The 144,179-nt window shown below is 42.3% G+C and overlaps 1 protein-coding gene across 1 annotated transcript; it reads right to left on the bottom strand.

Annotated features, from left to right (window-relative positions):
- Positions 1-30,494: 30,494 nt before the first annotated feature.
- On the bottom strand, positions 30,495-139,177 carry Cpe (carboxypeptidase E). The gene is made up of 9 exons (XM_021169884.3): positions 138,749-139,177; positions 56,277-56,473; positions 54,534-54,701; positions 48,186-48,303; positions 45,867-46,049; positions 43,476-43,615; positions 35,445-35,544; positions 32,843-32,961; positions 30,495-31,175 (listed from the first exon to the last, which is right to left on the bottom strand). Exons 1-9 carry the CDS (start codon positions 139,053-139,055, stop codon positions 31,077-31,079), a joined length of 1,431 nt encoding a protein of 476 aa, XP_021025543.1. The 5' UTR covers positions 139,056-139,177; the 3' UTR covers positions 30,495-31,076.
- Positions 139,178-144,179: the final 5,002 nt, after the last annotated feature.

The following is a 144,179-nucleotide window of genomic DNA, read 5'->3' as shown; positions in this document are numbered from 1 at the left end:
ACCAACTTAATAAAGTATAATTATGAAGAGGAAGGAAGGAAGGAAGGAAGGAAGGAAGGAAGGAAGGAAGGAAGGAAGGAAAAGGAAAGGGAAGAGAAGGGAAGGGAAGGAGGGGGAGGAAAGGAAGGAAGAGAAAGAGAGGACAAAAGAAAGAAAGGAATGAAAAGATAGAGAAAGCGAGAAGAGAGAAAGAAAGAAAGAAAGAAAGAAAGAAAGAAAGAAAGAAAGAAAGAAAGAAAGAAAGAAAGAAAGAAAGAAAGAAAGAAAGAAAGAAAGAAAGAAAGAAAGGAAGGAAGGAAGGAAGGAAGGAAGGAAGGAAGGAAGGAAGGAAGGAAGGGAAAGAGAGGACAAAAGAAAGGAACGAAAAGAGAGGGGAAGGGAGAAGAGAAAGAGAAAGAAAGAAGAGAGAGAGAGAAAGGAAGAAATTCAAATAAGGATCTTGGGAGATGGCACAGCTGTTAAAATCACTTAGAACCTAAGTTCTGTTTCTAGCACTCATGTCATGTCAGGGAATTTACCCAACCACCTGTAAATTCAGTTTCAGATGATCCAACCTTCCCTTCAGGCCTTTTTATGTACCCACAGACATTTATGCACACGCACTCGCGCTCGTGCGCGCGCGTGTGCACACACACACACACACGTACAGAAAGAAAGAGAGATGGACAGAGACTGAAGAGAAATTAATAAAAATAAAATAAGCAGAAGCTGTAATTGCACACAGTGGCCCACTACCCTCTAGATTCCTCTCTACACCCACAGATTAGGGTAATTCTCAGACCTCATCAGAGAAGCTTCACTGAGTAGCACGTGGTGGTTATACATACCCACAATGGTGCAAAGTGTGCATAATATAGTGCTGAACAACAAACGGTCTTCTATAGCACCCCCTCCCCAAGGCTCAGGGGATAAATAAGGCTTCTGTGAATGTGGGAGTGGGAAGACAATCAGAGCCAGGGGTGGAGGAGGCAAAACAGTCTTCGAGACATGCCAGGGCCGGTGTGCTCATGAGCTCACAGCAGCTATGGTTGACTATGAAAGTCCTATATAAGATAAGCTAGTCAATACTCTAGCACAGAGAGGAGGAGGTTCAGAATTCCCCACTCCTAGCTGGGGAGCTACTGACAGTTCTCGGCTTCAGGGGTAGAGAAAGTCAGAGGGGTAGAGAAAGTCAGATGTGACTCCTGATCTGTCACTCATGTTCCAGCAGATGGCCTTGTACACAGGAGTTCCTGGGGAGCACAAACTGAACTCCAGAGGTTTTCTTTTTAGGACATAAAGTTGGGGGAGTTAGACATTCGAGGGTGTATCTAGGAGGAATTAGGAAAAGGAGAAGTAAATACTTATGACGAATACTTATGCCCCGAACCTTATTTCCTTCCTCAGGAGAACTAGGTATCAAACTTAAAGATTTCAAATCTCTTTCTCCCCATACGACTTTCTCTTCCATGATTCTGATTTTAAAACTTCAAAGCACTGACTCAGTTGTTATTCATACAGCTCAAATAAAATGTGCCCATTATGTAGTCCAGGTTCAGATAGTCTTATAGTCTACTGCTGTGCTTCAGGGTAGCTTTTATGCCTTTCACTAAGACATTGGTTAATACTCCTTATGCAAGGCAGCAAAGTGGCTAAAGGACACTGAGAACTAACAAGGAAATAAACTGTAGTTCATCCAGGAGAAGAATCTGGTTTTCAGAAACTGTAGAGAGGACTCATAAAAGTTGCTTGCTTTTCCCAAAGAACAGAAGCAAGCCCTACCTAGCTTCCCACCCAGATGCTATAATAATAAAATACTCTGACTTAATGCAACTAAGAGAAACAAGGGTTTCGTCATCTCTGCAGGGACATTACTAATCACACCCACAGTCAAAAGCAGAGAGAAATGAAACCAGGCACGCCTTCTGCTCAGCTCACCTTCTCTATTCTAATACAACTCAGCACCAAAGCCCAACACTGGGACCACCACCCACTTTTAGGCAGGGACTTCCCACATCAACTAATGTAGTCAAGACAATCACCACAGATATACCCGCCCACAAGCCATGCTGATCGAGAAAACCCCTCCTTAAGACTCCCTTCCACAGGTAATTCTAGATAGTGTCAAGTTGACATTAAAACTGACGATCTCAGGCCCCAATATTTTTAATATTTTTCTTGAAAGAAGTCTTAAAATCATGGCACTGATTGCTCTGAAAAAGATAATGGCAACTTGTTTCTGCAAATTGCCCATTAGAAGTTGTTACCAATGGAAGAAGGGAAGGAACTTATCTGTCTTCTCCACTTCCCTGACAGTAGCCATCTGATGATGGTAAAAGGAAAAGAGGCAAAGAACCCATCCACCCAGGATCCTACAGGGATGCAGAGCAGCACCCTTTTGCTCCTAAAGAGACATGGACACCACCTGCACTCCAGACCCTGCACCAAATAGGACTCAGAAATTATTTGCTGTTGGGAAGGGTCTGGGTGGTTTTTTTTGTTTTTGTTTTTTGTTTTTTTAAGTTTCTGTTCCCGACAGTCAGGACTACCAGACCCTTTTAAAAATTAAGCTAGAATAAAAGAACCAAGAATTCTTCCTGACTTAAATACAAGTCTTAAAGCAAATACCACAGAACAACTATAAAATGCCATTAGTCCATAGAGAAAGCCTCTCTTCCTGGAAGACTCTTGCAGCCATTGTGCAAATCAGAAGGTGGAACTAAAATCCTGAAAGGAACCCTGCCTCATACTAAACACGGGCCACAGCAGTACCTACCCCACTTGAAGAATCAAATGGTTTTGCTGAAGAGCTCCAAAGAAGTCCAATGCTCCTCGCCAAAATGCACAAATGCATTAAGGGCTGCAGAAAAGAGGCATGCTCCTTCTAGGCATCCGAATCACCTGCATCCTCAGTCTTCACTTACACATAATAGCCAGCACTCGATGAAAGAAAAGATTACAACACCCAAAAGAGTAAGATTAAAAAAGCACCTACTGTCAAACTAAAGACATCAACACCTAGTCAAGAGATATCACACTAGATTATCTAGCATAAAAGGAGTCAAATAGGTGTATATATAAATGGAAATGCCAATGAAAAGAAGGAGAAGGAATAAGAGGAGGAGGAGGAAGAGGAGGAGGAAGGAAGGAAGGAAGGAAGGAAGGAAGGAAGGAAGGAAGGAAGGAAGGAAGGAAGGAAGGAAGGAAGGAAGGAAGAGGAAGGAGGGAAGGAAGGGGAGGGAGGGAGGGAGAAGGAGGGAGGGGGAGGGAAGGGAAGGGAAGGGAAGGGAAGGGAAGGGAAGGGAAGGGAAGGGAAGGGAAGGGAAGGGAAGGGAAGGGAAGGGAAGGGAAGGGAAGGGAAGGGAAGGGAAGGGAAGGGAAGGGAAGGGAAGGGAAGGGAAGGGAAGGGAAGGGAAGGGAAGGGAAGGGAAGGGAAGGGAAGGGAAGGGAAGGGAAAGAGGGAGGGAGGGGCAAAAATGGAACAATTGAAAACACCACAGCACAGGTGAGGAAATACTTTTAATGTGTTGGACATCACCAAATTTGGGATGCGGGGATAATGCACTGAAAGGGCCTAAGAGAAAATATTAACCTTGGGAAGAAGAGATAAGTTGAAATCCTTAAGATCTAAAGGAGAAATTCAAGACAGAAAAATTATTTGAAAGTATAATGACCAGTTGAATGTAGCTATAGCTTATGGGTCATCAGTATTGACTGCTCTCTCCAGAGGACCTGGGTTTAATTCCTGATTGCTTATAATGATCTCTAACTCCAGTCTCAGGGCATTTGCTACCCTCTTCTTCATGCACACCAATGATGCACATACATGCAGGTAAAATATGCATATACATAAAATAAAAATTAAATAGTTATATGACATAAATGTAATATCTATCTCTCTCTCTCTCTCTCTCTCTCTCTCTCTCTCTCTCTCTCTCTCTCTCTCTTTCTCTGTTTTAAAGCATAATAAAATTTGTAAATGGGCGACAAAGCTTTTCAGCAGCTTACATGTGTTAGAGTTACCATGACAGCTGGTTTTTCATTTGTGGTTAAAGGCTGTTTTGAATCACTCTGACATTAAGTATGGAAACCAGTAACTCAGAAGTCTATGCTGTTGATCAGACTTCCTCTTACATTCCTCTTTCAGTCACCACAAATCATTGTCATTTATTCATTCTATAAATATTTGTCTAGTGTCTGCATTTTGCAAGGAGTGGCATAAAACAGAGCTACTGGATGAGGAAAATCTTCCATATGAAGCCAGGAATTGATAAACTACAAATTAACACTTGTAACCCCAACATTCAGGAGGGCTGAGGCAGGAAGATCACATGATTGAGACTCTCCTGGGCTACATAGAAATATCCCGGTTTAAGAGAGAGAGAGAGAGAGAGAGAGCCACCAAATCAGCAGCTAAGCATAAGGGAAAACCATCTCTTATTGGATGCGTTAGTGACTTCAACTGTACCCCCAAGGTGGGCAGGTATGTTCTAAGAGTGCACAGGTTGCATACAATCAATGCAGCAGTCCTGGGCAGGAATTATAAAATAAGAGGCAGGGAATGCCAAGGACCCCTATAGAGAGAACACTGTCTTGTCCAGGAACCTGGCTCCCTGTCTTTATCAATGAAAGTATTTATCAATGCAGTGACCATGAACCTTATTGGAAGCCAGTAATGACTGTTGGCAACTGTCTAGAAGACAGTTACTACTATAAGCCATATTTACAGTAATGCATGGTAGCAAGTGCAGGAAACAGTTACCATCACTGAAGAGGCACAGACAGACACAGAGTCAGAGGAACACATCATCATTTCCTTCCTTACTTCCCTAAGGCCCAGCTTCACTTTTCTTCATAATAATACATTATTTACACATTAAAAGAATACAAGAGACAAAAACATAAATATCTCTGATATAAACTTAAAACGTTAATAGAAATTTTCTGTTTTTACACCCACAACAGAAACTACTTCAACGTGTTGCATAGTATCAAAAGATAATGCAACACAAAACTAGGTATAAACTCTAGAATATACAATTAAGTGGCTGTTGGAGTTTGTTGGAGTTCATAAGTTGGTATAGTGTTTATGAAATAAAACATATTGATTGTAAAACATTGTTGTAAAGCTGATAAACATTGTTGTAAAGCTGATCATAAGATCGACATTTCCAATTGTAAAAAGAAAATGTTGAACTTACTTGGGTTCTAGACACTCAAACAATCAGAGAGAAATTAGCTGATTTGTTATAAACACAAACACACACACACCTTCATAAATCGTATGTAGAGTAGATCATGTTTCTGAATTTCTAACTTAGATTTCTAAATTAATGGCTCCCTGGGATAATTTGATGGTATAACATACTCTGAATTGTGTTTATAGTAGATAGATAGTGTGGAATAACAGGGAGACAAGATTTCATAGCAGAAATGCCCCAGGATCATTGTTCTTTGTGGGGATTATATATATATATATATATATATATATATATATATATATATATATATATACACACACACACATATGTATGTATATATGTATATATGTATACATACATATAATTTATACATTTATATGTATACATACATATAATGTATACATTTATATGTATATATACATATAATGTATACATTTATATGTATATATACATATAAATGTGAGTATATATATATATATATATATATATATATATATATATATAATTTTGGACAAATCAATAACCCTGAGTGGTGGAGTCAAGTGTAAAGCATAGATAATGTCACATAAGTCAGAGGTTGTTGTGAGAACCAAATAAAGTAAGAAAATGCTTAGTGCACAGTGAGCACCGATAATCCCACTTCTCCCATTGTTGCCCCAGCCCACACAACTATACATAAGTGATAGCTCGCAGGTGCCTGAAAATTTGACCTGATAATGTAGTCAAATAACTCATATGCTATTTTTATTAACAGAACCCATACTTTGGACTAAGCTGATTGTTCAACTTAAATGGTTAAACTGGCATCCTAGGAAAAAGCCTTAAAGTTATAACAGAACTTACAAGTTATGAAAATTTGCTTCTGATGTTTTCTTTGAAGAAGAAAGTGTGAGACTAAGCACAAATCCTCCCCATGCTCTCGGCACTGGAAGCTGGTGGAGCACTATTGCTTTGTGTGTAACATGGCTTCAAGGTGAACACTTGATTATGGAAACCTTACTCTGTTGTAGAAAATATTTCATCTCAATCAGGGGACTTCGATTATTCAGTTCCCAGATAAAAGACACACAACCTTTATATTTATAATAAGCCTTAGTCAGCACTAGAAGTGACTGGGCAGATAGTTACCCTCTATGCTATTAGAATCTATCTCTGCATCAATAACTCCGAATTATAACTTGCCATATTTCACCATGGAGCAACTCTTAACTCCAATTGGCTAGCCCTTCTGGCTGTTTTCTGTGGCAGCTTCCTCCTCTCTCCACCTTCTTCTTTTCTTTGTAGCTCTCCTCGGCCCCCAAGCCCAGGAACCCCATACATTGTCTATGTCTCTTCTGCCTAGTTATTGGCTGTAAGATTATTTAACCAGTAGGGGAGAACTTGGAAGGCAATGTCACATAGAACCTTTTGTGTATGTGTAGATTCTCTTGTCACTGGGGGCAATCAGGCCTTGGGAGGGGCAATATTTACCATTACAGTATAAGCAGAAGACCAAACCTCAACATTACTCTCTTTTCTGCAGTCTTGAGATTTCGTTGGGAAACAGTAGTGCCTGTGGGGAAAGGGGGAGTTTGGTGTTTTAACTTCATATCTCATGGCACTGGACTGGGTTGTCATAGGTCAGAGACTTATAGATGTGCAGCATCAATCCAATACTGGCATTTATGACTGCTGTAATCTGAGCCCAGGAGCTCTTGGACTCAACATTGAAAAGAGCTTTTGTCGGGTGGAAATACTACCTTGGTACAGCTGGGGTTTGCCCACAGAACCCTGAGAACTGTCTTTTCTAAAAGATGCTTCAAAAATATCCACCCTTCATATACCAAAGGAATGCTCAATTTTATGACAGAGACACTTGTTCAACTATTTTCATTGCTGCTCTAGCAAAAAATTGGAAACAACCGAGGTGTCTGACAATGGATGAGTAGACAATGAAAGTGTGGTACATTTATACAACAGAATGTGACCCAAACACTAAAAGAATGAAATTATGAAACTCACAGGTAAATGGATGGAACTAGGAAAAAAAATCCTGAGTAATGTTACTCAGACCCAGAAAGACATATGAATAAGAATAAGGTAAACTAAACTAAAATAAATAGAAACAAACAAAATAAAATATGTCAAAAATAACCAAATGTGGAAAAGAGCCAAAGGAAAACACAAAAGACCCATATAGACAGAGACACACACATAAGAATTCCCAGTAAAAACTCAAAACCGGAAGCCAGATTATATCCCGTAAGGACAGGCAATGTAGGGGATGGGGGCACCATGGCTTATAATTGTGAGACAAAGAACTTCCAAAATTGCTGTTGAATTAGTTCTGTGTTGGACATTTACAACTGGGCATGGGGCCTTCCCTTAAGAGTGGTTTGTTTCTCCAGTGAGACTTTCTTGTTTTCACTTGCACATGGCTATCAATTGGAAATCGCTTCTGAGTTAGGCTCTCCACTTCTCCTTTCAGACCTAGGACCCCATCTGGTGCAGACCCATGCATGCTGCTTAGCCTCTGTAAAATCATGTGTCTGCCAGCCCTGTTGTGTCTACAGGGCCTTCATTTCTTGGCGTCCTCCATTCCCTCGGGTTCTTATACCTTTTCTGCCTCCTCTTCCTGAAAGTTCTCTGAACCCTGAGGAGAGGGATTTGCTGGAGACATCCCTCTGAGGGCTGAGAGCTACAAGCTCTCCCCCTCTCTGCATAGCGTCTGGCTGTGGGTCTCTGTGTTTACTCCCATCTGCTGCAGGTAGAAGCTTCTCTGATAATGGCTGAGCAAGGAATGGACCTATGAGCATGACAGAATGTCTTTCCTAATATTTTTACTGCTATGCTCCTTTAGCAGAACAGTAGCATTTGTTTTTCCCCTAGTTCCCTAGCCTATCTAGTCTCAGGTTCTTGGTTAACCAAGCAGAGTTTGGTGTGGGTTCTATCCCAAGGAGTGTGCTTTAAATCAGATATTAGTTGGTCACACCCACAAACTTTGTGCCATTACTGAATCTGCATGCCTTGCAGGCAGGACTTAATGTACACTGGAGGGTTTATGCTTACCTGACGCTTGGTAGTGTGCAGAATACTTTCCAATCCCATGAACACTCATCCATAGAGATGACAGCTCTAAGTAGACACTCCTTTAACTTCTCCATAGTCAATGAGTTATAAGTTGTTACCTGCAGCAATAGGTTCTTACTGTTAGTTTGTGGAGAGCAACCCATAATCTTTGCAACAGCCTGGATTGTGCGGGGATTCTCATGAGACCCTTTGGGCAAGGACTGAATTAGCTGTAACTCATTCCCAGAACAGAAGGTCCATTTGGTGATGAGAGAAGTCCAGCTGAGTCTCTGTCTCTACTATTATTTGATGGTTTTATATAACTTGCATATATGTACATGTTATAGCATGCATTACTGTACTAGGTTTCTATATGGCCCCTCAGATGGCCCTTGGTTTTAGCTGTCCCTCTTCTGATTCCCCCTCTTACCTCCCTCTTCCTATTTGATCTCTCCATTTCAGTGCATCTCTTCATTCACTGATAACTATTTATTCTATTTCCCTTTCCTAGGGAGATCCATTGCTCTCCCCAGCCCCTTGCTTTTTATCTAGTCTCAGTAGTAGTACAGACTGTAGTTTGCTTATCGGTGACTTAACAGCTAGCATGCATATAAGTGAGTTGACAGCATGTTTACTTTTTTTTTTTTTTTTTTTTTGCCTCTGGAATGCTGGGTCTTTATTATCAAGACAGTCTTCAGTAACAATTACATCCTGAATCCGAAAGGTACTATGACAAAAGACTGATTTGGTTTTTTGTTTGTTTTATTGTTAGCCAAAAGTCAGAGAATCATGCATTTATCTGTCTGGTGGGAAACCTCTGTGGCAGCACTCTTGTTTAAACCAATGTATTTTCATTATTTCAAAGGGTTTAAGTGCCCAGCAAACACCTTACAAGGTGATGTTTCCTTCTTCACCAGGAAGAGAGGAAAAGGAAGAGCCACACCCGTGGTCACCAGGACAGAATCATTAGGCAAATCTCCTTCCTCTTTTCAGCCTCTCACTTCTCAGCTGTAAAATAAGATCTCAGTGTGTTTTTCCTGACTATGATAAAATTCCTAAGGCTGCTGCTGACTTTATAAAGGAAAAAAATCCACTGTAGCTCACAGTTCTGGGAGTAAAGTCTTAGGAGTCTTATCCTTTCGCTGCAAAATCCCAAAATCTCAAGGCTATAGAAAACACCATGTGAGGTGTGTATGTGTGTGTGTGTGTTCCCTTTCTTTTTTTTTTAATTTTAATTTTTATATTTTTATGTGGCAATCTTTTTTTAATTAGGTATTTTCTTACTTTACATTTCACATGCTATCCCAAAAGTACCCCATACCCTCCCCCCCACCACTGCCCTACCCACCCACTGCCACTTCTTTGCCTTGGTGTTCCCCTGTACTGAGGCATAAAGTTTGCAAGACTAAGGGGCCTCTCCTCCCAATGATGGCCAACTAGGCCATCTTCTGATACATATGGAGCTAGAGACATGAGCTCTGGGGGTACTGGTTAGTTCATAATGTTGTTCCACCTATAGGGTTGCAGACCCCTTCAGCTCCTTGGGTAATTTCTCTAGCTCCTCCATTGGGGGCCCTGTGTTCCATCCAATAGCTGACTGTGAACATCCACTTCTGTGTTTGCCAGGCACCGGCATAGCCTCACAAGAGACAGCTATATCAAGGTCTTTTCAGCAAAATCTTGCTGGCATATGCAATGGTGTCTGTGTTTGGAGGCTGATTATGGGATGTATCCCAGGGTGTGGCAGTCTCTAGATGGTCCACCCTTTCATCTCAGCTCCAAACTTTGTCTCTGTAACTCCTTCCATGGGTGTTTTGTTCCCAATTCTAACAAGGGTCAAAGTGACCACACTTTGGTCTTCATTCTTCTTGAGTTTCATGTGTTTTGCAACTTGGGTATTCTACGTTTCTGGGCTAATATCCTCTTATCAGTGAGTACATATCATGTGAGTTCTTTTGTGATTGGATTACCTCACTCACAATCCTGAGATTCTACCTCACGCCAGTCAGAATGGCTAAGATCAAAAATTCAGGTGACAGCAGATGCTGGTGAGGATGTGGAGAAAGAGGAACACTCCTCCATTGTTGGTGGGATTGCAAGAAGCTTGTACAACCACTCTGAAAATCAGTCTGGTGGTTCCTCAGAAAATTGGACATAGTACTACCAGAGTATCCTGCAATACCTCTCCTGGGCATATATCCAGAAGATGTTCCAACTGGTAATAAGGACACATGCTCCACTATGTTCATAGCAGCCTGATTTATAATAGCCAGAAGCTGGAAAGAACCCAGATGCCCCTCAACAGATGAATGGATACAGAAAATGTGGTATATTTACACAATGGAGTACTACTCAGCTATTAAAAAGAATGAATTTATGAAAGTCCTAGGTAAATGGATGGGCCTGTTTACTTTTTAACAAGAGACAGGAAGGGTAAGGATCATCAGGATGGAAGGAGTGCTGGGGAAGGACTGAGGGGACTAGGAGGAGGAGAAACCCCCATAAGAATACATGGTATGAAAATAATCTATTTTGAATAAAAAAAAAAACTGGCCTGGTTCGGACAGTCCTGTTGTGACAATATATACCACAGTAAATGATCACTACCATTTTGTGTTACAAAATACATAGATGTTTGCGGGGAAGGGGAGTTATTTGTTCGTTTTGTTTTGTTTTCAGTAGTGGTAGCTTTTTTATTGTTTTTACAAAGTTGCAAATAAACAGCTATACACGCCCATACATCAAAGCTAACCATATCCAAAGACTATATTTGTTGTCTCTATATTCATTTCTTATTGTTTTTTAGTCATACTAAGTACAACGCTTCAAGCCTTTCTGCAAAGTAAACACGATATCCGTTTCAGCCCTCACTCCTCATACCAAGTCCAAGGTTGATGGCTTCCGTAACCCCCTCAGCCCAGATCACTCACTGGAAGGACCTCCACTCAAGGTTCTGCTTGAGTCTAAGGATACAAAGAGCTCCATCTGAAGCCTTCACTGTGTCCAGCACTCATACAGGGCAGAAAACACAGCAAAGGACCAGCCAGTCAAGCTGACACAAGTCTCCAAGGACAGAATTCTACTGAGGTCTGTTGCGTTAGGCATGAATGATTGGTTGATTCAATACACAGTAGAAAGTCAGTCTCCAAGATGGCTGATGCATAATACAAAAGACCAGGCTGGCTAGTCTTTCTACTGTGAATCCCACATCAACACTCTCAGTCATAGCCAGTCCCCTGCCTGAACAAAGACTGTCTTACCATGGAAAGCACAAATCAGGGCTTCTTGAATTTTCCCCACTTATAGCTCCTTTATGCACATTTTTATTCAACCTTGACTTATAGGTATATACAAGAGGTACACAAATTAAACATCTACTGAAAATAAATTCCATCATAAAGAAATTTATTTCAACAGAATTCTTTGGTATATATATATAATTTTACTACTTATTAGAGGTGAAAGAAAAGTTGTACACTAATAAATGATGTACCTGTTTAGTTTTACAGAAAGCATTAAATCCTGGTTGAATATTGGAGTACCTTCAGTGTTTTTCTGAGTTGATTATTATTTTAGTTTTATAACTATTAATTCTGAGACCACTGCTCCATATAGATACATCACTTCCTAATTCCAAATCAAATGATCTTTCTAAAACTAAGTCTGTGACTCAGTCATCCTTAAATTCAAATATTCTAACAAAACACAAACCAAAAATAAATGAATATGATTCTTGCATGCTGAGGAAAGATGGTAGGAAAATAGCAAAAATCTTTGTTTTCCATAATTTAACCAAAATTGTCTTTCTACTAGAGCAGAAAACCTTGTATGGACAGTAAAACCACTGCCGTTCATAATTTATAATAATTTCAGAGCTGCACGAAGGTGTTTGAGGCAGTGTTCACTGAGGCATGAGTGTTTGACACCATATACAATTCTCAGTTCACGTGCTGTGTGCCAGAAACAAGGCCAAAGCAAAGTCACAGACAGAAGGACAAGGAAGGGGGAGGTTACATTTGAAGTCCCCTCAAACCCCCAAATCCCTACACAATCAAAATATTTCAGGGCTAACAAAATGGTTCATTCGGAAAAAGCACCTATGGGAAAAGCCTGTCAACTAAAGTCCAATTGCCAAAAGCCATGATGGAAGGAGAGAGCTAACCTTTCAAAGTTGTCCTCTGGACTCCATAAGGGCAGCATGACTGCACACACACGCACACGCACACACACACACACACACACATGTATACAGAGACACACATACATACATCTACACACACACCTTTCATATACATACACATATGTGCAGACACACACACACGTATGTACAAAGACACACACACATATATATCTATATATACATGCACACATATGTACAGATACACACATATATGCACATATATACACACATGCTACACACACATACATATAGACCACATACACAGATATACACATATTACACACACACCCTACAACTCACACATATGTCACATACACACATACATAGACATAGACACACATAAACACACATGCATGCACACAAATACACATAAGCACACACATGCATATATGCACACACAAACTTGCACAGACACATATACATACACACAAACACATCACACACACTTATACACGTATACACATTCGTGCCCCACACACACTAAATAATAATTGTTTTTTATTAATTATGTTTGCACCACCAAAGCTTGGCAAGCTATAAAGCCTCCCCACCAGCACCACTGTGCGCTGTTCTCAGCTCCTGTGATGCCTTCTGCCACTTCTCCCAGCCCTGTTCCTTCCCTTTAAATGTGGGAGAGAAAGGAACAAAGGTGGCAAGAAGAAAGTGAGTATGTGTTACTGCAGGTCTGCCATCACAGGGTGGGTGTCCTTTGCACTCATGTGAAGTGCATGGGATCACCAGGCACCATCCTTTCCATTCCGAGCCCCTGAATCTCTGCTTTGAGAGAATGTTTCCCACCACAGAGAGCTGATGTGGTTGCTTTCAGCCAACCCAGAAATCCAAACTATTTCCATTTTAATGAATGACGTATACATTCTGAGAGGTGTGATTCCAAGGTACATGGAGGTCAGTGCCCCGACCTATGCACCACTGCAGAGGAGGGTGGCTGAGTTCACAAGGAAAAGTCCTGCAAGGAAAGATATTCCCTGCGGCCAGAGCTGTTGCACTAAAAAGAAACCCAAGGACTAAGTGGAAAGCAACTGCAGGTCTTCACGGGCGTGGCCCAGTGCCAACCTGTCAGAAAGCACGTGTGCTCATTTAAGACGGAGGAAACATGTGAATTTGAAGTGTGGTTTTGGTCTGCAACTTAAGTAGACAAGCAGATATCATTTCTAGACAAAGGATTCCTGTGGTTTAGACTTGTATCCGACAAGATGGGGCAGAGAACAGAGGGCAAGTGGCTGAGAGACTGAACGAAGCCGCCGATGGGCCTAAGGAAGTCAATGAAGAGGCCATGGTGCTGGAGTGAGCAATGGCAGTGTCCGTGGCCTAGACCAGCTATAGGTTGCTAATTCACAGTGGCTGGCAGGTCAGAAGCCTCAGAAAGAAACACTATGTCTCACCTTCCCCTCACCTCCTACCTCTAACCTGTGTCCCCCATGGGCCTCACACACACACACACACACACACACACACACACACACACACACCTCTGAGGTCAAGAGAGGCGCACACACACACACAAACACACACACACACACCTCTGAGGTCAAGAAAGGCAGCCCAGCAGGGCATATACAATGGAGAGTAAACTTGAAAGTATACAGCACAGGGAACTTTTATGCTCAACGTAATGTGGGGATGTTCAAGTGTGTTGTCGCTGGCTTTGGCCCGGCCTTCTAATTACCCAGGCCTAACCTTCCTAGCACAGTGAATTGAGAGTCTTTATGCTGCATGCCTATAAACCCTGGCGACAAACTGGGTCATCACTGAGATACTAAATGTTTGTAAATTTTCCATTTTCAAAAGTTGAACATAAAAAAACAAAGTTTAAGAATTTAAATCACCTGAAAATGGCATCCCTTCTAGTTGACTTACTTGTGTCCCATTTCCCTGGAGGTTTTTCCTCCTCTTTAAGGGACACCTTGACAGTACTGACTAGATCAGGTTCCAATAGCTAACTCCATAGACACATAATGCAGAGAGCCCAGGTTAACCACAGTGTGGGATGGGTTATAAAACAAAACAAACATAGCATGAAGAGACAGAGAGAGAGAGAGAGAGAGAGAGAGAGAGAGATGGGCTAAAAATAATCAGAATGTATTAGACACATACACAAATTGTCTAAGAACAAACCCAATTAATAAAATAATTATAAAATTAAATTAATTAGAAACGAGTTTAAAAGAAATTTGACTTACTCTATTTCAAAAATACTATCCCAAACTATTTCAGGGATATGAATATCTACTCTATTTTAAAATTGCATCATCACTTCTGTGGTGGGTTAAATGGGGTCTTCCCTGGGACTCACTGCTCTTACCTTATTTGAAAAGAGTGTCTTTGCAGATGCATGAAAATGTGAAACCCAGATATGGAAAGATTGTCCTGGATTACCAAGGGGGCCTTAAATCCATCAACAATGATCCTTATATCCTTATAGAGATAGAGAAAGAGAAGGTACAGAGATGGAGAGATGCCATGAAATAAGAACAGTGTGGCATCCATCACTGCTGCCTCCAGAAATTGTTGCAGTGCTTACTCCGCGAAAAAGTGAACTTTGTCCCAAAGAAAGATATAACCAAGTGCCTGTCTCTTATACCTAAACTGTGACCTTATTTGGAAATAGGGTTTTTGTAGATGTCATCAATTTAGAGGACGTCATAGCTGATTAGTGGGTCCTAATCCAATGACTGGCTTCCTTATAAAGAGGAAGATCTGGACAGACACAGTCAGAGAAACTTCCATGTGACTAAGAGGCAAAGGTTAGAACCATGTGTCTATAAGTCAAGAAAGACCAGAGGACTTCCAGAATCAGAAGTCATGAAGAAGAGAAGAGTGATCCTCAGTTTGAGTCTTTAAAGGGTTCACAGCTTAGCCAATACCTTAACTTCAGATTTCTCGTCTCCAGAAATGTAGGAGGATAAGCTTGTGTTATTTTAAGCTAAATCTGTGTCAATTTTTTACAGGAGCCCTAGAAAATTAAGGCTGTGGTTACAATACATGTGTGTCTGCATCAACACGCAAATGTCACCACATGTATTTCTTTTCTTTTCACTGAGACAACAACACAACTTAGAAGATGCAGGGTCTGTTTCTGCCCACAGTTGGAGAGAGTAGAGTCTACTACACAGCAGGGAGCTAGGGAAATTGGTGGGAAACTGTGAACACTGGTCATATCATGCCCTCATGAGTCATCTCAGAAGAACCTTTCTGGAAACACCCTCATGGATACAACCAGAGTGTGCCTTCTACATGATTCCAAACCCTGTCAAGATGACAATGAAAATGGGCAGTTACATCTTTCACCAAACTAAATATCACACACACAAAAATCCCCCAAGGTGCTGTAATTTCTAAAAGGATAATTTACTTTTTAAAAATAACAAGAGATGATATCACTAAGACCCATCATTGTTGGAACGGCTCAAATTTAAAAGTGTTTGCTGCTGCTCTTCCTGAAGGCCTGAGTTTGTTCCTAAGCCCCCATGTCAGGTAGCTTAGAATCCCAAGGAATTCAGGCATATAGATAGATAGATAGATAGATAGATAGATAGATAGATAGATAGAGAAACCTTACTCTCTTTGAATTGTCAAACATAATTACCAAGTCAACCAGGCTTCTAGTCACTCTTTAATATATATAGTATATATATGAAATATACTTGGTCTATTTGTTTGGCCAGAACAAGTTTGAATTTCTCACTATCCAGTCATGTGTCTGAGAAATACTTCTATTATTTTCTATAAAATAAGCGTTTTTCATAATTGTATAAACATACTTAAGTGTGTTTAGTTTATCCTAAGCCTTTTAAAAACAAGGAAGTCTACTGTCCCTTAATTGTGACTTTGTCCAGGAAAAAGGCACTAGTAGATTTTGTGTTCCTGCTCTCAAGGGTGTTCCAGAACCACCAGTTAAAGAGGGTCTTTAATTTTGTGTTTTGTTTATGAAACTAAGTCTGAAACAACATCTGGGTCATCAGAAATTTAAGCTAAGCAATCAAGGCTGGATTCCAATCTAGGTGTGGCTCTCTAAAGCTGATCCCTTTCCTGGGGCAGCTGATGCCCTTCCCAGAGTCTTTAAAGAAAAAAAAAAAAAAGTTTAGGGTGCAAAAGAGATGGCTCAGTCAATAAAGTGTTTGCCATGCAAACAGGAAACGGAAATTCAGTTCCACGGAACCCACTACTAAACGGCCTGGAAAAATCAACACTCCATCAAGAGCTGGCAAGGCCTCTTGAGGCTCCACCCTTGCTGAGCGCTGTCAGCACTTGGTGGCTGCTAAGGGAGGAGTCGATTTTCTTCTGGGCTGTGGCCACTGATAAGTTAACCATGCTCTGGTGGATGACCCCGCACATGTGCACATTTGGGCAGCATTAACTGGTCAGAGTAGGGTATTAAAAAACATGAAAAAAAATTTTGGTAAACTATTTTTTTTATTTTTTTTTAATTAGGAATTTTCTTCATTTACATTTCAAATGCTATCCAAAAAGCCCCCCATACCCCCCCACTCCCCTACCCACCCACGCCCACTTCTTGGCCCTGGCGTAAAAGAAGAGAAAATAAAGGTTGGGGTGGCGGTAATAGGTGAGTCTTCTGAACGTGGAACAGTATTGCACACAATCCAGACGCATCATGTACATGTGTTAAACTTTCAAGAGATAAACTTTGAAACTCCTTGAAGGAGGAAGAGAGGGAAGATGGAGGAGGAGAAGAAGAAAAGGAAGAAGGAAAGGGGAAAGAGGAGGAAGAAGAGGAGGAGGCAGCCTGACACGGTATCACATGTCTGTAGTCCCAACATTGTAGAGGCAGACAGATCCCTGGAGCTCGCTGGAAAGCCAGACTCACAGAATTAGTGAGATCCAATGAAAAGTCTCAACAGGGAAGATGCACAGTGTCTGAGAAAGTCAGTCCAACTTGACCTGAGGCCTCCACCCTCAAGAATTCACATGTGTGCATGCATACAGAGTAGCACGAACAGATAGGCACATGTTTTCTCACTAGGACCACCCCCACACAATCATGTGCCCTTGCATGCATGCACATGCATGTTTGAGACCTCTCTGTCCAGGTCCCACCAGTCATTCTGACCTTTTCTTTCATATTGTCTCTGTTTCACATGCTCAGCCCTCTCTCTCTCTAGGCTGTCAGAAAGTCAAAGCATCTACTGGATAAGTGGACTCTGTTCGCTCAGAAAGGACATTCCAAAGAATCCAGCCAAACAAATCCCAGTCAAATGGTGATAGTGGGAGGGAATGTCTGTCTTCCTTCCCTCATGTTCTGAGATGTGTAGTCATCCTAATTTCTTTAGGCTTTTGAATATATCCCTCATGGGTTCTATAATACTTTCTTTCACATGTGGTATAATTCACTATTTAAAAAAAAATCTCCAAGGTCTATGACAAACTAGCCACTGGCCTGATAGTATTTGCTAAATACTGTCCATAGACCATCAATGAAGACCTGTAAGAGGAAAGAAACAAAATGCTGACCTCAGCAACTGCAAGGAGCTACAGGTACATGCTACCAGCAAAGACCTGCTATCAACAGAGGTTAACATTGGCAGCCTGAAGTATTTAACCACCAGTTATGATAGGGGCAAGTGGGAAACCTAGCAAGGAGGCCAGGCAAATTCAGACATTGAAACTTTATATGCCTCAGTACAGGGGAACACCAGGGCCAAGAAGTGGGAGTGGGTGGTTTGGGGAGTGGGTGGGGAAGCATGTGGGGGACTTTTGAGATAGCATTGGAAATGTAAATGAAATAAATACCTAATTAAAAAAAAGAAAAAGAAAAATGATCAGAATTTTCCATAAATGGCAATATATTTTCACACTTAAAAGGTTATGTGGTCTGCATTCTACAGAGGACTCATTCCATGTAGAATCTTTGTGACCACATGTGTGTTTTTTTCCTTGAGGGTACTGCTTTTGTCTTTTAGCAAAGCAATCAGCCAGGAGAATCACCTCTTTAAAAATAAGAAAACCTCCCCCCAAGAAATTAAGCCCAATCTTTCTCAAGAACCTTAATGCTGGCACATCTTAGTCAGTCTGGCAAGGGTACACTGGCATTTTCATGTCGTTTGAGGGGACCAAAGAGATAAGAATGAAAACTCAGTGCAGATTGACCTCATCAACCTAGATCAGATCTTGAGAAGTCTAATAACTTGGGTTCATTCCCAATGTATTAGAGGGAAAAAATCGTAGTGTAAGACAACCCCCGGTGGACAAGAAGTATAACTACACTGAAACACAGCACGAGGTCCATCACATCTCTTCCAAGAAGATGGGTTCTAAAGATAAATTACCTATATTAGCTTCAGGGCCTGGTCTCCATCACACAGATAACATAGAGGTCATTTGTGCAATTAGCCACCTCTGGTCCTGGTTGTGGGAATTTGGAGGAGCCAATGGCTTTAAGGATCATTTAGATAACTAAATGACCTGTCCTAGGTGTAGGAGCTTGATATGGCCGAGTCTAACAGAAAACACAGATCACCAAGCTAGACTTAGGTGATGATGAAGGAAGGACTTTAATAAGTGCCCTAGACTTCAGTCATCCATGCAGCAGGTGAGCTTACAAAAGCCTGCAGAGTTCCTTGTGTTCAACCGCTGATCTGCTTGTCTGAACCTCAGTGAGTTTCTCAAGCCAACTGAAATTCAGACTTAATCCTCTTTGGGTTCTAGTTAATGAGGTAGTTAAGTAGTTAGCTAGTTAGTTAGTTAATTCATAAGTTGGTTGAAGTTTTGCAAGTTCTTCAATAGTGAGGGAAGCATCCTAACTCTAGGATTTCTGTTGCATTTCTAGGGGCTGGATTTCAGTTAGGCGTGGCATAGCTAGGAGTCAGGACAGGAACTCTGGAGGTCAAAACCTGGGGTTGTGGCTTTTGAAGGTTATGGACAGGTCAAGTGGTCTTTAGCAAACAAGCTGTGCTGAGAGAGGCTGAGGTGCAAGGAAACTCCTTTTTTGAAAAGTCCTCTCCAGAGGGGACACGGCAGAGGTGCAAGATAGATAGATAGATAGATAGATAGATAGATAGATAGATAGATAGATAGATAGATAGATAGATAGATAGATAGATAGATAGATAGGAAGGAAAGAGAAGTCCAGAGAAGCAGAGGGAAAGGATGCCAAGGAGAAAAGAAGACAGAGGGGAAAGGAGAAGGAGAGACAAAGAGAGGGTATGAAAGTTTCTAACAGAAAAAAAAATACACCCAAGGACCAGGTAAGTAGAAACACAGAAACACAAATGGAACATGGTGGTGCACATCTGAATCCCAGCACTCAGGAGGCAGAGGCAGGTGGATCTTTGAAAGTTCGAGGTCAGCCTGGTCTACAAGGCAAGTCCAGGCCAACCAGGGATATAACACACAGACACCCTGACTTGAAAAACCATGAAAGAGAGAGAGAGAGAGAGAGAGAGAGAGAGAGAGAGAGAGAGAGAGAGAGAGAGAGAGAGAGAGAGAGAGAGAGAGAGAGAACAGATTCACAAACAAAAACCATCACACATGTTACAAAAACTTAGCCAAAACCACACCGTTCCATGTGCTAGAAACTTGGTCCTGAACCCTTTAAAAGTGGGGAACTGTTCACTATAATTAGAATATCAGCGGTGTGCCTCACAGGAATAAGGACTCTCTCTGCGAGCTCCGTTTGCTCTCATGATGTTCATCACATTCTCGGACCTCCTGTTTGCTGTGACACACACACACACACACACACACACACACACAAGCAGTGCTGCCCCAGTGCCATCTGCTACAAGGTTCTCAACAAATATCAACAGATTTTGACATCTTGCCCTTCTGATTTTTACAATAAAGTACCTAGCATCAGGAATTTTGTCATAGCAATGGGAAATTTTTTAAATATTTTGAAAGTGACTCTTAGGTAGGAAAATAATGACGTCTTGCATTCCCCTTTTTTCTCCCTGTTGTTATCTGTTTGTGTGCAATCTCAAGGAAGCTCAGATGTCAAGTGTATAGGCATGCTGCCTCTTCACCTTAGGTAGGCCATAGGAAGCTCACTCAGATGTCAGCTCTGTCACCCCTAGTACAGAGTTGAGAGTTCAGATCCCTGTGCTGTTAGTACCAGAGCCAGATCATACTTTCTGTATTAATGAAGAAAAACAAATATGAAGGCCAAGTTTGTGGAGCTGGGGATAGGGTGGTATAGAGCAGTGGGTGTCTTGCTTGTGAAGCCTGGCATTTAATCCCCAGCACTTCATGAGAAGGAAGAGGTGGGCAGGAGTATGGGGGCAGTTGTTGGTGTGCGCACAATCCCACAGGACCTGCTTAAAAAGGACTGAAGAGAAAACTCCAGCAAGTAATCCCTCTCCTCACATGTGCCTATTCACTTAGAGTACTGAGCTCCTCTAGCTGCTTCACAGAGAGCAGGATGGGGGAGTAAACCCGGAGGCTCTCCTTACCCTGAGAGACACACTCTGGCTTCAGAGGAGTTCTGTGTGTTTAATACATACAGCAATACATCTTAGCTTTTAAGCGAAGAATGCTGTACCACCTGCAGCTATAATAGAACCCCAAATCCCACAGCAGTAATTTAGGAAGCCCAGAGAAGCCATCTCAACAGATATACAAAGGCCTGATGAGACCCAGTGTTTTCTCACTGTCTTGCTCTTAGAATTTAAGGCAAAAACTTGGAGTGAAGTTTCCACGCAAAAGACAGCAGCGGGTGATTGATGAGATGGACTGCCCTAGATAACCCATGGCAAGATGAGGGGACAGGAGTAGGTCCGACACAATGGGTCTGATTTTTTTCCAGAAATTTTTAGAATAACTGTATGCTGATGTAAGCAGAATGAGGAACTGTTATCAGAGGGTCCACTAGAAAATTCAAACTCTGACCCTCCAATCAGTGATTCAGCTACCCATAAAAGGGCCTGTCATTTTCCCTAACTTGTGTTGTTCTAGGGTAATGAATGAGTGACTTCTTAGGAATTCATGTTAGGAATTCATTAAATACAGTGCTAATTTGTCAGTTGGGTCCATGAATAATTCTAAGAGAGGGAGTCTGTCATGACTTAACTTTGAAAAAATGCATAGAAAAAAAAAAGCACAAGGGATAGACAACATCTCTCTCCACTTTACAACAATGATGACAGGCAAACACTAGGTGTCCGTAAGTGTCAGTGAGGGAAACAGGCAGTGGCAGTGGCAGTGGCAGTGGCAGTGGCAGTGGCAGTGGCAGTGGCAGACAGTTGTAGGTGACAGGCTCTGGTTTTATTGGAAGTTTATGTTGGGATGCCTTTGTTTAGATGTGTGCTGATCATCGCCTGCCAGACAGTCCTCCAGGACTCACTCCCTCAGCAAACACCTGCAGGTAAACGTTCACATTCCTATAACCCAGAGCATCTGGACAAAGTTCCTTGTCTTATACCATTTCATCCCCAGTGGATGCTTTGGTGACCATTTTCCAACAAGTTTTAACAATTTGCTCTCTTCTCTCTGTCTCCCCCTCTCCTCTTCCTCCATCTTTCCCTTCCTCCCTCCTGCCCTCCCTGTTCATGTGTGTCTGTGTGTGTTGATATGAAACAGGGATATTTAAGTAAAAGCAAGAGAGAAAATTGCTTTGTTTTGTTTTAAGTACACTATCACCCAGGCTGTCCTAAAACTCAGTACATACTTGAGACCAACCTCCAGTCCACAATGACTAGCCTGTCTCAGTTTGCCAAGTGCTAGGATTGCAGGTGTAAGCCACCAGGCCCAACTTCTCTCTTGTTTAGATTTTTCCTGCCTTAATATTAAGCGGTGGACAGTTAAAGAGTAATAAATAGAAAACCCACATCTTGTTCTTCAGACTCATCCAAGGAGAGTCGTGAGTAGAACCCAGGTCTGTATTACTAATGGCCATTCTTGCATTTGAAATCCCCTTATGATGTCCTCACTGCTGATCCTTCAAGGCTATTGGCAGATGCAAGTCACGTGCAGATGCCTCAACGCAAGTTGATCTGCAACAGGGATATTTAAGAGGAACCAAGGTCTCTTTATAGCCCAGTACTACACCACATCACTTTTCCAATAAGGCTGTGGGCCTTTGGCTTCCTTGGGTCAGGCCCCAGTGTCTAAGCACCAACTAATTTCATTTCTTTTGTAAGTGATAGTGTATCAGGGGCTAATGAACTGGCTCAGTTGACAATGTGCTTGGCATACATCAGATCCTGAGCACTCTTGTTATAGGGAGGAAGGAGGAAGAGAAGGAGAGACAGAGACAGAGACAGAGAGACACAGATGGAGAGACAGGGAAGCTGAAAGTGGTGCATGTCTGCAACCCAAGCCCTAAGGGCACCGATTGGCAAATTCCTGGGGCTTGCTGTTCTACTAGCCTGTCTCAACAAGGGAACTCAACATTTCCTGTGAGAAATGTAAGGTAGGGAATGACTGAGAAAGACACCAATGTCTGGTCTTTACTCGTGCACACACAATCACATACACACATACTCTGTAATCACATAAGATAGATAACAACATATCTTTAAGTAATAACCACACATCCTAATAGAGGTGCTAGTAATAACGTTGACTGCATTTTGGGCACATTATATATGCAGTCAGATTCCTAAATATTCTGCATACACTAACCAGTGAATTTGACAAGTGCTGCACAGGTCCCTTCCTGCAAGCCTTCCTTCTAGACTATACACTGAGCAGAAGCTTCACTGTTCATGCCTGAAAGTGTGTCTGACTTTGTCTTCAAGTCTTCTTGGCATCAGTTTCCCACCTGATTTAAGACTCCTACACTTTAGTTAGTGCAGCCCACCTCTGTAGGGTTTTCCTGATTATAATGTGACTGTAAGACAAGACATTAGCCAGGACCAGCATCCGAGTGGTTTCCCAGAAAATCCCCTGGGAAGCTGGGAGACAGTGGGAGGGTGTGGTGCTGGGTCTTCCTCTCTTGGGATGATGTAAGTGCCTGGCCTGGCCTGTCCAGATAAATACTGAAACATGTCTGTCTTCAGTAAGTGTAACATTGTGCCAAACATCACCATTTCCATGGGGATATTGGTTGAGCTAATTAGATTCACAGAAATTCTCATGGCAAGAATACAAGACACTGCACTTACTGAAATGGTGTTTTTAAAATGTCTTCTTCAGAATAGGTAATAAGCCAGGTGGTGGTGGCACACACCTTTAATCCCAGCACTTGGGAGGCAGAGGCAGGTGGGTTTTTGAGTTCAAGGCCAGCCTGGTCTACAAAGTGAGTTCCAGGACAGCCAGGGCTACACTGAGAGACCCTATCTCAAAAAACCAAAAAAAAATTTAAAAAAAATAAGTTTCCTGAAACCCAAAGTATAGCCATTGGCATCTGTGAAAAGGTCAGCTGAAGAGGTTCATTGACTAGAAAAATAAAATCTCTGGGTTATGCCAACTAAGCAAGCCAGGGTGGGCTCAAGGTCAGCCTGGGTGGACTTTGAATATTGTACTCCTATTTGCCAGCTCACTGAGGTGTAGCATCTCACTTGAAACTCCAGATTGTTTTCTTCATTAGTTACATGAGAATACTAGAGGAACTCTTACCATACAAGGTGGTTGAAAAATAGTGAATTTCACTGTTTGACATGGTATGTGCCAAAAGACACGTGCTCAACAATGGTGAAGAATATAAAAATGGTCCAGATAGATGAAGGTGGTGAAAGGATGCTTCCAGTGATAAAGATGAAGATGACAGTGATGATGAGGAGGAGGAGGGAAATAGAGGTAAAAGAGATGGAGATGACAGTGACGGTGACCATGATGGTGAGGAAGGTGGAAACAGAAGTGACAGTGAAGATGACAGTGATAGTGAAGATGATAGAGATGGAGATGTCAGTGATGAGGACAGTGGTGATAGTGATGGTGACAGTGAGGATGGTAGAGATGGAAGTGACAGTGATGATGACAGTGGTGATGAGGATGACAAAGATGGAGATGACAGTGATGGTGACAGTGATGATGATGGAAACAGAGATGACAGTGATGGGGACAGGAACAGTGAGGATGATGGAGCTGGAGGTGACAGTGATGGTGGTGAGGAGGATGCAGACAGTGAGGATGATGATGATGATGATGGTGGTAATACCTCATACCAGGGCAAGGTGATTTTCAAACCCCAGGAAGAGAACCCAGACCCTAGCCATTGCTGAATGAATCTTCAAAAGCAGGGGATGAAATGAAGAAAATACAAAAAGAGCCAAAGGATCTTTAAGTCTAAAAGAAGAAAAACTCACAGATCCTGCCAACATTTTAAAGTCTCATAGCTCCTGACATCAGGAGCACTTTCGACAAATTTCACTGTTGTGATTTTTCTTATCTGAGCCATTATTGCAGATTATATTCAACATCAGCTTGTATCACTCTGATACCTTTTCCTTACATAAGCCAGATATTTGCCCTGTCTTATAAGCACAGATTCCTGGGAGATTTTGCAGTGATATAAATTAATCATAGAAAACTACACATGTGCACTGCCCAGGCAAACAAGTCATGATTGAGTCAATGCATGCATACATTAATCATCTAGATTAGGAAGGGTGGGAGGAAAGAAAGAGAGGCAGAGAGGGGAGCACGGAATTAAAGTATTTATAGTGACCCAGACTATCATTTATTTAAAATATCAAAACCAGGATGTTGTGTATTTTCAAGGTGAGAAGAAAATCAGGGAACATTCTATCTATACATTTTTGAGGTAGAAATTCCAAATGTCATCCAATTGTAGCCATGGAAGACAATCCTCATGAAAAGCTTGAAAAGAGAATCTTTGCAACATGTTGGATTAAATGATGGTTTTTTTTTCTTTTTAAGCTTCCCACAAGATATCATGGGAAGATTTCAGAGGCTGTCTGTATAAATAAAATATGAATACCAAAGTTCAGTGTTTCATCTCTGCAAAATACTGTTTCTCTTTGTTTATGTCAAGAACTGGGAATCAGTCTGTGTAGCTATTCCCTGCACAGTGATGTCTGGTTTTCATTGTCCTTGAAAAAAAGTTCAATCTGTGTTATTGAACTAAAATCAACTTCCCAGGCCCCTCCCTTTCTGATTTTTGTTATCTAGAGCAACACAACTTGGCTGTTCCTAACCCACACGCCTTTAACACTTGGACTACATCTCCAGTGTTAACCTTCCATTTAAAAACACATCAAATATCTTATTTCAAGTTTTTAGTTAGCAACAGTATAGAAAAACTTCCACAAAATGTCTTACCATCTAGGATTATATTTTGGTTTGTGAGTTTTTTGTTTGGTTTTGTTGCTGTTATTGTTTTGTGTTTCATTTTCTGTGTTCATTTGCATGCATTTGTTTGTTTGTTTGTTTGTTTGTTTGTTACAGGTTTTCTCTAAACCCTATCTAGGTTTCCCTGGCTGTCCTGGAACTTGCTATGCAGACCAGGCTGACCTCAAAGTTCTGAAGGTCTACCTGCCTCTGCCTCCCAAGTGCTAGGATTAATGGTGTATACCGCCATAGCCAGCTCATCCAGGACTACAAAAAGAGAAGTATACACTTGAAAGAAAGATAATGTTCACAGTTCAGTTCTGATAAAAACTGATACAGAAACTACTAAAATTCTGTGTTCCTGAGAAGTTCAGGTGTTCAACACTTAAGACCCATCTCTCCCATTCATCCCTTTGTTCAGAACCAGCTGGAAAGTAGACTAAGTGGAGATACACTTTCTTACTGATAAATTGTTTAAGGAAATTAATTAGTGCTCTATGCACTAATGACTCTATTAATTGTCTGCTCTCATCTGCCTCCTTCACAAGATCAGCACAAGTACCCAGAGCTTCTACAGGCTTCCCAAGGGAAAGCTTGCATCAAACTCTAGGGAAAAGACAGAGATGTAGGGGGAGGTGCTTCAGGCCTTTAATTAATTTGTTCCACTTGATTAGCATCCCTGGTGTTGCTCAGCAACTAGATAAGGATCTTTTCTCACAGAAGAAACAAGTGAGTACTGGAGATTGGGATGTAGCTCCTTCAAGACAATGCCAGGAAGGAATTTCCTTCCAACAACACACAATCCAACTCTCTTTAGGTGAAACTGAAATACATTAAGACACTGACCATGAAGCTAGGCATCTGTAATTCCAGCACTCAGGAGGTGGTGACAGGAAGATTGTTTTGAGGTCAAGGCCAGTCTAGAAGTTATAAACAAACCCTATGTCCAATATATCCAAGTTATATCCTTGGATACCCAAGATGGTTGAAAGGGCAAGACCACCCAGGATCACCTCCCAGACCCAGTATATGGGTATGCAAGGTGGAACCTTCTCCAATGTAGGTCCTAAGTGGATGAGGCAAAGAGTACAAGAGAGCAAATTTAGGACCACGAAGCAGGAGGAGAAAGAGGAGGAGAAGGAGGTAAACTTTTCCTACAGTGCAAAATCAGTTCGAAACCCAGGAACATTTTCAGCCCTCAAAACAGTGGGCTATAAAAATGTCTGTCTAAACATGGAACATCTATATCACAAGGCACAGGAAACATCACAGAAAAAGAAAGCAAAAAAGACTCTAAGACCCAGAGATTAGGAAGGATGGGGCAAAACTGCCTTGTAGACATGACAGGACATATGTACCCATGAACTTACAGCATCTATGGCTGCCACACCAAGACCTAACCAAGATCAAGCAGTGGGCCCTGGGTGAGGGAAGTGGGGTGTAGAGTCCTCACCTACCCCCACCCCTCCCCCAAAGAGGATATTGACCCCTAATGACTGCTGAGGGTGTGGCTCCTGATAGGTTAGCAATCTCTAGTGGGTGGCCACATACCTGTGTGCAGATGGGCTTCACTAACTAGACTCAGTGAGCCATAACAAAAGACAGACAGGCAGGCAGACAGGCACAAAGAAAGAGAGAGAAATGAGGAAATGAAGTTGGGAGAAGGTAGGAAGAGCTAGGAAGAATTGAATGGTGTAAAGGAGAAGTTAATATAATAATACATTATGTACTTAACATGAAATTTTAAAGAATAAGTAAATATGTATGTGCAAGACTTCAGAATTGCACAGACTAGTAAGTACAGTATGCCATTTATTCTTCATCACTTTAGACGGGAATATTGCTGGTGTTGTTTGGGTGTGTTGGCTGTGAGGAGCATAGACAGACATATGATTAGTTCTTAAGTCTACTGGCCAGGGATAGAGATGTGTGACTCTGATATAGAAACCCAGAAGGATATTCCAAGCTCAAGGCCACAGCTCAAAATGACTAAGTTCTTAGACCTTGTGTGTCAATCCCATACTTAGAAATAGAGGAGTGCAGTTTCATTGACAGCTAAGAGGGAAGACTGCCAGTGATGGTGGAGTTTATCAAACATTGTGGCTAAGTGAGGCTGCAAGGCTAGTCCTGGTCACTGGAGATCTGGTGAAAAATGACGGAAACTAAGGAACACTTGTGCTGAGAGAGCAGAGCCACAAGGTGAAAGGATTGAACACAGATGGCTCACTAGATGCAAGACGTAGCTCCTGGTGAATGACATAGACTTAAGACCGAAGCAGAACAAATTACTGCAAGATTTGTGATTCTTCTTCTTTTAAGACAGGGTCTCATGTAGGTTAAACTGACCTTAAATTTGCTTTGAAGCCAAAAATGACCTTGAACTTTGGATCCTCCTGCCTCAACCTCCCAAGTGCTAAAATAACAGGCTTACATAGCCATGTCCAGTTTGTGTAGAGCTGGGGAATGAACACAAAGCTTCATGTGCACCAGGCAAGCACTGAACCAACAGAGCTACATTATCACCTACAAATAATATAAGTTTTTAGCAACAATATTGAAGGTTGTTTCTTTTCTAGAACTATCTAGCATTTCCTATTAGGTAGACATTATAAACAGCAAAACCTTGAATTTCCTTGGAGTTCAGCTTGGGTCTACTTTTCTCCCAACTCTACAGGCTCCTCCTAGGGGGTTATATGTATTTGAATAGATTTTTAACTTTTTTATTTATTTATTTTAAACTCCAGATTTTATTCTCCCCCCCTGGTCCACCTCTGACTGTTCCACATCCCATACCCCCTACCCACCCCTCCTGTCTCCACAAGGATGTCCCTACCCCACACACACCCCAGACACACCCCATACCACCAGACCTCTAAACTCCCTGGGGCTTCAAGTCACTTGAGGGTCTTCTCTAACTGAATGCAGACCCGGAAGCCCTCTGCTGTATATGCATTGGGGGCCTCATAGCAGCTGGTGTATACTACCTGGTTGGTGGTCCAGTGTCTGAGAGATCTCAAGGCTCCAGGTTAATTGAGACTGCTGGTCCTCCTACAGAGTTGCCCTCCTCCTCAGCTTCTTCCAACTTTCCTCTAATTCAACCACAGGGGTCAGCAGCTTCTGTCCATTAGTTGGGTACAAATATCTGTATCTGACTCTTTCAGCTGCTTGTTGGGTCTCTCAGAGGGCAGTCATGTTAGGTCCCTTTTTGTGAGATCTCCATAACCTCAGTAATAGTCTCCAGCCTTGGGGCCTCCCTTTGATCTGGATCCCACTTTGGGCCTGTCAGCGGACCTTCTTTTCTTCAGGCCCCTTTCCATTTCCACCCCTGCAGTTCTTTCAGACAGGAACAATTATGAGTCAGAGTTTTGACTGTGGGATGGCAACCCCATCCCTCACTTGATGCCCTGTCTTTCTGCTGGAGGTGGACTCTACAAGTTCCTTTTCCCCAACATAGGGCATTTCATCTAAGGTTCCTCCTTTTGAGTCCTGAGAGTCTCTCACCTCCAAGGTCTCTGGTACTTTCTGGAGGATCCCCCCAACCTCCTACCTCCCGAGGTTGCCTGTTTCCATTCTTTTTGCTGGCCCTCAGGGCTTCAGTCCTTTTTCCCCCCACACAATACCAAATCATGTTCCCCTCCCCCAACCCCCTTTCCCTCCTAAGTCGCCCCTACCTCCCCACTTGTGATTGCTTTTTCTCCCTCCCAAGTGTGACTGAGGCCTTCACTTGAACCCTTCAGCTAGTTGACCTTTTTGAGTTCTGTGGACTGTATTTTGAGTATTCTGTACATTTTTTTGGCTAACATCCACTTATTAATGAGTACATACCAAACATGTCCTTTTGGGTCTGAGTTACCTCACTCAGGATGATATTTTCTAGTTCCATCCATTTGCCTGCAAAACTCAGGATGTCCACGTTCTTAATAGCTGAATAGTATTCCATTGTATAAATATACCACATTTTCTGTATCCATTCTTCTGTTGTGGGACATCTGGGATGTTCCCAGCTTCTGACTATCACAAACAAGGCTGCTATGAACATAGTGGAACATGTGCCCCTGTGGCATGGTGGGGCATCTTTTGGATATATTTCCAAGAGTAGTATTGCTGGATCTTCAGGTAGATCTATTTCCAATTTTCTGAGGAACTTCCAGATTGATTTCCAGAGTGGTTGTACCAGTTTTCAGTCCCATCAGCAATGGAGGAGTGTTCCTCTTTCTCCACATCCTCGCCAACATGTGCTGTCACCTGACATTTTGATCTTAACCATTCTGATTGGTGTAAGGTGAAATCTCAGGGTTGTTTTGATTTGCATTTCTCTGATCACTTAGGACTTTGAACACTTCTTTTAAGTGTTTCTCAGCCATTCAAAATTCCTCTGTTGTGAATTCTCAGTTTAGTTCTATACCTCATTTTTTGATTATGTTGTTTGGGTTTTTTAGTGGTTAGCTTCTTGAGTTCTTTATATATTTTGGATATTAGCCCTCTACTGGATGTGGGATTAGTGAGGATTTTTTCACAATCTGCAGGTTGCCAATTTGTCTTATTGGCTATGTCCTTTGGTTACAGAAGCTTTCCAGTTTCATGAGGTCCCATTTATCAATTCTTGATCTTAAAGTGTGTGCCATTGGAGTTCTGTTTAGAAAATTTCCCCCTGTGCCAATGAGTTGAGAGAAGCAGATTCCAATCACAGCACCTACAACTGCCTGCAAGTCTAATCTCAGGGAATCTGAAGGCCTTCTCACCTTTATAAGCCACTTAGGAACATAAACTCACATGCAGACACACACATACACACACACACACACACATATATGAAATATTTTTTGACCATGAAACTACAGCATTAGACCAAAAAAGCGGTCGAGAAAATGCACACCATGTTTTTTTTTGGTTTTTGCCTTTATTCATTCAGAATGCAATTCTGGGCCAATCTACAATCAAGACAAAACCCCAAACTCTGAAGTGGCATTAACAGGCTGACTAATACAATTCCATTCTTCAAAGTACACGCAAGAACTAGGTTTTCATTCTGTTCAGAGCCCCTTTGAAAAGCACGTACATTTTCTTCCCATCCAAAGTGCATTATCAGGATCATGCTTATACAGTGAATCAGCACAAGAGACTAAGGACAACTTATATGGAACTATGTGATTCTCGCAGTACAGGGTTCACAGATCCAAGCTATATCAGTTGACTTCTTCATGGCATCTGTCATATGGCATTGTCACCCATTACGTTAAAAGAGCTTCACTAGATTTTAAAGCGAATGTTAATGTAAGAATGAAGTAGATCCAGACATTATATTTCTGTCCGGGTGTGTTTAAGTGATTACTAACTACTACTTAAATGATCAAAAATAAATCAATATTAAATATTAACTGCACACAACCTAAAATAAAAGAGCCACATTGCATCTTACTACAGTCTATAGATAGATTAAAGCAATTAGTTAGAAGCCTTTCTTAAAAATTCAAAGTTTCTGACATCATTTTCCACCACTCCATCAATTCTTCCTTCTCCTCCTCCTTCCTTTCAGAGAAAGACTCCAGCTCAAAGTCCACCTGAAGAGGAAAACCAGAACAGATTGCTGTCAAGTCACTTATATAATTAAAAAGGTGGTTTGTAGCTTGTACAGTAGAATAGACTCAGTCTAGCCACCTGAATTAAAGGAGTATTTTTAAAATCCGTGATAAATACAATAGAGTTTTGTAGGTACAACATTCAGAAGAGAGTTCACCTTAAACTGAATAGCTTCAAAACAGCTCCTGTTTTATAAAAGCCATGACTGCCTCCCCCCACCCCCTCGTGGACAGTCCTTCATCTCATGAGCTCTGCCTCTCAGTCATGAGTTTTGTCCTGGTTGGGAGTTTGGACTAACAGAATACAGCTCAATGTATTGGTGACTCGTCCACAAAGTGCTGTTTTTCAGATCATGAATTTGTTAAAGAGACCCTCAAATATGCATATGGAATCTTCTGTCCTAATGAGCTAAAGGGAGTCAATAGAGAATCTACGCATACCTACATAAAAGGCTGTTCCAACCACAACCCTGAGCCAGTCCTCCTTAGTCTCCCATATTCGCTGGAACTAAATGTTCCTTTATATGCTTGCTTCAATACCTGCTTATTTGGGTATAGCGTTACATTCATTACATTCTCAGACTATCTGAAATGTTAAGGGAGGAAGGAGTTGAGCCTGTCCCAGCCTGTGCCTGGAGCCACCTTGTTTCCAGGGATCCCTGACCAAATCTGCTTCCTGCCTTTCACAGTGCACTGCCTCATGTACATGCACACACAGTTAAATTTAATAAACCAGTTTTTGAAACTCAAGATCTTTTGTTTGCAAAACCAAAATGTTTGGAAATGGGAGAACTGCTCAGTGTTGAGAGCTGTTGCTCAGCCAGTCTGGGGCACATGTGTCACATGTGTGCATCACAAGCACACACACACACACACACACACACACACTAGCTATTTATACTTTGAATTCCTGATATATCAACAAAATTACAGTGAAGTTTCCTTACGCAAGTCTTTTCGTTGAACATTCTTCAGGCTACCTTAATGGTCTGAGGTTGGTGGCTGGAGTCTTCCATTGCTCTCCACCTTATCCTCTGGGGCAGGGTCCAGGTTAACTATATACTAGTCTAGCTGGCAGCTCGCCAAGGATCCCCCATCTCTGCCTTCTAGCACTGGATTCCAGGTGGGCTGCCATGTCTACTGGGTGTGGATCTCAGCCAGCTGCCATGTCTGAGGGACATGTTCTTGGGTGTGGAGATCAAATCCTGGTTGTCGTGCACACTTGAGAAACAGGGCTTCCCTGTTGAGTCATGGCCCCAGCATTCATTGTGCATTCCTAACAAACGTTTAGTTAAGTGCCTAAAATTATCTTCGGGCTTTTTTATTTTTTCTAGTATATAGTGAGTAAGGCACTGAGCTGGGTGCTACAGAGGAGAAGATAACTGGAAAAGAATCCCATTTATATTGAAATCAAAGCTAGAAATAAAAAGTATCATTTTAAGTCTAATTTTGTATTATTGTGCATCTCTTCAAAAGCAGTGACCATGATCAAGTCACCGAACTTTGTTAGACCTCAGTTTTCTCATCTGTTAAGTGGGGATAGTCATGGTGCCTACCTTGTAAGGCTATAGTGAAGGTTAACTATAAATTTCTCTGATATGTTTGACAATGGCAAGTTATTATTCTCAGCTCTTTTTATGAATACTTACCCCAACAGCAGGGCTGAAAGGAACTGCTACTTTCTTTGTGATTGCCAGGTAGCCAGGAGCAGAGGCTGTAAGTTTATAGTTTCCAGGAGCAAGCAATCGCCAGTAATCCCCATCCTTAGCTGTAAGAAACAGAACATCAAAGCTAGGCACATGTGGGAAAGGGCAATTATGCCATCTGAGGACCAGCACATCATTAGCTCTGTTGACTTTCAGTGAGTCCTTACTCTGATGAAATTCCAGGAGAAAGAGTGCAAACGTCTCTCTCCACATGCCTCGTGTCTTAGAGCCAAGCCCCAGATAGCCATGCTAATATTTAATAAGCCCTACAATATATGAGTCTCTTGGTCCCATATAATCCCCAAGTGGTAAGGATCACCTGAGCACTGCATTTTCATTCTTTCCAGGTAAAGAACTCAGGTCCCAAGAATCTTCTAGATCAATGTTTCACAAAGCATAGCCCCAAGGTAGCCTCATTAGAATCCCCTGGGTCCTTGCCAATAATCTCAACTTCTGAAGACTTACATGGCATTGGTCTGCAGTGCCATTCGGGAACTGAGTCTGGAATTCTTAAGCTAAGCTATGATTTAGTCTCTTTCACTCCCTCAAGTTTCTCCTAAACATAAACTGGGTCCCGTGGCCCCTTACACTGAGCTCAGGCATGGGCCTTAACTCGGCTGTCTTTCTCCCTTCAATCACGGCAAACTACCAGCTCTATACTCTGCTAGACAACCAAGATGGCTGTTAAGAAGCTTGGGTGAACACCCATGGTGACCAGTTCCCAGTCCCTAAACATCTCCCAGGTTCATGTAGATCATGGTCGCTTTCCTCTCCGGCCTTCTGGCCCATCAGTATCCCATTTCAACAACAGTTCTTCCCATACTCAGGTGCATGTCAATCAAATGGCAAAGTTGGCAAAATACAAGATCTGCCTGGCTAGCTCAGAAGTGAGGCCTTGGATCCTGCATGCCTAACTCTCCTGGGTGACGCTAAGGCCTCTAAGGCTTTCAGCCCTACACTTTGAGTAGCAAAGATCCTAGTGGGCAGTTTACACTCTCCATTTTGCCTGTGCCTCTAACACACACCCCTCATCTGTGCCTTACAGCAAAATTTCCTTAACGTGTTAATATTTTCCACCACTAAAGGCTGGCTGTCCCCTAGGCTTGCCTGGATTGCCTCTGTTCACACCAATCACTTGCTTGATAGAGATTCGGTCAAGAGTCTCCATGCTGCCAGATCCAATCCTTCCCTCACAAGGGTAATTTTACTGGACCCCTTTATCGACTCTCTCCTTCTCTTGAAGCATCGCTGGGCTTCCAGGAGAACTCACTTCACTTTATTTTTGTGCTAGTTTTCATTTATAGTCTAATGGCCTTCCCATCAAAATTTAAAAAAAAAAAAAAAAAAAAAAGGACAACATTCTTACAGCCCAAACTATAGGGTAAAAGATCCAAGCTCCCTTCCCAGTTTTATAACCCACCAAGCCCACTATTCCCTAAACTCAAAGTTCCACCAGTCCCTGGGCTTGCCCCAAGCTCAGGACTTTAACTATCACCAATCCCCACTCTGAAAAACTCCTTGCCCCCCCTCTCCAACCTCCAAAACCAAATATAATCTGTCTCCTGCTCCATTCCCTGCTGCCTCTCAAGCAAGCAGAGGCAGCCACCCTCTTGTGTCTTCCCTAGTAAATGCCTTGTGTGAGGTGCAGTTTAACCTTGTGGTATTCCTTGTCTCCTGACTTCTAGGGTACCTTTCCCTTCAGAGCTGTAACACTTACACAGGGGAAACCTCTCCCCTCGGAGCTGCAATACATTCCATCTGGGACACTTTCTCTCCTGAGAGCTGCAGCACTTGCCTTGGGGAAAACCTTCCTGTCAGAGCGGGAACACACAAATCTCCGTTTCATTCCTTTCTAGGATTAGATTTCTCCCACGTTATTTGCATCATGGGATGCAGAGAAAATAGCATTTCCCGAGTTAAGGGAACAATATCCTGTGGCCAGGGGGGCATTAGGCTTGTGTCCTGCCCTTGGGTTAGGATCTCGACTTGGGTTCGAGAATGCTAGCTGGAAAAGCATGCCGAAACTTGGCGGGATAGTGATGAATTGCTGAATGTGTGTATAAATGATTTTAAGAGGACAATAAGGCCTTAGAAAATAAATGAAATGTTAAATAATTCTAAAGACTAAGAAGAGTGTTCTTGTTACTGCTTTTGTTATCTGGCTACAGGGATTCCAGTGGGTGGTGGTTAAAGTAAAATGAGCTTAGTAGAAATGTATAAGGATACCCAGACACACACATGCTGGGATTTTAACCTTAGCTGCTCCCAACCTGAAGCGGGGCAGCAGACGTACAACCGCTCGCGCTGGGTAAAGGGCGCCACCTGCTGGCTTGAAACATCCTAGGCTTCACTGTTAGTCTCACAGAATAACGTGGAATTGGGGGCAGAGTCGGTGTAAAGGCAGATGAAACAATTATTGCTATGTTTAGAATTTGTATGCGAATTTTAATTTTGATAATTAGTGGTTATGTTCATTTTCATGATTCTTAGCTCCAGATCAAGGCAAAAAAAAAAAAAAACCCTAAAATAAAATAATAATACCTACCCGAGGTGACATCATGGTCTATCCCGTCCACAGAAATGGTTGCGTTGGCAATCGGGTTACCCTGAAGGTCACGGACAAACCCTTTAACACCTCGGTGTATCTGTGAAGGTCAAAGACAGCCACAAAAATTACAATAGAAACGGATTTAAAATGTACTTCATGTCAAGCATCTTCGTGTTTTCTAGCAATATATTGTAGAGTCTCATTATTTAAGAAACAGAACGGGCACAAACCGCCTGTGCATTCTTTTCTAGGCTTTTTCTCAAAGAAATGAGAAGTCACCTTCTGAGAAGGGGTGTCAGGTTCTATGCAAAACAGGGATTTTGAAGGACATTCCGAATAACAAAAGAAAAGAAAAAAAAAAGCCTGTTGTGTTTGTGAAGTTTTAGCCTCCCTTCTCCCTCTCTCCCCTCCCCTCCCCCTCCCTCTCCCTCCCCTTTTCCTCTTCCTCTCACTCCCCTCTCCCTCTTCCTCTTCCTTTCCCCTCTCTCTCTCCCTCTTCCTTTCCCCTATCTCTCTCTCCCTCTTCCTTTCCCCTCTCCCTCCCTGTCTCCTCCCCTCCCCCTCCCCCTCCTTCTTCCTTTCCCCTCTCCCTCTCCCTCTCCCCCTCCCCCTCTTTCTCTCCCTCCCCCTCCTCCTTCCTCTCCCCTCTCCCTCTCCCTCTTCCTTTTCCCTCTCTCTCTCCCTCTTCCTTTCCCCTCTCCCTCTCCCCCTCCTCCTCTCCTTCCCTCTCCCTCTTCCTTTCCCCTCTCCCCTCCCCCTTCCCCTCCCTTTCTCTCTCACTCTTTTAAATAAGGTCTTCTATACAAAGGTTTTATAGCAGTGTGGGTTGACCAGTGTGTCGCAGCCTAATTATACTAGCTCTAGCTGAGCGGGATGATGCAAAGTCCTGAGCTGTGCCTACCTTTGCATCAAGCTCATTAACAAGGCGGTTTGGATTGTGACAAATCAGGAAACTCCAAGACTGAAAACTGGATACCAATTAAGGATGGAAAAGGAAGGGCTGCTGATGAGAATAGTCTCTCTGAATTAAGTCAGCAATTAATTACAGAGATCCGAGCTCATTTGTAATCTTTATGACTTATCTAAGCTTGTATGCAGGTGCACTCATACAGATGCATGTGAGCAAAAACACACGCCTGCAGAGGCCAGAGGTCTACACCAAATGTCTTCCTCCCCCACTATGCCATTCTATATTTTGAGACAGGATTTCTCACTGAACCCAGAGCTCCCAGTTGGCTACAGTGGTTAGTCAGTGAGCTCTGGGGGTCACCATGTCTGTGCCAGCAACCTTGCCTTTGACACTGGTAGCTAAAGATCCAAACTTAGAGCATGATGCTTCCTCAACATTTTTCCAACTGCCATCTCCCCAGACCAATTCAAATCTGTAGGCAGGACACCTTCAGGGTATCAAATGCAAGTCCTTAATTGCACCTGATATCTTAGTATCTGAAACCCTAGGTTCCATCTCCAACAGCAACAAACTGGGCATAGTGGTACACACCTGTGGTCCTAGGTGGCAAGAGGTGGAATCAGATGGATAAGTCTGATAAAGGGAATTCAAAAAGGCCAGCCTGTCATACAGGAGGCCTTGTCTCAGGTAAAGAAAGTAAAATTCCTTTTGCTCTTGAGATATCTAACTATTTTCCTACAGAGGATAGAATAAATCCCAGGCATCCCTTTTATTATTGAGAGTAAGCTTGCCAGTCTTGCATGCATTTTTTATGAAATGCCCCAGTTCTCAGTAATAAGTTTTGCATTTCCTTTTCTCTGAAGTGCTAAATAATAGCATGTGTTGGTTTTTGGTTTTTGGTTTTTTGGGGGGTTTTGTTTGTTTGTTTTGTTTTCCTCTAAGGGCAATTTCTAGGCTGTACATGTCAGAGATAACGAGTGACCCTTTTGACGGCAACCCGTTTAGTGAAAGGAGAATAAATACATCTTAAGTTTTTGTTTAGGGCCTTCTGAGGCAGCCAACCAAAACTGAAATACTGAAGACCAGTGGGAGGCGGGAACGGGAAAGATTGGGTCACAGGAACCCACACATCACCAATCTGAAGGTTTCTTACTGGGTTGAGGGGTATTTGTTAAGGGCTGATGAACAAAATTCAAAATGCACCTAGCTTGCAAGAGAGGCATTGTTCACCGAGTGCCACTTTGTTCATCTTGAGATACTGTAGTCTTGATGTCACACAAAATGAAACTTTTAAATTGACTTATCCTTGAAAATTATGGATATTTTCATAGATATGGCAATCACCACAGAAATGTGATTAGTCTATAAATACGGTGAGTTAAAGTTCGTGACTTTTTCTGCTTGTACCACATGGGACTTAGAATATGCAGTGAAATAAATATTTAAATAATAAATGCACTTCCCCTTTTAGATTTATTTAGTGTGTGTGTGTGTGTGTGTGTGTGTGTGTGTGTGCATGTGTGTGTGTGTGTAAAGTTTTGCAGTTGTGAGCTGCCATGTGGATAAAAGGAATTTGCGTCCTCTGTAAGAGCAACAAGTATTCTTAACTGCTGAGACATCTCTCCAACCTCAAAAGCTGAAGACGATATTTAACTGAACTCTTGATTTTCTCTAGACAGAGTCTCACTGAGTACCCTGTCTGGCCTGGAACTCTCTCTGTAGACCAGGTTTGCACTGAACTCACAGATATCCTACTGCCTCCAAACATTTTTCTTCTTACATATTAATTATGAGTAAATGTCTATATGTTCTAGTATGTCAATGGTTTTACTTTAAAATGTATTATTCTTTTCTGATGTAGAAACTTTTCTGTTTGAAAACTCCTGTGGTGGCAATAAATACCAGAAGACAGGTCATGAGCTGTCAGAATTGCACAAACAGGAGTTCAAACTAGAAACCTCTGTCACTTTATGGCTTTTGCAAAGAAAGTTCCAGAAGCTCAGATTTCAGTGTAGCTTGGAGAGCTGTCTTGCTGCTCGTGACCCCTCCCGTGGTGATTGATCTCTCTCCAGATTTCAGACTTTCCATTCCCCAGCACACAACAACAAGTGCTCTGAGACTTCTAAGGTCTGTTTGGATCAGGCACCTTTAAAGACCTCTGAGGTGTCACCCAAAGAGCTTGCACGCTGAGGGCTGTGGAGTCATGCCCTGCAGAAACTGTTAAGTTCAGGACACGACAGCAAACCCATTGTTTAACAGGATCCTTAGGTCGGCTTGATTTGAGTGATCCATGAAGTGGTCTCAGAAATTCCTTGAGGATTTTTGAGAACTAGACTTTTCCGAAGCTATTGAATGGGGAGCATTTCTTAACAAACCACTGACACTAATGATTCGAGTTCCTGCAAACATTTAAAGCTCTGCAGGAGATTCTCTCTCCACCAGTGCAGAATGAAACTAACCACCTATTTGGCGGGAGGTGGGACCTAGGCCTTACTTAGATTTCAGGCCCAGATGTTCAATCCTGAATCAACACAAGTGTCAAGAAAGCAATTACAAGCCGGGCGTGGTGGTGCACACCTTTAATCCCAGCACTCCGGAGGCAGGGGCAGGCAGATTTCTGAGTTCGAGGCCAGCCTGGTCTACAAAGTGAGTTGCAGGACAGCCAGGGCTATACAGAGAAACCCTGTCTCGAAAAGAGAAAGAAAGAAAGAAAGAAAGAAAGAAAGAAAGAAAGAAAGAAAGAAAGAAAGAAAGAAAGAAAGAAAGAAAGAAAGAAAGAAAGAAAGAAAGAGGAAAGAAAAGAAAGAAATTACAGCAGGAGACCCCTGACAACGAGTTCTCCTTAGCCTTGATTCCTAAGCTGGAGTGTTCGTGGCACAGCCTGAGTGCTTTTATCATAAAGGCCTCTTCCTGTTTCTGCACAGTTACCCCACAGCACCGATGTCAGATGGGAGCAGATTCCCTTCCACGGTGCTGAAACCATGACTCCATCCCTTTGTTCCCATCTCCTCTCTACCATGAAATGACTCAGCATCACTAAAGGGCAAATGTCCTCTTTCCCAATACAGTGACTTATGGTTTATTTTGGCTTTGTATTTTTTTTTCAAAACAACCAATTAAGCATCAGCTGAACCTGTGTTTTAACTGTTGGTCAAGGTGATGATCTTATTGGTATTAACCACAGGAAATCTTGTTTTCTAAACTCCTATGACTGAGTTAAGGACCCCTCTGTGTCTGGCCATTGTAGTTATCCTTGTAGTTAACCCTTTTTTTTTTCTTGGATATTTTCTTTATTTGCATTTCAAATATTTTCCACTTTCCAGGTCTCCCTTTCGAAATCCCCTATCCCATCTCCCCCCACCCCACCTTTATGAAGGTGCTCCCACACCCACCCACGCCCATCCTCCTGCCTTGGCATTCCCCTACACTGGGGTAATGAACATCCTCAGGCCCAAAGGCCTCTCCTCCCACTGATGTCCAACAAGGCTATCCTAAGCCACATATGTGGCCAGTGCATGGGTTGCTCTATGTGTACTCTTTGGTTGGTGGTCCAGTCCCCGGGAGCTCCCTGGGAGGTTCTGGCCTGTTGACACTGTTGCTCCCTCCATGGGGCTGCAAACCCCCTCAGCTCCTTCAGTCCCTTCTCCAACTCCTCCATTGGGGACCCCACTCTCAGTCCAATGGTTGGCTGCGAGCTTCAACCTCTGTATTTGTCAGTCTCTGGCAGAGCCTCTCAGGAGACAGCCATATCAGGCTTCTATCAGCAAGCACTTCCCAACATCCACAATAACTTCCAGGTTTGTGACTATATATGGGATGGATCCCCAGGTGCGGCAGTCTCTGGATGACCTTTCCTTCAGACTCTGCTTCCCACTTTGTCTCCATATTTCCTCCTGTGAGTATTTTGTTTACCCTTCTAAAAAGCACTGAAGCATCTACATTTTGGTCTTCCTTCTTCTTAGGCTTCATATGGTCTGTGAATTGAATCTTGGGTATTGTTGGGCTAATATCCACTTATCAGTAAGTACATATCATATTTGTTCCTTTGTGACTGAGTCACCTCACTCAGGATGATATTCTCAAGTTCCATCCATTTCCCTGTGAATCTCATGAAGTCACTGTTTTTAATAGCTGAGTAGTACTCCATTGTGTAAATGTACCACATTTTCTGTATCCACTCCTCTGTTAAGGGGCATCTGGGTTGTTTCCAGTTTCTGGCTATTTTAAATATGGCTGCTAACTGCATGGTATCGGTACAGTGACAGGCAGGTAGATCAATGGAATAGAATTGAAGACCCAGAAATGAACCCACACACCTACGGTCAATTGATCTTTGACAAAGGAGCTAAAACCATCCAGTGGAAAAAAGAAAGACAGCATTTTCAACAAGTGGTCCTGGTTCAACCGGAGGTCAACATGTAAGAGAATGCAAATCGATCCATTCTTATCTCCCTGTACAAAGCTCAAGTCCAAGTGGATCAAGCACCTCCATATAAAACTAGAAACACTGAATCTAATAGAAGAGAAAGTGGGGGAAAGTCTCGAACACATGGACACAGGTGAAAAGTTCCTGAACAGAACACCAAAACAGCAACCAACAGATCGAGAAAAGATCTTTACCAATTCTACATCTGATCAAGGACTACTATACGATATATACAAAGAATTCAAAAAGTTAGACTCCAGAGAACCAAATAACACTATTAAAAAATGGGTTACAGACCTAAACAGAGGATTCTCAACTGAGGAAACTGGGATGGCTGAGAAGCACCTGAATCATCAAGGAAATGCAAATCAAAACAACCCTGAGATTCCACCTCACACCAGTCAGAATGGCTAAGATCAAAAACTCAGGTGACAGCAGATGCTGGTGAGGATGTGGAGAAAGAGGAACACTCCTCCATTGCTGGTGGGATTGCAAGCTGGTACAACCACTCTGGAAATCAGTCTGGCGGTTCCTCAGAAAATTGGACATAGCATATACCCAGAAGATGCTCCAACATGTAATAAGGACACATGCTCCACTATGTTCATAGCAGCCTTTATCTCAGCATTTACAGCCTCCCAAGATTAGGGACTCATGTTTATGACCTTAATACTACAGACTCTTCTGGAAGAAGCTCTCTAAAACCAACACCTCCCAGAGTACCTGGGATACAAAAGTAGCTTTATATATTTCTATTGAAAAAAATGGACAAATAAGATCTAAATGTTCTGTCGGGAGAGCATCATTTGACAGGGAGGGAGCAGTGTGTAGGATGTAAAGTGAATAAGTAAAAATAATAATTTAATTTAAAAATGTTTTACTTGCTATTTCATAACTAATTTTGCTACTGTTATGAATCATAATGTAAATATCTGATATGTAACCCCTGTGAAAAGGTTATTTGGCACTCCTGCAAAGGGGTCACAACCCACAGGTTGAGAACCTCTGTTTTAGAACATGATGGTGCACAACTTTAATTATATCACTTAGGAGGAAGAGGCAGACAGATCTCTGAGTTTCAGACTAACCTGGTCTGCTTAGTGAGTTTCAGGCTAGCCAGTCTACAAAGTAAGAGCTTGTTTCAAAAAACAAACAAACCTAAGTGTTGGTTTTATGTGTACATTTTCATATGTGTTTATGTTCATAAGTCACTGTGATTGTTAGCTTCAATTTTCAACTTGACACAATGTAGTATGAGCTGGGAAGAGTCTTAATAAGTTTAGCCTATGGGTATGACCCTGCTAGGTTTTCTGGATTATAATAATTAGTCAATCATATTGATGTCAGAAATCCCGGTCTAAAAGTAGGAAACACTATCAAATAGGTTTAGAGTCCAGACTCTGTAAGAGGGGAGAGGCTGAGCGTACAAATGTGTATGTTCATTCTCCCAACCTACATACACATGCATCCATCCATTCTCCTGACCTACATACAAATGCATACAGCCATTCCCCTGACCTACATACAGATTCATACAGCCATTCTCCTGACCTAAATACAGATGCATACAGCCATCCTCTCGACCTACATACAGATGCACCCATCCATCCCCCCAACCTACATACAGATGCATGCATCCATTCTCCCAACCTACATACAGATGCATCTATCCATTCTTCCAACCTACATACATATGCATGCATCCAATCTCCTGACCTACAAACATATGCATGCATCCAATCTCCTGACCTACAAACAGATGCATGCATCCATTCTCCTGACCTACACACAGATGCACCCATCCATTCTCCTGACCTACATACGGATGCACCCATTCTTTCTCTGCTCTTGACTATAGATGTGAGTAGCTCCTTCAACTTTCTGTGCCTCTGACTTCATCACCACGATGTGCCATGACCTGGAACTCTAAGTCAGAATAAACTCTCCTACATTGCTTGTATTGGGGTGTTTAGTCACAGCAACAGAAATGACACTAGGATGGTAGCTACACGCTTTGTAAGAACATGTGTTTATGGTGAAGCAGTTTGATTAGTCCAAGCTCTCTGTGGAGTATGAAACAAACATCATTCTAGCAAACTGCAGGTGAAAAGGACCACATACAGAAAAGAATCTGAAAACAGATGAGTCACTGCAGGCAGGCACGGCATGATGTCCTTTCTTCCATCCACTATTTATCCCTGGCACCAACATCTATGTATATACTATAGAGGGAATAGAAATTCTAAGTCCAAGCCTGAGCAGGTAGGTCAAATTTAATTTTGACAGAGTGGGAGATGCCCTGAAATTCTGAGACTCTGAGATGCCCTGAGACTCTGTCACTAGCCTCACTCCTGCATGACTTGGTCACCTTGCTCATATCCTGGACCTGCCTGGGACACTTCAGAGGCCCAGGGTGATCAGCTAAGAGTGTCTTAAGATTGTTCTTGCTTAGTGCAGTATGAATAAAGGAAACTAAGGTGTCTCATTAGACAGCTCTCTAGTATAGTCAGTTCTTAGTGAGCAATCATGAACCATAAGACCTATGGCACATAAAAGTCTAATTCAGAAACTACAGTTTCTCATATTGTCACCTTCATTCAGATGATCACCTCCCAACAGAGCCCCTTTTATGAGTCTTATACTACAGGGTTGAAGACTGCTACATCAGCCCATGCTGGATACGGTGTTTTACCTGTTCCAGGTAGCTGATGAGGGAGTTTTTGTTATCTTCCCAGTAGCTTTTGAGAGTCTCTTCCGGTGGGAACTTCTCACAGCTAAGCTCCACAGTGATCTCGAAGCAGTTGCTGCTCAGATAATTGAAGTCTTGCATTCCTGCCCAAGCAGCAAACAGAGAGTCAGTATACACATACAATGGCTACAAGTCTACACACACCCTTCTGGTAATCTAAGACCTCAACAAAGGTGCACTGAAGGACCCTGTAGGAATCTTCACAGAAATGGCCTCCCATGGGGAATAGAAAACACTCTTAAGAGACTCTTGTTTTAAAAAGCATAAAATCCTGTGTCTTATGGTCATTTAGCTCAGTGAATCTATCTTGTAGGGTAGGAACAAAAGCAGATGCCATTCACATTATATGGTGCTTAATAGACTTCAAGAAAAGCAACCTGAGAGACTATATCCCTTAGCCTGTAAGGAGAAATGCATCCCTCTATGCTGCCTTCCTGTGAGGCAGGAACTGGTAGAGTCGGCTAAGATGACATGCCATGCCATTCTGTCCTAAACCCGACTCAAAGTGTGTTCCTGAGGGATATGGACTCTTAGTATATGATATGTAAATTCTTAATTATATCATATACCAAAGCAATAAACATGGCACATCTACTTCATATTAGATGTAATGTTAATTATACTGCAAACGGACCACAGAGTAGATTTGACACTCAGAGGAATTTTAATTAGATTATCATCACTGAGAATGTTGTAGCCCAGCAGACTGTTCCCTGGAGCCAGACTACCCATATTCAAATTGCTGTGTTGGCTGCTAAGAGTTCACAGTTATACACACACACACACACACATACACACACTTCCTATAGAATAGCTAAGAGCTACAAGGCTTAGAAGATTAGATCTCCAGTACTTCTTGGCAGCCCAGAGCCAATGGAACAACCCAAGATGGCCCTCTTTGCCAGAAAACTTGGCCGAGGCCGATGCACCTCTCTGCTCCTGACTGTGGGCATGCACTCTAAGCTCCTGCCTTGACTTCCCCCAGTAATGGGCCTGGACTTGTAACCCAAATGAACTCTCCTTCCCCTGTGCTGCTTTTGGCCAGGGTGTCTGTCACAGCAATAGAAATACAGTTATGACAGGGAGCTAAAGATCTCCCAAGCTTTTCTTTGTCCTTTTACAGTGGGACACGATTGACTCAGGTATTGCTATGGTTGCCATGAGCATTCTCAGCTTATAGGATACAGGTGGTACCCTGTATGCTTGGAGAGGTTGTTCCAAGGCAATCACTGACACTTTCTCTCCTTTTTTTAAATTCTAAATGAATCCACCCTTGGTGCCTGCAGGTTCTCATTTCCCCCATCTCACATAACTCAGGACTCTGTGCCTTAGGAATGGTGCCACCCACAACAGGCTGGATTTCCCACATCAACTAACAAACAATATAATCCCCACAGACATGTGGCCAGGCCAGTGTGATCTAGAATGTCTCTCAATTGAGGTTCTCTTCATGGATGATTCTAAGTTACACCAACTCGCTATATAGTGAGCAAAGTACAAAACTGCTTTCTAATATAAGATCAACATATATTACTCTTCACCTGATGTATTTAATGTACTCTAAATCTTAAATCTCACACAGACCATACATCTCAACTTATAGAAGGAAAGTATCAGGTCTTACCTGTCCCAAAGCAAAATCTGAATGAAAACAATAAACGTGTACCATAGAAAACATGAAGAACATTTTCTTAGGGCATAATGAATCAAAATGTAAAGCTCTTGCTCTCTCTATTTCTGGGTGAGGCATAGGAAATATTCCTTAAGTTATCAATGAAATCATCTCACTCTTCATCTCTGGTTGAGGTTATACATCGCTTAATAGCTGGGGAAATTTGGCGAGTGAATTCTGCAAAGTGGTACAGGGGAGGCCACAGGAGTTGCCTTATCTTAGGGGGAAGGTGCTCTGCCCTACAGTGCCATAGACTGGGGAGCAAGCATTCAAATATACAAGTTTATGGAAGCTATTCTCATTCAAACCACGCCAGAAGGTCTACTAAACCCTGCTTCTTAGCCTCCAAAATGCACATTTGCTTATGACAAAAGGCATGTCTCGCCTAATATAAGGACTGCAGAGGGCTGAAATAAGGCTAGTTAACAGTATTCAGCTTCTATTTTCCCAGCGTACTCCTTCAGATAGTAGCACCTCCATTTTTAATTCAACGAAAACAAAATAATATGTAACTCACCTTGCTGAGACAGCTGAAAGTTCCACCTACTTTTTTAACGACTGAGGAAGAGTGAAAATTCTATAGACAGCAATCATTTTCCGAGTCTATGTGGTAAATGAAAAACGCCAAGTTCACAGAATTAGAGAGCAAAGGGAACACTCACCACCGGGTACGCTGTACCATGCGCCACCATTGGTCGTTCCATCTACAAAGCTGCTGTCATCGTCATTCTTGCGACAGGGAGGTCGATTGGGATCAGACATGACTGGGTTGAAAGAAGAGTACGCGCGAGCCAAGCTTTGGAAAATTGCGTCATCAGGGCAGGAACTGTATTCGTGAGCAGTACCTAGAAAATTAATTCACACGATGGGAGAAACGGTCCCAAAAGCATCGCTTGCTTGCCAAAGAGTCATGCGCTGTTGAGCCCCTGCTGACATAGCTTTTAGAAAGATGAAAGTTAGCCAAGCAGTGGTGGTCCACGCCTTTAATCCCTGCACTTGGGAGGCAGAGGCGAGTGGATTTCTGAGTTTGAGGCCAGCCTGGTCTACAGAGTGAGTTCCATGACTACCAGGGCTACACAGAGAAACCTTATCTAGAAAAACCAAAAGAAAGAAAGAAAGATTAAAGTTTTCAGGGAAGATGAAAGTTAAAGTAAGTATCAAATGAAAATACTTAGTTTTTAGGTTGTATGACTTTCATCCCTACCACTAAAATGTAAAGATTAGGCAGAATAGCCGTAAATGACCTAATGGCCTAAATGACCGTACCACCCTGAAAGCCCCTGCCTCAGGGGGGCTTGGTAGGACCTGGATGGGAGATGAGATGGACTGCTTGCTCTACTTTTGAACCAAAAGCCGCACAGGAATAGATAGAGGCCACAGCATGCTGGACCTGGCAACATAGAAATATTCTCAATATTTACATTGTTTAGTTTAATAAGGTGTTCATTGGGAGGGTACAAGGGTGGGTGGGACTTGGAAAATTGGGGGAAAGGATCTAGTTCAAGTTCATTCTTGGCTATCTGAGTTTTAGGCCAAGTTCTAGGACAACTTGGGCTTTGTGAAACCTTTCCTCAAATAAATAAATAAATAAATAAATAAATAAATAAATAAATAAATAAATGTATAGATAGAGAGATAAGATCTGAAAAGGTCACCAGTAGCAATTCTGTAAGCACTATGAAGTATTGACACACAGACTGTCTGACATTGAATCTCAGCTGTTTCTAAGCTGTCCCTGTGTGTATTATAGCAGGAAAGGACCTTTCTTTTGATACCCTGTATTATTACTAATGTGTTATAATAGTGTCCGGCTGACAGTAAACCACAGCATGTCAAAGTGTTTCTAACAGCTCTGTCTAACACGACTTTCTTCAAATCTGGGTTCTCAGTATCTAAAGCTATATTACACAGATCTTGTCCTTCAGGGTTATCTGAAAGGGGATTCCGGGTGGGAATTCCTCTCCATAGCTTGCTTTGGCTGAAGCTGAACTGAAACCCGTTAGAGAAATGTCAAAGCACTGCCCCGCCTCTGTGGCACTAGCAGGAGGGGGCCCCAGGACAGAAAATGAGAGCATGATGTGGTTGCCATTCCCACAACCAGAGTGAAATGGCACAGGCTGATTCTGTTTATAAACCACACTGTACATGAAGCTCTTCAATGTCTGGCTGTGACCCACTTTACCAGAGACTAGGAATGGCCTGAATTTATAGTAGTTCTCAACCTTCATAGTGCCGTGACTATTTAATACAGTTCCTTATGTTGCAGGGGCGGGGGCAGTCATAAAATTATTTCGCTGCTATTTCATAACTGTACTTTTGTTACTTCAATGAATTGTAGTGTAGAACCTGGTGGTAGTGATGTATGCCTTTAATCCCAGCACTCGAGGGGCAGAGGCACATGATTCTCTGAGTTTGAGACCAACCTGGTCTACACAGTGAGTTCCAGGATAGCCAAGGCTCCACAGAAAAAAAACCTGTCTCTAAAACAGGGAGAAGAAAAACATGTGTGAATCCTAATGTAACCATCTGATATGTAGGAGGATATCGGATATGTTCCCTCCAAAGGGTCACGACCCACAGGTTGAGAACCACTGTTCTAGACCTTCCATTTTCTCCTCTCTCTTCTCCAAGAGTTAATCAAGCTCCCATTTTCCTCTAAAAACAAAGCTGTTCTGCCCATTACCTGTCTGTGCCAGTACCACACGAAATAGCTGGAGTTGCTTATAAATGCAAGCATTTGTATGCTCTGGTTCCCTAAGAGAACATTACACGTGAGGCACAGAGGCACTCGCCCACTGTAATCTTAGCACTTGAGGGGGTGAAGCAAGGGGATTGCAAACTCACGGCCACTTCAGGCTGCAGAGTAAGATTTTGTTTTAAAAAACAAAACAACACAAACAACAGCAACTCATATAGAAATCGTGCTGCGTCATTCTTGACTTAAGCCACTTAAAGAGGGGCAGGAAGAGGGGACTACCTACCGCTCCGTGTCTCATCATATGGGTAATTAGCCACAAGGTCTCCTCCGTGCAGATTGGCAGAAAGCACAAATGGAATGTCCATGATCCAGTGAATGACAGCCTTGGTCTCGGGGGCAAGCTGTTTCAAAGAGGAAAGATCACAAGACTCAGAAGCTGGCAATGGCCATTGGTGATGTCACAGAAAAGACAAAGTAAGAGATACTGCTCACAGTTCAAACATGATGGGTTTAGAGGGGAAAATATTTTCTTAGGAGCAATACACAACATGACAGGATTTGTTATGAAAAATGGTTCAATTGTGTTTAAATTTCCTTAAACGTTCTACTCTGAGGAAATCTCTCTCTCTCTCTCTCTCTCTCTCTCTCTCTCTCTCTCTCTCTCTCTCTCAAACAACATGCAAATCACATTGGGGCCCCTTCCTCTGTCTACCATGATTCATACAAAGAATAATTCTGAACAAATCAAGAAATGCCTATTAAACCATAAAGTTTTTCCTCCACATAGGTTCAAACACATGGCAGATTTTATTTCCCGCTGTTTCTTACTATTTTCCCATTTCCATTCAACTCGGACACTGACTTTATCATCATAGAACACGATCAAGTCTCACTCAGAAAATTGGTTTACTTTGGAGTGACCATTCTAAGTTTTAAACTGAAGCACACATTTTAGGAATTCATGCTGTCTTGGATTCATGGTCTTTCTTGGAAGTAAATAAGAAGAAGAAGTTCATTAAAAAAGAAAAAAAAAATCAGCTTGATTCTTTTGTGTGATGGGCCTTTCATAGCAAGTAGAAAGGATTTCAAACCTCTATCTAGTCACCTCTGAAAAAAAAAAAAAAAAGGAAAGGCTTCCCTGAGATAAGAGCTACCCTGCTTTTTCAGGACAGAATATGTGGTGGCATCCGAGGTTGTATGTTTGTATTTCTGGGCTGTTTATGATCAGGTCTTGCATGCAGAGTTTGTATTGAGCACTGCAGCATCCTCCCTGGATCTGTAACTACTTGCTGCTGTTTCATAGAGCAGAGTCCAAAGGCCAAGTGCAGCTAAGTCGCATCCAAGTTTACATAGCCAAGGATTCCAACCCAGGCTACAAGGCCTAGGGTGACTTTAGATGACCTGTACTCTGATTTCCCCATAGGGTGTTCATACTTGTGAGAAGGTGTGATTTAGAAGAGGATACAGTTAACCAGTACCAAAGGTAGTTTATACAGGACAAATAAGTTCTGGTGTTCCACAACCCAGCAGCATAACTCTTTGTTTATAAAGACCTAGAAGAAGACGAGAGAGGTGACTCAGGGATCCAGAGTCCTTACTGCTCTTCTGGAGAACCTAGCTTTACTTTTCCAGCACCCACATCAGGCAGCTCACAACCACCTATAACTCCAGCTTCAGAAATTCTAACACTCTTGTGGATTCTGCAGACACTGCATACACATATCACACACACACACACACACACACACACAAAATGAATAAGTAAACAAAATTTTAAAACAATAAGATAATTAGAAAAATGTCTAATGTTTCTCAGTACAAAGAGATAATGAGTGTCTACGGAGCTGGAAACGCTTATCACCCTGCTTGATCATTTTCACCCTGATTTGATCATTACACCTGCGAATATGTGTGGATGGACCATTCAGATCCCACAAATGTAAAGTAACGTGTCAATCAAATGGCTGTTTGGTTTTATTCTCTCTACTAATCAATGCTAGATATAGAATATAGAGTAAAGACATACAAGCTCAAAGATGAAAATGTTAATGACTTTATAATTTTGTCCCCAAAACACATCTACTTATTTATATTGGATTTATCTTGTTTGAAATTTAAAACTTTAAAAAACATGCATTGGAACAAGCTCAAATATAGTCCTGAAAACACAAACTTTCACACAGCTCTTAACTTTTGTCTGTTAGCTCTCTTTTATACATCCATATTACTGATATGCATGTTACTGTTTTCAAGAACAATCAAGTAAATTCCACCTTTGGACAAAATAAAGAGGGGTTCTCTTTGACGATGAGCAGTCTTCTGTGCTGACTAATACTGTGAGTCCCTGGTTACTATAGTTACCTATCTAACTGATCCATTCTGTGGAGAACCCCTCAAAGCAAGACCCTGGAACACATTGGAACACTACACAACCATTTATGACTTTAAAACTTTAAAACCCCTGTACATGTGCTGGCAAGATGGCTCAGGAGGCAAAGGGGCTTGTTGCTAAGCCTGATAATCTGAGTTTCTCTGAAGGACCCACAAGGCAGAAGAAAAGTGGCTCCCAAAGGTTGCCCTCTGACCTCCATGCACACTTACAACCACCCCCAAAACACCCACATGCACACACACAAATAAGTAAATAAACAAATTTTTTAAAACTTCTGAACTTTTCCATTTTAAAGACTCTAAGAATAACTCAGTGACATGTTCTATAACGAGATGGCTTTGGCATTTAAAATATGTTAACACTATATTTATTCAGATTCCTTCACAACTCCAGCCAGTGAAGAGAAGCATAACACTAATAAATTATCGGATGTATTTTAAGCCCTGCTGTCTTCAAGCAATTCAGGCCAAGGCTCACGAGCTGAACTCAAGCAACAGTGGAGGCAGCCAGGCTGAGAAGCTTGGGGCTAAATGAGAAATGACTTAGGAGTAAAACTGGGAAAGTGAGAGAATAATTTTATTCCTAATGTCTGAAAAATGAGGACCATATTGGTCCCTAATGGTGTCTCACTGGAACACGGTGACATCTGCAGGGCTTCCTAAGGAAATAGGATTTTTTTTCCTGATATCTGTCATCCACAGACCCTCAATTTGTATCCAAGGAACTCTGCATCCTAAACCATGATTCCTGGCACACAAAACAAAGTAAATCTTGAGAAGCAAAGCCCTTTTTGAGGGGTAAAGATGCTATGGTGAGAAATAGGAACTTGAAAGTGAAGACTACGTAGACCATTATTGAAACACTTGCTCTGAGTCTAAATGTTGTTTTACTCTTAATGTCAAAAGTAAAGGAGGGGAACCAGACATGAATTATTAGTTACCTTTTATTAAATACTTTGCTATTGCTGTGATTTGGCACCAAGGCAACTTATAGAAGAAATGGTTTGCATGGGTCTTACAGTTTCAGAGGGTTAGAGTCCATGATCAGCAGGGAAGGGATAGGACAGCCTCCTTTAACACCTCCTAATTCCCAAACAGTTTCACCAACTGAGGACCAAGTATTCAAATACATGAGTCCACGAGGGCCATTATTATTCAAACCACTAAAGATTTACTATAATAAATAAATCTTGCTCTTGTCAGTGCACACCTTTAATCCCAGCACTCAGGAGGCAGAGGCAGGTGGATCTCTGAGTTCGAGGCCAGCCTGGTCTACAAAGAAACCCTGTCTTGAAAAAAAAAAGAAAGAAAGAAAGAAAAAAGAAAAGAAACTTGCTCTTATCTTGAGTAATGAATTAAAGTTTAATTATGTAACATTTTCTTTAATGTAAAAGTGGCAATGGGTATTTTAAATGAAAGCTCTCATTTTAAATGTACATTAGCATGTCTTTTTTAAGATTTATTTTTATTTGTACTTATGTATGCCTGTGAGTATGTGCCCATGAATGCAAGTGCATCTGGAGGCTAGAAAAGGGTGCCAGATCCCATGGAACTGGTGTTACAGTGATTGTGATCTTCCCAACATAGGTGGTCGGAACCAAACTCGGGTCTTCTGCAAAAGCAGCAAGTGCTCTTCACCAGTAAGCCATCTCCCCAGGCTCCATTGGCATCTCTTAATGAGACTGCCCAAAGCACTTGTATGCCAACACCATAGAGCAATCATGCATGCATGAGATGGGTTTAACTAGAGAGGGAAACAGCCATACTGGCTGGAAACAATCTCATGTGCACCAAGTTGCCAATCAGTCCTCCTATGAAGAAGAGATTCTCACAGTTTTTCTAAGAGGGGCAACAGGAATTATTTTCCTCCTTTCTCAGAGTTAAAGACATGAATGCATGCACTAGAGAAAGTATATGGACAAATACCAGAGCCAGCCTCCACGGCCTGCCTTCCATCTTACACCTTACAGATGATTACACTGCCCTCCTCTGTCCCACCCAGCCCCGCTGCTTCCCAGCTCTCCCTCCTCCTGAACGTCATTTTTAGGATAGGAAACTGTAAAGACATTTATGACTCAGAAGGAGAGAAGCTTGTCTCTTAATACCAGAGACTGTGAGACTCCTCTATGCACAGTCTGTGTCTCAAACTAGCATCTTCCATAAGCTCAGCCTGTAACCTAAATGCAGAACCCTACTACAGAACTTTGAGCCAAAAATCTGGAACTCTCCACCTCCCAGAGTCCCCTCCCAGTGTCTCTGCACACAATGGATGCCTGCCTGAACTCCAGCTGTTGATTTCCGTTGGGTTCATTCTTCAGACACAGCAATTCACTGGTGAGCCTTGTGTATACTTACTCATATGAGGCCCTCAGCTGACTATGTGTCAGGCTCAGCTATGAATCATCACAAGCAATGAACTGAAGTCTGAAGTCAAAGAGCTAGCCACCCTATAAATAAATGACTATGCTGTCAGACATATGCAGCTCTATAAGAACAGAAACCCCACTGCAGACATATTCGCAGAACACAAGGAACATCCAACAGGAGCTGTCTCTGAGAGGGGAAGGTCACGTGGAAAGGAAGGGAAGGGAAGAATATTCTAATCAATTAGAACAGCAGCCAATGTGAACACTGTATTGTTAGCAGATGGTACACTTCGGGGTATGACTAGAGCAGATGACCACCAGAGGCAGATTAAGGACTAAGTCAGCCAGCATCCACAGCATCCACAGGGCATCTATCTGAAGGGTCCCGGAGCTATAATGAGATTCTACTTTCCAAAACCTCACTTAAGAACATCCTGGAAGTAACAGACACCACAGGGCAGATGCAGCAGCACTTGGGGATAGAAGTAAAAGGATTTCAAAGGCTAGCCTGGGCTAAGTAGCAAGACCCTATCTCCAAAAAAACTGAAATAAATTAAAAAAAAAAAAAAAAAACAAAAAGGAAGAGAAGACAATGGGGCTGAACTAAGCCAGGAACTGAGATGGAAATGAATGGGATCAGGAGGTCAAGTCTTTGGGAAATAAGGGCTAATTGCTGTGAGCAGCGGCAGAAATAGGAAGTGAAAGACGCTGATGATAGGGATGAAGGAAACAAAAGCTGTTCTAAGGGGAAACACTTCTTTCTAGATAAGCTGAGCTTGGGGTCCTAGGTACCACCTGATAAGGGGACCCTGTGATCAAGGGCAACGGAACAACAGACGTTCCCTGGAGGTCTGGAAGGAATTAGAGATGTGGAATTTTAGGGGCTCTTAATACAGCTGATGGGAACACGCCAGGCAAGGATATGAGTACTGGGAAGTAGGGGAATGCAAGGGACCCGGAGGAAGGCTGTGTCTCCTCCAAGTCAGACAGGGTATGGAAAGAAACTCAGCAGAGTTGAGGAGCAATAGAAAAGGCAGGTATGAGAGTTTGACTATTTGTGGCCCAGGGAGTGGCACTATTTGGAGGTGTGGCCTTGTTGGAGTGGGAGTGGCCTTGTTGGAGTGGTGTGTCACTGTGGGCATGGGCTTTAGGACAGTCATGTAGCTGCCTGGAAGCCAGACTTTTAGCAGCCTTCAAATGAAGCTGTAGAACTCTCAGCTCCCCCAGCACCATGCCTGCCTGGATTCTGCCATGCTCCTGCCTTGATGGTAATGGACTGAACCTATGAATCTGTAAGCAGCCCCAATTAAATGTCCTTTATAAGAGTTGTCTTGCTCATGGAGTCTGTTTACAGCTGTAAAGCCCTCACTAAGACAGTAGGTGATTGGAAATTTTGCAGGAGAAGGTTTAGAGGGAAAGGACAAAGATCAACACTGTGGAGTCCTGGAGAACTTGGTGGTCAGGTGGGGGAAGGGCTTCCTCCAGCCAAGACTCACTGCTGTGTTTTCTGCCCCCCCCCAACCCGCTCCCTTCCTTTTTCACACTTTATCCATAGTCCTCAGAGTCAAGCAAAGTCCCAGACTCCAGCCGCTCCAGCCTTAGCCTTGAGTCAAACGCAACTCAAGATGTATACCACATACTACGCCCTGCACACAAGAGGGCAGAGGCAGGCAGATCTCTGAGTTCAGTGCCAGCCTAGACTACAGAGTAAGTTCCAGGACAGCCAAGACTAGAGAGAAACCGTGTCTTGAAAACAGAAAAAAACAAAAACAAAAACGATTCATGTCACTCCTGTGTCATTCACTATACAGAAGACACTGAAACATACTTCCCCAGCTATGCGGCAGACCCCGGGAAAGCCACACACATGCTACCTTTGAATTTTGGTCCACAATTTTCTTCAGATTCTTCAGCAGGTGATTGTTAGGACCGCCTTCTTTCTCGTTTACATACACGATCCTGTCCAGGTCTGGGAAGTTACGGTTAAGATCTATTCCCTGGGCGTTGCTGCGGCCCACAAACCAGTCCTTCAGCTCGCCGGGCTACACGAGACAACAGAAAAACCGCCACTGCTTATTAGTACTGTCAATACCTACTTAACGTCCCCATCACTGCCCTCAAAAACTAATTCCTGAGATTGTCTATTGCAATATCCTCCCAATACTGCTGTGTTCACTAAAATATTTGTTATAAGCATTTTGGAAAAAGGTAGTTTTAATGAATAATATTTTTAAATTAATAATAATTATATGTAAGCGATGTTTAGCAGATTTCAATAATTGTCGATACAAACTCACTGATTGTAGGTGACCTATTTAAAAATCACACCACCAACAATTAGCATCAAGTAACATTGCCTCTGTGGGTCACAGAAGTCTGATCTTTAAAACTACAAACGAATAAATAATCCTAAGAATTAAGATGAATTGGACATGAATCTCTTATGTGTTAATAACTTCAATGCCTTTTATGGGTTTCTTTTAAAGAAAAACTGTGCATTGTGCACTTATTTTTAAAAGGCTCTATATGTTTTTATAATAAAATGATCAGCATGAGAAAAGATAAATGTGTTTATAATGTTTAATTCTTATACAACATGCATCAAAATTTTACATTCTACACAATTAACAGAACATGTAAGAACTATAATGTCCATAATCTTGTCCAATCAAAATGTAAGCCCACGTATTTTCTCTGTAAAAGCCATTAGTGCCAGATATACATGCATGCCTTTAATGTCAGCACTCAAGAGGCAGAAGCAGAAGGATCCTTGTGAGTTCAAGGCCAGCCTGGTGTACAAAGCAAGTCCAAGCCACCTGAGCTACATAGTGAAACCCTGTCTCAAAAAAAAACCTTAACTTAATTTAAAAAGTCATTAGTCTTTAGCCTGACACTTAAAATATATACAATTATTTTTATTGTAAACCTGAGAATTTGGGGTCTGGATGCGAGAGTTGGGAGTGGCAGAGAGGGATGTCTTTAGCGATTTTCGTAAAACCAGCAATTAAACCTCTGTAAAATAATGACCTAATTGCAAGTCATGCTTCCTTCAGTCCAGCAGAGGGCGCAAGGACGCCAGTTCACCCAGCTGCAGGCAGTGCAGTAGGCACCACTTAAAGCGGTTCTCAACCCTTCCATGCCAGGACTGTTTAATACAATTCCTCTTGTTGTGGTGACTCCTCAAGCATAAAACCATTGTTGTTGCTACTTCACAACTATAATCTTGCTACTGCTATGAATCCTAATGAAAATATCTGTGTTTTCCGATGGCCTTAGGCAACCCCCATGAAATGGTGGCTCATTCCCAAGGGAACCATGACCCACAGGGTGAGAACCACTGCCTTAAAGGCAAATTTGCCTAGCCACAGCTACGAATAGAGAAGTGCCATTTGTTTAACAGTTCAGCAAAACACTATTAAAGTCTTAATTATTCACTAGATTTCCCATTAAAGCTTCTACTGAAGAACTCTCATTCTTGATATTCTAAACTTTGGACTGTCTCTCTCACACTCTGTGAACCCTAAGCATTACTATGGCTTCGCAGATAGACAAGTACACACGTATTAATATATTAGAAAGATGAAGAAGGCAGGCCACCTACCCTGCCGGGCACTCACCTGAGATGCTGCTTTCTCAAAGCCGTCAGGGTTCAAGGAAGGCATGATATGAATTCGGGTACTGTGGATCAGGTTGACAATTGTCTCATTGCCTTTCTGGTACTCATTACACAGGTACTGGGCCAAGAAAATGAGCAGTTCCCGTCCAACGGCCTCATTACCATGCATGTTCCCAATGTATTTAAATTCAGGTTCACCTAAAAGACCAAAACAATGCACAGTAAGAGGCACTTTCTGTGACACCAAAAAGAAGGCAGAGGACACTCGTGCTATGCTGACTTTTATCAACTTGACACAAACCTAGACATATCTGGGAAGAGAGAATCTTAACTGAGAAGGGCTTCTGCAAGACTGGCCTGTAGGCAAATTTGTAGGACATTTCCTTGACAAAAGGTTGATATGAGGGAGCCCAGCTCTCTGGGGGCTGTGCCACCACTGGGAGGTTGGTCCTCCAGAGTACAAGAGAACAGGCTTAGCAGCTGTGGAAGGCAAGCCAGTAAGCTGCACATGACCATGGCCTCTGCTTCAGCACCTGCCTCCATGTTCCTGCCTTGAGTTCCTGCCCCAGCTTCCTTTAATGAAGGACAGTAATGAGAAAGTGCAAGCCAAATAAAGCACCTTGCCCCAGAAGCTGGTTTTGGTCATGCTCTTTCTCATACCCATAGAAACGAGGCGAAGGCGCCAATATGTATTGTTTATCTACTAAGTTACTGTGAATAACCAACCGCTTCTTTGCCCTCTAAACAGAAAGTCTGAGAAATCTGCCTGGGATGTTCGACTATCCCAAACATCCAATGGCTCCATCCTTCCAGTCCTCTCTCCCTGCTGACCACCTCTTGCAAAACTGTGTCCACCCACAATTCTGGTGTGAAGGCTTGAGGTCCTTCCTACATCAGGGAAATAATTAAGGTTCACTGACGTCCCAAGATTCTTGCTCAATAAGGCCTGTTATCCTAACAGGAAGATAAAAGCATGAATTCTCTCTCCTCAATGAGGAAAGAGCCTGTGAAAACAAACACATTTCAGAGGAGTGCACCTGTGTGCCAGGAAGAGAGGGTTGATCACAAATCGTGTCTGCTCCACCTCCATCTTACATATCTCCAAGACTCAAGGAGGGAGTAACCTCTCTCTTATACCACCCAGAGTGAAGGGACTCAAGCCAGCTCACAAACATGACTCTGGCAGGTCTTTCCCTTCTCCCCAGTCTCTTCTGCTTTGCTTAAAACTGTTAGATTACATTCCTAAAGCTAGCCACCAAGGTCTATTCCCTTATTTGGCCAATTCCTCCTGAGGCTGACTGCCAAGGTTCACTTATCAAAGTATTGAAGTCCAGCAATCAAAAGATCCCTTTGGCTCACCTAATTAACAAGCCTAATTAAAATTATACACTCTACTCTAACACCCATTTTCCTATGTGCTGCATCTGTCTCCTCTCTATCCAGAGGCCGTCCTTGGTCCTACTCCAGACAAATACTCCTCCTCCCTCTCCCTGGTTCCCTTCCCAGACTTCTCCTTCACCCTTTATCTCCTGTCTTTGTCTCTTATTCCCTGGCCTGTGTCCCCCTGCAGCAAAGAAATCTGCTGTGTGCTGAGAACTTGCCCTTGGGAGTCCTGAGCTGATACCATTTCCTCCATGGAGTATAATCTTTTGTTATGGCAGCCCAACCAGGCCCACATCCTAATACTGATAAGACACTGTGTGCCCTTGTAGGTCATATCCTATACTTTGCTTCCTTACATAATCCTCAGCAAACATTTTAAAAGTAAATATTGTTACCCATCTCTAATTTATACATGGATGAGCTGAAATCCACACTGCTTAAGACACCTGACCTTGACTGGACAGCCTGTGAGACCAGAATGCAAATCTTAGCCTTCTGCACTGGATAAAAGTTTTCTATACTCTCTTCCCCTCTCCACTTCTCCCCCCCGCCCCGCCCCCGCCCCTATCCATAAAGATTAAAAGGAGACAAACTGTGTGGGATCAAACCCTGGTACCAGTTCTTACTGTTTGACCTTCTATAAGTCATTTCAGCTCTCATTTTCTCTGCTTCCCCATCTTAAAAATAGAGAAAACAACAGGTTGTACCCTGTAGAGAAGACAAGAAATAATGGCTGCATATGCCTGTACCTGGAAATAGCAACTGCCGTGAGTTTGCTGTCATTATTCCTAACAGTATCATGATGGCTGCTACATTATCTTGTCACTGTGAGATTCTTTGTCAGCCACAACCTATTAATCCATTGTAACTAATTACCCGGTGTAATAGGAGTGAGGTTGTTCCTGTTATCAAGATAGCACCAATGAAGCCTGAGGAGAGAGAGTGTTGCTGAAAGACTTTGAAATGAAATGCAGTTGCCCATTTCTACCGCTCACTCTCAGGGGCATTCTGGGAGGAGTCCTATTGCTCTAGAGCATGGCAGACAAGTGGTCCTCCCAAGTCCTGCGCCTCTGCTCCTGTCTGCATCACTACCTCAGTTTCCTCAGTGGAGAAGATGCTCTCACTTATAAAATCGTGAGACTGCTCCTCTGAGGATAAAGAGACAACACAGTCTCCCCCGCCCCAAATGTATTACTGAAATATTCTTTGCCTCTGACTGTAGTGGCTGCTCCCCATGCAAGTCTGTTCTTGGCTGTCCTTGTGTGTTCTCCTCCTGAGTTTATGCTAATCTTAATCTGAGGATCAGGTGGGAAGTGGGTCAGTGTTATTTATACACAACTCACTTTAAGGAAGAGTCTCTAACTAAACTACCTGCAAAGGACTGGTGAAGGGGCATGGGAGGGGAAGAGAAGGTGAAAGATGTTCCCTTCACTTCTGGCCTCATATCACTCTCTTTTCTTTCTGTGAAAACATAGCCTTAACTCTGTCCCTTACTGTGTGTGATGTCTACACGGGACACCTTCCCTTACTGAGAATAACATCTGCACCAGACCTTAATGAATATAACATCTGCACCAGACACCTTCCTTTACTGTGTAGAACATCTGGTTGGGGCACAAGAAAAACTGTTGCAGAGAGAGGGGAGTAGGAAAAGACTATAGTGAGAAAGTTAGGCTGCTACGACAGACTTCAAGTTGGCAGTTAAGGAGACTAGGCCTAAAAACTAGGCAAGTCCAGGCAAGTCAGTTACTAATAGAAAAAACCCCAGGCTCTAGCCTTCATGCCCAGGTAATAGAAAGTCCCAGCCACATGGCCTGAGGCAAGAACAATGGGTCAGCAGCAGTTTCCAGACTTCCTCAGCTACATCCTCAGTAACAGTTCCCAGACCTCCCCAGCAAGTTTCCAGCCCCCATACCCTGGTAATGGAAGGTCTGTAGAGATGGACCCAGCATTAACAGAGGTCACCAGCCCAGGAATTCGCTAATGTGCTTGAAAGCAATCCTGAAGCTTACTTGGGGGTCTCTCTAACTTGGTAATGGGAGACCCCAGCATGCTGGACTTCTGCAGAATAAAACACTCTTTTCGTTTCCATGCTATGTGGGTCCAGGGTATCATTCTTCAGGGATTCATGGATCCTTACACTAGATAAGAGAACAGAGAGAGATGAGAATGGAAGAGAGAGGAGAAATTAAGATGAAAGAAGAGGGGAGAGAATGAAGATTAGAGGGGAGGAAGAGAGGGGAGAAAGAAGATGGAGAATGGGGGAGAAAGAGACGATAAACACAGGCAAAAATGATATAGAGAGGGAGAGGATGAAGAGCGATGAGAGAATGAGAAGAGAGGTGGGGTGGAAAGGATGGAGAAAGAGGAAAAGGGAGACGAAGTTGCATGCAAATAAAGGTGAGAAACCATCTCACAGTGTGCTTGGGTGGGCACTGTGGTCCCCCCACCCAGCACACTGTGAGATGGTGTCACTGTTCCCTATGCCATACTTGCTTGGGACTCTAGATAGCTTGGTCAAAAATATTTCATGATTGTTTCTGGTTTTTGCCTGTGCAGGAAATTTCTTTCATAGCAACTCTACCAAAAATATGTTTACTATACTTATGAGTAGATTTAAAAAACAAAACAAAACATTCTTTGGGTAAACATGAGACAACATATATGATTATAATGAATGTACTAATATATTGAAATTTAAAAATCAAGGTAATTGTGACAGCACAAAATAAGGAAAGTTATCCCTGACCTCAGAGAGAAATTGGGCCGTTACACAGTGCTAGCTCCAGAATATGAAAAGCTCATTCTTTTTAGGAGGCTGATGTGACATGGGAGATGGAGTCACGACAATTAAAGATAATATTTGTTGGATTGCATATAAATCCTCTGGGACTACAAGAAACTGAGAAGCAAATAAAACAGCAAATAAGAATTCCTAAACTCTAGGAACTCAGGGTGTGAGGACACAGCTGTGTGCATGAATGCTCTCAGGGATGAAGTACCAATGTGGGACTGTTGGCCACACCATGACCCTGCTTCAAGATTCTAAACCACACTCTCTCCTGCACCTCATAGGCCTCCCCGCAGCTCTGATCCCACCTAAAGCCAGAGTGAACCTTTTGTTAAGAAATAACTTTTCATTGTCATTATTGCTGTGCATATGCCCTTATGTGTATGATGTGCGAGGGACACAGAAGATGTGTGGATGTCAGAGGACCACTCTAAGGAGCCGGTTCTCTCCTGCCTTCACGTGGGTCCAGGGATCGAACTCCGGTCTTCAAGTTTGTGAAGCAAATTCTTTACCTGCTGGGACATCTTGCTGTATCCAAGTTATCTTTAAAAAATCACAACTCTCTTAAGATCCTATCAATAACTACCCACTTTCTCCTAGTGTATATACCAAAATTCTCTACATGGCCTAGATTTGACCAACCCAAAAGTTTCGGAGCTGCGGCCTTTTCTCTTTCAATCATACTCCCTACAGCCGAGGTGCTACCACCCAGAATGTACAAATTAACACGAGAGCAAACTTGGTTTTTTTATCTTCCCATTCTTCTAATCACAAATAACCATCAACACACCATGACCTTGTAACACACGCTGCGAGGCCTTTGCACTGTTAGCACCTCAATTTGGAATTATATATTAATCACTGTGACGAGATTCCCTCCCCTCCCACATGAAGCCTGCAAGTTCAATTAGAGGTGAAATGGCAGCCATAGTGTGCAGGGAACCTGTAATGTGAAAAGACCCTAATAAATAGTAATCCAGGGAAACCTTGAGTGAGTGCTAAACATCCAAATCCCATCCCACAGTGAAAGGGGGTAAGTGAAAACCTGAAGGGAACTCGGGGCATCCTAAAGGAACTCTGCAGCCCATGGAGAATATTTAGAAGCCTCGGTAGCTTGCTGTCCTAGTGGAAAGTCCGGAGTGGGGGCAACAGGGTTGCGAACAGCTGATTTCCCAAGAAAGAGATTAATCTCCATGGCCACCACAAAACCTTGCCAGGCAAGAGTTCTCTAATTGTTACTTTGTTTGTAGAGGCTCGACAACAGCTTCTGAAGAAACTGCTTTCAGAACCCTTAATCCCAACACAGAGACTCCGTTGAAGACTTCCAGTGGGAATGAATGGTCCTCCCACTGCCAGCCTGGCTTCAATTTATCGGGGAGCTGAGGGGAGCTGAGGGACAGGTGGTGGCATTTGTCTTCCTGTTTATGGTGTGTTCGGGAAAGAACGAGGCCCAGGTTCTCCAGGGCTGAAGCTGCCAGGTGCGGCACGCCTCATGGATGTAACTGATGATGCACATGAGCTCCGTTATCCCTCTCCTAGCAACTGGAAAGCCAAGAGCATCACAAAGCACAATTTCCTCGCTCACTATCAAATTCATTTCATCGTTGGGTAACAAATGCCAACTTCCAGGGTTGGCAATTGAAGATTAGCACAGGAGCAGGTAGATTGCACACGGGCGCTCAGAAAGCTTGCTTTCCATACCCCATCAATTACCACACAGTTCCTTTTTTAAAAATGTATTTACATTTCAAGTGTTATCTATCCCCTTTCCCAGTTTCCCCCCTCCTGGAAACCCCCTATCCCATCTCCCTTCCCCTGCTTCTATGACGGTGTTCCTCCATCCACAAACCACTTCTGCCTTGCCAACTCGATTCCCCTACACTGGAGTATCTATGGACCCTTCATAGGACCAAGGACCTCTCCTCCCATTGATGCATGACAAGGCCATCCTCTGCTATATATACACCTGGAGCCATGTGTACTCCTTGGTTGGTGGCTTAGTCCCTGGGAGCTCTGGGGGTGGGAGGGTCCTGGTTAGTTGATATTATTGTTCTTCCTATGGGGTTGCAAACCCCTTCAGCTTCTACAGTCCTTTCTCTAACTCTTCCATTGGGGACCCCACGCTCAGTCCAATGGTTGGCTGAGAGCACCTGCCTCTGTATATGTCAGGCTCTGGCACAGCCTCTCAGGCGACAGCTATATCAGGCTCCTGTCAGCAAGCACTTCTTGGCATCCACAATAGTGTCAGAGTTTGGTGTCAGTATCTGGTATGAATCCCCAGGTGGGACAATATCTGGATGGCCTTTCCTTCAGTCTCTGCTCTACACTTTATCTCCATATTTGCTCCCATGAGTTATTTGTTCCCCTTTCTAAGAAGGACCAAAGCATCCACACTTTGGTCTTCCTTCTTCTTAAGCTTCATGTACCTCACAGTTATTATTAAGCTATCAGTATTGAAGTTTTTTCACAAGGCAATAGTCCTCCATCGAGGTGTTATTAAAAGGCAGTTATCATACATAGAGAACCCTATTTAATACGGTTCTCTATTAATTATCTAAAAAATATCAAGTTTCTTTTGTCGTAGGTAGCATGGAATAACTAATCTACCTGATAAGATTGGCACTGTCATTAACACAAGTAACACAAGTATACTTTTGTGTGTCAGCTTGACACAAGCTAGACCCATCAAAGGAAGGAGACTCAGTTGAGCAAATGTCCCCAAGAGATATCTAGCTGTAAGGCATTTTCTCAAGTAATGATCAAGTGGGGAGGACTAAGACCATTGTTAGTGGTGTCATCCCTGGGCTGGTGGTTTTGGGTTCTATAAGAAAGCAGTCTTAGCAAACCATGAACGAGCAAGTCAGTTAGCAGCATCCCTCCATGACCTCACACCAGCTCCTGCCTTCCGGTTCCAGCTCTGCTTGAGTTCCTGTCCTGACTTCCTCTAGGGATGGATTGTGGCCAGAAAGTGAAAGAGAAACCCTTGCCTCCCCAACGTGCTTTTTGGTCATGGTGTTTTGTCAAAGCAATAGAAACCCTGACTAAGATAACAAGGTAAGAACAGTCTCTGTTTTAAAAATAAAATCCACAAAGGTTTGTTTTCATTTTTATTCTTTAAGATAACCCTTGCTAAGTAGCCTAGACTGGGCCTCTTCAGTACTTGGATTGTAACAGGTAGATATTACCAAACCTGGCAAGAGCCCCAAAAGGCAGAAATGAATCATAAATCCCAACCTAGAGCAGCAAAAGAACTTTAAGCCTATTCTTACTACTCTTAACTTGCTAAATCTATATATTAGTATGACTTGAAATAAATATATCAGAAAACACCATTTAAAGAAATTTTTCTTGCCACAAAAATGTTAATGTTTTACTCCTGAGAAATACACCCACTAGGCTTAATATGTAGATACAGTTTGAAGCAGTAGGCAAGCTAGCAACATTAGCTCTCAAATGTAGGGAATATGAATAGTCTGAAACAATCTGAGAGGCTTTAAAGCAGAGGTTCAGAGCCCAATAGGCTAGTCTAAAAGAAATATTCAAATGGGGCCAGGGAGATGTCTCATCTGGTAAAGGTGCATGCTGTCGACCCTCAGGATCTGAGTTTGATCCTCAACACACATATACAATAAATAAAATTTCATCTAAAAAAGATTTTAAAGAAACAGCCAACTGTAAAGACAAATGTAAAAATAGTATATCTTCTATATTTCCTATGAGAGAGAGAGAGAGAGAGAGAGAGAGAGAGAGAGAGAGAGAGAGAGAGAGAGAAACCATTTTAGCCCTTTTCCTCATAGAAACACCAGATAGGCTGACTAACCACTGTGTACTGCATTGGCTAGGGAGGTTGGATTGCCTCAGCATGGAGAAATTTATTGTCAGAAAATGAGACACTATGATGGTTTGTATATGCTTGGCCCATGGAGTGGCACTATTGTGTGGCCCTGTTGGAGTGAGTGTGGCCCTGTTGGAGTAGGTGTGCCATGGTGGGTGTGGGCTTTAAGACCCTCATCCTAGCTGCCTATAAGTCAGTATTCTACTAGCAGCCTTCAGATGAAGATGTAGAACTCTCAGCTCCTGCACCATGTCTGCCTGGATGCCGTCATGTGTCATGCTTTGATGATAATGGACTGATCCTCTGAACCTGTAAGCCTGCCCCAATTAAACGTTGTCCTTACAAGAGTTGCCTTGGTCATGGTGCCTATTCACAGCAGTAAAACCCTAACTAAGACACATACTGAGTGTGAAAGTGAGAGATAAATTGTGAGACTCCATACCAGCTACCAGAGCACCATATGTGTTTAGGAACAATAAGGAGCATAAAGATAGGAACAAGCTTGAATAATATCAATGGAACCCTCCAGTGATTCAGCCTGAAAACTGATGAAGCACACACCAAGATGAATCTACTCATCTACCAACATTTTATTACAAAAGAATCCCTGTTCGCACGGGAGGTACACTCACTGCCCAGTCACACAGGGAGGCTGGCTCTAGAACACTCCAAAGATAGCAAAACATGAGGCAGCTCAAGACCCTCGTGTGTATGTAACCTCTCCCCTTTCTCCTCCGTACTTGACATCGTCCAGACTACAAGGTAATGTTTAACACAGAGCAAATACCATGCAAATAACTGTTGGTGACGTGCTCCTACAGGGTAGCAAGCAGCAAAACGACTGTACATGTTCAGTGTGGGCGAATTTTCAAAATATTTTGAGGGGATTAGAGAGACAGCCCTGTGTTTCAGTGCGGGGCAGAGGGTGCCAGGGAGATAAAGGGAATGGGGAAAACTCGAGTCCTGCCAGAATTCCAGTGCTCTGGGTAGGCAGATGCAGAAGGACCGCCCATGCTTTCCATGAGGCCCCAGGTGGGTCTGGCTGTGTGACGCCACTGACCCCAGCTCGGTGAGTGGTGGACAAGTGGCAGTACCAGGTTCTCAGCCTCAGGCATCTCAGACACCGTTGGATACCTCGGAAGAGCTGAGAACAGAATGGGAGTCCCCGGGGATGGCTCCTTCAGCCCCAGGGCTGAAGGGAGGAGAGGGCAGGGAGAGAGGGGGCACTGGGTGGTTCTCATGTGGAAGAGAGAGTCCTTGGTCCGGTCAATGGCTGGAGCACAGGAAGGCCTTCCGGCCGGAGGTTAAACACAGCTCCTAAGGGAAAAGTCTATCCCATCATTCAAGTACGGTGGGCTTTGATGAGCAGAGACAGTCTATGGTTTTAGAGTTTTATTGTAGAAAGGCAGGGAGAAAGAGAGAAGGTAGAAAGAGGGAGAGAGGCCAGCCATGGCTGCTTGGAGAGAAAGAGGAAGGGAGAGATAGGAGGGCTAGAGAGTAAGAAAGGTGAGAGCTAAAGAGAGCAAGGAGGGACCAAGCAGCCCCTTTTATAGTGGGCTGATCTGTCAGGTAACTGGGGAGGAGCATACCTGGCTATAATCAGGTAACTGTGGGAGTGGAGTCTAGCTAGAATGCCAGGAGCTTGGGACATTTGTCTGCATGACTGATAGTCACACACCTCTCCTGTTGGGCTGTGGAGGTGGTAACTTCGACAGGAGCCAGGGGTCCAGGAGACATGATCAAACATTTTCCATCCCATGTAGGTGGAAATCACCACCCATCGAATCCCCCGGGGTTCAAGACCTATGCTCAACTGGAGACCAAGCTGATTGTGTGCAACCCACTGCCCCACAGTTCAGAGCACATACTGCTCTTTGGTTCCCAGCACCCACAACTGCCTGTATATCCAGCTCCAAAGAATTGGATACCTCTAACCTCTATGGACACCTATAAGAACATGGCAAACACTCAGACAAACAAGCACATGTGCACACACACACACACACACTTAAGCACATGTGCACACACACACACTTAGGATAATAAAATAATATTTAAAAAAAATACTGTTGAATAGCACGTGTCCATAAACAAAATGCCATGTCTCAAGGACACTACAGTGGTACAATGACTTTGAGAAATGGACAAAGGCCGTAATGACATCCCAGTCATTAAGCTGATCTGACTCACAAACTGCTTGCAGGTAGTGGAACACTGCAACAGATGGGCCCTTTCATCAATGGGCCCTCTCCCTGCTGTGGTAAGGATGGCATAAGCCCATTAGTGCTGCAAAGTGCTTCCATTCATTTGACAATCAGCACTGTTACAGCTATAAATCATCTTTGCAGGAGCAAAACCCTGCCAGTTAGTTATTGAAACATCAATAAGGACATCATTAATTGGCTCCTGCTTTAGAACGATGTTAGCAGGCTTTTGTATTTTTAATGCTGAGGATATTTCTTAAGGAAATGCAAAACACCAAGAGTCAGATAAGCAATGGAAGAAGTGAGTTTACTCAAAACACCCATGGAAGGAGTTACAGAGACAAAGTTTAGAGCTGAGACGAAAGGATGGACCATCTAAAGACTGCCATATCTGGGGATCCATCACATAATCAGCCTCCAAACGCTGACACCATTGCATACACTAGCAAGATTTTGCTGAAAGGACCCTGATATAGCTGTCTCTTATGAGACTATGCCGGGGCCTAGTAAACAGAAGTGGATGCTCACAGTCAGCTATTGGATGGATCACAGGGCCCCCAATGGAGGAGCTAGAGAAAGTACCCAAGGAGCTAAAGAGATCTGCAACCCTATAGGTGGAACAAAAATATCAACTAACCAGTACCCCCCAGAGCTCGTGTCTCTAGCTGCATATGTAGCAGAAGATGGCCTAGTCGGCCATCAGTGGAAAGAGAGGCCCATTGGTCATGTAAACTTTATATGCCTCAGTACAGGGGAACACCAGGGCCAAGAAGTGGGAGTAGGTGGGTAGGGGAGGTGGGGGAGGGTATGGGGGACTTTTGGGATAGCACTGGAAATGTAAATGAAGAAAATACCTAATAAAAAAAAAAAGAATTGGTGTGTCTTCTACACAATAAATGATAGAAAAATAAGGAAAGAAAAGAAGATTTAGATACATATACACACATATATATTCATATACATATATGTGTGTATGTGTGTGCATATATATGTGTGTGTGTTGCAAAAAGAAATTACAGACCACTATAGTCTCCCATTTTGTTTTTTTTATTGCCTTTAAAACCATATTGAAAAAACAAGCCAATTAACTTAACATCTTAAAGTGTGGTCTTACTTAACTGACTTTTTTTTAATAGCTGCTGAAAGTAGAAGACGTTGCTCAGCTATTTTTATCAGATATAGACTGTTTCTTTAAAGCTTTAGTTTGTATTTTCAGTTCTGTGTGCATATGGGGTTTTGAGTCTGTGGCGATGGGTATGCACATATAAAGGTAAGTGCCCTTGAAGTCCAGAAGAAGGTATTGGTTCCCCTGGAACTGAAGTTACAGGTGGTTCTGAGCTGCCCACTGTGGGAACAGAGAGGTGAACTCAGGTCCCTAAAAATGTGGTACTAACCCTACTAACCGCTAAGCCACCTCTCCAGCCCCATTTTTGAAAACATTAAATTATGCACTGGATATTAGCATTACTTTATAACTCTTTTACATATGACTTCTAGAATGTTTCTAGTTTGATCCTCATTGAACAAAAGGGGATGACCCCAACAACGAAGATCTCCTCTTCTTCCAAAGCTCATAAGATGAGTTGAGTTTCAACCATTGTCTAAATGACGTTGGTCCTCTCAAATGAAGTCAGTTGGTGTCTTCAGGGAAGACACTGGAGAGTCAGTACATGTTCACACACAGCCACAGCGGTGTGTGGTATGTGTTTTAACAGTTACCCCTAGTGTGTAACATTGCCTGTTTGTAGTGCATAAACGCTTCCACCCTGGACAACTTGTAACTCCCAATGCTAGGTCATTGCACTGAAAACTCAAAATAGGCTCTCACAAACCAGTACAGTGCATGTCAGTGTACCACAGCACATGCCAAGAGAGGACTGGGGATGAATAGCTCCTGGGTTCCCCACCAAAGGAAATCAGAACTATGAACAGACTAGACCCTTCTCTGGGTTTATGCTTTGGTCCATCTCATGTTCGTAGGGCCAGGGCTGCAGTTGAATGGAGGAGCACCTACCAACTGTGCACAGGCCCTGGATTTGATCTCCAACCCTTTACAAGATTAAATTATTATGCTAAGAAAATGAGAAGTCATGATTTTGATTTCTGTTATATTCATATTGACATGTATTTAAAAACTCTGTGGCATTATTAATTCGATGAAGGGGAAAGGTACAAGCCTAGGAAATTTTGTTGTTGTTGTTGTTGTTTGGTGGTGGTTGTTGTTGTTGTTGTTGTTGTTTTGACTAAGCTGGTTAATCCAGCAGTTTCCGCTTCACCACATTCTGCTGTCCTTTAGCACAACACTAGCTCCGAGAAATCACAGAAAATGTTTTAGTCTAATCATAAGAGCCAAAGCTAACTTGTAAGCCCCACCTGCTCAAGGACCAGGTAACTTCCCAGACTACGGGGAGTTGTAGTTCTTGGAAAATAACAAAGCCACATGGGAATTTGCCCTTAAAAAGCTCCTACAACAAGTGACTTTTGGCCATCCACTGGGATTCCAGGGAGTGGAGCTGATTAGAGTCCATCCTGGTCAGTATTTAGTTAATGCTTGCTCCAATTTGGCTCAAAATTGTGGAACTGGTTTTTCTCTTGAGAATCTCTCTCAGGATTAAAACAAGCTGTTAAGATTTTATTTTAATATGTATTTTCAGTAACATCAGGTGTCTAACACACATCTGCCTCTTCTTACCAGCAAGACTATTCTCATGATGGAAAGTGCAATAATGGCCCATTCACTGACATCCCTAAGATACAGGTCATGAGCCATGTAAGTTGTCTTAGAAATAAGTCTTTAAATTGTTAACGCAAAACACCTCATTGTTAGTGTCCCAGGAGAAGTGGTCCCCGAAAACTCTCAAAAGCCAAAGGTTTGTCCAAGAATATCTTGGACAGAAGCTTTCAAGTGCAAATGAGAGTTGTCTTAATGAAAAAACCTGATAATCAAAAATCTTTCTGCAGATAGCTGTCCCACAGAAAAAGGAGTGATCCTTTAAGTATTGTGGCTTCTTGCAACTACGCCAAGCACTAGTTGGAATGTCCATGTGAATACATTTGCTAAGAACCCTTCTGAATCTTGACATAACTTTTAAAACTCTCAATTCCTAGCCACGGGAGAGAACTCTCTTGGAAGACTCTGCTGCCCTTGGGGAATGATCTTAGCAAAGCAAATACAAAATACATAATGGAAGGATAAATGTATCTAAGAGGCAATGAACAAAACTGAATTAAACAAGCTGGCTTTAGAAAGTGGGGGAGAGATCTGGGATCAAATCCCCTTTTCTTTAACCTTTATTTTTAGATTAGCTTACAAAGCAATGGATTTCCTAGCATCCTTAATTTTGGTTAGCCCATCTCTACCCTTCCTTAAACTTGTCCCCCTACCGACCCCTGGCCCTGGCCCAAACAAACCTTTGACCTACAGAACCATAACTGACGTCCTGAGAATAAGTGTCTCATGACAGCCTGTCCCTAAATGAGACTGCCATGTCAACCCTGTCCCCAAGGCTTGTGGAAGAACACAAGAGCAAGAGGATGGGGAGATGGTTATTAACACTGTCCTCTGCACATAACATGGGCATGAACTCATCAACCTGAAACTATGGTTACCTACATAAGATCACACCCATAAAGCCAGTCAATATTTCAGTACATAGAGTGGATTGGACTCAGTGGGGAAAAAAGTGAAAAGAAAAAAAAAAAGGTGGAGGTGTTAAAAATGTCCAAGGAGAGAATAGGAGAAGTGAGTTGGAGGTGAATATGGTCAATATATATATATATATATATATATATATATATATATATATATATGAAATTATCAAATAATAAATTAAAGATTTTCAAAAGAGCAAGAGTCACTGACTCTCAACATTTGCTTCCTTTGTTTATACCAAGAGATGTTTGTTTAGCACTTGTGAGAACAAAAGCAGAATTGTTGTGAGCTATTAAGACAACTCTTGATCTCTAAATTGGGCCTCTCCCCTCCCCCAGAAGAAAAAGGGGTCAAGCGGGCCACCAACACATGGATTCCGAGAGCAACCACGGGATGTTCCAGCCCTAAGTCATCTCCGATGTCCTGACCACACCCTGATACCACCAAGTTCCTGCTTCCCCATGTAGCTGCCAAAAGAAAGAATTTCTATTGCTCCCCTCCCATAAGTACTTCTTTTGCGTGTATTGCCCTACCCCTCCCACTGTTAAGTATCTGTACTTCCCCTTTTGCTTGTGCATTTAAGCCTTGGGCCTTTGTCAATACATTTGAGGCTTTGATGCATTCCAGAACGGTTTCCGTGTCGCACAAAGCCCTCATCTCTCTCTACCCCCGACTTGGTTCTTAGGAGGAGGTCCCCTCGAGACCCTCGAATAACTGGACCTGCTGGACGGGTCACAGAATTAACATTCATCCAGTCTATACCTGGTGTGAGACAACATTTTTTATTAGTAGTTCATATACAACAAAACAAACAAAACAAAAACAAAAACAAAAACAAAAAACATCTTAGCAGTCATCCTAAGAGGCAAAGTCTCTCTCTCTCTCTCTCTCTCTCTCTCTCTCTCTCTCTCTCTCTCTCTCTCTCTCTCTCTCTCTCTCTCTCTTCCTCCCTCCCTCCCTCCCTCCAGTCTCTCTTTCCCCTCTTTCCCTTCTTTCCCTCCCTCTCTCTCTCCTTCCTCCCTTTCTTCCTCCTACTCCTACCTCCTTCATTCTCTCTCTCTTTCTGTCTCCTCTTATATAAAGCAAGGTTTAAAAAGTAGAAATCCCCACACAGAGCTGGAGGGATTGTTAGAATACAGAGGTTAAGTTCAGGTCCCAGAACCTAAGTCACATGGCTTGCAATGGACTGCAACTCCCTCCAGAAAATACAGTTCCCTCTCATTGATCTTGGAGACACAGAGAGAGCAAGGGATAATCTCTTTAAAACTCTAGATAAAATAAAATTTGCCATCATTAAGATGTGTGTGGGAGAGACACATGGGTAGACCACCATCTATGAATATGATTTGGGTCTTTGTTAATGGGCTTACTGGCATGGATATTTTTGTTTGTTTGTTTGGTGTGTGTGTGTGTGTGTGTGTGTGACTTTATATATCTATTTTAGAAAATCATTTCATGGGTACTTACTTTGTGGTTTTAAATGAGAAGCTTGGGTGACCCTATAGAATTTCTAAACACTGAAAGTTCTTCCTGCTTTGGGAGGTTGTTTTGTGGCAAAGGATTTGATTCATCCCACAGAGCCCCAGAGGACAAAGCTAGACTTGGTAACTAGGAGCTTCCGAGACAGCAGTTAACACAGCTGAAGAACAAACTTCCTTTCAGTCACAGCAATTGGAAGGCAGAGGGGATGCTGGGAAGTGATTAATTCCCACAGAGACAGAAAGTTCTCTAGGAAACGTTCTTTGGAGTTTGGACTAAATGACCTTTTAGAGTCTATAAAAGTCGGTTCTAAATCCTGTTTGATTAACTATTGGCAGTAAGCTTCTAATACTGTCCTTTACAAATCATGGCCATCTGTAGACATTGTAGATGAATTGGATAGTTTTCCAGAATAAAGCGACAGGTCAATGTAGCGAATTAAGACACACTTCTCAAAACGCAATGGAAAAACCCTAGTCCGTTCCCACTCATCCCTGCTGTGAATGAACAGCTCACCCAATGCAAAGAGTACAGACCGGAGGATGAGTAAAACTGACGTCATCAGCACCTGTGTGGGTGGAGAACAGTCCAGGCACATAGGGATAAATGGGAATAAAATTTTCCATTTGCTGATAACCTGACAAGGAGGAAGTGGGATTAACCACTGAAATCAACATGTAAAAGCTTGTCTGATCTGCTTCTGAAATGATTCTCAGAGCATTCTTTCTCAGGAAGAAGATAATAGATAAGTTAAATTGACTTGTCAAAATATTTTCAGGGTATAGCTTTGACAGCATTATAACTAAAACCTCCCCATGTTAAATATCAGGATGGTTTCAGAAGCACTAGGCAATGCAATACATTTGTTTTAAGCCAGTAAAGAGACATTGGGTATGAGGCTGCATACCTGTGAGCCAGCACATGGGAGGCTGAGGCACCAGGAGCATAAGCAAGCCCATCTTGGATCACAGACAGAGATCATGACTTAAGCAGGGAGTAGTAGACAAAGGTGAAATAGAGTTTTCTGGGTCATGCTGCACATGTGACCACTGGCTGGTAATGAGTACCCCTCTGGAAGGCTGAGTCTACTGGCCACCTCTCTTCCAGGGATCATTCCTCAGCACGGCAGGTCATTCCACACAGAAACATCCTTTTCTGAATGTATTCAAATTTCAAAGTTCAAAATGTGCTGACAGTACTCCATTAAAATTGTCATGCATATTGTTACACATACAGACCGACTTCCCAGCTCTGCTTCCAAAAAGACCCTTCTTGAGAAGACCTGAGACAGTCCCTGAGCACCAACATTCTACAAAGGTCTAGAGATGTTCATGATGACATGCCAGGGTTGACAAGCAATGATTTGGGAACTGACACTTGAAGTGTGTAGGGATGAGGGGTTCCAAGATGGCAGCAGGCAAGTGGGAGTTTCAGCATCTGAGTCACTGGGATGAAGGCTGAGGAAGATGCAAGTCACTATTCAAATATTTTGGTTTGAACAAAGGTATGAATTCCCTCATAATTGCTCTCCCAACGTTACAGTATATAAAGATTTGACACTTTTAAGAATCATATTCAAAAATTCAGGTGACAGCAGATGCTGGCGAGGATGTGGAGAAAGAGGAACACTCCTCCATTGTTGGTGGGATTGCAAGCTTGTACAACCACTCTGGAAATCAGTCTGGCGGTTCCTCAGAAAATTGGACATAGTACTACCGGAGGATCCAGCAATACCTCTCCTGGGCATATATCCAGAAGATGTCCCAACCGGTAAAAAGGACACATGCTCCACTATGTTCATAGCAGCCCTATTTATAATAGCTAGAAGCTGGAAAGAACCCAGATGTCCCTCAACAGAGGAATGGATACAGAAATTATGGTACATTTACACAATGGAGTACTACTCAGCTATTAAAAAGAATGAATTTATGAAATTCCTAGCCAAATGGATGGACCTGGAGGGCATCATCTTGAGTGAAGTAACACAATCACAAAAGAACTCACACAATATGTATTCACTGATAAGTGGATATTAGCCCAAAACTTAGGATACCCAAGATATAAGATACAATTTGCTAAACGCATGAAACTCAAGAAGAATGAAGACCAAAGTGTGGACACTGTGCACCTTCTTAGAATTGGGAACAAAACACCCATGGAAGGAGTTACAGAGACAAAGTTCGTAGCTGTGATGAAAGGATGGACCATTTAGAGACTGCCGTATCCAGGGATCCATCCCATAATCAGCTCCTAAACGCTGACACCATTGCATACACTAGCAAGATTTTGCTGAAAGGACCCAAATATAGCTGTCTCTTGTGAGACGATGCCGGGGCCTAGCAAACACAGGAGTGGATGTTCACAGTCAGCTATTGGATGTATCACAGGGCTCCCAATGGAGAAGCTAGAGAAAGTACCCAAGGAGCTAAAGGGATCTGCAACCCTATTGTTGGAACAACATGATGTACTAACCAGAACCCCGGAGCTCTTGTCTCTAGCTGCATATGTATCGAAAGATGGCCTAGTCGGCCATCAATGGAAAGAGAGGCCCATTGGACTTGCAAACTTTACATGCCCCAATATAGGGGAATGCCAGGGCCAAAAGAATGGGAATGGGTGGGTAGGGAAGTGGGGGGCGCTATGGGGGACTTTTGGGATAGCATTGGAAATGTAATTGAGGAAAATATGTAATAAAAATATTAAAAAAAAAAGAATCATATTCAAGATATTTGCACAGCAGAAGGAAGGAGAAGCCACTATGGCCACCCATAAATTTCCTGAGGCATGTATTATTATGCATGCTTCTTTTCAATCCTAAACAGACAGGAAGCTACTTCTTGCCATCTCTTACAATAAAGATGAACAAAACATTGGGACAGAAATACAACAGTACCTAAGAGGCTGCAGCCTGAGCTCCCAGTGGTCTAGAAGGTGGAGTCAGGAAGATAAAGAACCCAGGGTCACCCTCTTCTACACACTTAGTTCAAGGCCAGGCAGGGCTACATAAGACCCCGTACTCCCAAATTAAACAAAAACATGAGCTCTCCAAGGAGCTTGGCATGTTTCTATTGAGTGTATCTGAGCCTTCCAGAATTGAGAGCAGAGCAAGACAAAGAACAGGAGAGGCTTTTCAAACAGAAGGGAAAAGGAAGGAGGTGGAAAGAAGTCAGGCAGGGAAAGAGAGAAACACAAAACCAAAAAAGTCCAACACTTGTTCTTACTCTTGGCTAGCCCAACCACCTTGAGCATCCACCCAGCCGAAGGCATTTACTGAAACACCCTACAGTGCCGCTGAACTATTCAGGTAAGAGAACACAGTGCTCTTCTCTGTTTTCAACTCAGTGTTTAAATTTTAAACATACATTAAATAATTATGCACAGCATTACATTTTTAATGTTCTTTTAAATAAGTTATGAGTGAGTATAGTTCCTCATAGGAGATGGTCGATCATATTTTCTCTATTCTTCTCTCACTGAAGTACTCTCAAGGTTTACCACTTATCAGAGCATTCCAATTTAATCTCTCACTCAGTACTCAGCTTTCTCTTTATTTATTTCTTCAGAGATGAAGACAAGACCATTAGAGGACTGTTTTTCCAATGAAGAATAAGTTGTATAGTGAAAAACAAAATCTCATAGAAGGCCAAGTGTATAACTAAACAGATTCACAGTCACCCCAACAAAGGCTTACAATTCCTGATACTGCTTAAGCATTTCCCCTGTCCCTTCCTTTATGGATCTTGTCATTGTAATTTAAGGTAAGTCCACAAAGAAAAACAGAGGATATTGAAATGTTTTGCTAACTGAAACATAAACCACTTCAGTGAAAAAATAGACAGTAAATACTAAAACTAAATATTACTTGTTTGCAATTTTATGTCCCTAAAATCAACATTGTCCACAGACCTAAAGTGATTACATAAAAACATTATTTTGACTTAGGATTCTGTATTGGTTTTAGATGTGTGTCAAAACATTCTTATTGAATGTTTCTTCTCTTTGTCTTTTTTATAGTGTCTCCCTATGGATCTCAGGCTAATCTCCAGTAGCAAGCTATCTACATTCCAGCTTTAAAGTATTTATTTGTGTGTGTGTGTGTGTGTGTGCGTGTGCGTGTGCGTGTATGTGTGTGTGTGTGTGTGTGTGTAGAATCCAGACATGGACTCTATCATCAGCTACCTTATTTGATGGAATGTCTCTCACTGAATCTGAAGATCACTGATTCACCAAGACCATCTAGGCAGGAAGTCCCAGCTCATCTCCCATGTCTGCTTGCTTAGAATTTCAATTGTAGGCTCAGGCCACCAGTGTTTTGGGTGAGAGCTGGGAATTGAAGTCAGGTCCTCATGCTTGTACATCAAGTATTTTCCTAACAGAGCCATCTCCATAGCCCCGTTTAAGATATTTCTTTATAAAAACTAATCAATTAGCTAATTAATTAATAGTATTCTGGTTTCAAGCTTAATAATAAAAATCATCAAAGAGACATCAAAAGTTGCCAATTCGTATTTTCTAACTGCCATTTAACTTTTTGGGAGATAAAAATAACTATAGCTCAAGTTCAGCATGAGATAAGAATTCCTCACCTGGGAAGATAATCAAAAGATTAAAATGTTCAGGAAAATTCCATAAGCCAAAAGAAACAAACAAAAAACCATGTCATATCAGAACTCTAAAAATAAGAAACCCCAATACCCTTTCCACTGCACCAGTCACCAAACCCTTGCCATCTGCACGAGTACTTCACACACCTATCCCCTGTCTCCATCAGGTCAATAGAAAGGCCATCAAGGTCAACACAATCAGTCTTCTGTTGAGTCTGTGTCTTTCCTAAAGGGAATGAGTATTCCTGAAAGAAGACAGTCACACTAGCACACACTCACAGACATGTCATGTCAGGACCCAAGTCTTCCTGAATCTCTGTCTCATCTTCCTCCTCTTTAAACCTTTGGCAGAAATCAAACAGTGTAATTGTGCCCTTGCAAAGGGGCAATGTCATCTGGAATCTAGAGTCTAGGATTTGTTGTCATTTTCCTAACGGTTAAGTGTATGCAGCACTCACTGTGTTAGGAACTATTCCAGAGATTTCCCGTATGCTGACCCATCTATTGAACAAGAGTGTGCACATACATGAGCGTGTACACACACACACACACACACACACACACAGAGACAGAGAGAGAGAGAGAGAGAGAGAGAGAGAGAGAGAGAGAGAGAGAGAGAGAGAGAGAGAGGGAGGGAGAGAGAGAGAGAGAGAGAGAGAGAGAGAGTATTAGTTAGGGTTTTACCACTGTGAACAGATACCATGACTAAGGCAGCTCTTGTAAAGACAACATTTAATTGGGGCTGGCTTACAGGTTCAGAGGTTCAGTCCATTATCAAGGCAGGAACATGGCAGCATCCAGGCATGCATGGTGCAAGAGGAGCCCCGAGAGGTCTACACCTTCATCTGAAGAATGCTAGCAGAATATTGACTTCCAGGCTGCTAGGATGAGAGTCTTAAAGACCATGCCCACAGTGGCATACCACCAACAAGGCCACATCCCTAATAGTGCTACTCCTTGGGCCAAGCAAATTCAAACCATCAGACACACACACACACACACACACACACACACATTTCATGGTTAGAAATTATTTCATCTACATTTTACAGGTGATCAACTCAAGGATCCCGTGAGAAGTTGGGGAATTAACATCCCATCCACCTGCCTACCCCATCAGAGAAGTTACTCATAGCAGTAACAGGATTCCATAAGCTGTGGACCCACAGAAAAAGAACTTAACCCTTTGGCTTGGTTGGCTTTTGTGTCTTAAGACATGGCTCACTTTGTAATTCAGGCTCAAATTCACCATGTGGCTAGATCAAGCGGGCCTTAAAGCCACAACTCTTGGAAAATATGTTTGTTTTGTTGTTGTTGTTGTTGTTTCTTTTGAGACAGAGTCTCATTCTGGTAACTCGATCAGCCAGGAATTTACTTAATAGGCCAGGTTGACCTCAAACTCAAAGCTATCCTCCTTCCTTAACCACCCAAGTGCTAACCACCATGTCTAGCCTGTGCTTGTTAATGTTTTACAAAATCTTGTTCTATAGTAAGAACATTACATTTCTGTTTGTCATACAGTCTTCAAATGTTTTCTCTAAATTGATTTCTCTTTTGTCATGCATTTTTCCACATAATTTGTTAATGAAAACCATCCAACTCTTTTCTTAAGTGGCATCTGGGTGCTTTCTCTCTTTAAAAGAAAAATTAATCAAATACAAACAAAAATTTTATTGTATTTTAATTTTCAAATTCGCAACTTTGTGCCAGCATGTGTGTGTGAGAGAGGGAGGGGGGCAGGGCAGCTGGAAGTCTGTTATGCCAACTTCATTTTTCCTGATTTTTTTTCAGAGTGAGGGGACAGTTTATATAGTTTTTTATGTAGTTAAGACTGTCCTCAAACTCACTATACAGCTAAAGAAGACTTTGAACTCCTCATCCTCCTACCTTTGCCTCCCAAGTACTGAAATTGCATGTGTCTGCTTAATACTGGTGCTGGGAACTGAACTTGGGTCCTCTGGAAGAAGAGCAAGTGCTCTTAACCACTGAGCTATCTCTTCAGTCCTATGACAGAAGAATCTACGTACACTTTCATAGCTAGTAGGATTTCATTATAAGTGCCCTTCATTGTAATTTTTTTCTTTAAAATTTCAAATTTCAAATGCACATGAAAATATGTTTTTCAAACAAAAGCAACCAAGGCTGAATTTTTATTGTAACCATATTAGGAAATGCAGTTTTCATGGCTTTAAGCCTAACTGTGAACTAGATTTCCATTTCTTCATGTATGTCAATGGAGCAGTATAACTCTTTACAAAGGATTTATATAATGCCAAAAGTTAACCTATGAACTCCACCTGCCCAGGAACCAGATAACTTCCTAGAATTCTAGAAACCGTAGTTCTTGGGAAATAACAAAGCCTCATGGGAAAGCAGGATGCCCTATAGGTTTGTCCTTGAAAGCCCTATCAGCACTGACTCAGAGCCATTCCCAGCTGGGAAATTGCAGAGAATGGTCCTGATCAAAGGCCATCTCTTGGTCCGTAGTTAAAATGTAATAAAGCTTGCTTGAAATTTGGCCCAAAATGGTGGAGTTGGTCTTTTCCGGTGAACCTCAGGATTAATACGTACTTCCCTGGGAAATCGATTCCTGGCAACGCGGTTGTGAGCAGAACGCTCCTCCACTTACACAGCGAACTCATTATTGCCACTGTTTTTAAAAGCTGCTAAAGTTCTTCTTTCCTTTCATCTTTGCAAGTCCAAAGAAAATGCCAAAGTCGGGGAAAAGAAATTGGGAATAGAGAGTTTAAAAGCTAAAGGCAACTGATGTTAGAAACGTTTAAATGAAGTACAAAGGATAAATAACACTACTAAAAATTAAGACAAAAGACGCGGATACATTGAATTACGCCAGAGAAAAGTGGTCCACATACCATCAGCAGAAAGGAAGTAAGACCATAGATTCTCACTCCTTAGTTATGTTACTGTTGCGAGCATATCTATAGGAGTTGGCAGGCACATAAATTAATACACATGTGGAAGTCAGAGGACAAATTTAGATAGTCAGTTCTCAATGTGCATTCTGCGCAGGAAACTCAGGTTGTCAGCCTTACACAGCAAGGACATTTACCCTCTGAGCTGTCTTGTCTACTTACATAAAAAGAGATCTGTCCATATTTCAATAATAAGTAAATTTGATTCTTTGTGTCTTGTCGATGTGTAATTCATGTGCAAATGAATACAGCGCCAATGGCCAAGAGCCAAGATGTTTCCAGCTTCTTTCTCCCCTCAGATAAAACTGAGAGGTAGCACAACCAATCAATTCTCCTAGACCTGATGCCTCACACAGAATTTGCACTGCCGACGGAGCCGCTGAGGCAGCACCCTTTTGGGGCCGCAGATATCCGGCACCCTCCCAACCGGAGGACAGTGATCTGCCCTGCAGGGAGCGCCATCTTGGCTCCGGGACTCCGCCGAACTTAGTCTGTACAGGTGAGACTGAGGACCACAGAGGCAGACAGCTTCTGGGACAGGCGGGAGCCACAGAGCCGCTGAGGCAGCACCCTTTTGGGGCCACAGACATCCGGCACCCTCCCAGCCGGAGGACAGTGATCTGCCCTGCAGGGAGCGCCATCTTGGCTCCGGGACTCCGCCGAACTTAGTCTGTACAGGTGAGACTGAGGACCACAGAGGCAGACAGCTTCTGGGACAGGCGGGAGCCACAGAGCCGCTGAGGCAGCACCCTTTTGGGGCCACAGACATCCGGCACCCTCCCAGCCGGAGGACAGTGATCTGCCCTGCAGGGAGCGCCATCTTGGCTCCGGGACTCCGCCGAACTTAGTCTGTACAGGTGAGACTGAGGACCACAGAGGCAGAGAGCTTCTGGGACAGGCGGGAGCCACAGAGCCGCTGAGGCAGCACCCTTTTGGGGCCGCAGACATCCGGCACCCTCCCAGCTGGAAGACAGTGGTCTGCCCTGCACAGGAGCCCTCTGCCTCAGGAGCAGGGAGCACATCTTGGATCCAGGACTCCACTGAACTTAGGAAGTTAGTCTGCACAGCTGAGAGTGTGCACCACAGAAGCCTACAGCTTCTGTGACCTGCCAAAGCAACACAGCATCTGGGAAAGGTCCTGTTTTCCGCCTTCTTCTTCGGCCAGGAGGAGGTCCAAACGCCAGATATCTGTACACCTTCCCTTTAAGAAAAAAGCTTGTCAGCAGGGAGTGCTCTAACCACTGAAACTCAGAGGAGAGAGCCTGTCTCCCAGGTCTGCTGACAGACAATACTCAGAATAACCAGAAGAACAACCTCTGAACAGAGACAACTATAACAACTCCAGAGATTACCAGATGGCGAGACGTAAACGTAAGAATCCTACTAACAGAAACCAAGACCACTCACCACCATCAGGACCCAGCACTCCCACTTCCCCCAGTCCAGGGCACCCCAACACACCTGAAAAACTAGACCTGGATTTAAAAGCATATCTCATGATGATGGTAGAGGACATCAAGAAGGACTTTAAAGAACTACAGGAGAACATGGCTAAAGAGTTACAAGTCCCTAAAGAAAAACAGGAAAACACAACCAAACTGGTAGAAGTCCTTAAAGAGAAACAGGAAAACACATCCAATCAGATGATGGAAATGAACAAAACCATACTAGACCTAAAAAGGGAAGTAGACACAATAAAGAAAACCCAAAATGAGGCAAAACTGGAGATAGAAACCCTAGGAAAGAAATCTGGAACCATAGATGCAAGCATCAGCAACAGAATACAAGAGATGGAAGAGAGAATCTCAGGTGCAGAAGATTCCATAGAGAACATCAGCACAACAATCAAGGAAAATGGAAAATGCAAAAAGATCCTAACTCAAAACATCCAGGAAATACAGGACACAATGAGAAGACCAAACCTACGGATAATAGGAGTGGATGAGAATGAAGATTTTCAACTCAAAGGACCAGCAAACATCTTCAACAAAATTATAGAAGAAAACTTCCCAAATCTAAAGAAAGAGATGCCCATGAACATACAAGAAGCCTACAGAACTCCAAATAGGCTGGACCAGAAAAGAAATACCTCCCGACACATAATAATCAGAACAACAAATGCACTAAATAAAGATAGAATACTAAAAGCAGTAAGAGAAAAAGGCCAAGTAACATATAAAGGCAAGCCTATCAGAATTACACCAGATTTTTCACCAGAGACTATGAAAGCCAGAAGATCCTGGACAGATGTTTACAGACACTAAAAGATCACAAATTCCAGCCCAGGCTACTATACCCAGCCAAACTCTCAATTAACATAGATGGAGAAACCAAAGTATTCCACGACAAAACCAAATTCACACATTATCTCTCCACGAATCCAGCCCTTCAAAGGATAATAACAGAAAAAAAACAATACAAGGACGGGAACCACGCCCTAGAAACAACAAGAAGGTAATCCCTCAACAAACCTAAAAGAAGACAGCCACAAGAACAGAATGCCAACTTTAACAACAAAAATAACAGGAAACAACAATTACTTTTCCTTAATATCTCTTAATATCAATGGACTCAACTCCCCGATAAAAAGACATAGACTAACAAACTGGCTACACAAACAAGACCCAACATTTTGCTGCTTACAGGAAACTCATCTCAGAGAAAAAGATAGACACTACCTCAGAATGAAAGGCTGGAAAACAATTTTCCAAGCAAATGGTATGAAGAAACAAGCTGGAGTAGCCATTCTAATATCTGATAAGATTGACTTCCAACCCAAAGTCATCAAAAAAGACAGGGAGGGACACTTCATGCTCATCAAAGGTAAAATCCTCCAAGAGGAACTATCAATCCTGAATATCTATGCTCCAAAGACAAAGGCAGCCTCATTCATTAAAGAAACTTTAGTAAATCTCAAAGCACACATTGCACCTCATACAATAATAGTGGGAGACTTCAACACACCACTTTCACCAATGGACAGATCATGGAAACAGAAACTAAACAGGGACACAGTGAAACTAACAGAAGTTATGGATCAAATGGATCTGGCAGATATCTACAGAACATTTTACCCTAAAACAAAAGGATACACCTTCTTCTCAGCACCTCATGGTACCTTCTCCAAAATTGACCACGTAATTGGGCACAAAACAGGACTCAACAGATACAAAAATATTGAAATTGTCCCATGCATCCTATCAGATCACCATGGACTAAGGCTGATCTTCAATAACAAAATAAATAATAGAAAGCCAACATTCACATGGAAACTGAACAACACTCTTCTCAATGATACCTTGGTCAAGGAAGGAATAAAGAAAGAAATTAAGGACTTTTTAGAGTTCAATGAAAATGAAGCCACAACATACCCAAACTTATGGGACGCAATGAAAGCATTTCTAAGAGGAAAACTCATAGCTCTGAGTGCCTCCAAAAGGAAACTAGAAAGAGCACACATTAGCAGCTTGACAACACACCTAAAAGCACTAGAACAAAAGGAAGCAAATTCACCCAAGAGGAGTAGATGGCAGGAAATAATCAAACTCAGGGGCGAAATCAATCAAGTGGAAACAAAAAGAACTATTCAAAGAATCAACCAATCAAGGAGCTGGTTCTTTGAGAAAATCAACAAGATAGATAAACCCTTAGCCAGACTCACTAGAGGGCACAGGGAAAGCATTCTAATAAACAAAATCAGAAAGGAAAAAGGAGACATAACAACAGATCCTGAAGACATCCAAAACACCATCAGATCCTTCTACCAAAGGCTATACTCAACAAAACTGGAGAACCTGGATGAAATGGAGAAGTTCCTAGACAGATACCAGGTACCAAAGTTGAACCAAGATCAGGTTAATGATCTAAACAGCCCTATATCCCCCAAAGAAATAGAAGCAGTCATTAATAGTCTCCCAACCAAAAAAAGCCCAGGACCAGATGGGTTTAGTGCAGAGTTCTATCAGACCTTCAAAGAAGATCTAATCCCAGTTCTTCACAAACTATTCCACAAAATAGAAACCGAAGGTACTCTACCCAACTCATTCTATGAAGCCACAATTACTCTGATACCTAAACCACAAAAAGACCCAACAAAGATAGAAAACTTCAGACCAATATCCCTTATGAATATTGATGCAAAAATACTCCATAAAGTTCTTGCTAACCGAATCCAAAAACACATCAAAACAATCATCCATCCTGACCAAGTAGGTTTCATCCCAGGGATGCAGGGATGGTTCAATACACGGAAATCCATCAACGTAATCCAGTATATAAACAAACTCAAAGACAAAAACCACATGGTCATCTCGTTGGATGCAGAAAAAGCATTTGACAAAATCCAACACCCATTCATGATAAAAGTCTTGGAAAGATCAGGAATTCAAGGCCCATACCTAAACATGATAAAAGCAATATACAGCAAACCAGTAGCCAACATCAAAGTAAATGGTGAGAAGCTTGAAGCAATCCCTCTAAAATCAGGGACTAGACAAGGCTGTCCACTTTCTCCATACCTATTCAACATAGTACTTGAAGTCCTAGCCAGAGCAATTCGACAACAAAAGGAGATCAAAGGGATACAAATTGGAAAAGATGAAGTCAAAATATCACTTTTTGCAGATGATATGATAGTATATATAAGTGACCCTAAAAATTCCACCAGAGAACTCCTAAACCTGATAAACAGCTTCGGTGAAGTAGCTGGATATAAAATTAACTCAAACAAATCAATGGCCTTTCTCTACACAAAGAATAAACAGGCTGAGAAAGAAATTAGGGAAACAACACCCTTCTCAATAGTCACAAATAATATAAAATATCTTGGCGTGACTCTAACTAAGGAAGTGAAAGATAATAGTATTATCTTTATATTATCTATATTTATCTATATTTATAAAAGTATATATCTTATATTATCTATATTTATAAAAGTATAATAAGAACTTCAAGTCTCTGAAGAAAGAAATTCTAGAAGATCTCAGAAGATGGAAAGATCTTCCATGCTCATTGATTGGCAGGATCAACATTGTAAAAATGGCTATCTTGCCAAAAGCAATCTACAGATTCAATGCAATCCCCATCAAAATTCCAACTCAATTCTTCAACGAATTAGAAAGTGCAATCTGCAAATTCATCTGGAATAACAAAAAACCTAGCATAGCAAAAACTCTTTTCTCAAGGATAAAAGAACCTCTGGTGGAATCACCATGCCAGACCTAAAGCTTTACTACAGAGCAATTGTGATAAAAACTGCATGGTACTGGTATAGTGACAGACAAATATACCAATGGAATAGAATTGAAGACCCAGAAATGAACCCACACACCTACGGTCACTTGATCTTCGACAAGGGAGCTAAAACCATCCAGTGGAAGAAAGACAGCATTTTCAACAAATGGTGCTGGCACAACTGGTTGTTATCATGTAGAAGAATGCGAATCGATCCATTCCTATCTCCTTGTACTAAGGTCAAGTCTAAGTGGATCAAGGAACTTCACATAAAACCAGAGACACTGAAACTTATAGAGGAGAAAGTGGGGAAAAGCCTTGAAGATATGGGCACAGGGGAAAAATTCTTGAATAGAACAGCAATGGCTTGTGCTGTAAGATCGAGAATTGACAAGTGGGACCTCATGAAACTGCAAAGCTTCTGCAACGCAAAAGACACCATCAATAAGACAAAAATACCACCAACAGATTGGGAAAGGATCTTTACCTATCCTAAATCAGATAAGGGTCTAATATCCAATATATATAAGGAACTCAAGAAGGTGGACTCCAGAAAGTCAAATAACCCCATTAAAAAATGGGGCTCAGAATTGAACAAAGAATTCTCACCTGAAGAATACCAAATGGCAGAGAAACACCTGAAAAAATGTTCAACATCCTTAATCATCAGGGAAATGCAAATCAAAACAACCCTGAGATTCCACCTCACACCAGTCAGAATGGCTAAGATCAAAAATTCAGGTGACAGCAGATGCTGGCGAGGATGTGGAGAAAGAGGAACATTCCTCCATTGTTGGTGGGATTGCAAGCTTGTACAACCACTCTGGAAATCAGTCTGGCGGTTCCTCAGAAAATTGGACATAGTACTACCGGAGGATCCAGCAATACCTCTTCTGGGCATATATCCAGAAGATGTCCCAACCGGTAAGAAGGACACATGCTCCACTATGTTCATAGCAGCCTTATTTATAATAGCCAGAAGCTGGAAAGAACCCAGATGTCCCTCAACAGAGGAATGGATACAGAAATTATGGTACATTTACACAATGGAGTACTACTCAGCTATTAAAAAGAATGAATTGATGAAATTCCTAGCCAAATGGATGGACCTGGAGGGCATCATCTTGAGTGAGGTAACACAATCACAAAGGAACTCACACAATATGTATTCACTGATAAGTGGATATTAGCCCAAAACTTAGGATACCCAAGATATAAGATACAATTTGCTAAACGCATGAAACTCAAGAAGACTGAAGACCAAAATGTGGACACTGTGCCCCTTCTTAGAATTGGGAACAAAACACCCATGGAAGGAGTTACAGAGACAAAGTTTGGAGCTGTGATGAAAGGATGGACCATCTAGAGACTGCAGTATCCAGGGATCCATCCCATAATCAGCTTCTAAACGCTGACACCATTGCATACACTAGCAAGATTTTGCTGAAAGGACCCAAATATAGCTGTCTCTTGTGAGACTATGCAGGGGCCTAGCAAACACAGGAGTGGATGCTCACAGTCAGCTATTGGATATATCACAGGGCTCCCAATGGAGAAGCTAGAGAAAGTACCCAAGGAGCTAAAGGGATCTGCAACCCTATAGCTGGAACAACATGATGAACTAACCAGTACCCCGGAGTTCTTGTCTCCAGCTGCATATGTATCGAAAGATGGCCTAGTCGGCCATCACTGGAAAGAGAGGCCCATTGGACTTGCAAACTTTATATGCCCCAATATAGGGGAATGCCAGGGCCAAAAGAATGGGAATGGGAGGGTAGGGAAGTGGGGAGCGGTATGGGGGACTTTTGGGATAGCATTGGTAATGTAATTGAGGAAAATATGTAATAAAAAAATAAAATAAAATCAACATACAAAATCAAAAAAAATTATTTTATGATGGCTGGTGGTTACACTGAATAAATTTCACCTCATTGGATAGCTGTATCTCATCTTCTAAGAATTTTACATTTTATTATATAATTTATTGATGGAGTGTAGCCTCCAACAAGCCTGAAGCAGTCTGAGCCAGACCTTGACTTTGTTGTCACTAAAGAGATTACTTAGGTTGGAGCCTTACTCCCTGGATCACTCTATTGTTCTGCCACTGCTGCTGCTGCTACCTGCTGGGAGTGGGCCTAGCTGTTCCTGGAGCCTACCTGTGGTCACCTGCAGGCTGGGCTCCAAGGATGATTTGGCAGGAATGGGCTTTCCCCTCTCCTTTATAAAGCGTGTCCACCATTAAAAATTTGAACCTTGAAAAAAAAAAAAGAATTTGCACTGCCCAGGGCAATGAAATTTGAGCCCTAAAAATGGATCTAATCCGATGCAGGGGCTAGATTTAGATCCTTGTCAGTGTAATTAAACATAAATAGCAGTAAGTGGCTGATGTAATGAACAGTACCTTGGTGGTACCTTCTGTTTACACTTGTAGGTGGTGGTGTTGCCATTGCTGTTGCTGTTAGATTCTGGAAACTGAATTCTGCTCTTATACACAAATTCTCCCCTTCTAATGAGTTCATTTGCATTCCAAAAGGACAGACGGGGGGGGGGTGTTCAGAATAAAACCTGGGAGTGGTGTTGTGCGCATATTAACATGGATTCATTTTCTTTCTATAGAAAAACTAATTATTTTACTGTAGGAAGAAATCTTCCTCAGTGGGGAAAGGGCTCTGCAAAGTCCCAAGCACTATTTAAATATTGAGAATTTACAGAGTGAGTGCTTTCTGCTATACACAACGAGGAAAACGCGATGAGCCTGAAGAGAGCCTTCACACAAGCTACTCACCAACACTAAGCAGGTTACAACTGCTCACAAACTAAGCAGGTTACAACTGTAACAAGCGGTCACTGGGGCTTTGGTCAAAATGCCCAGTACATCCTTGACCATAACACACACCTGTGAGCTAGGAAAGAAAGTCAGGGCCAACATTTTCAGTACTATCAGAGACAAGAGAAAACAGAAACTCAAATATAACGAAATAAATATTGAAAGTCACCCAAACCAAGATGGTGTGGGAAATGCCTACTCTCAACATTGGAGTTCTAGAATGCAACCTGGCTAATGTGACTAAGTGTCATGGGTGGCTGAAGAGAACAACATAGATAGATAGATAGATAGATAGATAGATAGATAGATAGATAGATAGATAGATAGATAGATAGATGAATAAAACAAAACAAAATAAAGCCAAACCCAAAACCTCTCGTGCTGACACAGACTATACCAGAGGCGGCCACAACAGCACACTCCATGGTAAAGTGGAGATGAAGTCCTGCGGTGGCTTGTGTCACAAAAAGCCAGTTCATTGGTTACTTTTCTCACAGCTCTGACAAAAGCAACTAAAGGAAGAAGAGTGTCTTCTCGCTGACAGACAGACAGAGGGATATGTCTGCCATGTTAGATAGTATATGGCAGGAGGAGCAGGAAGCCCCTTGTCTCGTGTGTCAGCAGTCAGGCAGCAGAGCATTAGTACAGCTTGGGTTCTGTTTTCTTTATCATCCTCACTTCTCCTCAGCCCAGACTCTAGCCCATGTTCAGGGTGGGTCTCCCTCCTAGGTTAAACCACTCTTGAAATGGCTTTAATGACATACTCAGAGGTTGGATGTAGAGCACAGTTGATAGAGTGCTGACCTCACATACACAGGTTCTAGCTTCAATCCTAGAACCAGATAAAGCCAAGTGTGGTGGTGTGTACCTATATATCAGTACTCGGGACATAGAGGCAGGGGCCTTTGGAGTTCACAATTATTCTTGGCGATGTAGTGAGTTCGAGGCCAGCCTGAACTTTATGAGAAATTGTCATAAAATAAAATGTACTGTTAGAGGTATGTCTTCAAAATGATTCCAAATCTACTGAAGTTAATGATGAATTAATCACAGCCAATGCTGGCCAAGTACTGATAGCATGGCCTCTTCTGCAATTATGCCTCTCTATGAGACACCCGTTCATATCATCCAATTCTTCATATTCACAATTAACTTGAGCCATTTAGTACTCTTTGGATTACAAACCTAATTACCAGTCAGCAGGGTGTCAATATTTTGAGACTGAGAAATAGTCACAAAGTTTACAGAATCTCTCTTCCAACTGCTGAGCCCCGTTTCAAGTGATGGTTTCTAGGGGAGTGGCCTGATGTGAAGGATTCTGGGAAAGGATACTGATTTTATGATACATGCATTCTGTCAAAAATGGATACATGGTCGAAGTAGAGGCCAAGGAGACATTTTAGTTCCCAAGGGGCCCCCTCCCCACTTCCTTCCCTCAGGATGTTCTTGGCACTAGAATATTTTCTATCTGGGGGCATCCTATTAAGATTAAGTTGTTAAGCAATTTCCATCCCTTTAGCATTTGCTGATGCTATGCATGGAAAAAGAAACACTTCAACATCTCTAAATCTCTCAGGAATTTTCCAGCACTAATGAGCCAGACCCCATGAAGAATGCTCATACTGCAGAGGAAGACCCTCCAAGGCAAGTGTTTCCAACTTTTAAGACATAAGGCAGAGACAGTACTTTCCAGACCACTGCTTGGAACTGTCCCAGCATGGATGCTGATGATGGTTGAGGGCTGGGAACTGTTGGGAGGGTACAAGAAAAAAATCTCATAAGACAGAGTAGGCTCAAAGCACCTAAATATTATAGGTGCTTTCTCATACGCATGCCCGTGATGCTCCTTTGAATCATAAAATCAGTATCCTTTCCCAGAATCCTTCGCATGAGGCCAGTCCCCTAGAAACCATTCCTTGGAAAGGGGTTCAGCAGTTGGAAGAGAGATTCTGAAGCTGATGTCTGGTTCATTTCATGTCTGGGTAGCCCATCCACTTTCTACAACACAGCATCAGCAGCTGTATGGCGAAGGGGACTCAGCCCCAACTGGTTAGAATTTCAGATAATCAAAAGAGATGGAGTTGTTGGTTGTATTGACCTATGATCTCAGCAGACAGAAAGAACAACAGTTCAAGTCCAGTCCAAGGCCAACCTGGTCTCCATGGTAAGCCCCTGTCTCCAAATTTTAAAAGGAAAAAAAGAAAACCAAACAAAAAAAATAGAAGGAGTTGTTTTATGTAGTGATGAATGTTAACATCAAAGCCACTATTCTTCCTGAGCCCATGACTCATCACTGGCCAAGGAGCACCACAAGCCCTTCAGTTTAAGTATTTATAGCACAAAGGGCATGTTGAGACCTTGGTGCAGATACACGCAGAGAAAAAACAGAAAAACAAATACACTTTTCTGTTACAGCAGGGGGTGAAAACCCTTAAAACTCCAAGACACCTGAAGTGTGAGTCTTCTGTGAAGCCCTGTGACAGAGTAGCTGCACTGGGCAAAGGAGAGAAGCAAACTTCACAAACAAGTGGCTGGCCTGGGTTCTTTCATCTAGGTAATGAGTTGACCTGAGAAGACCTCTAAGCCCTCATAGTTAGGTCAAAGCCAAGGAAAATATCAATAGCTGAGTCTTTCCCACTTGCCTCCACATGGCATGGAGCAGGCAAATTTCCTACCCAGGACTTACCTTTGACTGAGGTAGCTATATTACTGTTATTAAGATAGGCTCGTTAAAAGATTTGTTTGATAGCAACTGTAGATGTGATGCCTGAAAGGCTAGTTGCTCTATCCTCTTGTCTTGCCAACGAGATCTTTTATCTAGAGCACTGGCATTGTCTCAAATGGATCTCTAGTCAGATTTCAGCCCCAACGTCTTCGTATAGAGAAATGTGCGGCACGACTACAGGACTTACATCAGCAGTTAGCAGATCCTTCTTGGATTATCTGTTTCCCTAGGACATTTTTCTGAGTGTCAGAAGCACAGATGATTCTCTGATCACACGGAGGCATGTGATGCATTTGAGGCCGAAGTGAATCTTTAAAGTGACATGAGTCACAATTTAAAAGTTGCTCCTCCACTCTTCTGCTGCGACACACTGTTCCTTTGATGTGGAGAGCTGTCACTAGAGAGCCCAGATGGCTCTTCCCTGAATAATTTATTTCTAACAATTTCACGAGGAAATAAACCTTCTGTTGACTTATAAATCAGAGTAATAAACAACAACAGGCTGGCTGCCTCTCCCCTCCACTAATTTCACTTCCCCAGTTTTAATGCAAGCCACCTTTGAGACGTTGCCAGGCAACTGGGTTTTACATTATTTGTGTGTTGTTCCTGCTGTTGGTATTGCCAATGGAGGTTGTTGCTTTCAGCCCTGAAGTAGGGCTCTTTATCCAAGACCATCTTCAGTGAGCTTGGCACATGAGGGCTTTCTCGTTATTTCTCCTCTAAAGCATAATCACGGGAGCCAGAGTCTCTGAAGGTTTAAGCCTCTTGCTGACTACAAATCAGACACTTGTGAAAACAACACTCATAACACGCCAGGACACGTTCTAGTCAGAAGGCCCCACTGGCCTCAGATCCACCTTTGCGCCAGGCTACTCAACATTAAAGGGACCAGCTTTGCACTAGACGTGAGCTAAGGCTCGTCATCCATCCTTTTGGCCACTGATGCTCATGCTTCTTGCAGTTCTGTGAATTCTTCTACTTATAGTTCCCAGGAACCCTAGGGTGTTTCCATACTTGGCCCTGGAACAGCAGCTGGCATTAACCTTTACAGTCTTTAGCACTTGCTAGCCCTGAAGCCAGAGTAGGCCTTATACCCAATTAGAACCATCTTCTCTTTCTCAAACTGTTTTGACTTTAGTCACTTATAACACCCATCATGTTTGACATTATGCCTTCAGATTCATCTTTTGTCCCTCTATAGATACTGTGGGCTCCGTGGGGACAGGGATTGTTCATTCTGTTCATCTTTGGTGTCTCAGTCTAGACACAAGCAAACAGATGTTTGAAAGATACGTGTCGATGCCCTGGATGAAGGGAAACTCATTCAGCATAAATGTACTTCAGATAAAGGACAGATAGTGCCCAATCACCTCCAGACTCCTTCTTCAAGGGCTTTTGTGTGCTTTGACCAAAGCTGCCTTCTGATGCTATGCACTTATATCTGGGAGAAGCCCTGGGTTATGAAATGACACCCACACATAGTTGTCATTTTCAAACTGTAGAATGCTTCTGAGATCTGTTCTTTTTCCACGCACCACCTCATTATCTCTCGATAGCTTATAAAACAGTCTTCTAGTATTCTGCCTCCAGGAGTGACCCAGCCAACTCCTCTCTTTCAAGCAATCAGAGGGTTTGGTTTTTTTGTTTGGTTGGTTGGTTTTGATTTTGTTTGCAGGGGATGGGGGGGGGGGTTGGTTTTTTTGAAACACACACCAGACTATGTCCTTCTCCTAGGGAACGCTCCTCACAAAACTTCTCTCTCAGAAGACAATGGCTAAACCCTTTTGTTGAACTTATGCAGTAGTGCAGAGCCTGGTTGGTTTCCAACATCTGTCCCTCATCTACCACCTCTCCCTCATTCACTCTTCACCCTAATGAGTGAAATCATTTTACCCACATAAAACCACTTAGCGCTCTGCCTCACCTCTGTAGGCATACTCTGCCTTATTCTCCTACCTCATGCAAGGATCTCTTATTCATATTGCTTAAGTGTTAGCTGCTCCAAGAAAGGGGGGGGGAAGTCTTTGAATTCTCCTCACATCCCACATTCTGCTCCCAGATTGTCAGTTTTTCCACACTATCCAATGGATGCAGATGACATGGCTAGTACGGTGCTGTATAGTTTTTTGTTTTTGTTTTTGTTTTACATGTTTACGTGTTGTCTGAAACGTGACTTACAGAGAGGCAGACTGCTGAGAGCACAGTTTACTGTTCACACTTCAGGGGAAGGGAAACAACTGACAGCAAACTCTAACAAGTTAGCAATCTGCCTCTAAGGGATGCCACCAATGTCTGGAGCCAGAGTTCACTCACAGACAGCAGGTAGAGGTGAGGTGGCCAGTGGGTTATAAGCCCAATGCCCAGTGCACGCACAGCAGGCTGCCATGGCCACTGGTAAGGAAAGGACAGTGAGCAGGAGAAGGCTCTGGAGAAGATGCCCCTGAGAGCCATGTTCCTTGAGATGGATGCAGGCTATCTGATCCTAGACTCAGCTGTGCTTATCCAGGTCAACCATGGTGCCAGACACTCAACAGTCACCGAAATCAGAGCCAGGTCAGAGGCCAGAGCACATGACAGAAGGGCCCTTTGCTGAGATACATTGGATCAGCATCTGCAAAGCTGTCGGGAGCCCGGTCTTAGAGCCAGGGAGTCTTAGAGCCATTGGAAGGTTTATCTCATCCTACTTCTAAGTAGTGTAGGCCACCAGCTGCCAGGGCTTGGTTACACCCAGACACTCACTTCTGCCATCATAAGCTCTGGTGTCAGGACATTGAGCAGGCCTGCCTCCATGTGTGTTGTCTTGTATTCTGAGTGTTTATATCATTTTCCCAATATTAGGCAATGACCTCAAGATCCACCACTGTCATCTTTCTCTTTATATTGATTGTATCTAAGACCTGAATTACAAGAGCCATGATCTGAACGTAAATGAACTGCACAAGCCCATCTCTGAACACTTGGTTTCAGCTGATAGCAAGGCTGGGTGATGCCTTTGAGAGGTGCAGCCTTCCCAGCAGCACTTGGCCATTGGGAGTGGCCCTTTGAGGGTTACATTCTGGTCCTTCTTATGGTTCAGTTCTCTGCTTCCAGGTCCCATAACTATGTAAGGAGTTCTACTGCACGGTCTGTTGCCATGGGCCCAGCCACTCCTGCTTCCTTTCCCACACTAACAAACAGAATTCCCTTTGACACTGTAAGCTGAAATAAATCCTTTCTGCCTTCAGTTGCTTCTGTTGATTATTTTGAAACAGGGATGAGAAAACTAGCTCATGCCCTGCCTGGACTGCTGAAGTACCACAGTTTCCAGCACTGCTAAGACATATGTACACAGCAGAAGGCCGGCTTTTCTTATCCCTTCAGTGAATCCCACCTCAATTCAATGTTACTGTGCATTATAGAAAATGTTATTACGTCATTTTCCTGGCTTTTGTCCTGGAAGGAAAACAACTGCATACTTTTATAATAATATTCATTCTCTCAGCCTAAAATAAACTTTGTGACTTGTTCTGCATCCCCTCTAAGTTCCCATGGGGTTCTTTGGTCTCTTAATCCTGATTATATGCCAAAACAAGTGATAATAATTAGTAGTTACATGTCAGAAATAAAAGGGATGCTTTGGGATAGAGCCATATTAAGTGAGTGTGTTGTGTGAATGCGTGGCATTCACTTTTCAAAGCAGCAGTTCAGTATAGGGAAGTGCATGTAGACTGACTCCACATCAGGATCCAGCATTGTATGAGCCTTGGTAACAAAGCAATCCTGAACAACTGGATTAATCTTAGTGCAATCATCTATCAGATGAGGTCATGAATGGATTAACAACAGGTCTTCACAATGAGAGGTCATGGCAAGGGAGGGTGATGATTGAATATTGGAGCAATGGCTTTAAAACCTCCTATAAACTATAAATCATCAAATGGATGGGCTTTTTTTTCTGTTTCCCTGAATCTGTGTGCTATACGCTCAATGAAGTAACTGCATCAATATTTCTCTACAGTCTCCTAATGTGCTAAGAATTATGCATTTACATTCTGAGTAAAGCCAATTCAAGTATTTTGTTCAATATGAACATATTGAGCAGGGTGTGTCTGCTGTTATCCCCTGTAGAAAAATGTGTGGCTACGTAGCTGAGTTTGGACTTTACCCTCCAGCAGGGACCCCTCTCCTACCTGTTTCCTTTATACTTGGCATGTTCTTCTGCTTGTCTGTGCTCCAGTTGGGATTTACCCAGCTGGCTACAGATGAACCTCAAAAGAGTTGGCTTTCCTATGCTAAGGAGAAGAGGCCCTGCTTTGTTCCCGGCCAAAGCCTTCATCCACCCATGGTTAGCTGCAGGCCACAGAGGAAGGATGTTAAGCCAGACCCTCCACAGACCCTGTGAACACAGGTGTCTATAACTGCAAGCATTATGACTTAGTATTTGAGAGTTTTGTATTAACATATAACTTCATCTTTAAAGTTCAGCCATCCAGTAGGTTTTCTTCAAGTCACTCAAGTGCCATAATTCTGTTGAAATGTCCCTAGACATGTAGTCAATTTACTGTAAGAATATATTTTGAGAATAACATTACCATGTATGATTGGGCCAGAGTTTTTCAGAACCCAGCTGTTTCCTATTTAGTCTATTTTAATGGCAATCTAATACAAAGAGTTTTTTACCAATGTGAGCAATGGTCAGTTGTTTGTGCTTTGACACAAGAAATCTGGGATTTACACAAAGAACTCCTTTTCTCCTCTGTTCTTCCCCAGGGCTTCTTGCTTTGTTTCTCCTGTGTTTGTTTTTGGTTTTGTTGTGTTGTTGGCCTGAGAGATCCTAACATTTCTGTACTCTTTGAAAGCTGTTATATGCAAAGCCACACTCCTTTCACATCGTCAACTCTGTGTCATGGATGTGTGACCTCTCCGAACAAGCATGGCCAACCAGCTCCAAGGATCTGACTAAAACACACTCAGATATCAAGTGTGCCCACTGCTACCCTTCCTACACACAGCTTTTTGACTGGTAGTCTCTCTCTTACTTCCAGTGCCTCATAGCTATCAAGAGGTTATTAAATTCAGAATTCAGGGCTGTCAAGATGGGTACGTGAACCGAAGTACTTGATGCCCAAGGCTGACAGCCTAAGTTGCTTCCCCAGAACCCATGTAAAGGTGAAGAGAATTGACTCCCAGAAGTTGCCCTCTGTCTTCTAAGCATAGCACACATGAACAATGCACACATAACATACATTGCCCACACATACACATCAAGCACAACTACTCACATGCAATAATAATAGATAAGATTTAAACTCAGGATTCTGGGCAACATGTGCTAGGTGGGCAATATATTCCTCATCCCTTCAAGCTCTTTCGGTGATGGAAATAAAGACACTAAACCAACAACAAAACAGAAAACTTAATATCTAGAGTTGAAGCAAATGACATGGTGTCATTATGTAGTCACAAATAGTCAAATGTAGATGGCTGTGTGTGGATCAGCCTAAGAGACTTTTTTTAATTAGATATTTTCTTTATTTACATTTCAAATGTTATTTGAAACTATTTCCTAGTTTCCCCTCCAAAAATTGCCTATCCTCTCCCCCCTGCCCCTACTCCCCAACCCACCCACTCCTGCTTCCTGGCCTTGACATTCCCCTATACTGGGACATAGAACCTTCACAGGACCAAGGGCCCTAAGAGACTTTTCTGTTTTACAAAATGTGTGTATCCTCTTTGCCTTCCAATTGAAACTACATCTCTATTTTCACCTTCACTCTCCAACTATATCAATCAGTTTTGTTTTGGCTGGGTTTTGTTTTGGTTTGTGTATTTTAACACAAGGCCCCCTTTTTTCCCCACATTAACCTCAAACTTGCTAGATAGCTGATGTTAGCCTTAAAATCTTGATCTTCATGCCTCCACCTTTGAAATGCTGAATTTACAGGAAGGGCATGTACCAACACATGTGATTTTAGTATCAATCTAAAAATACAAAATATAGGCCTAAGTTTATCTGTTTATCGAACTTGAACCTTCTACAGAAGGCATGGATATTGAATTCAGAGCTAGAGATTTAGATACCTTCCAGGAACTTGAGAGCTGACAGTCTAACAAGAGACAACGTATTGTTAAATCACCCAAAATATTTATTTCATTATCATGTTAGGGCTATTGTTGCTATGATGAAACACCATGTCCACAAAACACAAGGTGGGGAGGAAGGGGTTTATTTTACTTATGCTTCCATATCACTGTTCATCATCAAGGCTGTTCATCTGCTCAACATCAAGGGAAGTGGGAAGTCAGGACAGGAACCTGGAGGCAGGAGCTGATGCAGAGGCCATAGAAGAGTACTACTTACTGGCTTGCTCCCTAAGCTTGCTCAGCCTGCTTTTTTTTAAAGATTTATTTATTTATTTATTTATTTTATGTGTGTGAGTACACTGTTGCTGTGAGCTTTCAAGTGGTTGTTGGGAATGAGACCTCTGCTCACTTGGCCCAGTTCACTCTGTCAACTCTGCTTGCTCAGACCCTGCTTGCTCTGGCCCAAATATTTATTTATTATTTTATATAAGTACACTGTAGCTGTCTTCTGACACAGCAGGAGAGAGTGTCAGATTTCATTATGAGTGGTTGTGAGCCACCATGTGGTTGCTGGGATTTGAACTTAGGACCTTCAGAAGAGCAGTCAGTGCTCTTACCCATTGAGCCATCTTGGCAGCCCCTCAGACTACTTCCTGATAGGACACAAGACTACCAGTCCAGGAATGGCACCTCCCCCATCAGTCACTAATTAAGAAAATGCCTTACAGGCCTGCCTACAACCCAATCTTATTGAAGCATTTTCTTAACTGAGGTTCCTTCCTCTCAGGTTCTCCATGAGGTCCTCTGTTGCCCACTGGGTGATTTCACTAGGTGTTCTCTCTGCCTACCAACTCTCCAGTGGGGGATGGGGGTAGAGGAGTGGGGGGCAAGTTTTTCTCACTACCACATAACGCCACAGACACCCCATAGTCAGCCATCACAACACCCAATTACCCGGTAGAATTAAAACTTATTAACCAATCAGATTTATGTATCAATAAAATCACAGTTTACAAGATGCCAATACAATCATTTCAGAGTCAATTGATAATGATAAAATCTCTATCCCAATTATTCTAACCTTATGATATCATAACTGTGGCTGGTTCAAGCCACGCGGGTTCACATCTACCTCCATTCTCTTTCCTCTCTCCTCTCAGACATTTCCTGTCCCTGCAACCTTAGCTCTCCCTCTGTTTTCCCTGTCCAATCACAGGCCTCCTCTGCACTAATATAACTGGACACAGAAAATCCTGCAACAGCCCTCCATGCCTTCAGAACCTGTACTACCTAGGTGACTCTAAACTACTAAGTTCAGCTGCCAGTGTGATGGACAACCTTGGCTTCCTCTGGAAAACAGCTTCCATGTGCTGACTCTCAGGGAATACTTTCCAGGAGATTTCACCTCAATAATGCTGGTTTCTTCTTACATCACCACTAATTTCTTGAGTTCCATCTAATGAACATCAAGTGTCCCAGAAAAGCAGGTTTCACTTTAGTGGTTCTGGTATCTTATTAATCACAGCTACCTCATTAGTCCCAGTTAACCAGCACCACAGAATCTTAACTCAAAATAACAAATGGCTCCAATGAGGTCTCTAAATTTCCCTCTGAAACTTCACAAGTCAGGACTTCATCTTCTGTATTGCTCTTAACAGCTTTATGTTCCAAGTTCCTACAGAACAGCTCACCAAACATTCGAACACTCAATTTTCTTGCACAAAATCCCAAAATCCTTCCACAGTCCTCTCCAAAACAACATGGTCAGATCTGTCACATAAATACACAACTCCTGGAACTCCTATTTTCTATTGATGCAATAAAACACCATGACCAAAAAGCAAGTTAGGAAGGAACGGGTTTATTTGGCTTACTCTTTCACATTGCTGTTCACCATTAGAGGAAGCAAGGCAGGAACTCAAGCAGGGCAGGAACCTGGAAGCAGGAGCTGATGCAGAGGCCATGGAGGGGTGCAGCTTAGTGGCTTTCTCCCTATGGCTTTCTCAGCCTGCTCTCTTATAGAACCCAGAACCACCACCTTCAATGTTCTAAGTAAATGTTCTAAAGTAAAACTAAGTAATAAAATGTTTCACAGGCTTGCCCACTGTACCCTCTTATAGAGGCATTCTCTCAGTGGAGGCTCCCTCCTCTTAGATGACCCCAGCTTGTGTCAAGTTGGCATAGAAGTACTCAGCACATCATGAAAGTAAAAGTCACAAAATATGGCTATAGCAGAAAGCACCCAAGATCAGCATAGAAGGATGGGGCAAGTTTCCCTGAGATGATGGCATTTCAACTGAGAACAGACAATTGAGTGGGAGTTAGGCAAGGATGTCTTTCAGGAAGAGGAAAACAGCCAGCTTCAAACATAAAGGCAGAACTTTCAAGGATCTTAAGAAATAAGACCAGCAGGATATGCAGGAATTAAAGCTAGCAGGATATGCAGGAAATAAAGCCAGCAGAATATGCAGGAAATCAGGCCAGCAGGATATGCAGGAAATCAGGCCAGCAGGATATGCAGGAAATCAGGCCAGCAGAATATGCAGCCAATAAGGACAGCAGGATATACAGGAAATGAGGTCAGCAGGATATGCAGGAAATCAGAACAGCAGGATGTGCAGGAAATCAGGACAGGAGAATACACAGGAAATAAGAACAGGATTTGTACAAACAAAGCAAAAGGGAAGGGGTCAGGAGAAGCAGGCACAATGAATGTGGTTCCTCTGAACAACTTGAAGCAACAAATTGGCTTTAAGCAGTAACCTGACGGCCATTTGTAAGTCAGAGGGATCATGAGCTCTTTCGGAAGTGGGGATCTCCAGCAAGCCATGGCTAGAGCACCAGATCTCACAATGGTCTGTTTTGTAAACAAAGTTTTATTAGAATACAGCCTTGCCTACTTGTTGTCAGCTATGGCTTACCGGTAGGGAGGAGAGAGAAGCTCTCTGATCATATGGTCAACGGGGCTACCATTGTCTCTGTGCAGGAGACATTTGCTGACTTCTGGTTTGAGGACTTCATCAGAGGGGCTAAGATAGCGTTAAGGAAAATAAGTCAGGATGTCCTAGGAAAGAAAGGTCATGCAGGAGACCCATTGACTTAGGCCAGGACCTTGTGAAGAGCAACTGGCACAGCTGAGGAAAATTAAGTAGAATTGAGCCAGGAGGGATAGAAGGCACTTTCAACCCCAGAACTCAGGAGGCTGAGTCACTGGTCGCTCTCCGAGTGTTCCAGGCCAGCCTGCTCTACATTGTGAGTTCCAACAATAGGGCTACATAATAGTGACCTCCTATCTCAAAAAAATAAGTATTATTATAACTGTGGAATTGTGTGGTGAAAAGGCTAAGCTGATTCCATGACAGGCTTCAGATTAGCAGTAAAGGAGACATGTCCTAAATCTCTGTTTCTGAGAACTGGGCAATTCCAGGCAAGTCCAGGCCTCAGAAGCTGCCCAGCCACCTGGCCTGAGGCAAGGACAATGGGTCAGCAACAGTTTCCAGACTTCTTCAGCTACATCCTCCACAAGTTTCCACCAGCCCCCACACCCCAGTAATAGAATGTCCATAGAGATGGACCCAACAGATTAACATAGAGGTCACCTACCCCAGAGTTCCCTAATGTGCTTTAAATCAGGCCTGCAAGCTCATTTGGTTGTCTCTGTATTCTGGTAATGGGAGACCCCAGTGTGCTGGACTTCTGCAGAATAAGACATTCTTTACCTTTATGTACTATTTCAGCCTGGGGTATCATTCTTCAGCGAATCATGGACCCGTACAGTAGCTAAAGAGATGGCTTTCTCATATTCTTTGGCATCTTTTCTACTCCACCATATTTTAAATGTCTTCATATTCAAACAAAAATTGTGTTGGCTTTCAGAAATCACTGCCAGAACTTCTCAGTTCCTTTGGGATTTGATTTCAATTACCATGTCTGTATTATGTCCATACAAAAAGACAGAACAGTCCCTTCCATACATTACAACATGTTGAGGGAAGAGCGTGTTACGCTGTAGGATGTACAGACTGCTCATAAACCCTCCCCCAATGTTTACTGAGGATGCCTACTTGGTATAGATGGTAGTGACTGCTTCAAAGAGAGTTGTGCCACCAAAATGAGTATGCAGAGCATATTCCCTGTGGCCTGTGTGTGTGTGTGTGTGTGGATGTGAGTGTCTATGTGTGTGTGTGCATGCATGAGTGTATGTGTCTATGTGTGTGAGCATGCATGAGTGTGTGTGTGTCTATGTGCATGTGTGCATATATATAACAACAAGAGACTATAACTTTGAGACAAAGCAAGGCAGAGTGTAGAATGATATGGCTGTGTCACTCTTTCTAGTTTCCTCTGAACTGATGTTCATCAGCCTTAGCATCTTCAGACAATCCAAATATTTAGCTTTAATCATCTTCTGATGGTTCTATTTGTTTTTTTTTTCTGAAATACAACAATGTCAAACAATCTCACCCTATTTCTCTCTCTTTATAGGTTTGAAAAGTATGTACCATTTAGTAACTCATTTTTAGATTTTTGTGGATAAGATTAATTTAAATGAATTTTTTAAATATAAAAATAAATATATTTCCATATGTATACAAATACATGTATACACGAATACATACATATAATTTTTGAGATAGTGTCTCAAGTATCTCCGGCTAGCCTTGAACTTGTCACCTCTCCCAGTTAATTCTGGGAATCAAACCCAGAGCTTTATGTGTGCTAGGTGAACACCCAACCAACTGAGCTGCATTCCTAGCCCACAGGTTTATATTTTTTCTCCAAACACAATATATAAATACAAACTATGTATTTTAACACCTGAGAAGCTCCACCATCGACCACTAACTTCAGAACATCCTCATTCTCTTCCTACGGGAATGAACGCCAGAAACGATGTAGCTTACATTATTAATTAACCCAAGTTAAATGTGTTCACTTCAGAGTGCCCCTGAAATAGAATCTCAAGGGTGACAAAGTGACCTTTACTCTGAGACCCACATAAGGCCTTATATTGAGAAAGTCAACCCCACCCCCAAGTCCCTTTTCTGTTGTTTTGCTGCAGTTTGTTATGTACTACCCCAAGGAACGTTGTGCAAAATTCCCAGAGTGACATTTTCCTTGGAGAACAAGACGCCCTTGTAGCAAATATGACTAAGACTATTTCTTCCAAAAATTGAGTCAGCACATGCCATCAATTTAGCCACAGATGGTAGCTTATTACTTACAAGCAGTAATTCTTGTAGGACGGAAACTGTCCCTAGAATATGTGATTTCTGCAGCTATGAGAAAGTGATTTTAAAGTCAAAGATTCTGTGGTTAGAGATTTAACTGGGTGACAGAATTGCTTAGGGAGCTCAAAGTTCTGGGTCTTGATCCCCAACACCAAAGAGTGCTCATGGGTTGGAGGAGGAGCAGGGGGGTGTCCAACCAATACATTTTAAAGAGCTCCCCACTAACAATTATATCTCTTTTCTTTGTTTTCTGTTTACATTATGTTTTCAAATAATAATAAAAAATATTTTTTTCTAGGTACATGAAACCTATCCGCAGACAAGCCCCTAAGCCAGCCATGACTGGCCAAGTAAGGTAATGACTTCACTAAGGCCAGATGTTTCTTACCTGTCTACTAGTTATGTAAAAGCAAACCCTGAATCACAGACCTGGGATAAACTAAGGCATCCAATGACTCTTCGTCTTGACTGGTTACTGTTTTTACATTTTGTGTTGTCTGTTTAAGCTTCATAGTTTTAAAACTGTGTTTGAAAGAAAATAGAATTTTTTTTCACGAAGCTTTTTGTGGGCATACTTTGTAATACATGGATCGGCAACAGTACTGAAACTGGGAGATGCAGGAAAATGCTGCACTACCATTCTCCAAGGAGGACACATCTCTGAGACTTTGTGTAGTTCACCTGTCGATCTGTCAATCAGCACTACATGCAGAGCACAGAGATCTGGCAATAGCCACTGTCCAAACAAAGTGCTGGGATAGCGCCAGAGATGCTCAGGCCACGCATGAGGGCCTACCGCTAATCCCAGCACTCGGGAGGCAGAGGGAGGAAGATCTGGTCTACATACTGACTTTTGGCTGAGCATTTAAGAGTCTTGAACTCCGAATATGCAGACACTTTTCTGTAAAAGCTTACTGCTGCCAGCTTCAAGGTTCTTATGAAGAGATCTACTCTGGAGGAAGAGGCAAGGAGATTTCTACGAGATTCCAGCCAGCTGCGTCTACATGGTGAGTTCCAAACCAGTCAGGGCTACAAAGTAAGACCCTGTCTCAAAAGAAGAAAAAGGAAAAGAAAGAATCAATATGAAAGAAAGATTAGGTAGACATTTTAATATTATAAGTGTATTTATACTTTGTTTACTTGGGAAATGGGCCTACAAGAGACCCAGGACATGTGGAAGCCAGAGGACAAGAGTCAGGTTTTGCCATCTACTCTGTAGGTTTCAAGGATTGAACTTGTAAGACCCCCTTTCGAGGACCCCCACTCTAGTCTCGGGAGAGAGAGAGCACCCAAAGAAACACGAGAATCCTTTCTTGTTGTAAACACATGAGGCAGTTTAATGGTGGAGCTCCGGGTCAAAACGTATCTCACTCAGGAGACAGTGGATTCGACCCCGAGGCTCGAAAAATAGGGGTTTTTATGGGGTAAGGGGCTTAGGGGTGGAGAATTCAGCATAGCAACACACTATTGGCTTATTCAAACATCAGCAGAAAAATTCGATGTACATGCAGGGTGTCAGAGTTCTGTAAGTTATTGACTCAGTTCAGATAGCCCTGTTATGTCTACACATTCCTCTTATCTTCATGGTCAAGCTGTTCCCAGGAGTGTTTTAACTACGGGCTTGTTTTTCTTTTTTTCTCAGCCTCAGGCAGCCTCTAGGCTCACAAACAACCAGCAATTTCTGAGTACTTTATATGACTTACAGGTCTTGAAATTTCACCTTTCCTTCAAACTCAAGTTATCAGTCTTGGAAGTAAATACCTTTATTCACTGAGCCATCTTATCAGCTCCTCCAGATACACACACAAAAATGTGTTGCTTTACTTTTGACAAGGAAAATCTAGTTTTGTCTTCCGATCTACATCGATGACCTAAGCCAGGTAAATAAGCCTGGTTTATTTCTGTAACATTTTTATGCAGACAGTCTGTTATGCACTGTGGTTTCAGACATGCAATAATTTGTACAATGGTTTATTCCCAAGTATGACTTTAAGTAGAACAAATGTGTTTTTTCTATATAGTTCCTTGCCTTAATAAATATGTAATATAAATGTAAGCAAACTTCTATTTTGTATATTTGTAAACTACAAAGTAAAAAAAAAAATGAACATTTTGTGGAGTTTGTATTTTGCATGCTCGAGGTGAGAAATAAGATTTAAATAAACCTACAATATTTTATCTGAAAAAAAAAAATGAGTTGCTTGCCTTTAATCCCAGCACTTGAGAGACAGAAGTAGACAGATTTCTAGAAGTTTGAGACCAATGTGATCTATATAGCAAGTTCCAGTCTAGCTAGGGCTACATCGTGAGATCTTGTCTCAAAATAAAGTCAAAGAAAACATTAAAATACTCTAGAAAACAGTAGTAATGACATTTTAAGAGAACAATATTCAAAGATAATGTCATAGCTTCAGTTGCTTTTTGAGTTTGAATATAAAAATAAATGAGCCAAACCACTTTTGTCATATAAAAGAAATGGAAAAGTTCCTCTTTAAGGGTGAATCATGGCTAAAATATATGTGGTAAACAATCAGGACAAAAAAACAATGGCCTGAATAAATAAACTTCAATACTCCTCATATCAAATAACAAAGAAGTGGAGAGGCAAGTCTCCCTTTGCTATTAAAGAACATCAAAGTCGCCCAGAGGAACGAGTCTTCCTCCACACAAGTAACCTTTTACTTGTGACGTTCTTGGAATCACTAAATCGACTTCAAACGTTCTTTCCCCTTTCACTTAAACCCTTCTCAGATCTTTTCTTATGCTAATGTGTTCTTGGAATCCTCAAGTAGGGTATTTAGTACAATTTCCCAAGCTAACTTGCCCCACTTTTTTAGAATTCTGTGGAGAATGGCTTGTGAGGTGCAGAGCGAGATAAACCTCTTACAAGGCTACAAAAGAAAAGAGAAAAAAAAAACAAAAAAACAAAAAGCAAAAACAGTGAACTAGGTTAGAAACAAGAACATGGAAATAATAAATGGAGGGAAATAGTATATAAGTAGATGCTACCCAGAAGTGCAGACATTTAAGGTGCGGGACTATGGTCCAAGGAAGCAGGAGCTATGAGGACCAGCTCCGCCAGCTACAGAGTGAGCCCCACTTCAGACAGGAATATTAAGTAGGAAGAGAAGGCAGATCAAAAGATAAGTACATGAAGTTCAGATCCTAGCCTGGGAAGCCAGGCACGGCAACCTTCTTCCCAGACCCTCAAAGTGCCTTATTGAATCCATAAAACACACTGAGAAAAGACAAGTTAACAGAAACAGCTGCAGGGGAACCTGCAAATGCGTGGGAATCACAGAAAGTGTGGAGCCCAGAGAAGTGCCAGATGGCTGGCATTTAAGCAGCATTCTGAGCTACAGCAAGTAAAGGCTCTGTTCTTGCTGCTGGGTGGTGGAGGAAGGCCTGTTGTGGGAGTGGGTACCAAGGCTGATAGAATTACAGTGCAGCAAAGTACCTGGTAGATGGCACAGGGCAACAGAAGACAGGGCATTCCGAAATCCAGAGAAACTCCTTTTGGTGGTTTGCAAAAAAAATATGTGAAAAATATGTCAGGTGTGCTGAGGCCCGCAACCTCAGTGCTTGGACAACCTAGGCAGGAAGTATGAGGCATGCTACATATTGACCTCAAATCCAGTCTAAGTTACATAGCAAGGACCTGCCTCAAAAGCAATTGTGTGCTGGGGAGGCGTAAAAGAATTCACCCGTGGTAGAAATCAAAATATTATCTGCATAGGAATGACTGAGCCACATTGCCACATTAGCAAACCCGATACAGTTTTTAAAGGAAGAAAAATGTAAAATATTTTCACTTTTCCAAACTCATACCTTGGTATATTTTCACTCAAAATAATAGAGAAAAGATTTGTCTCATGATGAAAGGCACAAGCAACCATGACTAGCATTTCCTACACCCTATTCTAACATTCCTTTTTGAAGATGAACAGGGATAGGCGTAGAAAACAACCATGAATGTGTAAAGCATTTACTCCTACAGTTGGAAACCTATTACTTCTACCTTAGCAGCCAAGGAGGACGCTTTATTGCATGAAGATATTCAAGAAGCACACTTAATGCAAATCCAATGGCTTTTATGTACTTCACACTATACAATCTTGGTCACAATCTAAGCAGAACTTCCATGCTGATGGAATGATCCAGGCCACATTTCTTTCTTCAGTCACAAATACACTGGTACTTAATATTCTGCTACCATGTTACCGTCCTTCCTTGCCGCACTAGCAAAGGAGTTTAATTTCTCCGCAAAGCCACAAACTACAAATAGGTGATTTCCTAGTGTGTGATTTTTATCACAGTCACCCCTCTCTGAGCACTTCCTGTTACCATCTGTCTCTTTGAGGGCTAGCACGCACTTTTCCTGGCTTATTTCTCATCAGTCTGCTGTCTGGCATTTTCTCTGGCCTTCTGGGATTTTGGAGAGCTGCTCTAGTCTGTTTCACTCTGAGCTGTTCCCACTCTTGTGTGTCCTAATTCTTCCAACTAGTCTGGAATGCCAACCAACAGGCCTGGTTCTCATTCATACAATGTTTACAACATCTTTACCTGATATTCTCTCTCTCTCTCTCTCTCTCTCTCTCTCTCTCTCTCTCTCTCTCTCTCTCTCTCTCTCTCTCTCCCTCTCCCCCCCTCCCTCCCTCCCTCCCTCTCCCTCCCTCCCTCCCTCCCTCCCTTCCTCCCTCCCTCCCTCCTCCTTCCCCTTCCCCTCCCCCTTTCTCTCTTTCTTGACAAAGTCTCTCACTGAATTTGGAGCTCACCCCAGAGATCCTCCTGGCTCTGTCTTTCCAGCAGTAGATTTCTTTGGGTGTTAGGGGTCCAAACTCAGGTCCTCACCACACAGCAAGCACATTACCTACTGAGTCATCTCCCCAACTATTCCTCCCTAGTTTTAGGAAAGGCTTAGAGAACAAACTCTCAGATCCCTTAGAACTCATGCCCAATGCTACATATATCAGCTGCTCGTGAATTTGATCCTTGATGTCTTTCATAACTCTCACTTTGTGAAATACTCTTTGCATAAGAAAACAACCAAAACTGTCAAGTTCTGTTAATACTGAACAGTAGTAAATGATTCATGGTCCATACCTCTCTCCCTTGCTGTAAATTATCTCATAGGTGTTCACCATATCCTATGTATGGCTCCAGCAACTGGGAATTCAGTGATTTAGTAGAACAAAAACAAAAACAAAAACAAAAAACCAAGGGCTGGAAAGATGGCTCAGTGATTAAGAGTGCTTGCTGCTCTTGTCAAGGACTGGGGTTCAGGTCCCCTGAACCCATATAGATTGGCTCATATTCACCTGTAACTCCAGCACCGAGAGATCTTAATATCCACTTCTGACCTCCAGGGGTAGCACGCATAAATGTGGTACACACACACACACAGAGGCAAAACTCTCATACACATAAAATAAAATACATTAATCTAAAAAAATCATTTAAAAATACAGAGGAGATATTTAATTTCTAATAAAGAAGGAACTGAAGTCCTTCATGTGTGTGTATGATGATATATGTGAGTCTATGTGTTTGACCTGTGCGCACATACATACATAGAGGCCAGAGGTCAACATCAGTTATCTTCCAAAGTTGCTCCCTCTCACTTATCTGGAGCTTGCTCATTCAGATAGACTGACTAGCTGACAGCTCCAGGATTCAGCTGTCTCTATCCCTGGTCCTAAATGCATACCATTATGCCCAGCTTCTGCATGGAAGCTGGAGCTCAGAACCTGTGTGGAAAATACTTTATTGATGGAGCCATTTCCCCAGTCAAAGCCAGGGCACTTTTAAATTGGAAAAATGAGGAAGTTTCCCATTTATGCTGAGAGAATCTACTTAATTCAGTACCTTGCCTACACAGATTTATTTGTGTTCCCACCAAAAGAGAAGGCATAGTGAAAAACATTTTACTGCCAATAAATATTTGTGAAGGGGATGAAAAAAATGCTTTTCAGTTCAATTTGTTAGTTTTATAAAATTAATTAGTCCCTCTGAGCACTGTTTCTTATCTATAATGGAAATGTAATTCTTTGGGTTTGTTTGTTTGTTTGTTTGTTTTAGCTGTAATCTCTACACCCACAGAAATAGCTCAACAATAGGTGGCCCTTTCTCCAAGTCAAATGCCACTTTATAATATCAAAGAAGTCACCCTTAACTTATCGCAAGTAATTTCATGTGACACCTTTGATATCTAAACCACTCATTAGGGAAGGAAGAGAACAAAAAAAAAAAAAAAAAAAAAAAAAAAAAAAAAAAAAACCAGATAGTTTCCAAATCTTGATAAGCAACAGGAGCACACTCTGCTAGACACTGATTCTCCACCATGTTCACAAGGTCCATCCTACACCCTAATCAATCCATACTGATTGCTATACGGAGAAAGTGCTCCTTCTCTATCCTGGTCCTGGCCAATAGAGAATCTGTGCCTCTGAAGGAAATCTTTCAGGCGCTGCTGGTGGTGGTGGTGGTGCTGCTGCTGCTGTTTCTCCGTCTTCCTCTTCTTCCTTCTCCCTTCTCCTCCTCGTCTTTCTCCTCCCCATTCTTTTTCTCCCCAGTCCTAATCCTCAATGCTCATGAAGAAAGAACAGCTCTATAGTAATGTCAGAAACCTGACTCATCTTTTTGCGATTTCATCCACTCACTAACACATTCTATTTATTGAGAGCCCACTGTGTGTTTGGCGTTGTCCGGGGTGCTGATAACACTACTGAAAAAGACAAAGGTCCCCATCACTACTATGACCTAAACAGGTAAACAGCAAACAAGAATAAAGAGCAGGCACACCTAGGGACAACATACTGTGTAAGGACAAGTTAACCCAGTCCTGGGTAAGAAAAGGGTGATAAGCAGGCACACTTGGGAACACCAGACTGTGCAGAAACTAGCTAAAATGGGCCTGGGAACACACTGAGGCACACTGAAGCACGACACAGTGCAATCTAATGAGTGAGGAAAAGATAAGGAAGAGTAATGCCAAAACTGGTTTCATGGAGAAGACAGAAAAGAGTGTGGAGAGCCTGGAATGTGGCACAGTCTGGTGATTTGGAGATCATGGAAATAACACCAAACAGCCCAATATCTATGTTGCATTAGCTCCTCTGACTGGTTTCTGCTCTTACTACAGATTCCCCACCCCCTCACATTAGTGCATCGTCTTGTCATGAGGTATGATTTCAGAAACGTAAAACGGTATTTTACCCCCTCCACAAACTGAAACATATTAAGGGGAATTGTTCCACCCAACCCCAGCTAATATGGCTGTAGTTACAAAGGATCCCTACAGCAGGAAATTAAAGGAACCCTGGCAAATGCAGGCAGGGCCCAGGGGGTAAGTTAAACTTTCCTCGTGTATCTTTTCCCCCACTGCCAAGCCGAGAAAGTCTACCTTCGTTTCATTAAGAAGACCAGGACATGTCCTTATGCCTTCGCTTAAGGCAAGGATTTGGTCTCATTTAAATTTAGGTTTCAGTGGTTACAAGAGTAAGAAAAAATTGCTGAGGTAATAGAAAAATATAGATAGGAACACCCTCTGTCTAACCCAGGGCTGAGAACTGAAAACACAAATAGCTGCCCCTTCCCCCATCCCCTCACTCCCCACCCCCACCAAATGCCTATAAATCTGGCACTCAGAGCCTAAGGTGGGAGGATGACAAGTTCAAGGCTTGCTTGGATTTTATAGTGCAATCCTGTCTAAATAGCATGTAAAGAGGGAAAGGGAGTGGAGGGGAGGAGGAGGCAGAAGGACAAGGAAGAGAGGAAGGAAAAAGAAAGGATTTGATGCAATGTGCAGAACCAGAGAACCAAAACTAGCTTCCAACTCTATGATTTATATTTAGTGTTTGTGATGGCAACCTGGTTGTCACCTAGGCTACACCTGCCATGAACTACAAATCCAGAAATGGAGGACACACCTGTGATCCAGATCTTGAGGTTGGAAGAGACACAAATTTTTTATATCTTGGCATGGGCTGACACATGCATTTGAGCCAGATCTTGAAACCTAGTGACCTTGAAAACCCTAGACCCAGGCAAGGTGATACACACTTTTAATCCCAGGAGACAGAGGCAAGCAGATCTGGGACACAGCAAATTCCAAGTCCAGGTGTTATGCTACACACCTTAAATGTGGGCCATATCTTCTGTTAGCAGCCGACATAAGGACAATGGAAAAAGGAAGTGTTCTTTCTTCCTTACCTGCTTGTACTTACTTGCCAGCACATCTGTGTGAACCTATTTCTTCAGAATTCCAGCTTATACAGAAGGCCAGATGAAACACCTAGCATTGAGGGACTGAGCAACTACTAGACTCTTGGTCTCTCTACTCACAGCTGTCCACTGTTAGGTTAGTTGAACTGCAGACTCTAAGTCATTCCAGTAAATTCCCTTAATATAGAGTGACATAGCACCAGTTTCCAGGTTACCCCTCCAACAAGACCTGTGTCTAGCACAAATTTCCAGGTTATTCCTCAACAAATCTGCACCTCCAGGTTATAAGGCTGCCCCTGACAATTCATTTCCTAACAATGGTTAATCAGGAGGAAAACAGAAGTTAAGTTTATGGTTTGGCTCCTGGCACCAGCCATAATGCTCCCCACTCCATCATATATGTACCAAGCTAGATACCCTCTTCTTACTTCTATAAATGCTTGCCTGAAACTGGGCTCTGGGCCCCCTCCCATTCTCCTGCATCAGAAACTGCTCAAGCTTCAGTAAAGAGACCCTAATGCCATTGCATCAGATTTGGCTCCTTGGTTGTCGTTTTGGGTTCACAAATGTTTCCTGGCACAAGATATCCTGTCACAGCAGCAAGAAAAAATAAAACCAGAAACAAATAAAACAAGTCTACAATAGAAACTTAGTCTGAAAAGAAACCTAGTTGCACCATTTATTTTGCTGTTCCTGTTTGTTTGTTTCTTGTGTAAAAACTCTTCTAAGAAGCATGTATGACTCAAAGGTGTGTACAAGTATTCTAGTATGAATTAGTCTCACCTTTCTTTGAAGATCATCCTACTTCACTGTAGATTCTGAAATATCAGATCTTTTTTTTAACCTGTCTAAAACATAATGCTATTGAAAGATACAGACTTTTTCGAGATAAATGCAATCTGATCCATTTGATCTGTTGTGACTTCCTCCAAATAACAGTCTCTTCGATTATTTTAATGACTTGGAAGCAGAAAAGCCTAAAACAGGATTGCACAGCTTTGAAAGCACAAAACTCTATATGGGCTTTGCTTTTCTTATTACACAGCAGGAGGAAAGAATAAAGACCTTGAGAAAATAACAAAGCCAACCTACTTTCCCAGTCTTCTATAAGCAAGCTTGGGAAATGCTTAATACGGGATGTTCCTCTTGATCACACCAAGGAAGCCTCTTCCTCAAATAATATAAGAATCATCCAATCAGAACAGACTTGTAAATGGAGATCTCACCTCCTCACCTGCCCCACCCTCTGTTCCGGAAAGACCTTTGACTCATCACTTGCAAAAACATCAACAGCTGTGGGGTTTTCAGGTGTCTCCAGGCACCTCTCAGGTACCAAGTGACTGAGAAAGACAAAGACAGAGCTTTAATGGCATCTTCATGGACTCCTTAAGATCTGTCAGTGGGTCCCTCCTCTGTGTTCCCACAGATGATGAGATGTTGCATAAGATAGGGAAGTCTGCAGGTGGGAGGGGCAGAGAGCAGGGAAAGAGGAGAGGTGAGGAGCAGGGGAAGAGGAGGGGAGGAGTAGAGAGCAGGGGAAAGAAGGGGGTGGGGAGGAAAGGGAGAGGAGGGGAGGGGTGGGAATCAGGGGAAAGAGGAGAGAAATGAAGACAAGAATGGGAAGAACAGCAGAAAAGAATTTTCAAAGGAAACTTTACTTTTAGACAAATACTGACTGCCAGCCCGGCTCACACTACTAAAGGATCTTTCCCAGCAGTTTCTCCATGCCTTAATAACTTCCTCCATGGACAAGAAGGGAAAACCATTCTTTTTGGAGAAGACAAAAGGGTGGAAAGGCAGGCTTTTCTTACGTAATCCCAGGGTGCCAGTGTGGTCAGCATCCCCGAGGTAATACTGACATCATCACCCCTGCTGTTTCACTGGAGGCTGGAAAAATAAGGTCTCCCTCCCACCTAACACACACACCTGAATTTGTCAACCAAGCAACCCAGGAACTGTGGGGCTTCCCCATCCCTGATTTCTGTTCTATCTACTTAGTTTATCTTGCGCAGTAGAGCTCATGATTAGCCATCTGGCAGGTACAGCTGACTGCGTGCGCGGTTGGTTAATCAGTACCACAAGATAGGCTGAGAATGGCTCTGACCAATGGATGCATCTTTCCCTTCAAACTCACTTTGAATGAAGATAGAAATCAGTAGAAAGCAGCTTCTGTCTCGTTTTTGAACATGCTCACTTCGGCTCTTATTCTTCATAGCACCTGTGCTCTGCACATGCACGTGATAGTCCCTGAAACTGGACTCCCGTTGCGTGGTCCAGAAACCACACAGAAAGGGAGCCACAGGCTAACCCAAATGTATGTTCACACATTGTCCCTCCCTCCCTCGTCCCAGGACTAACAACAGCACCACAACTGAAAAGAAGAAAATCAGTTGGGAAGTAGATGTCCTTATCTTCTAACCCAAACTCAATGTTCCTGAGAGATCTTTAAAATATCCTCTAATGCAATGTTCTACTTCTTTCTGGTAAACGTGTGTGTGTTTGTGTGTGTGCGTGTGCGTGTGTGTGTGTGTGTGTGTGTGAAGTAAACAGCATCCTCTTGTTTTCTTTTCTAATAAAACCAGAAGATTGTAAACCGTTTGCCTCTTGAGTATTAATGAGTTTCTATTTTAGTATTTTCTAGGATGAGACTGCAAATGTGTAATAAAAATAAGTTGCCATTAATAGCTGGGTGTTTTGCAGCGGAGAGAACTCTGGCCTCCGTCATTAGTCAGCCAGCCTGAGTGTGACTTTCCCGCCCGGGTATAGCTATGAAGAGCACAGATAACAAAGCTGCACAAGAAGAGGCAGTTCGGAGCTCTGGGACTCGGTGGGCTTCCTCCTGACCTCTTACAAACTGAAGTTAGTCACATGAGTTGGTGGTTCCTGTAATACAATCGGACCAAAAAAAAAAGGTTTTCAAGAAAATGCATGCATGGGTCTGGAAAGGATCAGGTTGGGCGAAGTGACCCAAAGTCAGAAAGACAAAAACCTCATTCTCTCTCCTATGTGTACCCTAGCTGTTAATATGTAGGTTTATATAGCTGAGTACAGAGCAGTTAAGTCTGAAAATTTAGAAAGAATATCAAGAGAAACTAAAAAGAGATTTTGAGGATGGACAAAAAGACATGAGACATGAAAATGGAAAGAAGGGTCACCCCATGGAAAGACAGGAGGGTGGGAGGAAGCCACACCATGGAAGGACAGGAGGGGGAGCTGGGTGGAAGAGAATTTACTAAAACATACTTTGTTTGAAAATACCATAATGGTATCTCATACTTTGTATGCTAATTTTCAATTAAATTAAATTAGGATCAGGGAAATGTCTCAGAAGTATAGGCAGTTGCCATCAAGCCTAACTACTTGAGTTTGAACCTCAGAACCCACAACATGGAAGGAAAGAACCCTATCCTACAAGTTGTTCTCTGACCTCACATGTGCACTGTGACATACACACACACACACACACACACACAATAAAAAAATGTTTAAATTTTTAATAAAATTATAGTTTTTGAAATACTGATCTGTCAAGATCTCTTATGTGGGCGTGACGGTAGGAGTCCTGTGTGGCTGACAGACAAAGCAACTTTAGAAAGAAGAGCAGATGCTACACAATCCTAGGACCCTGCCAATCGCAGGGACACTGGCCCTGCAATGATACTATACAGAATCCAAGGATAGGGAAGAGTTCCAGGTTGCCATAAAGAACTCATCGACCATAGTGTAAAATAAATGACAGTTGGCTCATCACGTCTCCTCCCAGATGAGAAAAACATAGTGTTTCATAGAATCTTAGGTATTCATTGACATATACTACCCTGCTAAGTTTTGTTTGTGTGTTTGTTTGTTTGTTTGTTCTTAACCAAGAGTTCATATGTATACTGGAAGACCTGTAATAGAATAAAAATTGCATGGAGCCAGGGATGTTGCTCAGTTGACAGGGTGCTTGGTTAGCACACACAAAGTTCTGAGTTCTAGCCTTTGCACTGAGTAATTAAAGCACAGTGATAAGCAATTATAATCCCAGCATTCTAAGAGTCAATGCAGGATGATCAGAAGTTCAGAGACATCCTTGGCTACATAAAGAATTTGAGGGCCAGCCTTGGGTACATGAGACCCTGTCTCAAGGACAATCAGCAAATTTAAACCTATTATTTAATCTTATTCTGTCCTCTAAGGAACATCAACTTTCCTGACCCTAACAGTACCTAAGGGTAGCTAGAAGACTCTAACAAGTCTTCTTCATGTTATATCCTTGCACTCCATAGAATGATCTGCCTGCTCTCTCTGTCTCCCTTGCACTGGTCATTCCAGAAGAGGCTTGCATACATGCTCAAGAGCATGTCATACTTGTGACATGACAAATGTAAGAAGGGACAGTAGCTGATTTTTACAGTCTGTTCCCACAGTGTCTCCGGCAGCACATTGTTCCTCCTCCTCTATCTACACTTAACCCTTTTAATCAAAAATTGTTGTGAGTACTGAGAATGAAACACACGTAAATAAATCAAGCATACCAGTTGGTTCAGGAACCTGCAATTATCCTTGAGTGTACCAGATCAGCATCCCTGGCATGGTGGTTTGAATAGGTTTAACCTCCATAGATTCATGCGTTTCGAGTTTGGCCATAAGGAGTGGCACTATTAGGAGGTATGGTATTATTGGTGGAGCCTTGTTTGGAAGAAGTGCATCATTGTGTAGGCGGGCTTTGAGGTCTCCTAAGCTCAAGCTACATCCTGTGTGGAATGCCAGTCTCTTCCTGATTGCCTTTGGATCAAGATGCTTGATCCCCCAATAGCATATCTGCCTGCATGCTCCCTTTCGTACCACCATGATGATAATGAATTAAATCTCTGAAACTGTAAGCCAGCCCCAATAAAGTGTTTTCCTTGATAAGAGTTTCCTTGGTCATGGTCCCTTTACAGCAATAAAATCCAAACTAAGACACCTGGGCACTCAGAAATAAAAAAATTCAGGATGCACCTCAGGTCTACTTAAGTCAGAAACTTATAGTGAGGTTCCATCAATCTGCTAAGGACAATGGCAGGGATTCCAGAATGGGAGACAACTATATCTTAAAACAAATGTGGAGCTTTGAAACAGAACACAGACAGGCTTTGGGTTCTTATGACACTTCTTCTTAGCTGTCAGCATTGAGCAAGTCAGTTTAAGTTGCTTCTCCTCAACTCTGAAATAAAAGAATGTTGGCCGATGCCTGACACAGAACAACTCATCACTAAAGACTACTGCCTTTACAGTTTCATCTTCCAGCCTTGACATATAGTCAACATGTAGGAAAATAACTTACCCTCCATGCTCAGGTTTGCAAGTGACCTCAGCAGGACGAAATAGAGCGAGAAGCACACACAACCATTTGGAATCAAACCTTCATGTGCAGAACTTGGTCCTTTGCAAGAGCAGCACACATGCTTTTTTTTTTTTTCTTTAATTTTTTGAAACTTTATTACATTGGTGTTCTGCCTCCATGTATGTCTATGTGAGGGTATCAGATCCCTTGAAACTGGAATTACAGATGTGTGATTGCTGGGAATTGAACCTGAGTCCTTTGAAAGATCAGTCAGTACTCTTAAACACTAAACCCATTTCTCCAGCCCCAGAGTAGCACCCATGTTTGACCACTGAGCTATCTTTATTCCTCTTTGTAGTTTGCTCAATAGTTCTATGGAGCCATAAAATACTGTAACAACCAAGATAATTTTCATAATTACTCTTGACTTGCAGTAGATTTATGGGGTTAACCTTTAAAGCCTGATCTCAATTTGGGGTGCCTTTTCAGGACCGAATATGGTTCAATGTTACGTACCTCAAATCCCTAGAAAGGGCACAAGACTCTAGAATTTCACATTCCAAATTTCAAAACAGTCTAGCCTGGGGAGATAGCCCTGTCCATAACATGCCTGCTACACAAGATTAAAGACTTGAGCTCTATCCCTAAAAGCCCATATAAAAGTCTTTATGGACGTGTTGATGTATAGCCGTACCCCAAGTGCTAAGAGGTGGAGACAGACAGAGTTCCAGGGCTCATTGTCCAGTCAGCTGAGCCTTGTCATTGACTCCCAGTTCCCAGTAAAAGACTCATCTCAAAATAACAAGGTGGATGCTTCCTGAGAATGACACCTAAAATATCTGGCCACACAAACATACCCACATGCATACGTGCACACACATACATATCATTCCCCAAATAAAATAATCGTAGTCCAAAAAAAATAATCTTTAGTATAGTTTCTAGAGCTTAGTTTTTTCCTTTCTATTCTCCACCTTGCCAATTTTCTTAGGATTTTCTTGTTTACTGTGTCTTCTTCAGTGAGAATAGAGCTTTGTGTAGTGTGTTTTACATTTTATCAGGCCAGAGTCCAATGATGCAAAATCATCCTTCAAGAACTAACTGCACATCTTGATAATTCTCTGTAACTTGGGGACCAGTCATTTTCATAATCCACCCAAAGGCCTAAAGAGATAAAGGAGCCACTAAGTAAACATTGAGTGGATTGGGCAGAAAATGTTTGCCACCATTAGTAAAAGAAGATTTTTCCCTTTGTACCGCAAATAGCCTGGCTCAACTGGTAAGTCTTCAGAGGTGCCCACGCCTTCGTGACACTCCATGATTTCTGTGGTGCTGATCCTCTGCCTTTCTGTCTATTCCTCCCTGCTCTCTTCTGACTCCTACAGTCTTTAAGGTGCCGATAAGGCTAACATTTTGTCCTGAGTTACCCATGCTAATCTCTCTATCCGGTTTCTCTCCTTAGTGGTCCAATCCCCAATCACCAGTTTACCTTCGCCAATCATGCAAAGGATTCCTAAATAGATTCTTGGCTGAAATGAGAAGACCTTCATTTCAAAGTAATGATCATACATCTCCTTCCAGGTGATGGGTCTCATCATCTCCCTAAATCTGCCAAAAGCCTGTCTTACCTTCTGCACAAACCAACAATTAGGTTAAATCCTCAGCCTGGCACTCAAGGACATTCATAATATAAACAAAGTATCTTTTGAGGTTGTGCATCCCTTTACCAGCACTGCAAGCTCAATGCACAAACCTCTTTATGGCTATTCCCTAAGTGAACCCTGTAACCAACCACTCCTCCAGAGGATGGAGTTACAATCCAGAAGAGAGCTATCTTTCTTCTAGAATCCTGATCACAAATCAACTGAGTAGACATCATTTCTTCAATATCAGTTCTTCCTCACTGCCCCTGTTAAATGTATATCCTACCACTCTGTTTCCTGGAACCTTCAATTACTTTGTTTGCTTGCTTGCTTGTTTTTCGATACAAGGTTTCTCTCTGTAGCTCTTACTATCCTGGAAGTCACTCTGTAGACCTCACTGGCCTTAAACTCACAGAGATCCACCTGCCTCTGCTTCCTGAGTGCTGGGATTAAAGGTGTAAGCCACCACTGCCCAGCTTCAATTGCTTGTAATGTTCCTGATATGTTGGATCTTTATTATCATAACACATCTACGTGTCTTATCCATCCATCTACATAGCATAAGCTTTCTCAAAATGGCAGAATGTTGTATGTATTTAAAATAGATTTACAATCAATAATTACTACCTTTACAAATCTTACGTAAAATCCATTTTTATCGTTGGCAAATTCAAAACAGTAATACCTATTCATATTCAGATACAATAAACACAATCATAATCATTATCTTAAATATACATATGTAACCATAATACAATGTATATATGTATAAAATATCTCATGTTTCCCCCATCAATATACACAGATATTTGTTGTATTGATTTAAAAGAAATTCTTGGTGACAAACGTGGTAGTAGATGCCTATGGAGACTGAGGCAGGAATACCAAGAAGGCTAACCTGGACTACATAGTGAGATCTTGTCTCAAAAAGCAAAACAAAATAAATTTAACTTAAAAGTGCATTATAACTGGGGGTAGCGTTGCATCCCTTTAATCCCAGAACTTGGAAGGCAGAGGCAGGTGGATTTCTGTAAGTTCAAGGATAGCATGTTCTACAAAGTGTGTTCCACGACAGCCAGAGCTACACAGTGAGGCCTTGTCCTTTTTTTTCTTTTCATTTATTCTTCTCTTATATAATTGATCCCAATGTATTTTGCCCTCCACCTACTCTTCCAAGTCCTCCTTCCCCCAGATCCGCTCACACCGGAAAAGAACAAGCCTCTTGCGGATATCAGCCAAACATGGGATCCTGACTTTAAAGGTAGGATATCCCTAGAAACACACTTTTGGAATAAAAGGCATACCCCAAGGAAAATAAAGGACATATATAATCTTTTGGCTTATGGAGATATAATGTAAAAGAATAGTGTCCCAAGTGGATCTTTTTCTAGGTACATCAAGATAACATGATCACATGATGAAGAATATTTGGGCAACTCAATTTTATAACATAAGTAAGTACGAAAGTAAAGCCCTTTAATACTGAATGGCAAAACTTAGATCTATGAATTAATTAGAGGAAACAATGACAGAATTATTGGCTGGTTAAAACAGTGAATGTCTGCCAAGTCTATGCCTAAAAACTAGGTGTGTATCACCTAGGATTCTTTGACAACAGAACTATATGTTTAAATATAGCTAATGCCAGATGGTCTCCTCAATTTAAAAAACATCAGGAGGAAATATACTAATGCTATGAGCCAAGACTCAACCAATGAGATCAGTCTTCAGTTGCTAAGCTGTTCTCTCACCATGGCAACACTACTTCAGCAAGAATGTCGGGTTTTCAAGGCAAACTGTCTATCTGAAGGTTTCAGATCACTGAAGCGATGATCAGCAGCTACTTCAGCAAAATAAACAGTCACAAACATAGAAACAATATTCTTTAAAACTGTTGCTAATTTTGGGTTTGAAAAATATTATCAATAATCAAGTGATTCTCTTTAGCCTAAAAATTTCCTGCATTATCATTTACTATAAACATATGAACAGGTCAATATAGGACTGGTTTTTCTATGGAAACCCCACGCAGTTAGGGTTATTTATTCTCTGCTATCTAATCTCTAATAACGCATGACTTATTCTGCACTCATCTGGAGCAATTCCCACAGCACCCTTCCCAAAGGGCCTCTCCCACTGTTGACTTTCCCCTGGGACTTTGGAAAATACAAATCAGGAACCTATAAGAATTATCTCAGCCAGGCAGTGGTGGTGTGTGCCTTTAATCCCAGCACTCAGAAGGAAGGAGCAGGAGGATTTGTGAGTCTGAGGCCAGCCTGGTCTGCAAAATGAGTTCCAGACAGCCAAGGCTACATAGACAAACTGTCTCAAGAAGAAGAAGGAGGAGAGGAGGAGGAAGAGAAAGAGGAAGTGGAGGGGAAGGAAGGAAGGAAGGAAGGAAGGAAGGAAGGAAGGAAGGAAGGAAGGAAGGAAGGAAGGAAACAAAGAAAGAAGGAAAGAGAAGAATTGTCTCAATAGAAAATACCCAGCTTCAATTCTTTCTATTCTTCCCCCTAAATTAATTGTATATATTCATTCTAACAAGTACTGTGGTATGGTGGGTATCTGATTATAACTGTTATTACTGATGAATAACTGCCATTCCTTATTGTATAGTCACCTGTCTTGTTGCTATGACAAAATACTCGACAAAAGCTTCTTAAGGAAAACAATGTTTCTTTTGGCTCATAGTTTGAGGATACAGTCCATCCTTGGGAAGGGGGATGTGATGGCGGCAGGAATGTGAAGCATCCAGTTACATTGCACCCACAGTCGGGGGAAGAGAGAGATGAATGCTTTCATTCAGCATCTTATGAAGTCTGGAACTCCAGTCCATTAAGTGGTACAATCTGGGTAGATTTTCCTACCTCAGTTAGCCTCATTTAAATTATATCTCACAGACACAAAGGCTAACTGAACCTATATGCCTCGTAAGCAGGCATAGAGACTTGTCTCCTAGGTGTTTCTAGATCCTGTCAGTATTGATAATCTACATAATCCAATTGGGCAAAATTAAGGTTTTTGTTGGTTGGTTGGTTGGATAGTTGGTTGGTTTTGTTTTCTTTTGGGGATTTTTGTTGGGTTTTTTCGTTGCTTTCTCAGCTTTTTTTTTTAAGACAGGGCTTCTCTGTGTAGCCCTGGCTGTCCTGGAACTCACTCTGTAGCACAGGCTAGCCTCAAACTCCCAGAGATCCACCTGCTTCTTCCTCCCAAGTGCTGGGATTAAAGGCATACATCATCACTGCTTGGCCCAAAATTAAATTTTATTAGGGTTTTTTATTTTTAATTATTCTTCTCTCATACAATACATCCAGACTGCAACTTCCCCTCCCTCTATTCCTTCCAGTTCTACTAACCCTGCCCCCTCCCCTAGATTCACTCACACCAGAAAAGACCAGGCCTCTGAGGGATGTCAACCGAACATGGCACAAGAAGATACAATAAGACCAGGCACATACCCTCACATTGAGACTGGACCAGGCAACCCAGTAGGAGGAAAAAGGTCCCAAGAGCAGGCAAAAGAGGCAACACCCCTAATAACACTGTCAGCAGTCTCCCCCAAATACTAAGCCAACAGCTATAGTATATATGCAAAGGACTTAGCACAGACTCTGAGACTGCTGATTCAGTACCTGGGAACCCCATGAGCACTCCTTAGTTGATTCTGTGGCCCATGCTCTCCTGGTGTCCTGGACCCTTCTTGCTCCAACATATTTCCCTCTCTTCCACGGGTTCCCTGAGCTCCAAGGGCAGGGACCCAATGGAGACCTCCAACCTGGGCTCTCTCTTCACCTAGTATTTGCCTGTGGATCTCTGGCATTGATTTGCATCAGCTGCCAAAGGCAGGCTCTCTGAATACAACTGAACTGGGAACCAATCTATGAACATGCAGAACATCATTGGGAATCATTTCCTTAGTTTTTGTTTTGTTTGATTTTGTCTTGTTTGTTTTTGTTTTGTTTGGTTTGGTTTTGTCTTGTTTTTGTTTCATTTTGTTTCATTCCTTTTTTGTCCAGTTGTGCTTGGTTCTACCTAGGTCTTTAGGCTCTCCAGCATCTGGTTGTTGGTCTGGCAAGAGCTCCCTCCCATTATAGAGGCTGCCATTTTGTCCTGTTGACAGTGTCCTTTGCCTTACAGAAGCTTTTCAGTTCCATGAGGTCCCATTTACTAATTGTTGCTCTTAGAGCCTGAGTCACTGGTGTCCTGTTCAGGAAGTTGTCTCCTGTGCTAATACGTTAAAGGCTATTCCCCAACTTTCTCTCTGTTAGATCAGTGCCTTTTCTGTTGTTGAGTTGCTTGGCACTGAACCCAGGCCCTACTCTATGCTTCTCAGCACATGTTCTACCGCTCAGATACATCCATAGCTACTGCCAATGTGTCTCATGAAGCAAGATTCATCTCATCTTCCAAAGCCATCCATTCCACAAAGCATGGTACCATGAATGAAGCAAATTGCAGAGGATTCCATCTACACATCTGTTAATTCTCTCTCTCTCTCTCTCTCTCTCTCTCTCTCTCTCTCTCTCTCTCTCTCTCTCTTCAAATGTGTACTTCTGCTTTGTATTTATTTTAGCTTTTTCTCTGCCCTGGAAGCCCAGCCCTCCCACAAGTTCAGAGAAGTCTTCCAACAAAAGCTTGTTTCTTCCCAGAGTGTGGATTTCACTGCCAAGGAAAATAACATCTTCTGCATTTGCTTATGCTGTGCTAGAGTGATGTATTTCAGTCCTTTCCCCACTTTCCTCTACCTTTGGCACACCCGTAAGCATTCCCTTGCACGGACTCAGGAAGCCCTGCTCTAAGAACCTGCAGGCACAATGATAAGTCATGTTCCAGTAAACTCTGCAGACAAGTCCACACAAACAATTTACTGCCACAAGAAATAGCTGTGTCTATTCCCCAGCTATCTCGGGAAACGAGCTCCAGGCACAGGAGGCTTCACCACACAGCACAGGTTGTTTAATCTCTCTGTGAAACTCAAATACAATCGTCTATGAAAGGAGAGTGTTCCAGTCCAGGGGTGGGAGGAGGAGCTGTAGTTCTTAAGTTCCACAGTTCTAAGGAACACTAATGAAGACTGGGTTCAACATTACGAGTGATTCAAAATAAATTTTCCCTAATCAAAAACCTATAATTGGAAAAATTAGTTAAGTGCTAAATATTTCCGAATAGTGAATCTCTCTCTAAATCACCTGACAGACTGCAGGATCGTGAGATGCAGCTGGGATTCAGGAGCAGCTGCGGATTTAGAAAGCAAAAGCTACAGCCGTCTGGGTTCCCCCTCAGCTCCTCATTATATCCCTTTTGTTGTTTCTGTAGTGGGTGCTTTGTTTTTAAATGTGTTTGTCGTATTGTTTTTGAGACCAGGTATGGGTATGTTATCCAGACTGACCTTGAATTCCAGGCCTTACAATATCCTGGCATCTCAGTGCCTCGAGTATCTAGACCTGAAGCCAAAGCCACTGTGTCCAACACACACAAAAAAAAATTTTTTAATTGCACGATGAAAAGAGAATGCTAATTGAGCTATATTTAACTGATGGAAGGAAATTGGCTTAGCAAAATCAAAATTATCTAACATGTTTTTACATTAAGAATTACTACAAAGTGCGTAGGAAGCAGGATGTGGTAAGATCTGCCTTTAATCCCAGCACTCAGGAGGCAGAGGTAGAGACAAGCCTGTGAGTACAAGAGCAGCCTGGTCTACATAAGGAGAGTGGCTAGCCAAGGCTACAAAAAGAAAAAAGTATACAATAGCTACTGAGGGAATAATGATCAACTGCCATTTATTACCATATATTATTAGCTAATTATTATGCTTCTAATTATATAATATAGGAAAATCTATATAATCATGCAATCATTTTATATGCCTAATTTGTGCACATATTAATAAAGTGTTAATATACTCTCTAGCCCAAATAGTTTTATTTCCTTAATGGAGGACACAGGCGCCAAAGCACAACAGCTCCCAAACTGTATTCACTGACAAAATGAAAATCTGACAGTGATGTCACCAAACTGGGGACAAACAGGTCAATATGTAAGAAGTGTAATAAAGTGGAGAGATGGCTCAATGATTCTTTTCCAAAGGACCCATGCTTGATTCTCAGCATCCATATGGCAGCTCACACCTGTCCATAACTCCAGTCGCTAAGCATCCAGCGCCCTCTGCTGGCCTCCTCAGGCTTCAGCACACACATGGTGCACACATATTGGCAGGCTAAACACCCATACACTAAAATAAAAATAATCTTTAATAGCAAGTATAATACTCTTTTACAGGTTCAGAATTAACCATTTCTTCTACTTTCAAGATTTTATTAGCCTGTGTGCTGGTGCACACCTTTAATCCTAGTACTTAGGAAGCTGAAGTAGGTAGATCTCTATGAATTCGAGGCTAACCCAGTCTACATAGTGAGTTCCAGGGCAGCCAGAACTACACAGTGAGAAACTTTGTTTCAAGAATACATACACCGGGCATGGTGGCACACGCCTTTAATCCCAGCACTTGGGAGGCAGAGGCAGGCAGATTTCTGAGTTCTAGGCCAGTCTGGTCTACAAAGTGAGTTCCAGGACAGCCAGGGCTATACAGAGAAACCCTGTCTCAAACCCCGCCCCCCCAAAAAGAATACATACATACATACATACATACATACATACATACAAGATTTTTAGTTTAGCTTTTAAAACCTATTTAAATCTCCACATTCTTCTAAAATAATCTCCCTCTTTCAAAAAGCTTGTGTCTATTTTTCTAATTGCTTTAGTTAGCATATAAAATAATGGGCTTCGTTATACATTCCAGATATACATATCATTGCACTTTGCTTGTCTTCTTCATGGTTGTCCCTCCTGTCCCTCCTGTCCCTCCTGTCCTCCCCTCTCCTTTCTCCATCCCTTTCCTGATTTCCTCCTTCAGCACAAACAGTTTCTTCTGCTTGAGTTTTTAAATGTGCAGTTAAATGTTGCCTAAGGAGAAAAAAAAAGAAAGCTGTGTTCTCACTCACCCATTATACTATGCTATCTGGCTCCCCTGTCTCTCCCGCCTTCCCTTTGATTCTTTCTTCAATGCTCATAACCATAAGAGTGTGTGTGTGTATGTGTGTATACTATACACACACACAGATTTTATATATATATATATATATATATATATATATATACACATATACATATATATGATATATACACATATTATATATAAAGTTATATATATACAGTTATGTGTATGTATATACAGTTATGTATATATGTGTATATATACATGTGTGTACATATATATGCATAGCCATATACATAAATACATACATATGGTTATTATATACATACATATGTATGTATTATAAGCACATTTCTACTAATATACGTATTAGTTGATATAAATTAGATATAGTTCCCTCTTTTTTCCAATTTTTTATTACATATTTTCTTCATTTACATTTCAAAAACTATCCCGAAAGTCCCCTATACCCTCCCCTGCCCTGTTCCCCTACCCACCTACTCGCACTTTTGGCCCTGGCATTCTCCTGTACTGGGGCATATAAAGTTTGCAAGACCAAGGGGCCTCTCTTCCCAATGATGGCCAACTAGGCCACTGTCTGCTACATATGCAGCTAGAGACATGAGCTCTGGGGCTACTGGTTAGTTCATATTGTTGTTCCACCTATAGGATTGCAGACCCCTTCAGCTCCTTGGGTACTTTCTCTAGCTCCTCCATTGGGGGCCCTATGTTCCATCCTAGAGATGACTATGAGCATCCACTTCTGTATTTGCCAGGCACTGGCATAGCCTCACAAGAGACAGCTATATCAGGGTCCTTTCAGCAAAATCTTGCTGGCATATGCAATAGTGTCTGGTTTTGGTGGCTGATTATGGGATGGATCCCCAGGTGGGGCAGTCTCCGGATGGTCCATCCTTTCGTCTCAGCTCCAAACTTTGTCTCTGTAACTCCTTCCATGGGTATTTTGTTCCCCATTCTAAGAAGGGATGAAGTATCCACACTTTGGTCTTCCTTCTTCTTGAGTTTCATGTGTTTTGCAAATTGTATCTTGGGTATTCTATGTTTCTGGGCTAATATCCACTTATCAGTGAGTGCATATCATGTGAGTTCTTTTGTGATTGGGTTACCTCACTCAGGATGATACCCTCCAGATCCATCCATTTGCCTAAGAATTTCATAAATTCATTGTTTTTAATAGCTGTGTAGTTCTCCATTGTGCAAATGTACCACATTTTCTGTATCCATTCCTCTGTTGAGGGACATCTGGGTTCTTTCCAGCTTCTGGCTATTATAAATAAGGCTTCTATGAACATAGCGGAGCATTTGTTCTTATTACCAGTTGTAACATCTTCTGGGTATATGCCCAGGAGAGGTATTGCTGGATCCTCTGGTAGTACTATGTCCAATTTTCTAAGGAACCACCAGACTGATTTCCAGAGTGGTTGTACAAGCTTGCAATCCCACCAACAATGGAGGAGTGTTCCTATTTCTCCACATCCTCTTAATTCCCTCTTCCTTTCCCACCTTTGCCTCTCCTTCTCCCGGCAATCCCCTAGTATTGATTACTTAGTAATACACCAATGTTCATTTTATTTCCATGTTCATGCTAGGTAGCCCAAACTGGGCTCAAACTCAGGGCAATCTTCTGCCTCAGCCTCCTGAGTGCTGGAATAACAAGCATGAGCCACAATGCCAACCAGTTCTATCTTTTCAAACACCTGTCTGACTTGCTTACTGTCACTCACACAGGCCATTCATTGTTACTGCTACACTGAATCAAAGGTGGATGTAGCAGGACAGAGATGGTGTAGTGGCCTCTAGGACTCGGGTTTGATTTCCCAATAGGTACTGGTTTCAGTGTGCTTCTATCTGGCATTTCCGAGCACCTCATGAATGAAAGTCATTGCTTCCTTCCTGACGATTCATACTATTAGGATGTTTAAATGTAAATGTTGTTAGCAGAGCCCTTTGATATCATAGCGTATGACCTGGATCTGAGAACGTCATGGGAAGTGTTACATGGTCTACAAAAGAGAGCCTTCTCAGCCTCGTGCATATGTTGGCCGAAGTATGAATGTGTTCCCTATGCTACTGTCTGTAGAGCATCCACAAACATTCAAACTTTAGCCAATGAATTCTTGAGAACATACCAGCAGGCCTCACCCTGTGTACGCTCACTTAAGAAACACATCCCCATTCATTCCCTCCCCTTGCTTGCAGAGGTCATGGGATCCCAGCAACCAAGTAAGCTCAACTTCCACGTTAAAGGAATACCACCAATAAAAGAAGAATTCTAGATGCTCGGGAAAAGTAGCTTCAAACTCACACCGACTTACGCTCCTGCATGCTGCATGCGTGTTTAAAGTACAGTTTATACAACTTGCAGTAGAGTTAAAAGAGGAAGGAAAATATTTACAAAGTTAAAAACCATTAGGTGCCAAACATCTCTACGGCAACCTGAACCAATGACTTTTTTCATGTTTTTTGTTTGTTTGTTTCTTTGTTTTATTTTGTGTGTGTGACAGGGGCACATCTGGTTCTCTCCTTCAAGGAGGATCCAAAAATTGAACTCAGGTTGGAGGCACTTTTATCCACTGAGCATCTCACACATTCCCTGAAGCAACTACTAGCAGCACACTCAGAAGCCTGGACATAATAGAAGAGGCCTCAATCTGTTTAAATAATTATCACAGTTCACGGATGCTACTGCCACAGGAGAGCCTAGAGCCTTACCACCTAAGATGTTGTTAAAGTTTTTTCAAATTAAAAATAGCGCAAAACTGAAGCAAAACTGACACCTTCAATCTCAGCACCTGGGTTGCAGAGGCAAGTAGATGGCTGAGAGTCTGAGGCCAGTCTGGTTTCTATTGCAAGTTCCAGGACAGCCAAGGATATGTAATAGAGACATCTTGTCTCAAGAAAACAAAAATCACAAAAGTTGGTAGGCACGGTGTTCCAGTTCTATATAATCCTAGCACTGGTAAAGGAAGATCATGAGGCCAGCCTGGGCTACAAAGCAAGTTCTAGACTATCCCGAGCTACAAAGATAGATCTTGTCTCAGAAAGGGAAAAAATAAGCCTGGAGATGTAGCTGAGTTGGTAGAGTGTGTGCCTAGCATACACAAAGCCCTGGCTCAATCTCTAGGACAACAAAGACCAGATGTGGCAGTCCATACCTGTACTTTCAACACTTGGGGTGTAGAGACAAAGTCATCCTCAACTGCATAGAGAGCAGAGCTACATGAGATCCTATGTCACACACTCACACACACACACACACACACACACACACATTACTTGGATTTTTATCTGAACTATGTCAACTTTTAGACACTGCAATGTACCATATTTCATTAGATATCATAAAGTTTGACTATATTTAAATTAATAAGTGGATACATGTTTGTTTGTTTTTTTCGGAAGACAGTATGTCAAGACATTGAGTGTTAGAGATATTTATCCTCACATGGAAGGTTGGGAATGCTTAGGAAGAGACCATGTCTACTGACCAAATGTGACACCTGAAGCCCCAGAGAGGGCAAGTTTTCTCTCAGCCTGACAAACACAATGAACCCCACTTCATAGTTTCTATTGCACATAGTTCAAAATCTACATGGGAGAGTGCTAGTAACTCAGTCCACATTAATAGGCTTTTGTCCTATTGTGACTTAATTTTGAACATGAATTAGAACTTCCAATTATTCTCAGGTGATAATATTTGGTTCTTAAGTTATTAAGTATTGTCTTCCTTGTTGCAAAGACTTTCTTCTCATCATCAGCCTACCTGGTAGGGACATATTTTAATCATTATTTTAATATTTATTTTTACTGTGTAGGTGTTTTGTCTGCGTGTCAATCAGTTTACCATGCCTGTGTGCTTGGCCTCAGTGGATGTCAGAAGTCGGAGTTACAGGAGGCTGTGAGCCACTGTGTGGGTTCTGGGAATCCACCAAGGTCCTCTGCAAAAGCAGCCAGTACTGTTAACCTCTGAGCCATCTCTCCAGAGCCCTACATTACTCTTAACAAATATTGAAATGATATTTAAAGAAAGTTTAACTTCACATGTGGCTGTCTGTAGTCCTTCCTTCAGTCTCAGGACTGCTCACCAGAGGACTAAAGGCTTTCTTGTACTTTGGTTCTGATTTAAGAAAGTGTCCAGGCTGCAGCGCCTCAGCACAGAGGAGCTGGATTTTATTTTGCTGTTGTTTTAACACTTGTTTGCTTGTTTGTCCTGTGTGCAGGAATGAGTAGATGTGTTGGTATGGGTGTGACTTGGAGTGTGGTGGGTATGAGTGTGTGATGACTATGACAGAGGACATCCAGTGGGCGCTGGTTCTCTTCTTCTATGATGTGGGTTCCAGGAACCAACCTCAGGCTTGGTGGTGGGCACCTTCACCGGCCGAGCCATCTCTGCCCAGAACCACATCTAAAGAACAATCAGATCTGAAGGCCCATGGCCAGTGAGGCATTTAGGTATGAAAGACGAAGATAAGAAATAGGACCAAACTAGGGAATTAACATAGGGAATTAGTAACATTAATTGTGATTTGCTAGTGACAAAATGACATTAGCCAGACACTGTGACTATAACAATAAAATTCAGAGATGGCTCAGTTCTGCACAGGAATATGGGAAGGAAAGCCAAGCGGTGCATTGGCATACAATTTGCTTGCACACTCATAGATAATGGCTGGCAAAGTATGTGCATCTGTGTTTACGGCCCATTTTGAAGTATTCATTCATTGACTAATCCATTGAGAATCTACTACAGACCCTGAAGGCACCTTGGGTAGTACACCCCCCCCCCAAAAAAAGGTCAGTCCTGGATCCAGGAAATGGCAGATTGGTTAGAAAACCCATTTTTAAAAAGACAGGAAGGGGCAAGCAAGCTGGCTCAGCAAGTAAAAAATGTTTGCCAACATCTGGATGACCCACACGATAGAACGAGAGAACTGACTACAAGTGGCCTGCTGATCTCCATACATGAATGCACGTCTGCATGTGCCCACATACACACACACAGGCACATGCACACACAAAGAAATAAAGTTTAAAAAAGAAATGAGAGACATACCAATATGTAACTTGGCAATGTGAAAACATAAAAACTGACATAAAAATGTCTTAAGCTGAAAACATAATTTCCATTAGGTATTTGGGCTTGTTCATTTATTATTTCAGTGACATTTTAATCATGTTTATTTTCCCAAAGAATTTGGAAAACTTAATTTATAAATGCTCATAAGTCAATGCAGCCTTTGGAAACTTTAATATGTTTGACTAAGAAATGAAGGGAAAGGCTAGGTCTCCAGAGAGAAGAAAAGCCCAGCACACGCAGTCCTCAGAGCGCATGGGCTCAGGACGGGCTTCACAGACACATTCTTCAACTTTCCTTTCACAGCTCTGGTCTCCATCATAAAGGAATGGGGAGCACAAGGAAATGGATGAGAGGGAATAAGGCTCCTTTATGTAACCTGCCACAGGCTGTCCTTGTCTAATGAAAAAAAACCACCAATATCGACTTAACCAAATTATGTCTATTTTAAGACATGGGTCTCCATAAATCCACTTAAAAGTAGTTCTCTGGAAAAATAAACAACTTGAGTTATTTGTCTTTCTTAAAATGAAACTATTGATAGTTTTTAAAGACTTGTTTACTGTATTATTTTACGTGTTTTGCCTGCATGTGTGGGTGTGCATTTAGCTATAAAGTGAAAAGAAGATACGTGCATCTGTAGGGAATATTGTGTGACAATATCTTTAAAACAGAAGACAACTGGGGTATTTTCTTTCTCTTCTTTTGCCCCCACTGCTTAGGACTGGACACACACTGTAACTGAGCGTCCCAGCACTGACTGAATTGTATCCCCAGCTCCTGATTTTTCTCTTAAACATTTCAACAAAAGAACAACCCGACACACTCCAAATCTTGTGATGATAAGTTCTAATTCTTTGTGTGCCTTAGACACAAAGACATTGTTAATTCAGGACCCAACTTTGAGGCATCCCTAGAGAAGGATAGCCGTGGATAAATGAACTGACAGCAAATGTGTCCACAGACTCATATATGGCCAGACATGGTAATATATACCTGAATGTTCATGATTCACATTAATCAGGCGAAGACACAAACTGGGGTCTAGAGTTCACTCAACAGTTAGAAGCACTTGACACTCTTGCAGAGGACCCAAGTTCTAGTCCCAGCACGCAACAGCAGCTCACAACCATCCATCACTCCAACCCTAGGGGATCTAATGCTCTCTTCTAACCCCACCCCACCCACCCTCCCACCCCCCAGCAAAGACACCAGACATGCACTTACATACAGGCAGGCAAAACACTCATTCACATAAAACAATAAAATAAATACATCTTTAAAAAAAAATTAGATAGGAAACTGCTCTTCTTTCTCCATTTGATACCCAAATCTAAAAGGAAGGGAAAGAAGAGGACATGATGGTACATTAATATTCACTGGCCTCTCTAGACTGATGCCAAAGGCACTCTGTGAGAAATCAGTCACACAAAAGCAAAGGCAAATTTGGATCACGTGCTTAGAAACCTTAGGAGAATATGTGGCCACATTTTAAGAGGACAAGAGCCAAAGAACATACCTGAAAGAAAGAACAGTTTGGAAATGATTTTGTTTATTACTTTTAAAGTTAGTGGACAAAGTATGAGGCATCTATAGATATTGAATACCAATTGGAAATCTTGCTTAAATCATCAAAACTTAGACAAAATCTCCATGTCTGTTTAGAGAGTGTGCCTCCGTGTAGTACCATTGGTTCTATTAGTGGACACATGTAAGAATTACTTTGCTGTTGTTTTGTTAGTTTTCACAATTGGATTTGAGTCTTGAGAAAATCAGTTTAACTAGCTGACTCCTCCTTGTGGGAGTGTGTGGTGGTCAGTGGATTGTGCCCGTTTATAACTGTTTCCAAAAGTGCAGTGCCCAATCCCACAAGGCTGCCGAAGTCCAGCATCTGGGTTAACATGCACTGAGCTCCCACACTAGCAAGACTGATTTCCCCTAGTAAATGTAAACCAAAAACATCTGTGCGGACTTCACAGTGCAAACTATTTTGTTAGGGCCACTCCACTTTAAAACCAGAAATTGGACTCTGCATCTTAGAATGCAAACCATTTTATTCTTGTATACACTTTCAGTGTATCTAGGAGCTTCTCCTATGTCTTTTTTCTTCATGTTAGCAGCATCTAAGATAGGATGGCCAAGGCCACAACCTCTGGATCTGTATGCAGCAGATATTTTCCAGAATCAAGGGTGTTATCAGAGTGTGACAATAAATTTCATCTTCTGTGAGAGTGTAATCAGAGGCAGGATAAGCAAAGGGCCAGATGTGAGGGCTCCTGTCTGTAATCTCAGCACTTGAGAGACTGAGGCAGGATGATAATTGCCAGTTTGGAGCCAGCCTGGAGTATTCACAGATGGTTCGAGGTTCTTCTAGCTATATGATGAGACACATACTCCTGTAGTGTGTGTGGGGGGGGGAGAGAATAAAGGAAGAGACCTGCTAGATGGCTTACCTGGGGAAGGCACTTACTACCGAGTCTGAAAACCAGTGTTCAATCCCAGAGATTCATAAGGAAGGAAGGAGATAATGTACAAGCTGTCCTCTGACTTTCATAAGATGTGCAAGCTGTGGTGTGCATGCACACACACTCACACACGCACACACACACAGAGTAAATACATAAATGTAAAACAGGATCTTATAAATATAATAAACGCCAGGCGGTGGTGAGACATGCCTTTAATCCCAGCACTTGGGAGGCAGAGGCAGGAGAATTTCTGAGTTCGAGGCCAGCCTGGTCTACAGAGTGAGTTCCAGGACAGCCAGGGCTATACAGAAACCCTGTCTCGAAAATAAATAAATAAATAAATAACCCCAAATATTGAAGAATACTTATTAAGTAATCTTTAAATTAAAGTAGAAATATCACAGGTACATTTTCTTTTCATGTTTGAAAAATCCATTTTGGTGTGAAATGAGGTATAGTTAGAAGTTTAGTAATTCATTTGTGACAAAGAAAGTTATTACAGTTTTGGAAAGGAGCTATAAAATTATCTCAGTTACTGTTGCAGATAGACCAGGTTCCCAGCCCCCACAAGAAGGGTACAACTCTCTGAAATCCCAGTTCCAGGGGCTATAGCGCCCTCTTCTGGCATCCACAGGAAACAGGCATCCACAAAGTGCTTATATAAGCAAAACATTACTCAAACACATGCAATAAAAACGCTTATTTACTTAAAAACATATATTGGTCAGAGGGGAGACAACTAAATACACTCATACTATCGAAATTTTTATTGTTCTAAATATGGGCAAGTATATGATTTGAGCTTAAATGTAAATCGGGGGGGGGCAGTAGAATTGCAGTGAGCAACACCACAGGGCAAAAGTGAGAGCTTCTGGATTTGCACAGTGAGTGTGAACTGGGGAAGGTCACTAGGCCAGCATTGCTTCTGGACCAGAACGTGAGGGAGCAGCCTGCCATGAGCAAGCAAATCATATAAATTATGGGTTTATCCCTGTTCTCCTGCCATGCAAAACCACAACAAGGCATTTTCTAGTGACCTAAATTTAACTTAAAAGTTTTATTTAGGCTCATTTTAAAAAATACATGATTGCCATCCCAAAAAAACCAAAAAAAAAAAAAAAAAAAAAAAAAAAAAAAAAAAAAAAAACCAAAAGAAGAAGAAGAAGAAGTCGTTACTTGAAATGAAATATCCTTTAGTGAAGATTTTTAAACGACTGCTGTAAAGCCTGGTTGCTGACTGTGGTCTCACAGTAAACAGGTTTCTATAAAAAGCAAAATATGTAGTCGCCTCAGAAAGTTATTCCTCGGTACGCTGTCGTGAGCCACTCCCTGACTGTAATGTTCTACACACTTCACTGTCTTCTTTCAGGATAATTCATTTGGGGACAACTTAACATGTAGGTAGATCATCGGAAAACAATTAAAAGCTCTAGCAACATAGGCAGGTCCTTCTCTTTGGTCAGGTTTTATTAGGGAAAAAAAAAAAAACATTGTGAGTTTTAAAAGAAGGAAGCATTTACAGAAGAATGGACTTGCAGAGTTCCCGTCGTTTCTGGGACAGGAGGAACACACTTAAACGTTTATCTTTGATGTTTGATCTCATTTGATTTACCAGCCAGCTCCCAAGCCATCTTCTCTATAACACTGCCAAGCACATGGCTTGAATATCACCTCATGAAGAAAAATAAAATTGAGCCCTGGAGATAGCCGGCTTCAGTTCTTTAAAAGAGCCATACATTTCTTCTTATGTGACACTGATTCCTGGTGCTTTAAAAAAAAAATGTTTATTTGTGTGAGCATGTACGTGCATTGGCATACATGTTATTGCTTGACTGTGGAGGGCAGAGGAAAACTGGAGAGAGTCTTTCTGCGGGGGGAGGGGGGCTGGAGATTGAATTTAGATTTTCAGGTTGACTGTCTCTTTACCACTATGTCATCTCACCAGCTCAAAATTCACTAAAGAAATTCTTGTTGCTAATATTTTTGACTTTTACTTACCATTTGTTCTAAAATGGCAGGCTTCACTTTATAAAATAAAGAAGGCCAAGGCTGAGATTAAAGGCGTGCCCCACCACTGCCTGGCTGCCTTTTCTTTAAAAAAAAAAAAAAATATGTATGTGAGTACACTGTCACTATCTTTACACACACCAGAGAGGGTATCAGATCTCAACTGAACTCAGGACCTCTGGAAGAGAAGACAGTGCTCTTAACCTTTGAACCATCTCTCCAGCCCCAAAGGGAAATTCTCACATGTTACCCCATGTTCTAAACAATTAGACACAAGCAATCTCAGGGAATTATTTTGTATAGGCCACATTCCTCTGGTCTCTAGGCATTCCTGTATGGTATAAGTTTATAATAATAACAACAACAACAATAATAATAACAATAATACACAGGGACTAAAGATGGTTGAGCAGTTCTGAGCACTGTGGCTCTTGCTGAGGACCTGAGTTCGTTTCCCAGCACCTGTGATGGACACTTCAGAACCGTGTTTAACTCCCGATCCATGAAGTCTGTCTCCACCATCTGGACTCCTTGAGCATTGCTCTTGCGGACAGAATAACACAAATAGACACATACATGATAATCATTAAAAAAAAAATAAAAGTATGAAACCATGAAGCAGCCGAATAAGGAAAGACGAATTGTGATAGCCCAGTCTCATCAAAATAGTCCCTGGTTTCGTGGTCTTGGAATCACGCTCATGTTTAGTAAACATATGTAATAAGTAAGAAGTGGCTACATAAGTCACCGTGCTAGTCACTTAAGAACGTCAATCACACAAAAGGTAAAGGCGTGCACCCCCTCCTGAGGAACATCCCTTATGAGACGCTTTGTTGGAGAATTACAAAATAAATCTTGACTGGTGAAATAATGAATGCCTATACTGTATTGTATGCACCCAACAGGGCTGGGGGTATGCAGCTCAGTGGAAGACTGTCTGTAACGTGTGTGAGGCTCTAGATTAATTCCCCAGTACTGTTAAAGGTGAGGGTGCTCTTGTATTGTACACAGCCAATCTGGAGATTTGCATCTTAATGATGCTGACTAATTAGAAACTGTACAAGCCTGTTTTTCTTATTTCTCTAATGCCTGTCAAACCAATCATCAATGTTGCACTAAGTACACTTGGGAAATTCTGGGGTGACGTGTTTCCCTTTCTAAGGCTCCTTTGTATGTCTTAATATCTTTCTAAAGGATGCCAGTGTGAAGGGTGGGGCCCTTTATCCCTTAGGTAAATCAATGTGGTACATGGCAGAGATTCCTTGCTACTTCTCAAATTGGTTTCCATAAAAAGCTGTCTCTTTGGGTTGGGGATGCCCTGGCCCAGCATACACCAGCCCTGGGTTCTACCTCAGACAGGGCAATCTGAGCATAACGTATAAGGGTGTAGGCCAGATCAGTTTCTGCACTCTTCCACTAGCCAATCACAGGTCAGTCAAGACTGTAACTTCTGGCAGAAGCTGTGTTGACTCATCCAGGCTAAAAATAACTCCTGACCTTGTGTGATTTGGTTCAGATTCTTCTCCAGAGTCTGACATCCATCTTCTCCGACTGTTAACTCCTACTTGATTGCATTTAGTTCACACTAATTTATACCAAATTTATTAGACCAAAACAAAACAAAACAAAAACACACACTCTTCATCAAGATCTCTACTTGTTTTTTGTTTGTTTGTTTGTTTTGTTTTGGGGTTTATTTTTGTTTTGTTTTGGTTTGTTTGATTTTTTGTTTTGTTTGGGGGGTTGGTTTTTGTTTTTGTTTTTATTTGTTTGGTTTGGGTTTTCTTAATTTTTTTGTTTTTGTTTGTTTTGTCAAGATGTGTAGATATTTTGTCAGCATAACATGTTTTATCAAAATATTTGGCAAATACATACTGGCAGTTGTACACTTTAAATTTTTACAGATTGGAGGAATGGGTCCAAAACAATCATGCTGCCTGCACGAGAGAAAAATCCTTGCTCCTGAGACTGTATTTAAGACGGAGTGTCAACTATGAGTCAGGGTGAATTCCCAAACGCAAGTATGCAAACAGTTATTGTTCCAAACATATGGATTTTTAATCCTGGAAAGAATGGTCTGATTATTTGGATTCTACTCCTCAGATACAAGTTAATAAAGGCTTCTTTCATACATACTTTAGCAAACCAAAAATCAAGCTGTTTCCTGTTGAAAAAATCACAGAATATATGTAGATAACCCTTACTGATGAATTCAAAATGGAATTTCCTCTGTGTGTGTGTGGTGTTTGTGTGTGTGTGTATGTGTATGTATGTATTTGTGTGTGTGTGTGTGGTATATGTGTGTGTGTGTGTGTGTGTGTATGTATTTGTATGTGTGTGTATGTGTTTGTGCATATGATTCCTTGCTTGCTCGCATGTACATGAGAGGGTACGAAGCCAACATTAGGTACCTTCCTCAATCATTCTCAACCCGAGTCTTTGATACAGGGTGTCTTGCTGAACCCGGGGCTTGTCAGATCAATTGAATTGGCCGGCCAGCCCCAGCCCTAAGTGTCCCATCAGTGCATCACCAGCCCCAAGTGTCCCATCAGTGCATCACCAGCCCCAAGTGCCCCATCAGTGCATCACCAGCCCCAAGTGCCCCATCAGTGCATCACCAGCCCCAAATGCCCCATCAGTGCATCACCAGCCCCAAGTGTCTGTCCCATCAGTGCATCACCAGCATTGGGCTTACAACTGTGCTCTGCTCAGTGTTGTCCATGAGTTCTGAGGGATCCTGTTCAGGGCGTCATGCTTGGGTAACAAGCACTTTACTGATGGAACCGTCTCCCCAGAGACATCTCCCTCCTTTTCCCTGTTCGTGAATTCTAAACGGTGAATACCTAAGGAATTATTTGGGAGACCTCAAGTTCAGCCCACAGACTGTACCAAACAAATACAAAGGTCAATTCCTTCTGGCTAGAAAAAACGTTGTCCATTTTTAAGAAGTATCTGCCCAGAACGTGCTAATCTAGCCAAAGGAAGCTTTCAGTTGTTGCCGCCATTCTTGTCGCGGGGATATGTTGTCTTGCTAGGGTTCTATTACATCCATTGACTAAATCCTTACAAATAATGGTATTTTTTTTTCTGTCCTGAGGATCCAGCACAAAGCCCTAAGTGGGCACTCCACCACTCATCTGCACCCATTCCACAGCATTTGGGCAGATGTTCATAAAAAAATTACCTAGGCTAGGAAAACAAACTTGATTCTTCTTTCATGCTGAAAAATAAAATGAATATAAAAAAAATGTTTCATGGAAATTTTCAATCAGCGAATTTAAAGCAGAATCCAGAGTGTTACATCAGAGCTTGTGTGTAAAGGTACCAACCCTGACAGCCTGGCTTTTATTTCAAGGACCTGCAGGGTGGAAGAGAGAGCCAGCTTCTGAAAGTTGACCTCTGACTTTCACACACCATGATGTGCATACACGCAAGCACATGCATGCATGGATAAATAAATAATAAAGATTTGACAAACAAATTCCGAAGGTACTTCTGTGATGAAATTAGTTAAGGTAAGTAGTCTCCTTTATAAGTGGTTTGAGCAACATTAGAGTTTGTAAATTTCCAGAATTTGAGAGGCACTGGTCAAGGTCCCTGACCTATCAGTCCCTAGGATTCTTTTCCATGTGTTGGCACAGACACTTCCTGTCCCATAACCTTTGTGCCAGATTTCCCATTCACCGGAACAACCTGTTTATAAGTCATAGAACCTGGCTCATCTTGAAGGTGTAGGATTTCAAAACGGCCAAAAGAATAACATTGAATGTACCCATTTCTACCACAGAAGAGATGCAGATATGCCTTCTTATCTGCTCACCCAAAAAGGAATTTGAAGGACTTTTTAAAAAGTGATCATGTTTTCAACCAGATTCGCAGATCCGTGCTCCAGATATTCAACCAAAATTTGTTTTCATTGTCAGAACATGTCATATTCTTGCAATAATATCAATTTATCTTTATGTTTGAAACAAGACAACATAACGTTAAACCATGGCTTTCATATAATTTCTTTAAATAATTCAACAAGCCCACAGGAAGACTCTACTAACAAACAGAACAAAGGGCTGAGCTTGAGCATCAGAATCATACAAGCTTGACTGTCAGGAGTGGCCGGCTTGTTGTGTGGCTTGGCTGGAAGTGAGTGTCCATGTAAGCATCGCCTCCTTATTTTCCAATGGCTGCACAAACACTAACCATCAAGTTTCCGCTTTCCAGGATGAGCCCTGCTGGAACTCTTTATGAATGTCTTAAGGTTTTCACCCTAATACCAAGCCGTTAGCAAATTCATTCCCACCTTGTCATTTACCTTAGTCATGGGCAAGAAATGTTTTCAAGGACTTAACCCATACACTCCATGTTCTAAGATCAAAGTTTCTCTATTAGCACCTATTTAATCCGTTCTCCGTTTGCTTCTTACGTACCACTGGGAAAACTACGCAGGCAAACGAATGCGAGGCTCAGTGACAGAGGCTTACTCAGCCTTCCTGGATTACATCCTATCACAGCAACAACAATAACAATAATAATAATAATAATAATAATAATAATAATAATAATAATAATGGAGAGAGGAAAAGGTCGGGAATGGTGGGAAGCATCCATAGTCCCAGCTTAATGATTCAGAAGCTGAGTGATCAGGAGTTCGAGGCCAGCCTGGACTACAAATTCAAGGCCAATCTAATGAACAAGAAACCCAGGGAGGAAAAATAAGGGGGGGGGCGGGGAGAGATGAAGGAAAGGAGATTTCTCATGTCCTGCACTGATAATTTTTAGCCTGGCTTTTGTATTTTCTTCGTCGAGAAATCAAAAGCATTCCATACTGATTTGGGTGCTTTAACCAGGCCTTCATGACCAACAGAAATGCCAGGACCAAATTCTTTCTAAAGAGCATAAACATAACCCAAAAAGATCCCAAAACATTGCTTAAAATATCTTTTTAATACTAAGCCTTTAATACAAATCAAAACGTGCTTGAACGTACTCTGACGGAAAATGCCTCACAAGATGACTGCAGGAGATAAAACGTGATCGATCTTGAACTAGTCATCTCAGAGTGGTTAAAGCACGCGGGGAGGGGGGGGGGGGTACTGTCGTTTTCCCTTAGTAAGGCCATGCATGGTTTCAGAATCTGTATGCCTGTTAGAAACCATCTTTTTCTATCCTGGTAGGAAGATCTACAAGTATGCACACCACAGGACATCTAGATCATCAATATCCTTTTTAAAATTCGCCAGTATCCCCAGAGAGTGCGCCTAACGCTCACACAAACGCAGAGGAGGGTAGGAAGAGCTGCAGCACCCAATAAGCTGGTCCTTTGGAAATTCTCAAATGATAAAAGCCTCTTTCCTGGCTCCTCTGAGACCTCCTTCCTGGCTCCTCTCCTTCTGCACCTTATTTTTCACTTGTGTCTGCGGGGAAGGTGTTTGCCTTCCTGAGAACTCACAATTTTATTCTGTTTAGAGTTTGACTCATCTGTGATGGTGAGCACCCGGGGACTCAGCTCTGGGATTTGCTTGCCTGTTATTCCTGTCCCCGTGCCTCCAGCCCCTCTAGCCTATGTTCACCAAAAAAAAAAAAAAAAAAAAAAAAAAACAAAACAACAACAACAAAAAAAACGGGTCGGAGATGCGAACGATAGGGAGAGGCTGGTGCTCGTTTCCTCCCCACTTTCCACCTTCCATCCAGGCATCCTCCACCGGGAAGCAACTTGGGGCCCACCTCTCCTTCTTCCCGTCCCCGGAGCCCCTGCAGTGGGCAGAGCACTTACCCGGCTCATGGACCCCGGGGTTGTCAGACAGCTCGATGACCAGGAGCTCCCGGCCCTCGAAGCTGCGCCCCACTGTGTAGATTCTGCTGATGGCGGTGCACTGCAGCCATACCGACACCAGCGCCTCGCGCAGCTCTGGATAGCGGTGGTACTCGAAGGAGATGCCGTCCTCTTGCTGGAGCCGCCGGCGCCGCCTCATGCCAGCCGCTGGCGCCCCGGGCTCCTGGGCTTCAGCCGTCAGCAGCCACCCGCCGGCCACCAGCGCGGCACACAGCGCCAGCAGCACCCGTCCTCCGCGCCCGGCCATCGCGTCCCAGCGAGCTGCACTGCCGGCCTCTTTTGTCTGCCCGGGCCCGGGTGGAGTTGGCGAGCTCAGCACCAGCCTCCTCTTGCCTCACCTTCCACCGCTCAATGAACGGTGCGCGCTGGGGCCACCCAGAGGACAGCGGCGACGCGGCGGCTCTGCGCGCTGCACTACCCGCCCCGGGGAGCGGGAGCCAGGAGGCTAGGCACAAGCGAGCAGCCGCCAGGGGTATTGGGTTTATTTCTTGGTTCAGACCCACGTCAAAAGCCAAATGGCGCCAGGAACCACGCAGGTGGAATGACAGCTAAGACCTTGGCTTAGGAAGGCTATTGTTAATGAGAGGGAACCACGACCCAAGATCATCCTTGTAGAAAACACATTCTTGGGTTGTTCACAGGGCCTTTTGATTTCCACCTAGATGCATCAGAATGCGGGGTGGGGGTAAGAAGCAACCCGCTGCTTGCCTGGACATCACTGCTGCAATAGTGGAAACTTAAGGGATGTGATTTCATCTACAGCAAGGTCTGGCTAGAAGTCAGAGCACTGTGTTTTGATTTAAAGGTGCTTTCTACCAATTTACAGATCCTGCTTTTTAATTGTATTCAGACACACTCCAAAACCTTTCTAGGGGAAAAAAAAAGAAATGGGGTAAGACGGTGTCCTTTACAAGCAGGACCTATACCACTCATCTTCTGTGATATCCTGAAAAACAAAAACAAGACTCAGCTCATGAATTAGACAAAGGATTTCGTTTGGCATTCTGATTCAATCCTGAAATGGAGAAAAATCCGATACAGACAAATGATATTGTCATCCCTTTCACAAAGTGACTGCAAACGGATAAAATCATGGGCTTAAATGAGCACCCTTGGGCAGGGCTTGTGTTTTTGGAGCAACATCTGCAGCAGATGTTACTCTACAAAGGTTGCCATTTGGGTGTAACATCAGCACGGATCTGAACACGTGATCATTGAGTATGACCACCAAAAAGAAAGACTGAATGAAGACCAGCTGGGGAATGTTTCGTGAGGGACATTTTCCCTCCGATGCCTCTTTCTCTGGTGTCTAATAATACCCTGACCTGAATAAATCTGTCACCTGGAAAGGAAAAGAATCCAGGTCTATAAATAGTTTCATTAGGTTTGTTGTTGGTTTGTTTTTTGTTTTTGTTTTTTTAACTGAAGTTTGAAACAGTGGAAGTGCCTTCTCCTACTGACTCCTTGGTCTCAGGAGCAGCTAGAGGACAAAGGGAGTCCAGCTGCTTAGAAAGTGATGTTAGCAGAACAACACTTGTCCTATGGCCTCTGTGGCTCTCAGAAGGCTCCCTGTCTCGGAAAGCTGACCTGTGGCAGACATGGCTGCCACGCCTCACCCACCGCATTCCCACCCCTGAGAAATCCTAACCAGAGTGCTATAACTAAGGTACAGAATGTTACGGGCACTGGGTGAAGAAGGCAGGCAAAAATTGTCTGTCACACATTCAGGGAACAAACGTAGACCAAAAAGGGCAGCAACTGTAGGCATCCAGCTCATCGTGAGAATTTCACAAATAAAATAAGTATTACTGTTTCGAGGGCTGGAGAAATGGCTTCACAGTAAAGAACACATAGTACTCTTGCAGAGTACCTAAGTTCAATTTCTGTCACTCACAACAGACAGATCACAGCTGTCTGCATCTCCAGCTCCAAGGGATCTGATATCTGGCCTCCTTGGACACCCTACATATACAGTAATAATTGGGGGGGACATACACACATCTAAATACAATTTTAAAGGAGCACAAACCAAGTCATGGTAGAACACACCTGTAGTCCCAGCATTCAAGCACCTGAAGCAGGAAGATATTGAACTTGAGGCAAGCCTGAGCTAAGTAGTGTGACTCTCCCTCAAGCAAGTAAATCAAAGTGTATAAATAGACAGGTTGCCAAGGTGCTGGCAGAGAGGTTAGCCTGGAATCAGTGTATCTACATCTCCCACAGCAGCACGGATGCTTTTCTTAAGACAGGGTCTCATGTAGCCCAGGCTGACCTCAAACTCACTATGTATCTGAGACTAGCCCTGAACTCCTGATCTCCTTTTTTAAAATATATTTTTATTAGGTATTTTCTTCATTTACATTTCAAATGCTATTCCAAAATTCCCCCATACCCTCACCCCCCCCCACTCCCCTACCCATCCACTCCCACTTCTTGGCCCTGGTGTTCCCCTGTACTGGGGCATATAAAGTTTGCAAGACCAAGGGGCCTCTCTTCCCAATTATGGCCGACTAGGCCATCTTCTGCTACATATGCAGCTAGAGACACAAGCTCTGGGGGTACTGGTTAGTTCATATTGTTGTTCCACCTATAGGGTTGCAGTTCCCTTTAGCTCCTTGGGTGCTTTCTCTAGCTCCTCCATTGGGGGCCCTGTGATCCATCCAATAGCTGACTGTGAACATCCACTTCTGTTTGCCAGGCACTGGCATCGCCTCACAAGAAACAGCTATATCAGGGTCCTTTCAGCAAAATCTTACTGGTGTATGCAATGGTGTCAGCGTTTGGAGGCTGATTATGGGATGGATCCCCAGGTATGGCAGTCTCTAGATGGTCTATCCTTTAGTCTCAGCTCCAAACTTTGTCTCTGTAACTCCTGATCTCTTATCTCAAACCTCCCAAGTGCTAGCTTGTATTGTAGTTAGGTGCTGCTTTAACAAGCTACCACAGATTTGGGAAGGGGTGGGGTTTGTTTGTTTTGGTTTTTTTGTTTTTTTTTTTTGGGGGGGGCAGCCATCATCCAACTTCCTCCTTAAAGTAGACAGAGCTTTATGAAAAACACCAACAAAAAACCCCAATGCTTTCCACTCTGACCAGCCTGTGTTTGATGACTTAGTTCAGAAGTCTGAATCCAGAGTCACAATTAGGTTTCTAAAAGCATTTCCAAAAGAGCAACCTTGGAAAACCAGAGAAAAGAAAACAGAGCGGCTAAAACCAATGACTTCAAAAATATAGAGTTAAGAATTTCATGTTAGTAATTTAAATCAACCTCACTAATTTGTGGCTGGGTTGGGGCATATTGACTAGTAACTGCACACACAAACGATACTCTCTCACTGAAGTCCTAACTTGTTCCATGGCTGACTATTCTTTTAAAATGTCACCTTTAAAGGTCATGAGGTACTTTTTATCTTGTTTTTTACTTTAAAGGAAAAAAAGTTGGATTATACTAGCTATGTACTATTACTTCAAAAGTTCTTTGACATCTTAGATGTTTGTGGCCCTAACCTGTAAAAGGAAAAAAAGTTGGTTCGACTATCCATCCTCTAGTATTTGAGTATAAGAGAACCTGGACCATGGATCCACCAGTTAAGGGCGTGTGTTGCTCTTCCAGAGAACCCAGGTCAATGCCTAGCATCCACAGGCTTGCTCACAATTGTCTGTAAGAATAGTCTAAGGGGATCCAATGATGTCTTCTGGTCTCTGCCAGTACCAGACAGGTACATGATGTACAGACATACATGTAGGCAGGACAGGTATACAATAATAACAACAATAATAACAGTAATAATCTTAAATCATTATTTGAAAATGTCAGAAAATTAATAAACTATGTTTTATACACAGGTATTTTCAAGCTTTCATGATTCACAGAGTCCGGGGTGAGTTTCGGGCATTAAGAATATTCATTCCTGGTTTGGGGGGCTGGAGAGCTGGCACAGAGGGTTGGGGTGTTTTGTTCCCTGTTCCTCCAGAGAATTTGAGTTTGATTCCCAGCACCTATGTCAGGCAGCTTAAGATCACTTATCACTTCAACTCCGGGGAGTGTGACATTCTCTCCTGCCTACCTTGGGCACTTGCACACACATAGCAGACACACACATAAAAAAAAAATTAAATCTTTTTTTTAAAAGAATTCTTTTAAATGTTCTTCATTTTAACCAGGAAACCAACCAAGTATGGTAGCATGTGCCTGTAACTCCAGCACTTAAGAGTGAAGGCAGGAGAGCTGGGAGCTACAGCCTAGTCTATATTATAACAAGTTTGAAACCGACCTGGGTTACATGAGACCCTGTCAAAAACAAACAAGGCAGGGCAGAGGTTTCTAATTTTAATATTGGACTGCCAAATATGTTGTATTATTTCATTTTCTTGTTACTGTAATAAAATACTACGTCCAGAAAAGATTTACAGAAGAAAGTTTATTCCACCTTACTGTTCCACAGTGAGAGTCCGTCGTAGCAGAGGAGGCACACTGAAGATAGCTGAGGTGGTCAGAGCAGGGAGCTGAGACATCACATGTTCATCCAGATGCAAGAAGCAGAAAGAAAACCAGAAGAGAGGCAAAACTATGAGCTTTCAAACCTCCCTCACAGTGCCATACGTCCCCTGGCAAGGTTCTACTTCCCAAAGGTTCCATAGCCCTCCCAGACAGAGCCACCTCCTGGGCACCAAGTGTCCAAAGGCTTGAGACTACGGAGGCATTTCTCTTCCAACCACAACACATGCTCGAAGAAATAAGGATGCATGTGTTAACATTTGCTGAGGTCTATTTCAAATCCAAACTCCTATGGTCCTGGAAGGTTTCTGTTTGAAATAATTTCCCACAAACCTGAAAGATGACACAAGACGTAGAGTAAGGCATTGACCCAAAGGAATTAACATTTTGTCTGTTTTTGTAAAATAATTTCTGGGTTGTTTTACACGTGGGTCGGCTGCATCCATTCTAGGGCAGGCATTAGTCCTCTGTAGCTTCACATATGCACTTTTTTATCGTGGCTGTGGAATTCTAAAATATCTCGCATGCCAAGTTTTTAATGCATTTGCATACCCATAGTTAAATTCAACCTGCAGATCCTATTTTAAAATGTCTGTACAAACAGGAAGTTGAAAGTGACAGTGTTGCTTTGTGATGTCATCTCTAGATGTCTGTTGTCACACATTTAAATTCTCGCAACCCCTACTTTCAGCCTCCCGTCTATTCTCATCAAGTACAGAAACTATTTCTTTCCATGTGTGCAACTTTTATTCTCTTCTTGCCTGTTTACTATTTATCTATCCTGCAGAAGTTCTGTGAGCATGTAGATCTACATCTGTCCAGCTGTGTGCTGGGGACAGATTAATAGTTATCTGGTGGGAAACAACTTGATTTCGA

The sequence above is a fragment of the Mus caroli genome, unplaced genomic scaffold, assembly GCF_978045245.1.
Source record: "Mus caroli unplaced genomic scaffold, Mus_caroli_1 scaffold_10, whole genome shotgun sequence".
NCBI lineage: Eukaryota > Metazoa > Chordata > Mammalia > Rodentia > Muridae > Mus > Mus caroli.
This window is presented reverse-complemented; position numbering and strand designations above follow the sequence as displayed.

Bases quoted from the DNA above. Each gene is read 5' to 3' on its own strand.
- Cpe (XM_021169884.3), bottom strand. From the start codon at position 139,055: ATGGCCGGGCGCGGAGGACGGGTGCTGCTGGCGCTGTGTGCCGCGCTG. The intron at 48,304-54,533 runs GTAGCATGTGTG...TCTTTGAAACAG, and splicing joins TTGTGGACCAAAATTCAAAG to CTTGCCCCCGAGACCAAGGC. The intron at 31,176-32,842 runs GTAAGTATTCAT...TTTCCTCTTCAG, and splicing joins CTTTCAGCCCTGCTGTTGGG to GTGGACTTTGAGCTGGAGTC.